The sequence below is a fragment of the Epithele typhae genome (assembly GCF_022376455.1).
Source record: "Epithele typhae strain CBS 203.58 chromosome Unknown BXZ73scaffold_52, whole genome shotgun sequence".
NCBI classification, from domain to species: domain Eukaryota; kingdom Fungi; phylum Basidiomycota; class Agaricomycetes; order Polyporales; family Epitheliaceae; genus Epithele; species Epithele typhae.
The window spans coordinates 1-128,500 of NW_025954243.1; the positions used below are offsets into that span (position 1 = coordinate 1).

General features: G+C 59.4%; 46 protein-coding genes and 3 non-coding genes across 49 annotated transcripts in view; 30 read left to right on the forward strand and 19 right to left on the reverse strand.

Moving 5' to 3' along the window:
- Positions 1-1,185: 1,185 nt before the first annotated feature.
- BXZ73DRAFT_79955 (uncharacterized protein) lies at positions 1,186-3,550 on the forward strand (the record flags this gene model as incomplete). Its single annotated transcript, XM_048023190.1, has 7 exons — positions 1,186-1,707; positions 1,776-2,187; positions 2,389-2,757; positions 2,844-2,915; positions 3,055-3,093; positions 3,284-3,316; positions 3,405-3,550. 7 exons carry the CDS (start codon positions 1,186-1,188, stop codon positions 3,548-3,550), a joined length of 1,593 nt encoding a protein of 530 aa, XP_047874619.1.
- Positions 3,551-7,274: 3,724 nt separating this feature from the next.
- On the forward strand, positions 7,275-7,564 carry BXZ73DRAFT_51996 (uncharacterized protein; the record flags this gene model as incomplete). Its single annotated transcript, XM_048020730.1, has 2 exons — positions 7,275-7,436; positions 7,502-7,564. Coding segments are annotated over 2 exons (225 nt in total), but the record flags the coding sequence as incomplete, so codon positions are not given.
- A 169-nt stretch (positions 7,565-7,733) lies between these two features.
- BXZ73DRAFT_79956 (uncharacterized protein) lies at positions 7,734-8,115 on the forward strand (the record flags this gene model as incomplete). Its single annotated transcript, XM_048023191.1, has 2 exons — positions 7,734-7,782; positions 7,832-8,115. The coding sequence occupies 2 exons, from the start codon at positions 7,734-7,736 to the stop codon at positions 8,113-8,115; spliced, it is 333 nt and encodes a 110-aa protein (XP_047874621.1).
- Positions 8,116-9,068: 953 nt separating this feature from the next.
- BXZ73DRAFT_104463 (uncharacterized protein) lies at positions 9,069-10,732 on the forward strand (the record flags this gene model as incomplete). Its single annotated transcript, XM_048015888.1, has 3 exons — positions 9,069-10,049; positions 10,115-10,640; positions 10,698-10,732. 3 exons carry the CDS (start codon positions 9,069-9,071, stop codon positions 10,730-10,732), a joined length of 1,542 nt encoding a protein of 513 aa, XP_047874622.1.
- A 111-nt stretch (positions 10,733-10,843) lies between these two features.
- On the reverse strand, positions 10,844-12,122 carry BXZ73DRAFT_79958 (GroES-like protein; the record flags this gene model as incomplete). The annotated part of the gene is made up of 5 exons (XM_048023192.1): positions 10,844-10,963; positions 11,020-11,426; positions 11,485-11,677; positions 11,733-11,811; positions 11,863-12,122. The coding sequence occupies 5 exons, from the start codon at positions 12,120-12,122 to the stop codon at positions 10,844-10,846; spliced, it is 1,059 nt and encodes a 352-aa protein (XP_047874623.1).
- A 1,701-nt stretch (positions 12,123-13,823) lies between these two features.
- BXZ73DRAFT_104465 (GroES-like protein) lies at positions 13,824-15,058 on the reverse strand (the record flags this gene model as incomplete). Its single annotated transcript, XM_048015889.1, has 4 exons — positions 13,824-14,353; positions 14,415-14,604; positions 14,659-14,737; positions 14,793-15,058. The coding sequence occupies 4 exons, from the start codon at positions 15,056-15,058 to the stop codon at positions 13,824-13,826; spliced, it is 1,065 nt and encodes a 354-aa protein (XP_047874624.1).
- A 934-nt stretch (positions 15,059-15,992) lies between these two features.
- BXZ73DRAFT_104466 (uncharacterized protein) lies at positions 15,993-19,933 on the forward strand (the record flags this gene model as incomplete). Its single annotated transcript, XM_048015890.1, has 7 exons — positions 15,993-16,694; positions 16,943-17,098; positions 17,157-17,513; positions 17,894-17,955; positions 18,333-18,351; positions 18,406-19,542; positions 19,610-19,933. The coding sequence occupies 7 exons, from the start codon at positions 15,993-15,995 to the stop codon at positions 19,931-19,933; spliced, it is 2,757 nt and encodes a 918-aa protein (XP_047874625.1).
- A 329-nt stretch (positions 19,934-20,262) lies between these two features.
- BXZ73DRAFT_91827 (galactose mutarotase-like protein) lies at positions 20,263-21,948 on the forward strand (the record flags this gene model as incomplete). The annotated part of the gene is made up of 8 exons (XM_048026127.1): positions 20,263-20,337; positions 20,396-20,449; positions 20,498-20,998; positions 21,061-21,141; positions 21,201-21,336; positions 21,395-21,577; positions 21,634-21,744; positions 21,794-21,948. 8 exons carry the CDS (start codon positions 20,263-20,265, stop codon positions 21,946-21,948), a joined length of 1,296 nt encoding a protein of 431 aa, XP_047874626.1.
- A 335-nt stretch (positions 21,949-22,283) lies between these two features.
- Positions 22,284-23,284, forward strand: BXZ73DRAFT_91828 (N-acetyltransferase; the record flags this gene model as incomplete). Its single annotated transcript, XM_048026128.1, has 6 exons — positions 22,284-22,336; positions 22,475-22,581; positions 22,669-22,861; positions 22,882-22,894; positions 22,915-22,957; positions 23,193-23,284. The coding sequence occupies 6 exons, from the start codon at positions 22,284-22,286 to the stop codon at positions 23,282-23,284; spliced, it is 501 nt and encodes a 166-aa protein (XP_047874627.1).
- An 820-nt stretch (positions 23,285-24,104) lies between these two features.
- BXZ73DRAFT_91829 (cytochrome P450) lies at positions 24,105-26,256 on the forward strand (the record flags this gene model as incomplete). The annotated part of the gene is made up of 9 exons (XM_048026129.1): positions 24,105-24,246; positions 24,298-24,395; positions 24,460-24,542; positions 24,628-24,769; positions 24,832-25,013; positions 25,078-25,334; positions 25,401-25,467; positions 25,520-25,723; positions 25,779-26,256. 9 exons carry the CDS (start codon positions 24,105-24,107, stop codon positions 26,254-26,256), a joined length of 1,653 nt encoding a protein of 550 aa, XP_047874628.1.
- Positions 26,257-27,581: 1,325 nt separating this feature from the next.
- On the reverse strand, positions 27,582-29,505 carry BXZ73DRAFT_104470 (uncharacterized protein; the record flags this gene model as incomplete). Its single annotated transcript, XM_048015891.1, has 4 exons — positions 27,582-27,651; positions 28,160-28,314; positions 28,373-29,062; positions 29,110-29,505. The coding sequence occupies 4 exons, from the start codon at positions 29,503-29,505 to the stop codon at positions 27,582-27,584; spliced, it is 1,311 nt and encodes a 436-aa protein (XP_047874629.1).
- A 539-nt stretch (positions 29,506-30,044) lies between these two features.
- Positions 30,045-31,395, forward strand: BXZ73DRAFT_104471 (GroES-like protein; the record flags this gene model as incomplete). The annotated part of the gene is made up of 4 exons (XM_048015892.1): positions 30,045-30,310; positions 30,371-30,458; positions 30,516-30,723; positions 30,791-31,395. 4 exons carry the CDS (start codon positions 30,045-30,047, stop codon positions 31,393-31,395), a joined length of 1,167 nt encoding a protein of 388 aa, XP_047874630.1.
- Positions 31,396-31,952: 557 nt separating this feature from the next.
- On the forward strand, positions 31,953-33,195 carry BXZ73DRAFT_51953 (GroES-like protein; the record flags this gene model as incomplete). Its single annotated transcript, XM_048020722.1, has 4 exons — positions 31,953-32,218; positions 32,272-32,350; positions 32,411-32,600; positions 32,666-33,195. 4 exons carry the CDS (start codon positions 31,953-31,955, stop codon positions 33,193-33,195), a joined length of 1,065 nt encoding a protein of 354 aa, XP_047874631.1.
- Positions 33,196-33,302: 107 nt separating this feature from the next.
- Positions 33,303-35,064, reverse strand: BXZ73DRAFT_51991 (galactose mutarotase-like protein; the record flags this gene model as incomplete). The annotated part of the gene is made up of 8 exons (XM_048020729.1): positions 33,303-33,550; positions 33,604-33,711; positions 33,768-33,941; positions 33,999-34,128; positions 34,188-34,268; positions 34,329-34,829; positions 34,878-34,931; positions 34,990-35,064. The coding sequence occupies 8 exons, from the start codon at positions 35,062-35,064 to the stop codon at positions 33,303-33,305; spliced, it is 1,371 nt and encodes a 456-aa protein (XP_047874632.1).
- Positions 35,065-35,435: 371 nt separating this feature from the next.
- On the forward strand, positions 35,436-35,736 carry BXZ73DRAFT_104474 (uncharacterized protein; the record flags this gene model as incomplete). Its single annotated transcript, XM_048015893.1, has 3 exons — positions 35,436-35,458; positions 35,506-35,584; positions 35,629-35,736. The coding sequence occupies 3 exons, from the start codon at positions 35,436-35,438 to the stop codon at positions 35,734-35,736; spliced, it is 210 nt and encodes a 69-aa protein (XP_047874633.1).
- A 117-nt stretch (positions 35,737-35,853) lies between these two features.
- On the forward strand, positions 35,854-36,597 carry BXZ73DRAFT_104475 (NAD(P)-binding protein; the record flags this gene model as incomplete). The annotated part of the gene is made up of 3 exons (XM_048015894.1): positions 35,854-35,995; positions 36,054-36,421; positions 36,478-36,597. 3 exons carry the CDS (start codon positions 35,854-35,856, stop codon positions 36,595-36,597), a joined length of 630 nt encoding a protein of 209 aa, XP_047874634.1.
- A 445-nt stretch (positions 36,598-37,042) lies between these two features.
- On the reverse strand, positions 37,043-40,156 carry BXZ73DRAFT_79966 (uncharacterized protein; the record flags this gene model as incomplete). Its single annotated transcript, XM_048023193.1, is given in 10 exon segments — positions 37,043-37,112; positions 37,132-37,343; positions 37,409-37,929; positions 38,170-38,564; positions 38,888-38,949; positions 39,011-39,120; positions 39,147-39,247; positions 39,374-39,469; positions 39,777-39,890; positions 39,948-40,156. The coding sequence occupies 10 exon segments, from the start codon at positions 40,154-40,156 to the stop codon at positions 37,043-37,045; spliced, it is 1,890 nt and encodes a 629-aa protein (XP_047874635.1).
- A 1,330-nt stretch (positions 40,157-41,486) lies between these two features.
- BXZ73DRAFT_104478 (uncharacterized protein) lies at positions 41,487-43,049 on the forward strand (the record flags this gene model as incomplete). Its single annotated transcript, XM_048015895.1, has 2 exons — positions 41,487-42,617; positions 42,681-43,049. 2 exons carry the CDS (start codon positions 41,487-41,489, stop codon positions 43,047-43,049), a joined length of 1,500 nt encoding a protein of 499 aa, XP_047874636.1.
- Positions 43,050-43,206: 157 nt separating this feature from the next.
- Positions 43,207-43,788, reverse strand: BXZ73DRAFT_104479 (uncharacterized protein; the record flags this gene model as incomplete). The annotated part of the gene is made up of 2 exons (XM_048015896.1): positions 43,207-43,241; positions 43,299-43,788. The coding sequence occupies 2 exons, from the start codon at positions 43,786-43,788 to the stop codon at positions 43,207-43,209; spliced, it is 525 nt and encodes a 174-aa protein (XP_047874637.1).
- A 1,744-nt stretch (positions 43,789-45,532) lies between these two features.
- Positions 45,533-46,087, forward strand: BXZ73DRAFT_79968 (uncharacterized protein; the record flags this gene model as incomplete). The annotated part of the gene is made up of 3 exons (XM_048023194.1): positions 45,533-45,603; positions 45,680-45,785; positions 45,887-46,087. 3 exons carry the CDS (start codon positions 45,533-45,535, stop codon positions 46,085-46,087), a joined length of 378 nt encoding a protein of 125 aa, XP_047874638.1.
- A 1,240-nt stretch (positions 46,088-47,327) lies between these two features.
- BXZ73DRAFT_t162 lies at positions 47,328-47,401 on the reverse strand. The gene has a single exon. It is a non-coding gene; the product is annotated as a tRNA-Val (tRNA).
- A 79-nt stretch (positions 47,402-47,480) lies between these two features.
- BXZ73DRAFT_104482 (GroES-like protein) lies at positions 47,481-48,725 on the reverse strand (the record flags this gene model as incomplete). Its single annotated transcript, XM_048015897.1, has 4 exons — positions 47,481-48,022; positions 48,072-48,273; positions 48,324-48,402; positions 48,457-48,725. The coding sequence occupies 4 exons, from the start codon at positions 48,723-48,725 to the stop codon at positions 47,481-47,483; spliced, it is 1,092 nt and encodes a 363-aa protein (XP_047874639.1).
- An 830-nt stretch (positions 48,726-49,555) lies between these two features.
- BXZ73DRAFT_104483 (Galactokinase) lies at positions 49,556-51,676 on the reverse strand (the record flags this gene model as incomplete). Its single annotated transcript, XM_048015898.1, has 8 exons — positions 49,556-49,575; positions 49,636-50,049; positions 50,167-50,657; positions 50,723-50,851; positions 50,914-51,020; positions 51,083-51,398; positions 51,456-51,542; positions 51,597-51,676. 8 exons carry the CDS (start codon positions 51,674-51,676, stop codon positions 49,556-49,558), a joined length of 1,644 nt encoding a protein of 547 aa, XP_047874640.1.
- A 291-nt stretch (positions 51,677-51,967) lies between these two features.
- BXZ73DRAFT_t161 lies at positions 51,968-52,076 on the reverse strand. The gene has a single exon. It is a non-coding gene; the product is annotated as a tRNA-Leu (tRNA).
- Positions 52,077-52,431: 355 nt separating this feature from the next.
- Positions 52,432-53,780, forward strand: BXZ73DRAFT_104484 (GroES-like protein; the record flags this gene model as incomplete). The annotated part of the gene is made up of 5 exons (XM_048015899.1): positions 52,432-52,697; positions 52,778-52,856; positions 52,927-53,128; positions 53,188-53,597; positions 53,661-53,780. 5 exons carry the CDS (start codon positions 52,432-52,434, stop codon positions 53,778-53,780), a joined length of 1,077 nt encoding a protein of 358 aa, XP_047874641.1.
- Positions 53,781-54,336: 556 nt separating this feature from the next.
- Positions 54,337-55,699, forward strand: BXZ73DRAFT_104485 (GroES-like protein; the record flags this gene model as incomplete). The annotated part of the gene is made up of 5 exons (XM_048015900.1): positions 54,337-54,605; positions 54,693-54,771; positions 54,840-55,041; positions 55,108-55,514; positions 55,580-55,699. The coding sequence occupies 5 exons, from the start codon at positions 54,337-54,339 to the stop codon at positions 55,697-55,699; spliced, it is 1,077 nt and encodes a 358-aa protein (XP_047874642.1).
- Positions 55,700-56,174: 475 nt separating this feature from the next.
- BXZ73DRAFT_104486 (GroES-like protein) lies at positions 56,175-57,576 on the forward strand (the record flags this gene model as incomplete). Its single annotated transcript, XM_048015901.1, has 5 exons — positions 56,175-56,446; positions 56,499-56,577; positions 56,637-56,835; positions 56,943-57,394; positions 57,457-57,576. 5 exons carry the CDS (start codon positions 56,175-56,177, stop codon positions 57,574-57,576), a joined length of 1,122 nt encoding a protein of 373 aa, XP_047874643.1.
- A 770-nt stretch (positions 57,577-58,346) lies between these two features.
- Positions 58,347-61,946, reverse strand: BXZ73DRAFT_104487 (uncharacterized protein; the record flags this gene model as incomplete). Its single annotated transcript, XM_048015902.1, has 6 exons — positions 58,347-58,637; positions 58,715-59,075; positions 59,134-60,881; positions 61,251-61,388; positions 61,448-61,784; positions 61,870-61,946. 6 exons carry the CDS (start codon positions 61,944-61,946, stop codon positions 58,347-58,349), a joined length of 2,952 nt encoding a protein of 983 aa, XP_047874644.1.
- Positions 61,947-70,353: 8,407 nt separating this feature from the next.
- BXZ73DRAFT_79974 (uncharacterized protein) lies at positions 70,354-71,892 on the reverse strand (the record flags this gene model as incomplete). Its single annotated transcript, XM_048023195.1, has 7 exons — positions 70,354-70,429; positions 70,507-70,524; positions 70,690-70,776; positions 70,844-70,965; positions 71,025-71,081; positions 71,237-71,620; positions 71,752-71,892. The coding sequence occupies 7 exons, from the start codon at positions 71,890-71,892 to the stop codon at positions 70,354-70,356; spliced, it is 885 nt and encodes a 294-aa protein (XP_047874645.1).
- A 3,236-nt stretch (positions 71,893-75,128) lies between these two features.
- On the forward strand, positions 75,129-75,708 carry BXZ73DRAFT_91836 (uncharacterized protein; the record flags this gene model as incomplete). The annotated part of the gene is made up of 2 exons (XM_048026130.1): positions 75,129-75,270; positions 75,545-75,708. The coding sequence occupies 2 exons, from the start codon at positions 75,129-75,131 to the stop codon at positions 75,706-75,708; spliced, it is 306 nt and encodes a 101-aa protein (XP_047874646.1).
- A 4,717-nt stretch (positions 75,709-80,425) lies between these two features.
- Positions 80,426-80,499, forward strand: BXZ73DRAFT_t160. Its single transcript has one exon. It is a non-coding gene; the product is annotated as a tRNA-Val (tRNA).
- Positions 80,500-80,921: 422 nt separating this feature from the next.
- BXZ73DRAFT_91837 (P-loop containing nucleoside triphosphate hydrolase protein) lies at positions 80,922-83,673 on the forward strand (the record flags this gene model as incomplete). Its single annotated transcript, XM_048026131.1, has 11 exons — positions 80,922-81,320; positions 81,377-81,488; positions 81,544-81,730; positions 81,875-81,956; positions 82,005-82,093; positions 82,145-82,232; positions 82,288-82,462; positions 82,512-82,669; positions 82,726-83,259; positions 83,317-83,437; positions 83,498-83,673. The coding sequence occupies 11 exons, from the start codon at positions 80,922-80,924 to the stop codon at positions 83,671-83,673; spliced, it is 2,121 nt and encodes a 706-aa protein (XP_047874647.1).
- A 268-nt stretch (positions 83,674-83,941) lies between these two features.
- BXZ73DRAFT_51956 (uncharacterized protein) lies at positions 83,942-85,084 on the forward strand (the record flags this gene model as incomplete). The annotated part of the gene is made up of 6 exons (XM_048020723.1): positions 83,942-84,121; positions 84,190-84,329; positions 84,385-84,523; positions 84,574-84,658; positions 84,697-84,746; positions 84,899-85,084. 6 exons carry the CDS (start codon positions 83,942-83,944, stop codon positions 85,082-85,084), a joined length of 780 nt encoding a protein of 259 aa, XP_047874648.1.
- Positions 85,085-88,532: 3,448 nt separating this feature from the next.
- Positions 88,533-89,816, forward strand: BXZ73DRAFT_79977 (GroES-like protein; the record flags this gene model as incomplete). Its single annotated transcript, XM_048023196.1, has 5 exons — positions 88,533-88,789; positions 88,851-88,916; positions 89,000-89,178; positions 89,233-89,642; positions 89,706-89,816. 5 exons carry the CDS (start codon positions 88,533-88,535, stop codon positions 89,814-89,816), a joined length of 1,023 nt encoding a protein of 340 aa, XP_047874649.1.
- A 683-nt stretch (positions 89,817-90,499) lies between these two features.
- Positions 90,500-92,259, reverse strand: BXZ73DRAFT_104492 (uncharacterized protein; the record flags this gene model as incomplete). The annotated part of the gene is made up of 3 exons (XM_048015903.1): positions 90,500-90,534; positions 90,586-91,081; positions 91,144-92,259. The coding sequence occupies 3 exons, from the start codon at positions 92,257-92,259 to the stop codon at positions 90,500-90,502; spliced, it is 1,647 nt and encodes a 548-aa protein (XP_047874650.1).
- Positions 92,260-92,559: 300 nt separating this feature from the next.
- BXZ73DRAFT_104493 (GroES-like protein) lies at positions 92,560-94,068 on the forward strand (the record flags this gene model as incomplete). The annotated part of the gene is made up of 5 exons (XM_048015904.1): positions 92,560-92,565; positions 93,041-93,153; positions 93,228-93,292; positions 93,348-93,546; positions 93,600-94,068. The coding sequence occupies 5 exons, from the start codon at positions 92,560-92,562 to the stop codon at positions 94,066-94,068; spliced, it is 852 nt and encodes a 283-aa protein (XP_047874651.1).
- A 50-nt stretch (positions 94,069-94,118) lies between these two features.
- Positions 94,119-96,140, reverse strand: BXZ73DRAFT_104494 (uncharacterized protein; the record flags this gene model as incomplete). The annotated part of the gene is made up of 3 exons (XM_048015905.1): positions 94,119-94,153; positions 94,210-94,957; positions 95,010-96,140. The coding sequence occupies 3 exons, from the start codon at positions 96,138-96,140 to the stop codon at positions 94,119-94,121; spliced, it is 1,914 nt and encodes a 637-aa protein (XP_047874652.1).
- Positions 96,141-97,245: 1,105 nt separating this feature from the next.
- On the forward strand, positions 97,246-98,463 carry BXZ73DRAFT_51943 (uncharacterized protein; the record flags this gene model as incomplete). Its single annotated transcript, XM_048020721.1, has 1 exon — positions 97,246-98,463. The coding sequence occupies one exon, from the start codon at positions 97,246-97,248 to the stop codon at positions 98,461-98,463; it is 1,218 nt and encodes a 405-aa protein (XP_047874653.1).
- A 1,364-nt stretch (positions 98,464-99,827) lies between these two features.
- BXZ73DRAFT_104496 (uncharacterized protein) lies at positions 99,828-101,559 on the forward strand (the record flags this gene model as incomplete). The annotated part of the gene is made up of 3 exons (XM_048015906.1): positions 99,828-100,985; positions 101,056-101,467; positions 101,525-101,559. The coding sequence occupies 3 exons, from the start codon at positions 99,828-99,830 to the stop codon at positions 101,557-101,559; spliced, it is 1,605 nt and encodes a 534-aa protein (XP_047874654.1).
- Positions 101,560-102,090: 531 nt separating this feature from the next.
- Positions 102,091-103,407, reverse strand: BXZ73DRAFT_104497 (uncharacterized protein; the record flags this gene model as incomplete). Its single annotated transcript, XM_048015907.1, has 3 exons — positions 102,091-102,125; positions 102,191-102,602; positions 102,661-103,407. The coding sequence occupies 3 exons, from the start codon at positions 103,405-103,407 to the stop codon at positions 102,091-102,093; spliced, it is 1,194 nt and encodes a 397-aa protein (XP_047874655.1).
- A 1,616-nt stretch (positions 103,408-105,023) lies between these two features.
- On the forward strand, positions 105,024-106,656 carry BXZ73DRAFT_104498 (uncharacterized protein; the record flags this gene model as incomplete). Its single annotated transcript, XM_048015908.1, has 3 exons — positions 105,024-106,160; positions 106,224-106,563; positions 106,619-106,656. The coding sequence occupies 3 exons, from the start codon at positions 105,024-105,026 to the stop codon at positions 106,654-106,656; spliced, it is 1,515 nt and encodes a 504-aa protein (XP_047874656.1).
- A 1,159-nt stretch (positions 106,657-107,815) lies between these two features.
- On the reverse strand, positions 107,816-108,358 carry BXZ73DRAFT_79984 (uncharacterized protein; the record flags this gene model as incomplete). The annotated part of the gene is made up of 1 exon (XM_048023197.1): positions 107,816-108,358. The coding sequence occupies one exon, from the start codon at positions 108,356-108,358 to the stop codon at positions 107,816-107,818; it is 543 nt and encodes a 180-aa protein (XP_047874657.1).
- A 1,606-nt stretch (positions 108,359-109,964) lies between these two features.
- Positions 109,965-110,405, forward strand: BXZ73DRAFT_104500 (uncharacterized protein; the record flags this gene model as incomplete). The annotated part of the gene is made up of 1 exon (XM_048015909.1): positions 109,965-110,405. The coding sequence occupies one exon, from the start codon at positions 109,965-109,967 to the stop codon at positions 110,403-110,405; it is 441 nt and encodes a 146-aa protein (XP_047874658.1).
- Positions 110,406-111,051: 646 nt separating this feature from the next.
- Positions 111,052-112,692, forward strand: BXZ73DRAFT_104501 (uncharacterized protein; the record flags this gene model as incomplete). The annotated part of the gene is made up of 3 exons (XM_048015910.1): positions 111,052-112,194; positions 112,253-112,598; positions 112,655-112,692. 3 exons carry the CDS (start codon positions 111,052-111,054, stop codon positions 112,690-112,692), a joined length of 1,527 nt encoding a protein of 508 aa, XP_047874659.1.
- A 406-nt stretch (positions 112,693-113,098) lies between these two features.
- BXZ73DRAFT_104502 (uncharacterized protein) lies at positions 113,099-114,846 on the reverse strand (the record flags this gene model as incomplete). The annotated part of the gene is made up of 3 exons (XM_048015911.1): positions 113,099-113,139; positions 113,191-113,698; positions 113,755-114,846. The coding sequence occupies 3 exons, from the start codon at positions 114,844-114,846 to the stop codon at positions 113,099-113,101; spliced, it is 1,641 nt and encodes a 546-aa protein (XP_047874660.1).
- Positions 114,847-115,612: 766 nt separating this feature from the next.
- BXZ73DRAFT_91839 (GroES-like protein) lies at positions 115,613-116,813 on the reverse strand (the record flags this gene model as incomplete). Its single annotated transcript, XM_048026132.1, has 4 exons — positions 115,613-116,100; positions 116,162-116,357; positions 116,410-116,491; positions 116,548-116,813. 4 exons carry the CDS (start codon positions 116,811-116,813, stop codon positions 115,613-115,615), a joined length of 1,032 nt encoding a protein of 343 aa, XP_047874661.1.
- Positions 116,814-117,954: 1,141 nt separating this feature from the next.
- Positions 117,955-121,100, reverse strand: BXZ73DRAFT_51982 (uncharacterized protein; the record flags this gene model as incomplete). The annotated part of the gene is made up of 9 exons (XM_048020726.1): positions 117,955-118,638; positions 118,805-119,263; positions 119,319-119,415; positions 119,469-119,647; positions 119,695-119,824; positions 119,875-120,103; positions 120,155-120,356; positions 120,404-120,915; positions 120,965-121,100. The coding sequence occupies 9 exons, from the start codon at positions 121,098-121,100 to the stop codon at positions 117,955-117,957; spliced, it is 2,628 nt and encodes an 875-aa protein (XP_047874662.1).
- Positions 121,101-122,337: 1,237 nt separating this feature from the next.
- On the forward strand, positions 122,338-125,919 carry BXZ73DRAFT_79988 (uncharacterized protein; the record flags this gene model as incomplete). The annotated part of the gene is made up of 10 exons (XM_048023198.1): positions 122,338-122,584; positions 122,673-123,338; positions 123,390-123,799; positions 124,385-124,503; positions 124,552-124,786; positions 124,834-125,178; positions 125,234-125,413; positions 125,454-125,591; positions 125,641-125,803; positions 125,849-125,919. The coding sequence occupies 10 exons, from the start codon at positions 122,338-122,340 to the stop codon at positions 125,917-125,919; spliced, it is 2,574 nt and encodes an 857-aa protein (XP_047874663.1).
- A 2,336-nt stretch (positions 125,920-128,255) lies between these two features.
- BXZ73DRAFT_91841 (uncharacterized protein) overlaps positions 128,256-128,500 on the forward strand; it is a gene marked incomplete at both ends in the record, with an annotated part of 1,478 nt that continues 1,233 nt past the window's right edge. The window contains one exon of the mRNA XM_048026133.1: positions 128,256-128,485. Within this exon, the coding sequence (XP_047874664.1) occupies positions 128,256-128,485 (230 nt within the window). The remainder of the gene's footprint in view (positions 128,486-128,500) is intronic.

Genomic DNA, 128,500 nt, shown 5'->3' on the forward strand with positions numbered 1-128,500 from the left:
CCACAACGTTGACCCACCCGTAGCGTCATCCTCGTGGACAAATCAAACCATGACATCGTTTGCAACTTCAAGTGGCCGACTCTCGCCGGCTTGACACTCGTGATGCTCGCCGTTACCAACACCATGGACCTACTCGAACGCGTCATGAATGGAGGACCGGCCGTGTTCGCAGTCGTTTCGGTACCCCGTAATCGTTCCAGATGTGCCCCAGTGCCCGTGTGTCCTCTTTATCTACGACGCGGGACCAGCACCAATTCGGCGGCTGTGTGGGACAGTACTCCGAATGGTCGTCGTACGCGCGTAGACCGGTTTTCCTAGAGATACAGCATGTCCCCAGATATGATTATCAATTCAAATCACGTGCCGTTGAGCTCAAGCCGCGCGCTCCAAATACTAGTGCTCCGTCTCTTGATCCTCCTCAGCTGTTAGACAATCTGCCTGATCGACTCAATACCGTTGACGATCTTCTAGTCGCTGTTGGCGTATGTTTATATTGCCTCCCTACTAAGTATAACTGCTGATGAGACCATCCTTGAAGTACGATGGAAAACGTGAAGAGCGTGCTGTCCATCGATGACGACGTCCTCCTCCTCATCTGTTCCTTCCTTTCCCGCAAAGACGCGCGCGCGGTGGCTTGCATGTCGAAATATGCATACTGCTTGGCGACACCCAGCACTCTTCACGACGCAAGTTATCCTTACAATAGGGAAGACTCCGAGACGTCTCGATGGGAGTACATCCTCGGACACGACAAGTACCTGGGTGTTCCCCGAAGGCGCTACCTTCGAGCGCTCTGCGTTTGGACCTATCCCAAAGACGAAACCGAGATGGCCTCCCTCTTAGAAGCCTTACCCTCCTTTTCAAACCTCCGGTCACTCCATTGCGGCACTCCAGCAGGCTGATAGAGCAACACCCACGCTTCGTCGAATGTATCCCCAACCTGGTACAGCTCACAGAGATTGAACTCCGGGATTTTTTCCGGCGACCCTACCGAGCCTCCCTGCCGTTCTCGCCGCTCCCCACCTCACTACTGTCACTATCTCGTTTCTGAAAGACCATGAAGATAACAAATACTGGGATGTTTCACAAGGTTTTGCACTCCTAACGACACTCGCCGCTCTCCCCTCATTATCCACCCTCTCCTTGATCTGTCCTGCCATAGGCATTCCGCCACGCTCTACCACCATGCGCACCATTCCTATGCTCTCATCTCTTCGCCACATGTTCATCAAGCTCCTCGTCCCGGAGGCGTCCGCAAACATCGTCGCGTACTGCCCAAACCTGACGACGCTCGAGTTGGGTTGCCAGATTAAAGTTCGTAAATCAGTTGAAACGGAAGAGGACGACCCTGCGCATCTCTCGCTGCTCACCAAAGACGCCTGGCCGTCCATCCACGAGCTTGACTGCTCGAGGCGGTGGTCAACTTCGTTCACGGACTGTCTTGGACGCGCGGGCAAAGTGACGATCCACGATGCGCACCTGGACCACCACGAACACTACCTCCCCATCCTCAGAAAGACCCGACCGTTCTTCCTGCGCTTGATGAACCTCAGATGCAACCTCCTGGACCCGTGGCCGTCCATGGACCAGTTCGAGACGGAGCAAGATCTCGTCAAGTACGCATGGAAGGAAGTGGCGAACACGCTTCCGCAGCTACGGTCATTGGTGTTGGGTTTATATCACTTCGATTTAACCGTTGAATTTGTGGTGAGCCCTCGCGGCGGCGTGTCAATTTTTGTCGACGGTCCAGCGCTCACACTTGGATGCTGTTACAGAACATGCTTCTAGACGCGCTCCGCCCTCTCCCCCTCGCGCACCTTTCACTCCACGCTCCCGAAGGACCGGTAGTAAAGGTTACTTATAGAATCATCATGGCTAACGAGAACAAAAGGCGTACCGACGAAGTGCGCCGGGTCGACACCCTCCGCGCACTCCCAGACATCCTCCCACGCGCCCTGCCGCACCTGCGGGTGTTCTCGCTTCTTGGGTGCAAGACGATTCTGAAAAGTACGGATCGACGCGGCGGGCGGTCGGTGCAATTACGGGAGTCGGGTTTCTACGCAGCGATCGAGGCGCAGGACGCGGTCGACGAGGAGTGGGGAGAGATGAGTTCTCAGGTTGACGAGCATCTGCGCGAACTGAGGCAACGAGCGGACGGACGGCGGGGCTTCGGAACGAGCGGTGGTGGTGGGTGAGGGAGAGTGCGAAGAGAGACGGGCGATCGAGATTTGGAAGGAGAAGGGCGAGTGGGCGCGCGATGTGATCGAGAGCGTGGACTTCCAGCCGGGGATCTCACTGGTGAGTGTCTCTCCCGCACAGTGTATTCAGGAGTATCTCACATGTACTTCCAGGAATGTTTTCTGATAGCTGGCGCTACGACCTGCATAGGGAGTGACGTCATCGTCAATAGGTCTCAACTCGTTCTCGCGTGCGCGCGTGTCTGTCGTAACTTCAACCCTCAGAGCGAATCGTCTCCTCAGATCAGTTCGCCGAGTGGACAAACCCCAACGTCCCAGCTCGAACTCCGGCATCCGGCTGTTCAGCGTCCGCACTGTCATCTCTCGAACCGCCGCGCGAGCGCGCTGAGGTTGAGCGCGGCGAAGAATCGTCCGGGGCGGACGGCTCGCGAGCTGGTGTGGACCGCTTCGCGTGAACTGGAGGAACGCGCCGTGAAGCGCGATGCTGAGCACCGGGAAGCGCCGCAGCCCGCGGATTGCATTGATCTAGCTCTCCTATATATGCGCGATGGCCGACGACGTCAGCACGCAGCCATGACTCGGGGAGCAGCGCGGGCGCGCGGGACTCACTCCTATCGCGGGGGCGCCGATTGCGTCTGCCGGCAGGGTGCACCCATCCGTACATGACCGGGATCTCCAAGCACTCGACGCGCGCCGCGCCGGTTTGCGCAGCATTCCGTGAGCGCGGGCGTGAAGAGTTCCCCTCGAGCTGCGTGAGGGCGAGCTGCGCGGGGCGCGTGCGTTTGAGGAGGAGGCGGCGGAGCGCGCGCGTTCGCATGTACCTGAGAACGTGGTCGTCGCTGCACGTGGTGCTCAGCGCTGGTGGGGGTCCAGGACCCGGGCAACTCCACCAAAGGTATGTCCAGTCGACCCGCGAAAATCGCCCTCGCCTAAGATAACTTGTCATTCGGCGCTAAGATAACTCGGACATACGTCTGTTAGGCGCCTTACCACGTGACCAATGACGTCATGCTCGCCGCGCACATTTTCCCCGAGTGTTCAAGCCCTTGTAGAGCCCACCGGCACTCTGAGTCGTTATTGTGCAGCATATTTGAATGTATGGTACATGGGTACAATACGTATGTCTCGTAATACACAAACCTACAGATGCAGGGAATGATACAACTGGTACTACACCGTGCTACTGCCACTGCTCGGGTTCACCAGGGTGCCCCGAGGGTCATTTCAACATGACCCGCACCGTCACCCACGCAAACGTGTACACCTTCCATAGAAAACCGCGTGTTATGTGCGCCAAGTGGAAGCGCAGACGCACGGAATGGGCGAGCGGCGAGACCAGGAGGTACTGGTAGTGCCGGTCCACAGGCCGAGCGTGGGGAGGCGGTCGTACCGTCCTCGTCCTCGCCAAATAATGGCTCGCGGGTCGGCCACCGGGGTTGGTGCTGCGGGGGCGAGGTGTAGCTAGCGTACGCCCGGGCGCTGCCCTTGACTCGAGGCGTCGCCGAGCTCGCTGTACGAGCGGCGCGATCTCGCGCCGTCGTCACCGACATGTCAGTACGGGCGGCAGTAGGTATCGCAGCCATACCCATACCCGCCTTTGAAGCTGGGCTTGGCGTGCGGCGGAACGCTTGCATGCGCCGCGCCCACATGTGTTGTGCTAGACCTCGAGCGTCGGGAGGATTAGGGAATAGCACGGGTACGGGTAACCCGCGCGGGTCACGGGTACGTACCCGTGCGGGTCGGGTAAGGGTACAGCTCCGTGTACCCGTGCTTGACCCGCACCCTGACCCGTACCCGCAGACTCCAGAGTCAGTGATGAGATTCGAACCACGTGAGGTGCGCAAAGGGGGATGCGAGCTCATTGAGCTCGCGCCGCGGGGAGTCAACCCAACGCGGAGAAGGCGGCGGAGTCCGGACGACTCGGAGCCGCCGGCGGGACTAGGACGAAAGACGCGTCGGCGGGGCTGAGAGTGTCGGGTCAGCGAAGAGAAGTGAGCAGCGCATTGAGGGCGATGGAACACGAGGCGTATCACAGAAGGCTAAAATGCGGAGGTGGTGGTGGTGGACTGACAGCCTGCAGCTGAGCGGTGATACTACGCATGCGGAGTCGCCGCTCTACAAACAGCCTAGACCACGCTAGCACCCACGCTCTGGCCCTTACATCTCGACCATTTCGCCTCGCGCACATATCAAGATTCGCCCGCGAGTACCCTAGGACATCCGCGGTAGCATACTCGGTAAGACGCGACGCACACGGCGCCTTCCGTGCACTCTCGCGGTCTTCACTGCGCGCACCTGGTGACCACCCGCGGTGCTTCCGCTTGCGATTGCACCCCGTAGACCTCCTCATACATCTTGAGTCATCTTTTGCTCTATTTTTTGTCCATTTTTTACTCCTGTACCCACTTTCTTCGTCCCCGTTCCCTCTGTCTAGGGCGCCGGGCCTCATCCACTCATACACACACTCTCTTGAGCCTCTTCCACCGTGTTTCTCATGTCCCTGCCTCAGATCCTGTGTCTGATCTGTGTGTTTTCGAGTATTGACGTTGGTAGAGTCTAGATATGCACTCACGCTGTGCGCGACGCTGATCCGCGTGCCGCGCGGCGCGCCTCGTACCGAACCACCTGGCTGCGATTGCGCCTCCGCCAGTCTGCGCGACGCTCCGACCGTTCAGTCATTAACGCACTCGCACAACCACCTCACGGACACACCTGCGCATTTTCGCTAACAATCCCCCACGCAACACGCATCGACGCGCACACCCCATGCTAGTCCGATGTCGCCGCCACTACATTGCTGCGTGCGTGTGGCTCGACCAGCAAGTATCGTCACCGGCCGCCAAGTACACCTTTCCCCCGCAGGTTAGCCCGTGTGTGCAACACACATGTCAATGTACGGGTTCTTGCGCATACTACCCCAATATATTGAACTACTTAACACGAGATGGACTGCTTAGACAAAGTCTCTCATAGTACTAAAGCCTCGCCTGGACCCGCGGGTCACCCGTACCCGCAATAGAGGGTAGGGTAGACGCCCAAACCCGTACCCGCAGACAAGGGTACGGGTACGTCGCGGGTCGGGTAAGGGTACGCTCCGGTTACCCGTACCCGACCCGTGCCATTCCCTAGGGAGGATCTGTGGGATGAGGGCGCTGAACGCAGGGGCTTACAGAGCGTACAGATCCACAAGGACTCGGACACGACGAGTGACATGAAGGTGCTGGTGCGGAACGAGTCAATGATGAGCCCCTATACGTGTGGATAAAGGATATCGGGGAGGTGGACGTATATGGTTGAAAGGGTGATCACCGTGAGCGCACCAGTAGCGATGGAAAGCACGGAGAAGTCGCAGTATATAAGGATAGGTCAGAGCGGGGTCGTGGGTGTGCAGGATAAAGAAAGGTGCGCACTGAGAGCCACTAGGCGGACGACCACAAGCAAGACCATGATATGTGCGCTTTGGGATTCTTGGAAGAGGAGGATGGAGTAGAGAGCGACAAGGCGAGTAGAAGTCGAGGTTGAAGCCGAAAAGATGTCTCGAGAACCGGTGCCGCGAAAACGAGGGGCCTCGTTGGCGCATCCTCCACAGTCGGCTGCGCTTACCCTCCCCATGCGAGCGTGAGGCATGCGGAACGGCGCGACCTGACACTGGCGGGTGAAGCTGTCGTTGATGAGTCGTGTCAATAGCCTCCACTTCTCGACTCCGTGCATATCTGCAATGACCAACACGTACCTTCATCCTTTCCGACCACCACTCGCATGATTCGCGTATTAGTCTGCCACCGTTTCTTGCGGTCGAATTTCTCTCTGGTCATCACATCTGCGGCGATCCGAGAGGGCCTGCGCGACGCGCATGCGCTGCGAAGCCTCGCGAAGAGACATCTGGGGTGGCTCACCAGCAGCTGCTTTAGCCACTCGAGCAAGTTCTCATTTGGGACCAATCTCCGGTGTGCGCCCTGAGTGAGTCGACGTTGCTAATTAGGACGTGCAGGTTGCGTGCAGGATGGTGGAAAGCTGAGACCGCCCATAAGCGCCGGCGTTCGGTCCCCTCGCATAGGATAAGTCCGGACATACATTATGGGCGTCTATCCCGATATGGGGCGTCTGCTAAGATAACTCGGACATACCTCGTTGCCTTTTATGGACACTTTGATAAGACAACGCCGGACATACCTCTGGTGGAGTTGCCCGGGTCCTGGGGGTCCCGACTCGCCATTGTGGCCATCGCGTGACCTTCGAATTGCCTGCCCGCCCGTCGCTCGCTTAACTCCTCTAAGCTCCTCACTGGCACAAGCCTGTCTCGCTGCGATTACAACGCTTGCTTGTTCTCTGTTCCGCGGCCAACGATGGCGATCGAAAAAGCAAGACTTCCAATGTCGACATCAAGTGAGACCGGCCGCGGCTAAGTCGCAGCATCTCCCAGCATACAAGTTCGAGACAAGACCTCGCGTTTGAGTGGTGCGCATCTCTGGGCCTTGAACAAGTGCATGCGTACTGCACGCCGCTGTCTCTTCGAGTCAATTTGCGCTGTGCACGACGCGCAGCCTGGCCAGATGGGTTGGTTGTGGTCGGTGCGGCCGGAAGGTTCCTGCCTGGTGCTATGAAGGGCATCTGTGAGTAGTTGTCGCTCTTCATCATGCACATCCCCACATCGTCCACCTAAGCCTCTGAATTCGCTACCTGTGATTGTTGCCCAGAACATCGCAATCATGCTCTCCTTCCCATCCTCTACACGACCAGCTTCATCCCGCTGACGTTGCTCCGCGTCATCCTCTCCAGACGCAAGCGTCTTCGCCTCTCCCCACCCGTGTCCGACGCCAAGTCCGAGGCGTCGAACTCCATGGACGACTTCCAAGGTCCCCAAGACCCCTCTTCGTCCTCCGAAGACGAAGGGAACGAAGACGACGACGACGCTCCGCGGATGCCCTCGCCTCGCAAACGCGGCGCGGCCCCACGCACTCCTTGCACGCCGAAGACCCCACGGACACCGCGCCGGCGACGGGTCGACTGAGCGTCGCTCGCGCATCGGACCCCACACTCGAAGGTGACGCTCGGGCGGCGGAAGAAGACGGTGCTGGCGGTGCGCCCGAGCTCCCGCTCCCTTGTCGCGAGACCGAGTATGGGCGGGTGTTGAAAGCGGTTGAGAAGCTGTTCGAGGATGGGAGCGGCGGGTGCATCTGTGAGTTCCTTCTTGTTTCGTGCGGTGTGCGCCGGCTAAGAGCGAGACAGACATTTCTGGTGTCCTGGGGACTGGGAAGTAGGTGATTTAAAGGCTTCTAATGAGCCCTCATGTGCGCGCATAGGAAGTCAATCCATTCTTGTATATCGAGATCAACAGCCTGAACATTCCTGAGCGTACGTTCTGAGGGATACATGCAAATTGGCTCGAAGGAAACTTTGCGACACCTCTGGCGGCACTTTATGAGCGGGCATCGGGTCGGGCACGCATGGTGAGCGTCTCGAACTTCTTCAGCGACCACAACGTTGATCAATCCGCAGCGTCGTCCTCATCGATGAATCGGCGTCGCCAGCACCATGGACCTACCTGAACGCGCCATGACCAGCTGTGTTCGCAGTCGTCTCGGTACGCCTTCCTTGCATTTCCTCGTTCACGCCTCTTCACGCCCATCCAGGAATGATCGCGCCCGACCTCGAACAGATAGTTAAAGCCCGGCTTGTGGCGGCGGCGGCCTCTCTCCACGGCCACGGCCACGGTGCTCGCACCGAGGCTCTCAAGTTCTCGTCAATGAGGTTCGCGTCGATCAGCGGTGACGCGCGGCACATCATCCACTGGCACGGGGCGGAGCCGGTACGGCCCGCAACATGCACCACGCGCACGGAGGACATGAGCGAGGTCATCAAGGAGGTGCAGAACTCGCCGACGAAGAGATACCTGCGCGAGCTTGCGGGCGCTTGATGCTCGCCGCGCTTGTCGAGTGCGCGCGTCTGCAAGGAGGGCGTGAAGGGGACCCAGTGGGGTGTAGTACGTCGTCTCCTCTATGCTTGTTGACTTTTTTTCATGTGGGTATCAGCTGCAGCGCCAGCACACACTCTTGCAGGGTTTGCTCGCGACGGACAGTCGTGACGACGACTGTTCGCGCCGGCTTTGTCCGAGTCAGCTGTGATCGGTGCTGGACTCGTTCCTCGCGGGGTCGCGTGGGGGTGGCACTCAACCTCGATTACGCCGAGGCGGAGCGCGTGGCTGGGGCGGTTTGAAGTGGCACAACGCCTAGATCGCCTGATGTACGTCTTACAAGGCCGGTTTACTTCCGTGCGGCTCGCAACCAGTTCTCTACCACGACTTCCCGGTAATCGTTCCAGATACCTCCCAGTGCGCGTGTGCGATCTTTGTCTGCGACGCGGAACCAGCACCAATTCAGCGGCTGTGTGGCACAGTACTCCGAATAGTCGTTGTGGACCGGTTTTCTCGAGACAATGGACACTGTCTGTCTACATGCAACCCGTGTGCATCGAGAGAGAGGTACTGCAGACTCTCAGAGTATCAAATGATTATCAATGGAGATCAAATCACGTGCCGTTAGGCTTGAAAATGCCACGTCTTCCACAGAGTGCTCCTTCTCTTGATCTGCCTCAGCTGTTGGACAATCCCTCCCTGATCGACTCGATCCCATTGAAGGCGGTTGGTGTATGTTGATATTGCCTTCTTCTAGGTATAACCGCTGATAAGATCATCCTTGAAGCACGACTCTGGAACACTTGAAAAGCATGTTGTCCGTCAATGACGACATCCTCCTCCTCATTATTTCCTTTCTCCACCCCGAAGACGCGCGCGCGGTGGCTTGCACTTCCAGATATGCATACTGCTTAGCCACACCCAACACTCTTCACGACGCAAGTTGTCCTTTCAATATGGGAAACTCCGAGACGTCTCGATGGGAGTACATCCTCGGACACGACAAGTACCTGGGTGTCCCACGGAGGCGCTACGTTCGCAGCCTCACTGTTTCGTGTGACCTTTCCGAGAACGAATACGAGATAGCCCGGTCACTCGTCGAAGTCTTACCCTCGTTTTTGAACCTCCGGTCACTCCAGTGCGACTACTCCAGTGGGCTCATAGAGCAATACCCACGCCTCGTCGAATGTATCCCCAACCTGGTACAGCTCACAGAGATTGAACTCCAAGAATTTTTTCGAGCGACCCTACCGAGCCTCCCTGCCATTCTAGCCGCTCCCAACCTCACTACCGTCACTCTCTGGTTTGCGCAAGACCCTGAAGATGTCGAGTCGTGGGATGTTTCACAAGCTTTTGCACTCCTATCGACACTCGCCGCTCTCCCCTCATTATTCGCCCTCTCCTTGACCTGTCCTGATATAGATATTCCTCCACGCTCTACCACCATGCGCATCATCCCTATGCTCTCTTCTCTTCGGCACATGATCATCGACAACCTCATCTGCAACGCGACCGCAAATATCGTCGCGTACTGCCCCAACCTGACCACGCTCAAGATAGATTGGCACGTTGATTATCAAGAGGACAGTGATCAAGAAGACAGTGACCTTGCGCATCTCCCACCGCTCACCGAAGATGTCTGGCCGTCCATCCACGAGCTTGACTGCTGTATCCCGTTGCCGAGCTCTTGTACGGGCCGCTTTGGACGCGCGAGCAAAGTGACGATGCACTATGCGCACCTGTACAACCACAAACATTTCCTCTCCATCCTCAGCGAGACCCGACCGTCATGCCTGCGTTTGATCGACACCGTCTACCATTTCGACTCCGAGCGAGGTCAAATCAATCACGCGTGGAAGAGACTGGCTAAGACGCTTCCCCAGCTGCGGTCGTTGCTGTTGTGGTTGCGCGACAGCTCGTTGACCGAGGACTTTGTGGTGAGCGCTCGCGGCGACGTGTCGACTCCTGTTGATGTTCCGCTCACACTTGGATGCCGTTGCAGAACGTGCTTCTAGACGTACTCCGCCCTCTCCCCCTCACGCACTTTTCGTTTCGCGTGAACACTCCCAAAACGTATGGCCCACTCAGCATGGCGGGCGTGAACAGATGCCGCACCCAGGAGGTTCGCCGGGTCGACACCCTCCGCGCGCTCCCAGACGCACTCCCACGCGCCCTGCCGCACCTGCGGGTGTTCTCGCTTGGACCGTGCAAGACGGTTCTGCGGGAGTGGGATCGACGGAGCGGGCGGCCGGAGGAGTTTTGGAAGTACTTGAAGCCGGATGTCTGCGCAGCGATCCAGGCGCAGGACGCGGTCGACGAGGAGTGGGGAGAGATGAGTGCGCAGGTCGACGAGCATCTGCGCGAACTGAGGCGGCGGGAGGACGAGACGGCGGGGCTTCGGAACGAGCGGTGGTGGTGGGTCGAGGGAGAGGGCGAAGAGAGACGGGCGATCGAGATCTGGAAGGAGAAGGGCGAGTGGGCGCGCGATGTGATCGAGGGTGAGGACTTCCAGCCGGGCGATCTCACTGGTGAGTGCTTCCGAGACTATGTGGGTTCAAGGAACTGATGCCGACCCCAACGTACAGGAATGTTCCGTGATAGTTGGCGCTACGAACCGTAGGGTTATCATTTCTTTCTCCGGTCTGTGTACAATGAAAGGCAAGATCTCCCAATTTGAAGACATCGCTTTATGTATACATACAAGGCTGCCCGAGCCCATACTACCATGCCTTCACGCCGTTTCCTGAGGGAGCGCTACCAGCTTCATTCCGCTGACCTTGTTCTCCTTCATCCGCCGAAGACCATCAGGAATTCCGCTCAGGCCTCCCGGTAGGAGCTCGACTTTGTTGGGCTGCGTGCATCGAAAGAGTTGGTATACACCCATCGTCGCAGCTGAACACCACGCACCACCAACACGCCGGTCTCCAGCCATCCGGTGACACGGCTAAACACCTCTACACCGATCTTGCGGTTCTCCGGTGGGTGCACTACGCCATACACCGACACCACCTTCTTCGTGTCACCATTCGCGCGCTTGTCCGCGGGGAGCACATCTGGCAGGACTAGCAGCAGCGCGCCGTCAGACGCAAGCGCGTCGTACGCCAACGAAGCGGTCTCCGTGCGTGAGACGGCGTCGTACGCGAACGTGACGGCTTCGCCCGCGGTGGCGGTCCGGATCATGGCGAGCGCATCGTCGTTAGAGAGCGCCCGGTCGAAGACGTGCGTTGCTCCAATGGCCCTCAGCATCTTGGCGTTGCGGGGCGACGCGGACGTGACGATGGGCGAGAAGCCGGCGAGCTTCGCCAGCTGGATGGCTAGGTACACAACGAGCAGTGAGCGCGAGGATGTAGAAACCGAGGACTGAATGCGCACCGTACTGGCCCACAGATGACGCCCCTCCAAGGATGAGGGCGGGCTTCCCTTTGAACTTCGCGCCGCCCTCCTCCCATGGTGCTGGGAAGTCGATAGACTTTGCAGCAGGGTCGTGGTTCCAGAGGCCGCAAAAGGCGGTCCCGAGTCCCAGCGGGATCGTCGCCGCTTGCTCGAAGGTGATCCCCTCCGGTATCTGCAGGAGCTAGGTTAGCCGTGAGGCGATAGATCGATATAGAGGTGGAAGGCACCTTGGCAGCGATCTCGGCTGGGACGAGGCAGAACTGCTGGAAAGTCCCGTGATCATTGTTGAAGTCGCCCTGGAACAAACTGGAGGTGGGGATCAGCAGCGAATCAGAGCGGCATCCGAGACGCACGTACATCTTGTCTCCCTTGACAAGGGTCGTAACGGCGGCCCCAACATGTTCAACGATCCCTGCGCCATCCATCCCAGCGATGAAGGGGTACGAAGGCGTGAAGTACGCCTCCGCCTGGTTCATCCAGTCGACCGGGTTAAGAGCGACGGCCATGACCTTGACGAGCACCTCATGCGGACCAGGGACGGGAATCGGTACGTCACCGACGACAAAGTCGCCGCCTTTGGAGTAGTGAACCAGAGCCTTCTGAGTGAGAAGAGACATGTGGTGAATGGGGAGGCTGACGGTGCGTCAAATGTTGAGTTGCGAGGTGCAATACTCTCGACAGCCGACGCACCTCTCTTATACACCATTGTGCGCCTAAACGTTATATAGGCCACTGTTCTGCAGCGGTGTACGAGGTGGATCGCAGAATGCCGCTGCGATTGGTGGTGGTTACGAGGTGACTCAGTCTGCCCCGCATACGTCCGTAGGTGAGTGCCACATGCCGGTGCGCAGAGGGGGCTATTGGCAATAGCGGGTCGGCGATGAACCCACTGGCCGCACATGCGCAAAAATAGTTCCATACAACTCCAAGATCACTCGGGGGTAATTAAAGCGCACGTACATGTTGAAATTGACCCCTCGTCTGATAGGTGGAATGAAATGCCATGTCAGGTCGGGAGTCAGCGGGAGTTCAGGAGCCCACATCTACTCCGACCAAGGCGTAGGTCAACGTATCGAGAAGTGCTGGAAGGAAAAGTACAATTGATGACCACTTCAGCGATGAAGAGGATTCAACATACCAGCTACCGACGATATTCACCGATGTTGGCAGATCTCAGGATGGCAAGGCTCACGAGAACAGTGGATAGACGTGGCTGTGGTGCCCCTCTGCGGACTCCGAGCAGTCACCCCAGCACCATGACAAACTGCGCGGTGGCTACGTCGACTGCTGAGTGGGACTGGCCACGGGTTCATAGCGAGAGCTGGATATCGCGGTGGTCGCTGGTGGGGGCATTGGCGTGGCCCGACTCGCCGTCGCGGCGTGAGAGAGTATCACGTCATCTTCAAACGGCCTGCGCGCTCGTCGCTCGCTCAACCTCCTCCTCCTCCTCTTTCCTCATTGGCACATTGCTTTTTTTCTCCTCTGCGTCCAAAGGTGAAGCTATTAAGATTTGAGGTGCATTACTTGGCTTACTCCAATTTCAACATCAAGTGGGCTCCGAGCGGACCGCAGCAGACAAGCTCGAGACATGCCCGGTCAGTGCGTACGACCATGTCTCACCTTCTGAAGACCTGCTACTCAGCCGCGCGGACCGCGTGCCGCCGCCCCGCCGAGTAAATTTGCGCTGTGCACGACGCGCAGCCTGGCCAGATGGGTTTGTAGCGGTCGGTACGGCCGGAAGGGGTCCGTCTGGTGTTATAAAGGGCATCTGTGAGTAGCTGTTCGTGAGCATCCCCATTGCGTCCACCTACGCCTCTGCATTTGTTACTCGTTATCGTCGCCCAGAACAAAGCAATCATGCCCTCCTTCCCATCCTCGTCATCCTTCCTGTCGGTGGCGAGCACCTCTACCGCCGCCCCCACGACGTCTTTACGCTCAAAAGCCTCCATCAAGGCTCTCCCACACTCTTCCGACACCCGCCAGCGCGAGCAAGACGTCCCATCCGAGCTTGCCTTCACTCGTCCGGCGCTCCCATCGAAGACGAAGTCGTCGGCAAGGTCATGGCCAAAGCGCTCTCTCGCACAGAGCTCACATAACACACAAGCAGCTCCCAGCGCGAGCCGACGAGGGCGGGTCAGGTGGCGCTCGAGGACGCGCGCGCGGTGGCAGTTCTGCGAGACGCAGCCCGCGCTATCAACGGCGAAGTGGGGGATCGGGGGCAGCGCAGGATTGATGCGGGGTTTGTGAGTCGAGCGCATTCTTTCACACTACTCGTTGTACCGTCACTCTTAAATTACCACTTCCCGACTACTCCGAGCTCAAGTCGTCTCCGGAGGGTGCACGACCAGCTTCATCCCGCTCACCTCGTTCCGCGCCATCCTCTCCAGTCCCTCCACAACCCCATTTAACCCCCCACGGAGCACCTCAAACCGCGTCGGCCTGATCGCGCCCTCCGCGATCCACCCAGGCAACCGTGCCGCGACCTCGCGCCCGAGCTCCCGCGCCCCGCGCATCTCGAACGACCCGTACGGGTGCACGGTGCGCTTCCCGTCGCCCTCGCGCTTCAGGTCCTCGATGCACGCGAGCGACATCGCCATGAGCGCCGCCGCGCCCCCGTCCGCGAGCGCCGCGTAGCACACGCGCGTCGTCTGCGGCGCCCCGATCGCGTCGTACGCGAAGGGCACGCCCGCGTTCCCGGTGATGGTGCGGATCGCGGCGAGGGCGTCGGCTTCGGAGAGCGCGCGGTCGAGGACGTGGGTCGCGCCGAGGGACTGGAGGTGCTCGGTGTGCTTGGGGGAGGAGGTCGTGATGATCGGGGAGAAGCCTTGCATGCGCGCGAGTTGGATGGCTGCCGGAGCGCACGGTCAGCGTCAGGGGGACGACGCGCTACTACGATGCCGGGGACGTACCCATTTGCCCGACGGAAGACGAGCCTCCGGTGATGAGCGCGGGCTGGCCTTTGAAGTTGTCGCCGCCGTCCTCCCAGGGTGCGGGCATGCCGGTGTGGCCCATCTCCGACTTGCTCCACATGGGCACGACGGCGGTCGCGAGGACGAGGGGGATGGTCGTCGCCTCGTCAAAGGACAAATTTTCGGGCATCTACGCGGCTGTTAGTGAGTGCACGGAAGTAAGTACGAGAACGGGAAGGCTGACCTTGATGACTAGGTCCGCGGGGGTCAAGAAGTACTCCTGGAACGTCGCGTGCTTCGGGTCCCACCCGCCTTGGCACATGCTGGTGAGAGCGATCAGCACGAAAGAAAAAGTCAGGTCAGAATACGCATGCGTACATTCTGTCGCCCTTCACGACGTTCTTGACGTTCTCCCCGACCTCGTCGACAAAGCCGGCAGCATCGAGGCCGCCGATGAAGGGGTACGTCTTTACGAACGGGATCAAGCCCATTTGGACCTTCCAGTCCGCCAGGTTGAGGGACGTCGCCATCACCTTCATTCGAACTTCGTTTGCGCCAGGCTCCGGAATGGGCTGGTCCGAGCGGAGCTCCCAGGGAGCCTTGAGCTCTGGGACAACGAGAGCCTTCTGCGTCTGAGGGACCATGGTTGCCGTAGTCGAGATGAGTAGTAGGTGGCTTGGGGGGAGAAGAGGGGGACGAGGATGTTGGATGGATCGAGAGCGCTGTCAGGCCCTTTAATACTGCTCTCGCCGGCTGCGACGGCTCATGGGAAGAGTGGGTCAGTGCACATTCGCAAAATGCGGGACCCACACTGGTAAACGCAGGAGAGTGAGAAGGCGTTGCGGAGTGGCTCTTGATCCACTCGGATGTCGAGCAGTTGATCCACTAGTAGACCGTCACTCCGCTGCATCGCGGAATTCCGCCTGTCGCGGAGCGGCGCCTAGGCTAGTGTCCTTTTCGACAAGGCCTTGCTTCTTTAAACCACTAAGAATGGGCCCGTAAGTAGTGACGCTCCCGCGTCCCGACTGGCGTACGTGAGAAGATAGTTGGAACTTGGCACAGGTTGTTCAGTCAGCTCCGGAGGTCCTGTGGGGCTTGCAGTGTGAGGCTGACAGCCTCAGTGCAAGTACCCGTCGAGAACGGGTGGATCTTCGAGAGCATGTCGCTCGCCAATAGAGTCTTCATAGTAGACCTGGACAACGTCTGAAGGACAAAACCACCTGACTCCATGGATATTCCGTCAGTGATGGAGGTCAACTTCATCTAATCTAATCTATACCAACCTTGGCGCCGAGATAAGCTGCAACCGCCTCCTGTTTCTGCTTCGTCACGTCCCACCACGACGTAGAGTCCACAGGTAACACACCATCAAAAACAGTTTACGTGCATGTAATCTAACGAAGGTTGTCCATTTTTAACAGGTGGATGCTCCTAATTTCGAGTGCGACTTTGCACACTTGTCAAACCCGGGCCTTCGACGGTGCTCGTCATTCTCCAAGTCAAGACTCCAGGGCAAGTGCTATCTTGTGGGCGTTGTTCATTCAAACGTAACAATCCATTCATCTCCAGGTTTCCTCCATGGAATCTCCCATAGATCGTCTCGACGATGATGTTCTGCTCATCATCCTCTCCTATCTCGAGAGGCGAGATCTCTGCGCCTTGTCGCTCACCTGCAAACACTTCCATGTGATCTCCTCTCCAAGAATCTGGAAAATCCTTCTGATAGATCGGGATTTCTTCGTATCCCGGTGGCATGAGAATATCGGCACCAACGCTCATTATGTTCGTGAGATGGTGATCCGTGTCAACTTCGACAAGCCACCTACACTCGCCGATGTCTTGTTCGCAACGACGAACATCCGTTCCCTCGAGGTATCCTATCTGTCTCTCCTATATAACGACCCGCGTCTTTCTATGGCTCTCGCAGGGCTGCGGGAGCTGCGGGAGCTCTCTTGCGGTTGTGTCGAGGACAAAATGTTGCAGATGATCCAAAGTATCCCCTCTCCCAATCTCACAAGCCTCTGTCTAGGCTATGAAGAGAAATCAAACGTTTGCGAATACCTCCCCTCCCTCATCTCCGCCATCGGATCCTTCCCTCGCCTGTATGCTCTCATTCTAGCGTTTCTCAAGCCGACCACCGCTACCGACGTCACCGGGTACCCGCCATTCACCTCCATCCGGCAGCTCACCCTCACCTGGGTCACCGAGCCTGTGACTGACATGATCTATCTCTGTCCCGACGTCACCTCCCTGGACCTTGGTGTCGACTATCCTCGCCAAGTGGACCCTCACGACTCCCGACCGAGATGGCGCCCCTCGCCGATCCCTCGACTCACCCTCACGGCTCCGCGCATGCGGGCCAGAGACCTCATTGTCTCGTTGCTGGAAAAACCTTGCGCGCCACACACGTTCGATTCTCCACGCCGTGGGAGCTCACGACGGACGGTATCTCGTCCACACAGGGCGGATCCGTGTACCGACTCACGCGCATCCTCGACGTGCTCAAGCCGCATTCCCTCTGACTGGAGATATCGATGACGTGGGGCACCAAGCTCTCTGACCCCACGGGAACTCTCTGGCAAGAGGTCGCCGCGGGCGCCCCGCGCCTGCGTGCGCTTGTGCTTCATGTGGAGTCATTCAACGCCGACGACGCCGACGACGAGGGGTATGGACTCCCCTGGTGGGTCGCGCTCCTGATTCGAGTACTACGCCCCTTGCTCACCGATATCCCCCACACACCAGGATGCGCTCGTGCTGGAGCTCGCCCGCCTCCCGCTCGTCTGCCTCCATCTCAAGGCGGACCCAGAATTGTTTGAGTGGAAGGAGGACGTGGAGCGCCCAGAGTTGCCCGAGCGGGACGCGGAGCGCCAGCGCCTCCGCGCGTTCGCCGCGTTCCCCGGGAGGCTCGCCGCGGCCATCCCCACACTGCGCGTGGTGGGGATATCGGATGGGTGGCGCCAGTCGAAGGGCATGCGGTCAACGCGGTGGTGGCGCGTCGAGCGCGGCGACGACCACGGCCACGGCGCGTCGCGGTGGTTGGTTGAGCTCTGGCGCGAAGACGGGGAGCGGGCGCTGCGGCTCGCGCAGAGGAGGCGTTTTGTACGTCCGATCTTGACGGTGAGGAGATGGTCCTATCCCCGGTTTTATCCAGCGGCTGACTTTCTTTCTTGTAGACATCTACTCGGAGAAGTGCCGTTACGTGCGGGGTTGAAAGTTGAGCATGAGCGCATGAGCAGAGTAAGCCTCGCGTCCGAACCTGTGAGGGAACCGCGTGTACTTATGTCGGACATTGGACGGACTATCGACTATGACACCGGGCTCTCGTGGGATGAAGATGGACCGGACAGAGTACCAAACGACACCCTTGAGTTGCCGCCGCGTGCTCCATCTCTTCAAGTCACCATTGAGAGGTGAGATTGCCAGTTTTGCACCGTGGGACCGTATTGGATAATCACTCAACGTGAGCCTTACTGACCCAGACCCACGCGTCGTCAGATTTCTTCGACCCAGACTCGATACCCTTCCTTGAAACCCAGCAATTGTGCGTATCTGCTGCACTCTGGCGGTGAATAGGTGAGCTCTTCGTTCAGCGTGGCGATGCATAGAGACGGCCCTGGTATCAGGTCGCACAAGTTCGGTAGATGGTAGCGATTTGAACGAACGCTCCTCGTCCGCGATCCCGTCCATTGTTAGGATTGGGTTTGGTAAACATGGACGCTTATCAGTCCAAACTCTGTCGTCGGACCGCTCATGGTAGCATGCTAGCACTTTTCCCGACGACTCGCCGAGACGCAACGTGGCCTGTCTGTCTCCCTCGTATATGATCCCACGTCTGACGTTCAGCACAGGATCTATAGCATTTCTTCTTCTGAGACCATCCAATCCTCACCGCGCTGGTACCACCGAAAACGCCCACAGTCCCCCCGCCGACCCAATAGTGAGCAACGTCTGTCCACTCTGAAGCTATATAGTAAGAACTGATACTGTACAGATGCCGTCTCTAGTTGAAGACGTCCTCTTGGATGTCATGATGATCTCCGATAACAAGACCATTTCTTGTCTCATGCGAGCAAACAAGTCTCTCAACTATCAAGGAGCGAAATACCTCCTGAACACAGACATTGTCGACCTGTACCGAAGCCGGGACCTGGACTCGCTCATCCACTTCCTCGACGCTCATGGAGGCTACCGAATTCCGTTCCTTAAGGGTATCTGCCTGGAGATGGATCCCCTCCAGCGGTCGACCGCACAGCGCCTAGATGGTCTCTTGACGAAACATGCTGATAAAGTGTCCATGAAGAAGCTTCACGCCCGCTGCCTCGAGTCTCTGCTCACGTCCCACCCGTTCCTCTCAGATACGTTTTCGCGCCTTTCCACGCTCGAAGATCTCCGTTTCGGTCTGATGGGCATCCTCGGATCAAAGATGCTGCATAACTTCCAGTCGAAAGTCAAGGTCGCCAACCTCGAATGGATGCCGACCCCTAAGTTCGATCACACCAACCACGAGAACATGCACGCGGAAGAGGATGCTCGGAATGCGATCCTTGTGGTCAAAAACTTCCAGTCCTCACTCAAAAGGTTGAAGACGAACCGTGCCCAGCTCCAGCGATTCGACGGGAACAACAACTTTAAGGAAGTCTATCCATGCGTCACGGACCTCGAGCTCAGCAACGTCGTGATCGACTCGATTAGCACAGTTGCCGTCGCGCGCGCGTTCCCTAACCTCGAACACCTCGACACGGGCACGAACAACAACTGGATCAGCGACCGCGACGAGCTCGACGACCAGCACGAGATGAACGTCATGGAGCAGACGCAGAAGGGCTCCTGGAGGTCGCTGAAGTCCGTCACCTCCGGCCTCGACGATCTGTACATCCTCAGCCCGACCTGCCACATCCACGGCGTCCACATCTCCGGCCCGAAGATGCACATCCGCTCTCTCCGACGCATCCTGAAGCGCACACGGCCGGTCCACTTCGCCCTCTTGCAGTACGAAGGCAACCTCTTCACGCCCGGCCTGACGGAGATGTTGCGCAAGCCGTGCGTGGAGCAGGTCGAGTGCTTCGAGACTGTGATGCGCCTCGGGAGCGCTCTCCCATCGGATCTCATCGATGGACCCGCGATGGTGGTCAGTTCCTCCTTCCAAGTTCTTCCGCGTCTGGATCCGTCCGCTCATCCGCCGTACGTACCTCCAGAACAGCTGGGTCACCGGCATCAGCGGGCTTCCGCGCCTGCGTGTGCTCGCGCTCGCGCTTTATTGCTCGCTCACGCCGCCGGGCTCCCTGGCCGCGCCCGTGTCCTCTCGCGCTGAGCGGTTCTTCAGGGCGCTCGACTTCGACGCCCTCGCGCAGCGTCTCTTTTCAGCGATCCCGACACTGGAGACGCTTGAGCTCGCGATGCGGGGACTGTGCGGGCGGGAGCCAGTGTTTCTGCGCCGCGGACCGGAGAACAGGGAATTCGAGACTGGCGCGGCGTTCACGGTGCATTTGATGGACAGGCTGTCGGAGTTCAAGGGGTGAAGTCGAAGGAGCAGCCAAAGCAAACAACCTTGCAAGCTCTCGGAGCGGGGGACACTTGAAACAGTTTGTTCGAGAATGTGGTCTTGTAGTTGTAGTGCTTACTGGATGTATCTCGTTGAGACAAGGCAAAGGTGCTCAAAGTGCACAGAGCAGGAATCGAACGCGAGACGCCGGATGAGGGCCCGGGAGCCGTACCGGACGATCGATGATGTCAGCTGAGCAGAGTGCCTTGCTGCAGAACCTCGGGGATATGATAAGATGCATATGGAGACCGGTCAATTGCTCCTTGTCCTCCGTCCTTCCTCGTCCTCGTCCTCCCACCCACCTCCATGGCTGCGTCTGACCCTGCGTTCACGCCCATCCTCCTCACCCTCCCCTCCCTCACCCCGTCGCTCGCCCTCGAGGTGCGCGACTATGATTCAAGTGCATGTATGCACCACTCTGATTTGCGTTCTTCCGCAGGTCCTCCCGGCCGGGCTCACCTTCCATCGCCTGTTCGTACAAGCAGATGGCAAGGTCGGACATGTCCCATCTCTCTCGACGGACCCGTCTCACATTCTCTAGACGCACGACATCCTCATAGGCCCCGAGGACCCCACCGGCCATCAGACCCAGAAGTACACAAACACCATCATCGGCCGCTACTCGAACCGTCTCCCCGTCGGCACCTTCGAGCTCGAGCGCAACGGGTTCAAGTCCACCGTCACCCCGCAGGCGAACGAGAAACCGACGGTCTCTCTCCACGGCGGCGTCAAGGGCTTCGACCAGTACCCATGGGAGCCCCTCGTCGACCCCTCGGCTTCGGAGCTATTCACCCCCGCCGAGCTCGCGACGCTCCAGACTCGCGCGCCGTCGTCGATGATCTTCAAGCGGATCTCCGAGGACGGCGAGGAGGGCTTCCCAGGCACGCTCCTTTGCGAGACGCTTGTCGCGCTCGCGCAGCCTGAAGGCGCCCCGGCGCAGACCGCGGACGGCACGAAGGAGTGGAATCTGGGGAGCGTCATCGTCGTGTATCGAGCGAAGCTGCTGGACGACGGGAAGGTCACTCCAGTCAACTTGACTCAGGTGCGCACTCCCTCTTCCTCTGCGTGTGGTGCATATGCCGACCGATGCGCGCTCGTGGACAGCACTGGGGCTTCAACCTCGACGCGTCCCTTCAAGAAGGCCCGGAGACGATGAGCGTGAAGGACCACACGATCTCTATCAAGGTGCGTGCATCAGCTTGAGGTCGTGTGTCCTCCGACCAACCCCACGCGGGCCGTCGCAGGCCGATCACACCGTTGAGATCGACAAGCACTCCTTACTGTCGACGGGCAATCTCCTCGCGGCGACGGGCACGCACCACGCGCACGCAGAGAAGTCGACCGGGCGCATCGGCGAGGCGTTCCCCGAGAACGGCTACGGTATGCACGTCCTCTCTACGTTCATGCGCATCCCCCGCTGAAGCCCATCCGCGCACAGACGAATTCTACGTCTTCGCGCAGCGCGCTGCGCCCCCTCCGCCGAGCGTCGTACCTGTGTCGGAGATCACGCCTGAGGTCGATCTCGTGGGTGCGGCGATGGCGCGGGACGGCCCGGCGGCCGCGGAGGTCGTCTCGCTCACAGGCGGCAAGAGCGGGCTCCGGATCAGCTTCGCGACGAACCGTACGTGCTTGTGTACTCGCGCGCTCGAGGGAGTACTCATCCACTTCCACCCGCAGAGCCCGGCGTGCAGTTCTACTCGAACAACTTCTCGGATCCTGAGAAGACTGCGCGGAAGAAGATCCACGGCGGCTCCGGTTCCGTTGGGATGGGTACACCCCCGGATGTGCGTCCTTTTGCTCTCCTTCTAAACGCGAGGCTGACGTCTGTGCGATGCAGCGGCTGCTTTCCTGGAGTTCCATGCGCCTCTCGCGGCGTGGATGAACCCCGCGACACGCGGCCCCACGGGCGAAGGCGAAGACACGCTGCTCGCGTCTGGGGAGCTCTACAACAACTTCACGCGCATGGACGTCTGGTACAAGGCTCCCGCGTGAGGCACGGTTTGGAGCGAGGGACGTCGCGCTCGATCTATGAATTGTTGCTCGTATATACTCACATATAAGTGGAAGAAGAGGATCTGTACGGGTATCAGAGGATGTATACATATATCCACAATGTAAGACAATCTATACCAGGGAAACGCTAGTAGCTGCTGCTTTTGCGGGGTTGGACAGGCAGATTGGATCGCTTCGTTGGTTCGATTCGTCAAGGGAAATGAACTGAGTAGACGCCCGCGCGACATGCCGCCGCACCCGCTCCGCGACTTGCCTTGCACTTCTCCTCCCACCGCGCCTTCCATTACCCTCCCTCACACTCGCACAGGCCCAAGATGACTACCATTCGGGCGTTCAAGGCGACAGACCTGTTCAAGTTCAACCACATGTACGGTCCTGCAGCACACGCGCATCCTCCCGTCTTCGCTGGCACTCGCTCACAAACGCTCGGACAGAAACCTTGACCTCTGGACAGAGACGGTGGGCGCGCCTTCGAGCTTGGACAGGATATGGAGACGACGCTGAGACTGGTGACGCCGCAGTATGCGATCACCTTTTACCTCACCTACCTCTCCCGCTGGCCCGACATGTGCGCGGTGAGCGCGACGCCGCAGGGGCGGCTCATGGGCTACAGTGCGTTCCCTTCCCTCCTCCTCTCTTCCTTCCATGCTCAATCCCGCCGTCATCTCCTTCTCCTTCCCTTCCCTCGTCCCCTCACAGTGATCGGCAAGGCGGAGGGCCAAAACCTGGAGCGGCACGGGCACGTCACCGCGCTCACGGTCGCGCCCGAGTACCGGCGGCTTGGGATATCGCGCCGGTTGGTGGCCTTCCTCGAGCATGTGTCGGACGAGGTGTACCGGGGCCTGTTCGTCGACCTCTACGTCCGCTGCGTGAACCTGGCCGCGATCGGGATGTACGAGGCTTCGGGTACAGCGTGTACCGGCGCGTGAGGGGGTACTACGACAGCCTCGGTTGGGGATGGCGCCGCGGGACGAGGAGGACGGGTTCGGTGAGTGTTGCTTTTTCGCGAGGAGGAGGAGGAGGAGAAAGAGGAGCGTGGCTCGAGGCGGGGTGTCATGTTGGCTTCCCTCCTGTGTTTCGGTGTTGCTCGTCTGGTCGGCCGTGTCGACCTACCGTCTCCCGTTCTGCCGGCGTCCGTTGCCGTCGGGGCGTCTCCCACTGGGACAGACTGAATCGCCATATCTCTCCCTACCTCCGGTGCTGACCTTGTCCTCCACGTGCAGACATGCGAAAGCCTCTTACACGAGATCCGATGCGCCGCTCCGTCCGCGCGAATGGTCGGGATATCGTGGTTGGCGCGAACGAGGTCTCGTAGGCCGACTCGCTCGGCGTTCTGTGATACCGATCATGATGATGTGTACAACCCCCGCTCTAATTCACTCGTTTCCGTCGGCATCGGGTGCGCTTGGCGGTGGTCACCTTGTATCAAGCAGGGGTAAGCGCATTCACTTGCGATTTCCGGTCCCGGCCTCTTACACATCGAATGGAGCATGTCGACCTCGAGGATTTGCTTCAGTGTCCCTGGCGCAGAATTTAAGTCTCGCGGATACTTCATGTACGTCCTGTAGTAGTGGAATGTTCCTGCAACAACAAGCTTGGTGAGCATCTCGGCTGGCGTGGGGCTTTTGTCGCAGTAGCTCGCCATATGTTATGACAGAATATAATTGATCAGAAAAACTGGGCGCCAAAATGTGCAAAGGCAAGGAACACACGTGCTCGGCTGCAAATAATCTCTTCTTATGCCACTCGCCCGCTTTTCTGCTTCCAACGCACTCCCGCCCGACCACGCCAGCGCGGGAAGTTCCAACGCTCGGGCAGCGCTCGCGGTAGAAGTCCGCACGGAGGCGAACCGGAATGGACACGGCCGGAGGTGAACTCGGACGGGAACAGCAAGTCGTGCGTGCCATGAGCGCAGGATGACTTGCTCCGTACGTGCTTCTTTCGATCCGGGCAGCCCCGCGTTTGGTGTGATGATGCTGACTGTGGGCAACTGGTGGGAATAGAGAGGACAAGCGGCGAGCTTCGATTGCACTGTCCGTGCGAGACTGTCGGGTCTGACACTGGCAGCACATATATATACCTAGTCATCCTCCGCGCCTGCAATCCCCATCCTCCACCTGTTTTCCCTTCATTTCATGGCGCTCTTCGACGGTTCCGTCGGCCAGACGGCGCTCTACGCGGTGGCTGCGTGCGCCGCGTTCCTCGTCTTCCGCAAAGTTACCACCCGTTCTCCCCTCGACAACGTCCCCGGACCTGCCCCAGACTCATGGCTTAGAGGTACGCCCTACCCATCCGAAATCACGCGCATATACCCACCTTCCTGCTCAGGTAACCTCGGCAGGCTCTTCGTGCGCCAACCTTGGGCGTACCGTCGGGAGATGAACCAACGCTATGGGCACGTCTGGGCAGTCCCAGGTCTCGCAGGGGTCCGTCTTGTGCTGTCTGCATATTGCGCGCATCCTCACACCTTCTCGGGCTTCCGGTGCGCAGAGCAAGTGGCTCAGCGTGTCCGACCCCAAGGCGATGCACGCTATCTTCATCAAGGACATCGACATCTATGAAGAGCCCAGCGAGTGAGTGTACATCTGTTTGCCCCGTGTTTCCTGGGTGCGGGCGCCCGGGTCTGTGTATGTGCGTGCTCACCGCGCGCGCCGGCAGGGCCTTAATGCTCATGCTCGGCCCCGGCCTCCTCTCCGTCAAGGGCACCCAGCACAAACGGCAGCGCAAGATGCTCAACCCAGTCTTCTCCACCAAGCACCTGCGCGACATGATGCCCCTCTTCTTTTCCGTCGTTCACAAGGTACGTCATCAACATTTACACTTCGGAGCGCCGAGCCGATCGTCTGCGCGCGCGTTCATCAGACGCGCGATGCAATCACGAGCCGCGTTGAGGCCGCGGACGGCTCGGCCCCCGAACTCGACGTACTCGGGTGGATGGGCCGCACGACGCTCGAGGTGCTCGGGCAGGCCGGCCTCGGGTACTCGTTCGACCCGCTCACGAGCGACCGCCCGGACGCGTTCGCGAACGCGGTCAAAGACTTCTTGTGCGTCCTTTCTCGCCTTCGCCGTGCGCCTGCCCTTACCCTACAACTCAAACCCCGAACACAGCCCGGAGCTCGCGAAAACATTCGTCGGCCGTCTCATTCTGCCCTACACGGAATGGATGGGCTCGAAGCAGTTCAAGCGCAAGCTCGTGGAGCTCCTCGGCACTCGGATCGGCACGGTCCGCAGGCTGGCGGAGATCGCAGATGTGATGCACGCGCGCTCAGTCGAGATCTTCAAGGAGAAGGGCGCGGCGCTTTCGCGGGGAGACGAGGCTCTGAAGCAGCAGGTCGGCGAGGGGAAGGATGTCATGAGCATTCTGCGTGAGTTGCTTGTGTGATTTTGCACGCGGGCGGTGGTCGCTGACGCGCTGACGTATTATCTCCCAGTTCGCGCGAACATGCTCGCGTCGGAGGAAGATAGGCTGCCGGACGACGAGCTTATTGCGCAGGTCTCGTACGTGACGTCATTGTGGTGATTGTACCACGAGGCACTGACTGTGTAACAGGACGATGATCCTTGCCGGTATGGACACCACCGCGAACACGCTCGCGCGTATCTTGGAGCTCCTGGCGCAACACCCTGACGTGCAGGAAAGTCTGCGCGAAGAGATCACGCGCGCGTCCGAGCAGCACGGCGACGACGAGATCTCGTTCGACGACCTCATGGCGCTTCCCCTGCTCGAGGCCGTCTGTCGCGAGACGTTCCGCGTGTACGTCGACTTCGCCTCCCTTCCCATGCGATCCGCTCACCGGCCACGCTCGCAGCTCCCCCGGGGTGACCGCCCTCTTCCGCCAGACGGCCACCGACGTCGTGATGCCGCTCACGACCCCGATCCGGATGCGCGACGGCACGCTCGCCGACGCGGTCCCCATCCCGGCCAAGACGCGGCTCATCATCGACAACCTCGCGAGCAACTGCGACCCGGCGACCTGGGGCCCGGACGCGCACGTCTGGCGGCCGGAGCGCTGGCTCGCGCCCGTCCCCGCCGCGGTCGAGGCCGCGCGCATCCCGGGCGTGTACTCGCACCTGATGACGTTCATCGGCGGGAGCAAGAGCTGCATCGGCTTCAAGTTCGCGCAGCTCGAGGCCAAGGTCGTCCTCTACGCGCTCCTCCAGCGCTTCCGGTTCGAGAGCACCGCCCTGCCCGTCCAGTGGAACATGGCCGGGGTGCAGTACCCGAGCGTCGGCGACGGCGAGCCGTGCATGCCGCTCAAGGTCTCGCTGCTTCGGGGGCGCAAGTGAGCGCTGGGTCGCCGATGCGTATTTATGAAACATACGCGTACGAGCGTCCGCGTGGCTTTGGCATGCGGAGCTCTCTTTCGTTGTGCAAGTCTTCTCTGTTTTTGTGGGCACGGACGCGTTCCTGTTACGTGCGACGGGTTTTACTATAGCTCTGGGCCGCGCGAATGGAATAATTATCTCCGGCTTCCCTTGCTGTCGGGCTCCGACGTCTGATCACTCTCAGTCGTAACTACGGGCGCTGTGGGGTATGTCAGTATGTTCATGTCACATCCATGTCCTGGCGCACTGCATGCTAATCCTCGCACCAGGGGACACCCGATTGCCGGACGTGCATAGCTGCGGTGCTTTTTAGTGCACCCTGGTCAAAATACCGTTGCCTGTGGCGTCAGCAGTGCAAGTGTTTTCGGAATAGATCCCGCTCGGTTTCACGCGCGCCCGACAAACATTGAGGGACAACGCAGTTGTGATCACGCCTCGGCGATCAGGCTACGGTAGTACTGGCCTCGGACAAGTGCACAGTGCGGAGCACTAGATTCGATATTCACTCGCTGGGTGAGACGGCCTGAGCTTTTGTTGATGTCCACGGACTTGCGTGTGATCCCGGGGCCCGACAGAGCCAGGCTCCAGCCGCAGTGCCCCGCCTCGACCAGCAGTTCCGCCCGCCCGCCCGCCCGCCCGTACGACGCCTAAAGCCCTCAATGCTGCTTGGAGGTCGTTCATAACCTTGATTTCGGACGCATCCGGATGCTGGGCCCACGGACCTATCAAAAATCGGTAGATTTATAGTCTTCCGGCGCTCAGAGGTGCATCGATGGGCGAACACTAAGTGAGAATATGTCAGAGCCGATAAGAATCGGAAATATTCGCGTTTACGTGACTCTGGAAGGTGCGTGGCATCACTCATGTCGGGATGTTTGGACATTTCGAACGTGTGATGCGGCCGCATAAAGTATGCTTCTACAATATTGCTCGTTTACATGGCCCTTTCACTCTGGCATACCAATGTACATCAGTGAGTCGCTCCCGATCAACGTAGCATTAGCGAGTACTTACAATACAAAAAGTGTTTGTTCTCATCGTGATGAGAGGCGCGTGCATACCGCAACTCCGTGGGACCATGACAGCGGTCTTATAGGTATCCCTGGTGAGACTATCGCCGGAGAATGAGCGTCGCAAATGGGTAACCAACTGAAAGAATGATCACCGCATGGGATGATAGGCTGTCTAGCCATTACACGACGCTTCTTTCTTCAGGTTTACCTGTGCACTACCCAGGAGGGCGACGGGTGCTGCCGGCCGACGATGCCGACGATGCTGAAGCACCACTAGAGCCGTTGGGGCTGCTGGGGCTGCTTGACGATGACGACGAGGAATTCGTGCAGCCTTTTTTTGCACCTTGGGACCAGAGTCAGGACGAGACTGGACTTTCCTCGTGCCCTGCGATGAAGGGTTCTAGCCATGCAGAGCGAGTGGTGGTGTATCGCAACGTGAGGATCCTCGTGGTGGGAAGCAAAAGCCTGGAGGTGGCGGTGCGACTCGCCTTGCTCGGAGACGCGTGCACAGGTTTCGATTCCGGCGGTTGACAATTTGAAGATGCACTGCATATAAGATAACGGGATATACGTGGGTGCTCTACAAGTGCCTACGTAGGGGTCATCACGTAGAGTAAATTTACAGTCTTTTTCTGTAGCGCCGCGAGCGCATCCCTCAGCCAAGAATCGGCGCGAACATCTCTCGTCCCTGAGTACTCGACGATCCGCCGTGGGTATATCCATTACCGTGGATGCTGCGCACGTCGCAAACCGTGGGTTCTGTAGTCCACGTTGCACAAACACGGGTCTCGCTCGGATAGCCCTCGCATCGCGATCTCAACCGTCTCGAGCGTGGGATCGCAGCGTAGAACCGCTGCATGAGCACGTCCAAATCCAGCTTCATGAGGAACACCTCCGCGTGAGACGACGCGGAGTCCGGGGAGCTTGTCCGCGCGAGCGTGCAGAAGAGCCCAAGGCTGAGCACGCGGAGGCGCGGGAGCCCGCTGATGCCGGTAACCCAGCTCTCCTGTAAGTACGAGTGAGAAGATCAAAGCAAGACGGAGACGACAGAAGATGGCGCTCACCACCATTGCTTCTCCGTCGATGAGTTCCGGCGCGAGGGTCTGGCCGATCTGCAAGATGACCTCCAAGCATTCGACCTGCTCCACGCACGGCTTGCGCAGCATCTCCGTCAGGCCCGGGGTAAAGAGGTTGCCTTCGTACTCCAGAAGAGACAGTTGGAGCGGTCGCGTGCGCTTGAGGATGCGTCGAAGGGAGCGGACGTGCATCTTAGGGCCGGCGACGTGGATGCCGTGAATGTGACAGATAGGGCTGAGAACGTAGAGGTCGTTTAGGCGTGCGGCGAAGAGCCTCAACGATTTCCAAGAGCCCTCCCGTGTCTGCTCCGAGACGTTCTTCTCATGCTGGCGGTCGAGCTCCTCGCGATCTTCCATCCAGGTGCGGTTCTTGACCATGCTGAAGACTTTGAGGTTGGGGAACGCACGTGCGATGGCGACCGTACTCATGGAGTCGACCATGATATTGTTGCACGAGAGTTCCGTAACGCCAGTGTAGACCTCGTCGAACGTGTTGTCTCCGTCGAAGCGTTGAAGCTGGCCGCGGTTCGTCTTCAGAATCTTGAGCGAAGATTGGAATGTTCTGAGCGCGAGGATGGCGTTCCGCGCATCTTCTTCGACGACCACCTGTTCTGGGAACTGCAAGGGATCAAGATCGGGCGGTAGAATCCATTCGAGGACGGCAGTTTTGATTTTGGACTGGAAGAGGCGCAACAACCGAGAATGCCCATGCGCCCGAGATGGACCTCTTCGATTGTGGTGAGGCGCGTGAACGTTCCCGCGAAGAATACCCAGGGATAGAGAAGAGAATCGACGAAGCGGATGTAGAGGAGTGTTATGGAGATTTGACTGGCGTGCTTATTGAACAGGCTGTCCAGACGCTTTGCAACGGATGGTTTGAGAACTTGCATCTCCAAGCCGAGACCTCTCAAGAAGTGGATCCGATAACCCTGACGAGTGGCGAGAAAATCGACGAATGAATCCAGATCGCGCTCGGTGTGCAAGCGGATGCTTTTTTCGTCAAGAAGATGTTTGGCTCCAGTTTCTACGAAGAGCCTGCTGGTCTGCATCAGACGAGAGATGACAGATCTATCGGAGACGGCCATAATGTCCAGGAGGACGTCGGTATTGAGCGCGGGCATCTGTCGAGCGCCGAGCACCACAAAGTGACTGATGAGGGAATATATCAAGCAGGTGGCCAAGAAACGCACAAGGTATTTGAGAGGGCAGTTCTGTGTTGGATCCTGTTGATGGTCTGCGGGTAACTTGCTGGTCGCATCGGCTTGCGTGGCCCGTGGCCTAAGCCGGGTTCGTGGGAACTCCGGGAAGACCCGTCGTCGGCTTCAGGCCTTCGCCGGCTGAGATTCTAATCTTCATCACCTCTCTCAGCTGCTCCGTTAGCGAGTGCAGCCCAACGCTAACCAGCAAGGAACGTAACTGTGAGCGCGCGTAGTGTGCTCCTGTGTGTCGTTGATTCGCTGATTGATGAACAAGCGCCAGAGGCTCGGTGGGGGCGCCGCGATGTGAAATTATTGAATCTCGGACACGACCTCCGCAAGCGCCTCACTTTGCTGCCAGCCTCACTTGAGCCCCACAGGTCCTTCCGCACTCATGAAAAGACGGCGCGGCCCACAGAGGGCCAACAAAACCCGTCCACCCTCCTGCGCTATACTCTGCTGCCATGGCTCCGACGGTGCAGAAGGCTCTCATCTCCCCATCGAAACGCGCCTTTTGGGTGCTTCGCAACGACTGGCCTGTCCCGAAACCTCAGCCCACGGAAGTCAGGATCAAGGTCATGGCTTCTGCGCTAAACTTCGCCGACTGCTTTGTCCAGATATTTTCAATCGCCTTCATCACAAAGTACCCTTGGGTGGGCGGCTACGACGTGGCAGGCGTCATCGACGAGATCGGCTCTGAAGTGACCGACTTTGCGAAGGGAGATAGAGTGTACGTCTTGTCGTGCGGCATATCATACTGGATGAAGGCTTACTAATGCTCAACTTTTAGCGTCGCGCCAGCAGGCTCGGACCGCGACAGTAACCGCGACTCTGGCTTTCAGGAGTACTGCGTGTGCTTCGCACAAAACGTAGCCAAGGTGAGCCTGCACGTTGATGAGCCACCCGGCGAAGGTACCCGACCGACCCCTCTTCAGATCCCTGATAGGATGTCGTTTGATGCGGCCGCGAGCATCCCGCTAGCACTCACGACGGCGGTCGCCGGCATGTGGTCCGCAGATCGTCCAGAGAATCCCGAGTTCACGACGGTCGCGATGACGCCTCCTTGGGAGGCAGGTGGGACCACGAAGTACGCAGGGAAGCCGGCGTTCATCCTCGGCGGCGCGACTTCCGTCGGCCAATTCGGTGAGCCCGCTCTCACCTCTGTATCCACTCGTTCGCTCATTCCTGGGACCGCACGCCCTTCATCCAGCCATCCAAGCGGTGCGCATGCACAACTTCTCGCCGATCATCGTCACCGCCTCTCTCCGCCACACGGACTACCTCACGTCCCTCGGCGCGACGCACGTCATCGACCGCAACCTGCCCGCCAAAGCGATCCTCGCCGAGGTCCGGCGCATCACCAAGGGCGCCCCGGTCGCGTACGCGTCCGACGCGGTCGGCGACAAGACGACGCAGCTCCTCGCGTTCGACTCCCTCGCGCCCGACGGCCGCATGTCGTCTGTCACGCCCGTGGGCCCGTGGGACCGCACGAAGGCGAAGCTCGCGCCGGGCGACACGCGCCGCGTCGGGCGCGCGATGGCCTCGTTCCGCCTGCCGCAGTACCGCGAGCTCGGGGTGGAGGTGTACAAGCGCCTCCCGGGATGGCTCGAGACGGGCGCGCTGAAGCCGACCCGGGTGCAAGTCCTCCCTGGGGGGCTGAAGGCGATCCCGCAGGGCCTCCGGCCGATCATCGGGGGGAAGGTGAGCGGGGTGAAGCTCGTGGTGAACCCGCCGGACACGCCGGAGGACACGAAGCTGGAGGAGAGCTGGCCAAACTTGAAGAACTATTGTGCCGTCATCGGCAGGTTTATGTAGCTGGTTTTATTTGTTTGGAGGGATGCTCGCCTTTGTGGTTCTTACTTTACATTCTGATTGAAGGAGTCATAATGAGGTGCCTATCGACTCCGGATCAATGATTAGTCAGCGATGACGAGGCCATCCGACGGCGGCGCGCGTTTCCCTGCGTCCACTCGTACTCCCGCTCCAGATATCTCTCGGTCGTCCTGTTCCTGCACACGCGATAGAATCACCATCATCTTCCAGCATACTTCTTGGTTATAAATCCACAGTATGTCGCTTCAGGTTCGCTTCATGTATTATCTCGAGCTCGAAGTCTGACCTTCCCACCGGATGAAGGCGGATGAGTGACGCATGCCGTTGCAAGGCGTCTTACACGGTACCGATCGTGAGTGCTCCGAGACCCACCGCCTTCCGAGTCACTGACTGTTCTTACAGATCGTCAGCCACCGCCATGTCCGCGTCACCCTTAGTGAGCGAGGTGGGACAAAGTATAAAAGCGCGTCCAGCAGCTCCGAAGGCTCCGCACTGAACTCCACGCCTACTAGGCTCATTTCGTCTCAAAAGACTCAAGCATGGCACCCAAGACGCAGAAGGCTCTCGTCGTTCCAGCCCTCAAGGCCCCTTGGGAGCTCCGCACGGGTTACCCCGTGCCGGTGCCTGGTCTGGACGAAGTGCGCGTACAGGTTATGGCGACGTCGCTGAACCCCGCGGACTGGAAGATCCAGAAGAACGGCATGCCGTTCGTCAAGACTTATCCCTTCATTGGTGGTCTTGATGCGGCCGGGATAGTCGACGAAGTGGGCGAGAACGTCAAGAACGTCGCGAAGGGCGACAGGATGTACGTCGTCACGCTTGGATGGGTACTTTGGTCTCACGCTAATCTTGCTTCAGCATGTGTGCAGGCGGCTGGGAGCCCAAGTATGCCGCGTTCCAGGAGTACTTTTTGCACCCCGCAGATCTCGTGGTCAAAGTGAGCCTACTTCTCTCGTCTCTCGTGACGCAGCTCTGATGCCCACGCGACTATCATCAGATTCCCGACAACCTGTCCTTCGACGAGGCGACGACCATTCCCCTCGTTCTTGCAACTGTCGCGGTACCCATGTGGAGCAAGTCGCAGATGGGCCACCTCGGTATGCCTGCTCCCTGGCACGAGGGCGGTGACCAGTACAGGGGCAAGCCCGCCCTGGTCACAGCAGGTGCGTCTTCCGTCGGCCAGCTCGGTACGTCTGCCTATCCCGATATCATCGTCGATATGCGAACTCACCCGTCCCCGTCCCCCGCGTAGCGATCCAGCTCGCGCGCATGCAAGGATTCTCCCCGATCATCACCACCTGTTCGCCCAAGCACGCAGAGTACCTCGAGTCCCTCGGCGCGACGCACACCCTCGACCGCGCGCTCCCCGAAGCCGCCGCGCTCGCCGCGGTCCGCGCGGCCACCGGCGGGGCTGGCGTCGCGTTCGCGTACGACGTCGTCGGTGCGCGCCCGACCACGCGCCTGTGCTACGTCGCGCTCGCGGACGGGGGCGTCGCGGCGCTCATGGCGCCCTCGCTCGAGTGCATCGAGGACCTCAAGCGCGAGGGCGACGGGAAGCGCACGGCGCGGCCGTTTGGGTCCTTCCAGCTTCCCGGGGCGCGCGAGCTCGGGCTCGAGGTCGTCGCGCGCCTGCCGGGGTGGCTCGCGGACGGGACGGTGAGGCCGACGCGAGTTGAGGTGCTACCCGGGGGATTGAGTGGGATTCCGGAGGGGCTGGAGAGGATGGTGAGGAACGAGGTTAGCGGGGTGAAGCTTGTGGTGCACCCGCATGAGACAGCTTGACTGTGGACGGTTGAGGAGCGTGGCTCTGCACGACGCACGATGATATCGACGTCACCGTCGTTTGTCTTTATGCGTTGTTGTCAATGGAGGACGCTCCCGACAAGCAGCTAACGGAACCTCAAGTGTTCTTCGCACCACTGCCACTTAGATCTAAGTATATCCAAGCAATAATTTATAGATCGCCCGCGACGCCTCTTGCTTGCATCACGCGGGGGAGCCTTGTACCAGACGTCCATGCGCGTGGAGTTGTTGTAGACCTGCCCAGACGTGAGCATCGTGTCTTCGTCTTCGCGTACGCGCGTCGTAGGGTCCAACCACGTCGCGAAGGACGCTTGAAACCCCAGGAAAGCAGCCGCTGCATCGCACAGACGTCAACCTCGCGTTCAACAGGAGAGCACAAGGACGCACATCCGGGGGTGTACCCATCACCAACGGAACCAGAGCCGCCGTGGATCTTCTTCCGCGCAGTCTTTTCAGGCGCCGAGAAGTTGTTCGAGTAGAAGTGCACGCCGGACTCTGCGGGTGGAAGTGGATGAGTCCTCCTTCGAGCGTGCGAGTGAACAAGCACGTACGGTTCGTCGCGAAGCTGATCCGGAGCCCGCTCTTGCCGCCTGTGAGCGAGACGACCTCCGCGGCCGCCGGGCCGTCCCTCGCCAGCAGCGCACCCACGAGATCGACCTCAGGCGTGATCTCCGACGCAAACATGACGGTCGGCGGAGGGCGTTTCGAGAAGGCGTAGAAATCGTCTGTGCGCGGACGAGCTTCAACAGGGATGCGCATGAGCGTAGAGAGGACGTGCGTACCGTAGCCGTTCTCAGGGAACGCCTCGCCAATGCAGCCGGTCGACTTCTTTGCATGCGCGTGGGGGCGCGTCGTCGGGATGAGAGCACCCGTCGACAGCAAGTCTGTGTCGGTCTCGGCCAAGTAATCGGCCTGCGACGGCCCGCGTGGGGTTCGTTGAAGGACATATGACCTCAAGCTGATGCACGCACCTTGATAGAGATTGTGTGGTCCTTCACGCTCGGCATCTTTGGGCCTCCTCGAAGGGATGCGTCGAGGTTGAAGCCCAAGTGCTGTCCACGAGCGCGCATCGGTCGGTATATGCACCACACAGAGGAAGAGGGAGTGCGCACCTGAGTCAAGTTGATCAGAGTGATCTTCCCGTCGTCCAGCAGCTTCGCCCGATGCACGATGATGACGCTCCCCAGATTCCTCTCCTTCGTGCCGTCCGCGGTCTGCGCCGGGGCGCCTTCAGGTTGCGCGAGCGCGACAAGCGTCTCGCAAAGGAGCGTGCCTGGAAAGCCCTCCTCGCCGTCCTCGGAGATCCGCTTGAAGATCATCGACGATGGCGCGCGAGTCTGGAGCGTCGCGAGCTCGGCGGGGGTGAACAGCTCCGAGGCCGAGGGGTCGACGAGGGGCTCCCATGGGTACTGGTCGAAGCCCTTGACGCCGCCGTGGAGAGAGACCGTCGGCTTCTCGTTCGCTTGCGGACTGACGGTGGACTCAAAACTGCCGCGCGAGATCTTGAAGGCGCCGACGGGGAGACGGTTCGAGTAGCGGCCGATGATGGTGTTGGTGTACTTCTGGGTCTGGTGGCCGGTGGGGTCCTCGGGGCCTATGAGGATGTCGTGCGTCTAGAGAACGTGAGACGGGTCCGTCGAGAGAGATGGGACATGTCCGACCTTGCCATCTGCTTGTACGAACAGGCGATGGAAGGTGAGCCCGGCGGGGAGGACCTGTGGAAGAACGCAACTCAGAGTGGCGCATACATGCACTTGAATCATAGTCACGTACCTCGAGGGCGAGCGACGGGGTGAGGGAGGGGAGGGTGAGGAGGATGGGCGTGAACGCAGGGTCGGACGCAGTCATAGATATGGGAGGGAAGGAGGGGGACGAGGAGGCACGGAGGACGAGGGACGGAGAAGAGCTTGACTTATCATATCCCCGAGGTTCTGCAGCAGGCACTCTGCTCAGCTGACATCATCAATCGTCCGACCTTCGACGAGAGTGCCGGATGAATGGGCGCGACGGCGGGGGACGTGGACGGGCTGCCTTGCTTGTGCTGGCGGGTGTCGGAAGAGTGAGGGTGAGTCTTGATGGAGGCTTCTGACAGTACAGGCGTCGTGGAGACGGCGGTAGAGGTGCTCGCCACCGACAAGACTGGTGGTGAGGATGGGAAGGAGGGCATAGTCGTGGGAGGCGACAGCGGAGGTAATTGCGGCGTGCACTGTGGGAACAGGATGGACAATACACACCCTTTACGGTGCGTCTCGGATGCCGCTCTGATTCGCTGCTGATCCCTACCTCCAGCTTGTTCCAGGGCGACTTCAACAACGATCACGGGACTTTCCAACAGTTCTGCCTCGTCCCAGCCGAGATCGCTGCCAAGGTGCTTTCCACCTCTATATCGATCGGCTAACCTAGCTCCTGCAGATACCGGAGGGGATCTCCTTCGAGCAAGCGGCGACGATCCCGTTGGGACTCGGGACCGCTTTTTGCGGCCTCACGCCGGGGCCACCATTTTTCTGGGAGCTTTTCTAGGAGCTGTTTATTAAGTTTAAAATCCACGTGCAGCCAGAAAAAGTATTTCTATGGGTTTCTATGGGCGAGAGAAAACCTTACTTGTCTTTCTCTCGGCTTTAATGTGGGACTAGAAAGATGGACACCCCGGCGTGCCTCTGGAACCACGACCCTGCCGCAAAGTCTATCGACTTCCCAGCACCATGGGAGGAGGGCGGCGTGAAGTTCAAGGGGAAGCCCGCCCTCATCCTTGGAGGGGCGTCATCTGTGGGCCAGTACGGTGCGCATTCAGTCCTCGGTTTCTACATCCTCGTGCTCACTGCTCGTTGTGTACCTAGCCATCCAGCTGGCGAAGCTCGCCGGCTTCTCGCCCATCGTCACGTCCGCGTCGCCCCGCAACGCCAAGATGCTGAGGGCCATTGGAGCAACGCACGTCTTCGACCGGGCGCTCTCTAACGACGATGCGCTCGCCATGATCCGGACCGCCACTGCGGGCGAAGCCGTCATGTTCACGTACGACGCACTTGCGTCTGACGGCGCGCTGCTGCTGGTCCTGCCGGACGTGCTCCCCGCGGATAAGCGTGCCAATGGAGACACGAAGATGGTGGTGTCGGTGTACGGCGTAGTGCACCCACCGGAGAACCGAAAGATCGGTGTAGAAGTGTTCAGCCGTGTCACCGGCTGGCTGGAGACCGGCGCGCTGGTGGTGCGTCGTGTTCAGCTACAACGATGGGCATATACTAACTCTTTCGACGCACGCAGTCTAACAAAGTCGAGCTCCTGCCGGGAGGCCTGAGCGGAATTCCTGATGGTCTTCGGCGGATGAAGGAGAACAAGGTCAGCGGCATGAAGCTGGTGGCGCTCCCCCAGGAAACGGCGTGAGACATGATAGTATGGGCTTGGGCAGTGTATGTATACATAAAGCGATGTCCTCAAATTGCGAGATCTTCCCTGTCATTGTACACAGACCGGAGAAAGAAGTGATAACCCTACGGTTCGTAGCGCCAACCATCACGGAACATCCCTGCACGTTGAAGTCGGCATCAGTTCCTTGAACCCACATGGTCTCGGACGCACTCACCGCTCAGGCTCGTCTTTGCGTCGAAGTCTGCACTCTCGATCACATCGCGCGCCCACTCGCCCTTCTCCTTCCAGATCTCGATCACGCGCCTTTCTTCGCCCTCTCCTTCGACCCACCACCACCGCTCGTCCCGAAGCTCCGCAGTCTCCTCCGCTCGTCGCCTCAGTTCGCGCAGATGCTCGTCAACCTGGGAACTCATCTCACCCCACTCCTCGTCGACCGCGTCCTGCGCCCGGATCGCTGCGCCTAAATCCGGGTGGTCTTCCTCCAAGTACGCGAAGAAATACTCGTCCCGCCCACTCCGTCGATCGAAATCCTCCAGAACCGCCGCGTACGGGCCAAGCGAGAACACCCACACGTGCGGCAGGGCGCGTGCGAGCGCGTCTGGGAGCGCGCGGAGGATGTCGACCCGGCGTACCTCCGCGATGCGCCTTTCGTTCACGTCCGCCATGGTGGTGGTACTATATTCAGAGTCGCCCAACCCATCGGGAGCGTGAAGTGAAAGGTGCGTGAGGGGGAGAGGGCGGAGCGTGTCTAGGAGCATGTTCTGTGACAGTATTCCAGTGTGAGGGGATCATCGACAGAGATTGACACGCCGGCGCGAGCGCTCACCACAAAGTCCTCGTCGAACGTAGTGTAAGATAAGTTCGCCTCCAACGACCGCAGCTGAGGGAGCGTGTTCGCCAGCTCCTTCCACGCATACTTGGTGTGATCTTGCCTGGGCTCGAACTCGGAGTGCGAGACCAACCTCATGCCTTCGCCTCTGAAGTCGCTCAAGCACAGGCATGACGGTTGGGTCTTTCTGAGGATGGGGAGGTAGTATTTGTAGTCGTACAGGTGTGCATGTCGGAACGTCACTTTGCTCGCGTGTCCAATGCGGCCCGTGTACGAACTCGACCACGGGATGTCGCAGTCAAGCTTGCGGAGGGACGGCCAGGCGTCTTCGGGGAGCACTGAGGGATCCGTAGGTTCGTAGTCTCCGGGGTTCATGACGGAACGCAGCTGGAGCGTGATCAGGTTTGGGCAGTACGCGACGATGTTTTCGGACGCGTCCGAGACGAAGTCATCGTTTATCATGTGGCGAACGGAAGGGAGCACAGGGAAAGTGCGCATGGTAGAACGTGGCGGAATACCTAGCGCAGAAATAGATAAGTAGAGGGTGGATAATGAGGGGAGAGAGGCGAGTGTCGACAGGAGTGCGAAAGCTTGTGAAACATCCCACTGGGTTTCGGGAGCTCCATAGGAATCCGGACGAAAATCCAGACTGACAGTAGTGAGGTGGGGGGCGGCGAGAATGGCAGGGAGGCTCGGTAGGTTCGTTAGCAAAAGACTGTGGAGCTCTACCTCTGTGAGCTGTACCAGGGTGGGGATACATTCGACCAAGCGTGGGTGTCGCTCTATGAGCTCCTCGATGCCGTCACACCGGAGTGTCCGGAGGTTTGAAAACGAGGGCAAGGCTTCGACGAGTGAGGCGATCTCGTCTCCGTTCTTGGGATAGGGCCTAACACTGAGTGTTCGAATATAGCGCCTTCGTGGGACACCCAGGAACTTGTCGTGTCCGAGAATGTACTCCCATCGAGACCTCTCGTCGGAGACGTCCCGATACAGAGGATAACTTGCGTCACGGAGAGTGCTGGGTGTCGCTAAGCAGTATGCATGTTTGGAAGTGCAAGCCACCGCGAGCGCGTCTTTGCGGGAGAGGAAGGAAAAGAGGAGGAGGAGGACGTCGTCATTGAGGAACAGCATGCTCTTCAAGCGGTCCGTCGTGCTTCAACGATGGTCTCGTCAGCGGTTATACTTAGTAGGGAGGCAATATAAACATACACCAGCCGCCTTCAATGGGATCGAGTCGATCAGGGAGGGATTGTCCAACAGCTGAGGCAGATCAAGAGAAGGAGCACTCTGTGGAAGACGTGGCATTTTCGAGCCTAACGGCACGTGATTTGATCTCCATTGATAATCATTTGATACTCTGAGACGTCTGCAGTCCTTGAGAAAAACCGGTCCACAACGACTATTCGGAGTACTGTGCCACACAGCCGCTGAATTGGTGCTGGTTCCGCGTCGTAGACAAAGATGGCACACACTCACTGTGAGGTATCGGGGAAGTCGCGGTAGAGAACTGGTTGCGAGCCGAACGGGAGTAAACCGGCCTTGTAACACGTACATCAGGCAATTGCAAATCTAGGCGTTGTACTACTTCAGACCGCCGACCTCGCCCAGCATGCGCTCCACCCCCGCGTAATCGAGGTTGAGTGCCACCCGCCGCTCGTCTTTCGCCTTCCACGCGACCCCGTGAGGAGCGAGTCCAGCACCAATCAGAGCTGACGCTCTTGCAGAGTTTGCTCACGACGCCGGATATGGGGACGACGACTGTTCGCGCCGGCTTTTCCCAAGTCGGTTGACGCTACAGCTGGTGCCCACATGAACGAAGGAGTCCACTGGCATAGCCTAAAGAGGAGGAGGTCATTGAATTCAGCCCATCCGGCAGCGCGTCAACACTGCCAGAAACGCCGAGGAATCAGATGACGTACTACACCCCACTGGATCCCCTCCACGCCCTCCTTGCGGACGCACCCAACGAGAGCGGCGAGCATCAAGCGCTCGCGAGCTCGCGCAGGTATCCCGCCGTCGGCGAGTTCTGCGCCTCCTTGGGCATCCGCGGAGCGTGGTCTTCATATTTGTCCCCTTCGTCTTCGGAGGAGGAAGAGGGGGCTTGGAAGTCGTCTATGGAGTTCGACGCCTCGGACTCAGCGTCGGACACGGGTGGGGCGAGGCGACGACACTTGGCGTCTGGAGAGGATGGCGCGGAACAACGTCAGCGGGATGAAGCTGGTCGTGTACCCTCCGGAGACAACCTGAGCGTGGAGTAGGTGACTTCTTAGGGAGTGACGTCGGCGCAACGCGTAGTCTGAAACAATGCGCTCGAAGCATACCTTACAAACCCCGCATCAATCCTACGCTGCCTCCGATCCCTCACTTCGCCGTTGACAGCGCGAGCTGCGTCTCGTTGAAATGCCACCGCGCCCGCGCGTCCTCGAACGCCACCTGACTCGTCTTTTCCGTCGTCTTCGTCGGCTCGTGTGTGGGCGCGCTGGGAGCTGCTTGTGTATTTTGCGAGCTCTGCGCGAGAGAGCGCTTTAGCTATGACCTTGCTGATGACTTCGTCTTCGACGGGTGCGCCGGACGAGTGAACGCGAGGGCGAGGAGCTCGGATGGGACGCCTTGCTCGCGCTGACGGGTGTCTGAAGAGCGGGGGAGAGCCTTGATGGACGCATCTGAGCGTAAAGGCGTTGTGGAGACGGCGGTAGAGGTGCTTGCCACCGACAGGAGGGATGGTGAGAATGGGAAGGAGAGCATGAGTGCGACGTGCTGGGCGACGATCACAGGCAGCGAATGCAGAGGCGTAGGTGGACGCTATGGGGATGCGCACGATGAAGGGCGACAGCTACTCACAGATACCCCGTTTAACACCAGACGGACGCCTTCCGGCCGCACCGACCGCAACGAAACCGTCTAGCCAGGCTGCGCGTCGTGCACAGCGCAAATTGACTGGACTACATATACAGCGACGCGCAGTCCGCATGCGCTTTTTCAAAGTCCGGAGATACGCACTACTCAAGCGCGAGGTCTTGTCTCGAATTTGTGTGCTGGGAGATGCTGCGACTTAGCTGCGGCCGCTCTCACTTGATGTCAACATTGGAGTGAGCCGAAGTCTTGCCGTTCTGATCGCCATCGTTGGCCGCGGAACAGAGAACAAGAAAGTGATGCAGTCGCAGCGAGACAGGCTTGTGCCAGTGATGAAGTCAGAGGAGGAGTTGAGTTGGAGTTGAGCGAGCGACGCCGACGAGCACGCAGGGAATTTGAAGATCACACGATGCTGTCTCATATGTATCATGACGAGTCAGGACCTGCAGTGATGCCCACCAGCGACGACCTCGTGCTAGATCTCTGTGAACCCGTTGATGGCTTGACCTCTCAGTCGATACATGCACCGCGCAGCTTGCCATGGCGCCGAGGTGAGTGAGGTTCGAACGAGGCGCGAGGAACGAGCGCCTCGGCCGAACGGGTGCTTTCTAGGCGTGGGTTGCCGGTGGTTGCCGGATGAGGGAGACGCGCGCTAGCGCGCTAAAGGCTATCGCCTCTCGTCTCCTCCCGCATCGCACCCACGCAGCTCAAAGCGCACCCACCCACCACTCCCAGCGCTTTGGTTGTGAGAGTGGCGCAGAACGCGTCGCACTCCGGCCTCGCGCTCAAGCGGACCGTCCGGGATCGCGACTCACACTCGCGTTCTGCCCAGCATCGGGCCCGACCTTCCCGGACGGGCGCTCCGCTTTTCCCTCCCGCAGACCAAGACCGAACACGTGGGGCGCTACAGTGACCAGAGCGCCCCTCGGCCATCGTTTCCCCTCACTGCCGGCTTGCCACAAGGTTCCCACCACGCAACTAGGAAGCCCGCTCGGAGTCCGTGGAGCTCTGCCGGTACCTGCCACCTTTGTCTGCCCTTCACTCCCCCTTCTCACGGCTGCTTTGGAGCCAGACTCTTCTGCGTTTCACCTCATCCCTCTTCGACACATCGCCCTCATCAACATCCTTTCCGCAAACACCTCGGATATCTCGGTCATCGTGCTCGATATACGGTGTCAGCCTTTGTTCACAGCGTCGTCAACACCGTCCACTCGTTTCGAAGATGGCCCGCACACTTTGCCTCGACGTCTCCTTCCACATCATGGCTTTCGCTGACGACCCCACCGTCTGTCGCCTCATGCAAGTCAACAAGTTCTTCAACATCGAGGGGGCCAAGTATCTTCTCGATGACTCGTGCATCACCATCGCATCTAGCCGCCAGCTCGACTCTCTGATCACCTTCTTGTCCGCATACAACGGCGCTCGACTCCAGTTCCTCAAAGGCCTTTGTCTGGAGATGCAGAGTCTGTCGATTTCCGTCCCAAAACGCTTGGGCGCTCTGTTGACGGCACACACGGACAAGATTACTATGACGCTTCTCGATATCACACACCTGGACAGCATCATCTCATCTTGCCGTGCTCTGTACGCCGCCTTCGCGTCACTCACCACCATCACTCACATCCGCTTCGCCGGGATCAACACCGTCGGCTCTGGGTTCTTGCGCGACTTCAAGTCCAAGGTCAAAGTCGCCGACCTGCGGTGGGATCCGACCCCGAACATCCGCCTCACGGAGAGCGCTTCCGATGAGGCAAAGATCCCTATCTCCGTTCTCAAGAACTTTCAATCGTCGTTGGTGGACTTGAGCGCCACCAATGTGAGCTTCCAGCGGTCAAACGGCGACAACACCTTCGACGAGGTCTATCCCCGCCTCACCGACCTCCAAATCCAAGGGGTACTGATCACCGGGATGCACACCCGCACTCTCGTCCGCGCCTTCCCGAACCTCCAGAACCTCGTCATGGTGCAGCCGTCGACACACCGCGGAGACGATCCGACCGCGCTCGACGCGCAGCACGAGCACAACATCGCCGAACAGCTCGCGCACCGCTCCTGGCCGTCCCTAGAGACCATCAGCGGCGGCCTCCTCGACATGTACATCCTCGCCCCGACCTGCCAGGTCCAGGAGGTGCACGTCACGGGCCCGTACATGCAGACGCGCGCGCTCCGCCGGCTCCTCAAACGCACGCGCCCCGCGCAGCTCGCCCTCGCGCAGTTCGAGGGGGACCTCTTCACGCCGGCGCTTACGGAGATGCTGCGCAAACCGTGCGCGGCGCGCGTCGAGTGCTTGGAGGTCATGTTCAGGATGGGGTGCACCCTGCCGGCGGACACGATCGACGCCCCCGTGATGGTGGTGGGTGCCCGGGCTGCTCCTTGTCACCTCGTGCTGACGACGTCGGCCGTCGCGCTTGTGTAGGAGAGCTGGATCGCAGCGATCCGGGGGCTGCCGCGCGTCCGGGTGCTCAGCATCGCGCTCCACGGCGCGTTCCTCCAGTTCACGCGGAGCGGTCCCCACCGGTTCGAGCCGTCCGCCGCGGAGCGGTTCTTCGCCGCGCTCGACCTCAGCGCGCTCGCCCAGCGGCTCAAGGACACGATCCCGACGCTCAAGACCGTCGAGCTCACGGTGGAGGGCGTCCGTGGGAGGCGGGAGCCCCGGTGGGTGCGGCTTGGGCCGGAAGACATGGAGTTCGAGACGTGCGCGGCGGCGACGGCGCGGATGCTGAACAGTCAGATGCCGGAGCTGGGGACGTTGGGGACGTTGGGGTTTGTCCACTCGGCGAACTGAGCTGAGGAGACGATGTGGTACCGACACCTGTAGCTCTGAGAAAAATGAATTGAAGTTACGTCAGACACGCGCGCGAGGCGCATACTGTAACAGTTGAACGTTTCCGCGGGGTACACGCGAGAACGAGTTGCGACCTACCGCACGATGACGTCACTCCCTATGGGTCGTAGCGCCAGCTATTAGAAAACATTCCTGGAAGTAGATGTGAGATCATCCTCAATACAAGTACTGTGTAGGAGAGACACTCACCAGTGAGATCGCCCGGCTGGAAGTCCACGCTCTCGATCACATCGCGCGCCCACTCGCCCTTCTCCTTCCAAATCTCGATCGACCGTCTCTCTTCGCCCTCTCCTTCGACCCACCACCACCGCTCGTCCCGAAGCCCCGCAGTCTCGTCCGCTCGTCGCCTCAGTTCGCGTAGATGCTCGTCAACCTGGGAACTCATCTCGCCCCACTCCTCGTCGACCGCGTCCTGCGCCTTAATCACCGCGCAGAAATCCGGGTTCAAGGACTCCCAGAATTCCCCCGACCGCCCGACCAATCGATCACACTCGTTCAGAGCTGCCTTGCACGGACCAAGCGAGAACACCCGCACGTGTGGCAGGGCGCGTGCGAGAGCGTCTGGGAGCGCGCGGAGGATGTCGACCCGGCGTACCTCAGCGGCGCGCCTTCTGGTCACGTCCGCCGTGGTGGTCACGTCATACGTTTTGGAAGTGTTCACGCGAAATGAAAAGTGCATGAGGGGGAGAGGGCGGAGCGCGTCTAGGAGGATGTTCTGCAATGGCAGTATTCAAGTGTGAGGAAATCATCGACAGGAATTGACACGCCGCCGCGAGTGCTCGCCACAAAGTCCTTATTCAACTCAGTCATGGATAACCACAATACTAACGACCGCAGCTGCGGGAGCGTGTTCGACAGCTCCTTCCATGCGTGCTTGACGAGATCTTCCTTTGTCTCGAACTCACCCATGACCGGCCACCAGACGCGTTCGTGACATGCCTGAGTTGGTTCGGTCGGAAACCTGTTCGTCTTTAAACTACCTCAATACCATCACCGATTGACCCGGGTACATATATGCTCGCAGCATCGTGTGCAAGATAGGTGGGCCAGACAAATTCTAAGTGGTGGCCATTCCGAGAATCGAACCAGCGAGCCCATGCCCGCGCCTACTCAAGCGCAGCCAGACCCAGCGTGAGCTCGGGCTTGGAGTCACTTCCGCGCGTCCGCGTTGAACACCTCGCTCTCGGCTCTTCTCCGAACACTCCTCCTTGCAACATGACTTATACTCCGGATAATCCGCCTTGGATGGATCTGCGGAGTACTGGAAACCCCAGCGCATGTGCGGTGATGCTTGCGTTCGTCATTGACGGACGATGCGGCTTCTCATACTGAGACGATTCCAATACTGTTCTCGGCGTCCACCGTGAACCTGAGGTGAGCCTGTCACTTTTTTTTGGTCCCGTGTGGTCTGTCCTGTGCGGTTGGGGATGGAGGGGTCTGATGGTGTGAGGGAGATGTTCTGCGTTGGGTCGACGTTCACGCCCATTTGCATGTTCGGCGATGCACTCCGTGATGTGGAGTGGTATATCGGCAATTTAAGAACGCTTCACCGCTTTCGGCGTCGGTGATGTTCTGAATATGCCTCACTGCTGTCATGGCCGCATGGCGATGAATGTGTGCGCAGTTCTGAACGGAGTGGCGGAGCGCTCGGCGTGGAAGCGCAGATTCTCCCGCGCCGTCACTGTTCGCCGAATGAGCATCTGCGAGACGAGCCGTAACAACGCTTGGAGGAGCGATTCCGCATCCCGTCGAAAGGCCTCGACAGCCTTTGCCCGACGAGTCGTAACGACGCCTGGAGGAGCCATTCCGCACCCCGTCGCTCTGGAACTCCACAGATGCTGGGGTACTCGGGAGACTTGAGAACTTTGGCAAGTCTTCCCCGCTGCAGCATGGTTTCCAGGATACGGTCACCGTTTCCCGTCGCAAAGCGGACTGCAGGAAGCGCGGTACAGGCGGTGAGCAATTGTATTCCGCGTTCCACTGCCCCTCGGCCAATACCATCGCTCGTTCCGACCCACTCGCTTTGACCGCGCTTTGCCGCGTGCGGGCCGTGGCGGCTTGCTGAGTCCTGAGCCTGGGATGAGCCCGCTCTCGTTCATGTACAAAGCCCCTCTTGCCCTCCGTCAAACCTCAGCTTGCTCACCTCCTCCCTCCCATCTTCTTCATCTAGCACATCCCGAGGCCGGATCCTCATCCCACCGTACCATCTTCACTCCAAGCCTTTCGCACCTCACCACTTTCGCCCCGCCACCATGCTTTTCTTCAAGACTTCCTTGCCTTCACCGCCGTCCTCGGCGCCGCCCTCCAGGCCCACGCGCACGCCGCCGTTTCGCCCGTGCTCGGCGTGAGCGGCACGCCCGTGCGCTCAGACGTGCAGCGCCCTCGAACCAGAAGCCGTGCGGGCGAGTGGACATCGCCTCGGGATGGCGTCCTCGGACACCATCCAGGTCGCCGCGGACGGCACCTTCTCGGCCCCGATCACCAACTTCAACAAGTGCGTCACACACACACACTCTCTCTCTATCCCGCCCGTCTTTGCGGGGCTGATACGATCCGTCCCGCCTCTGCAGGGGGGTCGACGGCTCCCGCGAGATTGCGAAGGTCATGGTCGACCCGACCGGCACGGGCGACAAGAACAGCTTCGTCGCCGCGACGATGGTCGAGAACGGCTCCGCGGTCAGCCCGTCGATCCCTTCTCTAACGCGCGCGCCTCGCTGACGATTTTTCCGCTCCCGGCCTCCCCGCCCGCCCACTCTCGCTCTCTCTCTCACTCTCAGGCGCCGCCGACTTTGGGCACGGAGCAAATCTCCGTCCAGCTCCCCGCGGGCATGACGTGCGCCGGCACGGGCGGCAAGTGCATCGTCTCGTTCAGGACCTTGAGCGGGTTCGGCAACTGCGTCGTCGTCCAACAGTCCTCGAGCGGCACCGCCGCGGCTGGGCGCAGGCGGGCGTTCAGGTTCGCCCGCACGGTGGTTTGACGGACGGGCTTTACTGCGGACTGAATGAGCCGTGCGCCGATGAGCTTGTATGTACAACGAATGAATCTCGGGGCGCTTTGGCACCTGCGCTTGTAACTTCGAGGTGGGAGAATTGAAGGAGACGGTCAGAGATACAGTCGACGAGTGGCTCATGCCACCTCGACGGACAAGGACTACTTACTACGGGTTGGATTGGCTGTGTGTCGATGAGTTGTATGTACAACGAATGGAGCTTGGGGCGCTTCGACACCCCCACTTGCAATTGGTGTGGTTCTTGTGCGACTCCAAGTCCAAGGTCAAAGTCGGGAGACGTTTTGGTCCCGACACCTGTAGTTCTGAGGAAAAGGAATTGGAGTTACGACAGAGCTGTAACAGTTGAGCGTTCCGGAGGGTACGCGGCCCGAACGAGTTACGATCTATTGTACGATGATGTCAGAAGTAGGTGTGAGATAATCCTCAATACACTTTGCAGGAGAGACACTCACCAGTGAGATCGCCCTGTTGAAAGTCCACGCTCTCGATCACATCGCGCGCCCACTCTCCCTTCTCCCTCCAAATCTCGATCGCCCGTCTCTCTTCGCTCTCTTCCTCGACCCACCACCACCGCTCGTTCCGAATCCCCGCGGTCTCGCACGCTCGTCGCCTCAGTTCACGCAGAAGCTCGTCACCCTGGGGACTCGTCTCTCCCTGGCACTCCTTGTCGACCGCGTCCTGCGCCTGGATCGCTGTGTCGAAATCCGGGTTCACGTCCTCCCAGAATGGTTCCGACTGCCCGCTCCGTGGATCCGTAAAATTCAGAATCGCCTTGCACCCAAGAAGCGAGAACACTCGCACGTGCGGCGGGGCGCGGGGGAGTGCATCTGGGAGTACTGCGCGGGGAGTGTCGACCCGACGCACCTCGTCGGTGCGCCTTTTGTTCGCTTCCGCCATGGTGGTGGAGCGTGACTCAGTGAAAAGTGGGTGAGGGGAAGAGCGTGGAGCGCGTCTAGAAGTATGTTCTGTAGCAGTATTCAAGAGTGAGCAGGCTCCTCTGGTGCGTAGCGTACGGTACAGGCTGTGGCGAGCACTATGGCTACACAATTACCTAAGCCAGCGGCCCGAGGTTGCACCTCTGGCGCCGAACTCCGACAGTGGTCACAATCAATGAACCACACAAAAGACATCTGGGTGGGATCCAAAATCCTGTTACTTTCTTACCAAAGTCACAAGGACACAAAAAACGTCTTAGAAGATGTGACGATGAGTCGACCCAGGCTCGAACTGAGGACCTTCTGTGTGTTAGACAGATGCGATAACCAACTACGCCATCGACCCATGACAAACCGATTTCATATATTACTAGTGTTTAACTCCGATTATGTCCAATTTCGCGTTCCAGCGCATGAAGACTCGTTCACAACGTCTCAGCGATGCGAGCGACCAGCTTCACGCCGCTCACCACGCCCCTAGCCAATCTCTCCAACCCCTCCGGGATCCCCAACAGCCCCCTCGGCAACACCTCCACCCGGCACGGCACGAGCGAGCCGTCCGCGAGCCACGCCGAGACATGCTTGTACGCCTCTACCCCAACGGTGACGTTCTCCGGCACGAGCTTGAGCTCCGCGAACACCTTCACGACCTTCTTCCCGTCCCTGTCTTTCTTGACTTCGGCGAACGTCTCCGCCGGGTTCAGCATCGGGTTCACGCAGACCAGCCCACCGCCGAGGCTGAGACCTTGGTACGCGAGGCGCTCGGTAACGCTGCCCTCGACACACTCGAACGCGAGCGTGACAGGGGTGTCGGCGGTGAACTTTGCGAGCTCAGCGAGCGTGTCGACTTCGGAGAGCGCGCGGTCGATGACGTGCGTCGCGCCGAGGGACTTGAGCCAGTCCGCGTGCTTCGAGGAGGCGGTGGTGACTATTGACGAGAAACCATTCATGCGGGCGCACTGGATCGCTGCCCACGGTGTCAAATCAAGCCGGATGGAGGTGAGCGGGGGGCGCACCGAACTGCCCAACGGAGGTAGAGCCTCCGACGATGAAGGCGGCCTTCCCAACACCCACGGCCTTACCGCCCTCCTCCCAGGGGGCAGGGAGACCGAGCGAGATTGCGGTTGCGCCGGGGTCGCGGTTCCACAAGCCCAGCACGCAGGTGTTGAACGGTACAGCAACACCAGCCGCGCGTTCGAACGGGATGTTGTCAGGAATCTGAGTAGAGCTTGTCGGCAAAGATATCTCGGCATACAACGAAGATAGACCTTCGCAACATTTCCAGCTGGCTGGATGCAGTACTCCTGCCAGGCCGATGTCTCAGGCGAAAGGTGAGTAGGAGAGAACCTGCAACAACGTGTCAGCGAGGATCACGGCAGGCGTATTAAGAAGTCACCGTACACTCTGTCTCCCACGGCGAGATGATCAACACCTTCTCCAACAGCTTCCACAACACCGGCAAGATCGAGCCCACCGACCCACGGATATGTAGAGCCACCAAGTGGACTGCCGTGTGCCGCGATCTTCCAGTCACCAGGGTTGAGCGACGACGCCATGATCTTGATTTGCACCTCGCCCGCTCCGGGGACGGGGACAGGGAAAGTAGTGTGCAGCTTCCACCCACCACCTGGAGCAGGGTTGATGAGGGCCTTCTGAGTCGTAGGAACCATGGTGTGGATGAGTTGAAGAGATGTCAGAGAGAGGAGGGGGTCGCGTTGAGTGTTGGCGGGTCAGTCCCTGTGACATTTATATCCGTCAATGTACGCGCAGCCACTTCTTCGCCTGCTTACGCTGACATTCCGGTACGTCGGACTTTAGTCGTGTCTCTGTAACTTCTACACCCTCACGCTGGACATCTTCGACCAACTAATGCCTATGAAGCCGTGTAATGGATAAACGCACTGCTAATGAAGTTTGTGGTCGGTGTGCAGCGGCCAGGATCCATGATGCGGTCCATCGGGCGCTTGTGCTCCCAGCCGCTTGATAAGCCATTAACCCTGGACGTCACGGAAGCACATTGAAGCTGGTTGAGTCTAGACACGAAAGAATGCGACCAGACACATGAGCGCCTTGATGATCCATAAGCAACTGATGTACTGTACTGCCGAGGGACGAGGTCCGGAAGCGAGAGGACCAGGTGATGTCGAGGAGCCGGGGTGGTGTCGGAGCATGTGCGTGCTCTCATGGCACTGGCAGGGCCGGATGCGCGGCGGCGAGATCGGTAGGCGGAGGATCGACTTCGGCCGTGATGGGACCAATTACCTCGCCGGGCGAGTCGGGCTGAGTGGGGTTCATCTGGGGCTTACCCAGGTGGTCCGTCTGTCGTCGTTGGGCCCTTCGATGTGCCTTTGTTCACAGTACTATAAGCCATCGATCCAAACGTTGAGAGATTTTGCCTTCTTTTTTCGGCACTCGTACCAGAACAACACATGAGTAAAGGGGCAATGTAGATCGCTTAAAATACATCATGGTACAAATGCTCTTGTGGTCTTCTACGTGATCAGTCATCCAACTTGAGGACTGCGGTGAGAAACAGCGTCAGCGCCCCTTCCTCTTGAGCACCTCAAACACGACACGTACTGAATGCCCCTGCGCTCGGCTTCGTCGCGAAGATCGCCTCCCGCAGCTTCTCCTCCGTCAGGTCCTTGTACGGGGCGTACTGCGCCTTGACCTTCCCGATGAACTCCTCAACCTTATCCTCCGCGACCAGCGAGACCGTGCATCCGCCCCAGCCCGCGCCGGTGACGCGTGACCCATACGCGCCCGCGTCCTTGGCGATACGCACGAGCACGTCGACCTCGGGGCAAGAGCAGTCGTAGAGCGTCGAGCAGCTCTCGTGAGATGCGTCCATGAGCGCGCCGAGGGCCGCGAGCGTGTCTTCTGGCACAAATTCGTCTTGCGCGCGGAGGCAGACGTCGCGGAACTCGAGCACGCGCAGCGCCTCTGCGAAGACGTGTCTCGCGCGCTTGTAGAGCTGGAAGTACGTCGCTTCGACTGCAAATTGGAGCCAAGTCAGTAGGGAAGGATATCATGTGAGTGACCTCGGGAGCTCCGAGAAGGAGGAGCCCGACTCGTGTGCTCTCGAGATCAGGGGCGAAAGCAGATACACACCTTCTACCCACGACAGATACACCTGGTTGAACTGCTCGGGCGAAAGGCCGCTCCACTCGATCATCTCGGCCATCGTCACGCCCTCTTCTCCCGCTTCGTGTCCCTCGCGTGCAGGCCTAAGCTTCTCGACCTCCGGAAGGAAGCGTTCAATGCCCGCCTTGAGATGTTCGACAGAGAAGTTCGCCTCGTCCGTTCCTAGCCAACGAGCCAGGATTACGCGGAAGGTCGGACGCTCCGAGTCGGTGAGTGAAATCCCGAGACGCCTGGCGAGGACCCGCGCGCCGACGAGAGTCTCCACGACACGGAGGTTGTAGTGGTACTTCGCGCTGACGAGCTTATCGCTGACGACGAGGGAGTTGGCGCAGACGAAGACCGCCTTTGGTGTTGTCCTCGGGGTCGGAAGCGGGATGGGTTCTGCGGCCAGGGACGGGAAGAAAGTGACGTAGATCGCGGAATGGGGTGTGCAGATAACAGAGGCTGCTTGGTCCAGGCTGGAGGAAGTGTCTTGAGCTTGAGTTGGAGAAGCAAACGCAAGAGGCAGATAAGAGAGACGTACCCGCCACTGTTCACACCCGCCCTCTTCTCATTCTCCATTGCCATCTCCACGAGCTTGCCCTTCGTCAAACCGTTCACCTTCTCGTTGACCGCAAGAAAGGCCAGGGTAGATGCAACCACCATCGCAGCACTTAGGGGGATCGCATCGGTCAGATGGACTTCGGAGGAGACAATCAAGATAATTCGACGCACCTGGACGACAAGCCTGATCCCGACGGGACAGAGCCAGTGAAGAGAAGGTCAACTGGTACGGGGTGGCCGTTCTGACCCGGTTGGGAAAAGAAGTGGTTCAAGACACCCTACCACAAATTCAGCTTCGGAGTTCTGCCCCTCCGTCATGCACAATGAAATGAAAACTCACGTAGTATCCGGCTTTCACATAGCTTTCCCACCGCAACTCCCGCGTGTTGATATCCAGATGCCAGGCCGACTCAGCATGCACAGTGGCGTCCGCGTCCGCTTTCTCGACGTCCGTCGGGCCCGCATTCTTCAGCATCGGTGCAAAAGCCTGGGGCGCATACTTGGCATCAAGGTTGTGCGCATTAACGCTTCCAGGGCTGGAAGGTTCAGGGGGTGAGGCTGACGACACGGAAGGACCGCAAGCAATGAGGATGTCGCGCTCTACGGCTGCGGGGAACGCGCCGAAGAGGACATAGTCGATGTGCTCGCCAATGAGGCTGGGTGCATGCGCCCGTCAGTGTATTGGCCCACACGCGAACATAGGGTCGGCGTACTTGACACGTCCGGGAGCGCGAGCGATATATGTGGGCTTGTGACCAAAACGTTGGGTGTATTCGTCCACAAGGTTGGTATATCTGATGCTGAAAAATGGGCGGATGAGTGTACTGAGAAGAACGGGCAGAGGACGCGCATACAGTTCGGCGGCAGCGGTCTTAAGGTCGGGCAATGCCTGGTCAAGTGAGGTGAAGACGGGGATGGGTAGCTCTGCGGCCATGGGGGTGGTGCGAAAACAAAGAGGGTCGGGGTCCGGCAGCCATCGATGGACGTCTTCCTGTCATGGCTCAGCACAAGCTCCATATGTGAGCGAGAACATCTGAGGTCGTCACCTGCACGGTGCGGTCGGTCCGGTCCAAACCGTTGCCCTGGACAGCGGTGCGGGATTCCCGGGTGGATATGGGATTTGAACTAGATGCCCTCCTGTCACAACTTCAGGGCCAAGGGAGTATGGAAGATTCAAATGTCCTGCTCATAGTCACACAATAGACGTCTCACCAAAACAAAATATTGACAAGAGCGGGATTTGAACCCGCGCCTGGATACCCAGATGAGAAACCCGCAGAAGCAGGCAAGCTTTCGCTTGAGTCACACGCCTTGGACCGCTCGGCCATCTTGCCACGACGGTGTCGTATTGGCAGTTTATATGTTAGCTTTGCTATGGCTACCGACTATTATCCATTCGGCGTTCGCCGACACATGGCCGACCCTCCAGTGACGAAGCCAGCTTTGCCATTACAAACGCCTCTGATCTTACCAAGTCCGAAGAACATCGCCCAACACCAGCCGATTTTGTCGTCAACTATGTCGCAGTACTTGCTTACTCTATCGCGGTCTAGGGTGCGGGCCCCTGTCTTTTATCCTGCTCACAAATAGCAGCCTTTCCCGACATCGGGATCCCTGCGGCTGCGATTTCCTTATAACGGAGCCTTGCTTTTCCAGTGAGGCCCCATTCGTATCACCAACTCCCCTACTATGTCTTCTACCGTCACGCAAAAGGCTCTTGTTCTTCCAGCGCTCGGCGAACACTACGCTGTGGCCGACATTTCTATCCACGCTCCTGGTCCAGGCGAAGTTCTTGTGAAAATCGAGTCAACCGGTTTAAACCCCATCGACTGGAAGATGTTGACCACATACTCAGCCTCTATCTACTCCTTTCCCTTTGTTGCCGGTCACGAAGCCTCCGGTACCGTTGTCGAGGTAGGCCCCCAGGTGGACAGTCTCGCCGTGGGCGACATCATGTACGTCCGCACCTTTCTACTTCCACCGCAGGCCTGCACAGTGCGTCTATCTGTGCTGTATACTGACTCATCATCTCCAGTGTCTTCCAGGGTGGCTTCTCTCTCAGGCGAGCCACGTTTCAGCAGTACTGTGTAGTTCCGGTAGTCCACGCCGCGAAGGTCTGTGCTATTGCCCAACTAACTGGCTAAAACGTACGCCTGACCAATAATCCTCCTGGCACCTGTGCAGGTTCCCTCAAACGTTTCTCCCGATGAAGCAGCCACTGTTGCCGAGGGCCTGATGACGGCACTAGTAGGGCTGTACAACACCACCGCAGAACTCAATGGAAAGAGCCTCTCCCTTCCTCCTCCCTGGTCACCGGAGGGTGCCACGAAGTACATCGGACAGCCAGTGTTCATCCTCGGCGGTGCTTCCTCCGTCGGTCAGAACGGTGAGCCTGTCGCACGAACCGTCGACCCCCTTATCCTTCTCACGACGCATTCCACTCAGCCATCCAAGTCGCGAAGCTCGCCGGGCACTCGCCAATCATCACCACCGCCTCCCTGCACAACGCCGCCTTCCTCCAGTCCCTCGGCGCCACGCACGTCCTCGACCGCCGTCTCTCCGACGACGCGATCCTCGCCGAGCTCCGCACGCTCACCGACTCCGGCGCCCCGCTCTCCCTCGCGTACGACGCGATCGCGCTCCCCGAGACGCAGCCGGTGGCATATCGCGCGCTCGCAGAGGGGGGCCGGCTCGTCGTCGTCCTCCCGGAGCAGATCCCGCAAGAGGTCAAGACGCCGGGGGACGGGAAGACCGTCGTGTTCCCCTTTGGTCACGTATGCGGCCCCGGGAACAGCGAATTCGGGGCGGAGGTCTTCGCGCGGCTCTTCGACTGGCTGGAGAAGGGCGTGATCAAGGTGCGGGCGTCCGTTTGATTTGACCCTCGCCTTGTTGACGTTGATCGTGCCCGGTGTCTGCAGCCCAACAAGGTCGAAATTCTCCCCAACGGGCTGGCGGGCATCCCTGGTGGTCTAGCTCGCATGGAGGCAAATAAAACCAGTGCCGTGAAGCTCATCGCTCATCCTCAAGAAACTCTGTGATTTTGGGAGGATGAGTGGTAAGCGTGACAACATCGACTCATCGTTAACCCTTTTCTAACCTCAACTAAATAGACTGGTGGCTGTCAAAGCTCATGAACTTGAGCGGCTGATAATTTCGCATTATGATTCCTGGCATTGAGCGTGTATCTTGTATCGAGATATAGTTGAGTGTTAATTTAGTTGCCTCCATTCGGCGCATGACGTCAAACAGAGCAGGGTACGTCGTAGCGATGACCGAGTACTACTCACCCTATGGCCTGGCGGTGCTCTCACTACATGGATCTTGCGGTGTTTCCACCATTGCATCCGTTCATGTCCATCAGCACAACGCAGCACGCCCCCGGTGTTCTTCCAATCGGACCTCGCAACGGGCTTCGGTGACGATGACTAAGGTATGAACTTGGGCCGCATAATCGGGATAACTGATTCCGGGTAGATAGCGCTTATTCAGCTCTGCTCCAGACGATGCACGACGCGCGCCCAGCAGGGGGGAAGTATTTAAGTCGTCTGGATTGCTCTGGGGCCGCTCATTTGCTTTTCAGGTTTCACCCTCGACATGTCTGCCAGAACGACACACAAGGCGCTCGTGCTCGCTGCGGCTGGCGCATCAAGCTACTCGATGACGGAAGTCCCCACCTACACCCCCGGCCCAGACGAAGTGGTCGTTAAGATCGAAGCCGTTGGGCTCAACCCCATCGATTGGAAACTGGCGTATCAGTACTCGGGCATGATTCCTTTCTACCCATACATTTCCGGGCACGATGGCGCCGGGACAGTCGTGGCGGTGGGCTCCGAGGTCGCCACACTTGCCAAGGGTGATTCCGTGTACGTCTCCCTGCCCGCGCGCTTGTTGAGGGCCGGACGACCTTCACATGGACTTCGCGACGCTGAGCACTAATTGTGGGTACACAGCATTGTGCAAGGCGATTACATGAACAAGAGGGCCACTTTCCAGCAGTTCAACGTCGTGTCCGCCGCCCTGACTGCGAAGGTCAGTCCCGTGCCCGACTACGTCCTCAAGAGAGCGCGCCTCTGATGGATGATCCCGCGCTCATTCAGATGCCCTCGAACATCTCCTTCGACGAAGCGGCGACAATCCCCCTCGGACTGCTCACCGTGCTGACCGCGATGTACCACAACAACCCGAACGCGAAAGGGCGGAGTCTCATGCTCCCTCCGCCCTGGGTGCCGGAGGGCGCGACAATGTTCGCCGGAAAGCCCATATTCATCCTCGGCGGCGCTTCGTCCGTCGGCCAATACGGTACGCCCTTCTGCGTTCGACTCGCTCCCCTCCGCACACCGCACTCACGACGCGCCGCATACGCAGCCATCCAAGTCGCGAAGCTCGCCGGGTTCTCGCCCATCATCACCACCGCCTCCCCGCGCAACCGCGAGCTGCTCCGCTCCCTCGGCGCGACGCACGTCCTCGACCGCGCCCTCCCCGACGCCGCGGTCCTCGCCGAGCTCCCGCGGCTCACCTCCGGCCGCCCGATCCCGCTCGTCTACGACGCGATCTCGCTCCCCGAGACGCAGACGCTCGCGTACCGCGCGCTCGCCGACGGCGGCGGCCTCGTCGTCGTCCTCCCGAGCGAGATCCCGGACGGGCTCAGGAAGGCCGGGGACGGGAAGACGGTCGCGGCCTCGTACGGGAGCCCGTACCTCGCGGAGCACCGCGCGTTTGGTGAGGAAGTGTACGCATGGCTCGGGGAGTGGCTGGAGACGGGCGTTATCAAGGTGTGTTTTCGCGTGCGTAGGTGATGCTGGCGGATCGCGAGCTGACCGCCACGTCTCGCTCATAGCCCAACAAGGTCGAGGTGCTGGCTGGGGGGCTGGCTGGGGTGGCTGTGGGCCTAGCGCGCATGAGGGAGAACAAGGTTAGCGCGGTGAAGCTCGTCGTCCACCCTCAAGAGACGCCGTGAGAATTCCCTTGGTAGGGCGGTTGCAATAGGACCAGTAAGTAGACTCATGGAGAAAGGCTTCTTCTTGTACGCACCTGAAGTATGGCGTGCTTCAGTATGCTCATGATATGTATTAAGCCCCCTCCATAGTATGATTTGTAATTGTACCGCTGAAGCCGTAGGCGAACACTCGAATGCCTGCCCCCGGCATGTTGAACGGCGTAGTAGGATTGCTTATGCCGGCTGTTGGGGATGCGTACCAAGTGCGCTCCTTCTGTTATTTATGGACTGTTATTGCGTTATTTCCGCGCAGCTGACGAACCTCAGTCAGACCCTCTCAAGCGCTCCTTTTCCACCCACTTCATTCCGAGTGGGCGACACCGGCTCTGTCATCAACGCTTCTCGTTCTTCCCATCGTCCCAGAACCCCGATAAAAGCCTCTCCTACGCCATTCCTCTCCCTCGCACCGTTCGCTACCGCACACATCTCCACTCCCATGGCCACCGCGAAGACGCAGAAAGCCCTCCTTCTCCCCGCCCGCGCAGGCAAATACGCCGTCGGGACAGTCCCCATCCCGACTCCCGCGCCCAGCGAGGTGCTCGTGAAGATCGAGGCCGCGGCGCTCAACCCGATCGACTGGAAGATCGTCGACAGCGACCTCTTCACGCCCATCATCCAGTCCTTCCCGTACATCGCCGGCACCGACGGCGCGGGGGTCGTCGCCGAGGTCGGCGCGGAAGTCACGACGCTCGCGAAGGGCGACAGGATGTAGGCGCAACGGAGACGAGCGAGAGTGCGCTTAGGCTGATGCACGCGCCAGCGTCTTCCAGGGCTGGTTCGCGAACCCGTGGGCGACGTTCCAGGAGTACTGCGTCGTCCCCGCCGTCTTCGCCGCCAAGGTGCGCGCGCCGCCTCCTTCGTCTTCTCCCATATCACTGACCAACCTTGGGACGTGCAGCTCCCCGAGAACATCTCCTTCGACGAGGCCGCGACGGTCCCGCTCGGGCTCGTCACCGTCTGGTCCGCGATCTACAACACCGACCCCGCCGCGGCCGGCAAGTCCCTCCTCCTCCCGCCTCCCTGGGAGCCCGACGGGACCACGCTCGCGGGGAAGCCCGCGTTCATCATCGGCGGCTCCTCCTCCGTCGGCCAATACGGTCCGTCTCTCTCCACTCCCCTCCTACGCGCCTACTCCCCACTCACCGCCCCCCGCTCCCCCGTCCTCGCGCGCACGCCGTCCTCCCCCGTCCTCGCGCACCCCCAGCGATCCAAGTCGCCAAGCTCGCCGGCTGCACCCCCATCATCGCCACCGCCTCCCCGCGCAACGCCCCCCTCCTCACCGCCCTCGGCGCGACCCACGTCCTCGACCGCGCCCTCCCCGCCCCCGCGCTCCTCGCCGCGCTCCCGCGGCTCACCGCCGGCGCGCCCGTCGCGCTCGCCTACGACGCGGTCTCCCTCCCGGACACCCAGCCGCTCGCGTACGCCGCGCTCGGCCGCGCCGGCCGCCTCGTCGTCGTCCTCCACGACCGCGTCCCCGCCGCGCTCAAGGAGGAGGACGCGGCGGCGGCGGCGGCGGCGGCGGAGGCGGCGGGGGGCGCGCGCGCGCGCAAGACGATCGCGCACGCGTTCAGGAACGTGCACGAGCCGGCGAACCGCGCGTGCGGCGCGGCGCTCTTCGCGCACCTGGGCGAGTGGCTCGCGAAGGGCGTGGTCAAGGTGCGTGTGCCCGTCTGACTGATTGGTGTTTTGGCTGAGGGGGAGCACCCGGTTTCGTGCAGCCGAACAAGGTCGAGGTCCTCCCTGGGGGGCTCGCAGGGATCCCCGAGGGTCTGGCGCGCATGGAGGCGGATAAAGTGAGCGCGACGAAGCTCGTCTGCCACCCGTCCGAGACTCCCTGAGGGTGCTAGCTGTTGGCCGAGTCGACGATGTGTATGCTGTACGTCGGTTGAAGCAATTTTCTATGAGAACATCCGTTCAGCCGTGAACGTCATTCAGCGCCGATGAAGGACAAGATGCGTGCATTACTCGAAATCCTTAGCTTATCACATACAGACAGGACGCAGTTGAAATCGGGATCGAGAGATGAGATACGGCGAGAGGTGGCAAGAACGGCGTGTCAAGGAAGGAGGAGGTATGCGTATTCACAAAGCAGCGCGCGACGATCAAGTGCGGCCGCGAATACTCGTGCGAGGGAAGAAATCCAGCCGGCTACCACGACGGCCGCGGGGAGGACAGAAGCGAGCGTGGCAAGGGAGGGCAAAGTGATGCTACAAGAACATGGATAATTACAGCGTGGTTGTACAGCGAGGGCTCCGGGACTCCAGGCTCATGTGTGCGAGCAGCGATGCAGACGACGTGACGTGCGTGACAGAGGGTTGGGGGTTTGCTGGGGTTTGACGGGACAGTGGGGCGAAAGGGGGTACAAGGGGACCGAGATGGGATATGGGGGATGGGGATGGGGGAAGTATGTGCAAGCGGGCTGAATCCGGGCGAGTGCGCGAGCGGCAGAGCACGTATACGGACGCCACATCCCGAAGTACACGCGGGAAGAGCAGATACAGTACAATAGGGGACAGGGGGGCGGTGGAGGTTACAAACGACAAGCATGGGAGCAAGGAAGAGCGAGTGGTGATGCAGAGTCCGATTGGGGAGGTTGGCGCACGCGCTCTCAGTGGAGGTACTTCTCGTTGAGCGTGTGGACCTCCTTCGCGAGGTATGGCCAGTTGAGCGCGCGCGCGAGCTCGTTGCGCATCCGAGTCTGCAGGCGCGCCTCCTTCTCCTCGGGCGCGCAGCTATCAAGCGGGCGCGAAGCGCGTTCACGCGCCAACTTGATCTCCCAGCCAAGAAGGTTGTACAGCAGACGCATGTTGGGCTGGATCAGCACCGACAGACGCCGCGAGCGCACGATAAGGTACGCGTCGACGAGGGGGAGTTGGAGGTGCTTCATCACGTACGCGATCTGCACAATACGGAAAGAGCATGGAGACGACGGTCAGCGCCCGCCCGTGGTCGCCGGAAAACGAGACAAGAACGCACCGTAACCGTCGCGCTGCGCGACACCCCCACACGACAGTGCACGAGCACCTTCCCGCCTTCCTCGCGCGCCTTGTCGATCCAGTTGCAGATCGGCTCCAGCTGGGGCTCGAGCGTGTCGATGCCGTCGTCGCACACGCCCTTGATGTCCAGAACCTTGATCCGTCCCTCGCGCTCCTCGATCCAGAGCGAGCCCTGCCCGTCTGGGCCTTTGCCGGGCACGAAATGGCCGCCGGACGATAGCAGACAAGCGCCGCTGGCTGCGCTCTCCAGATGCGGCGGCGGTACAAGCGCGCACTCGCCGACGGAGACGACGTGTGTGATCCCGAGCGCGTGGAGCATGAACGCGTTCGACGCGTGGTTTCTAGAGGAACAGCGGATGAGCGGGGGCACGGGCGGCAGATCGCGACGGGGGTACTCACAGATTCCCGAGATAGAGGAACGGGAGGACACGGCTGGGGAAACTGCCGTCGAATCTGGGATCATTGAACCAAACCTGGTGGTCGTTCCAGGGAACCGTCCGAGTGGGCGGCATCGTATGCGCACGAGGGCGACCCTGAATGTGCGCCGGAGCGCTGCAGTCCGCATCGGACTCTGACCGCGATCGCAACGGGTGAACCGCCGCGGTCGAAAGCGCGCCGACCTCGGGCGGAGGGGTGGGCGTTGACGGTAGCGCGAACGATACCGACCTGGCGGTTGAATGGCCCAACGAGCGCGACCAGTTGTTGGGGTCGCCCTGGGATTGTGATGCGGGGGTGGCGAAGGGATGAATGGGCAGGTTGACAGGGTGTACGTTGTGTGCCGCCCGGTCCTTCTCGAGGCGGGCCTCGACGCGGCGAAGGATGCCCAGGTCGCTCTGGTACACGAAAAAGCTTCTCCGCTTCTCAACCTGGAGGGTGAGATATGCCTCGGGCAGGGAACAACGACGAAGAGCCATCAGGATGCACAGCGCGAGCACCGAGGACTCCGTGTAGCCGTCGGCGGAGTAGATCAGAATCTTCACCGGGCGCGTGCGAAGGGGCACCACTGGCGCAGTGGACGTGGGACTTGCGGAAACCGGGGTAGATGGCGATGACGCGGGATGGAAAGTGGCGGATGTGGACCGCACCCGAGTATATGACGACTGCGGCGAGGAGGCCGGGGGGAAGAACGGGGCCGGGAACGAGCTAGGCGGTGGGAGCGAGCTGGGCATGAACGCGGCGTTGGAATTCCGTCGCGCGTCGACGGCGCTCGGCGCCCGAGGTGGGGCGAGCTGCTCCGCGGCGACCTCAAATGTCAGAGCTCTATCGGCGGGCTGTATGAGTCTCTCCAAGAACTGGATGAACGGAAGGAGGGTGTTGACGGAGACGACGGATGACGCGGGCGAGCTGGGGAAGGGAAGATGGACGACATGCCCGGCGCCTGGCGGTGGTCGAGGGGGGAGTGTGTCCTTCGCGTCCACGTCGTTCGCTCCTGAGACGCACCGTTCCACCCATCGCTTCTCCAGCAGGCGTATGTGTTCCTCGGCGGCGCGCAGATGCGCGGAGGTGGGGAAGGGCGCGTAGTCATGGCACTCGATGCAGAGATCATACCCGAAGCCCTGCTTGGGGTCGTTCGTTTGAGAGTCGAAGAGGTCGTCGTCGTCTTCGTCGCCGCGCATAGAGCGCCTACGGATGCGCCGATCGGGGGGTAGAGGGACGTCGCTCGAGTTGCCCAGGAAGATCTGGCCGACATCTGGATGCCAGTTCGACGCCGTGCTCGTCCCAGCCAGAGACGCCAGGTCGATGCCGGAGGCGGGATCGACTATGGAGGAGATTTCCGACGACTGCGTCAGATCGCGCATCTCGTCCTTCTCGCGCTGGGCGAAGTCGATGGTGTTGGCACGGAGGAAGCGAGCCATGTCGTCGTCGCAGTGTGCATGGGCGTCGGTGCCGTCGGTGTATGGTCCGGACGCGAAGATGTCTTCTGTGCGAACGACGAGGTGGGGGAGCCTCTCGGCCAGCTCCGACGGAGAGGCATCGAGCACGAAGACGTTGTACTCGACGAGCGCATCGGGATCGGGACACCGCGCGCGGCGTTCTTGGTGCTTCACCTCCACGGCTTGCTTGAACTTCTCCGCCACCATGACGGCGGAGCGCGCTCGACCATGCGGAGAATAGACGACGATATCCGACAAAGTAGCATATATTGGCTGGAATGATGGGCGGCGACATGAGCGAACGAACTATGCGCACAGACGCTAGGCGCGGACGCGGCGACCTCGCTCCTCAGGGGACGACTACGCAGACGGGTGATCTGCGACTACGCGTCGAGCCCCGGTGGAGCGAGCGAGAAGCCGGAAGCTGCGCTGGAGACAGGCACACCACACCCACGCATGTCGGGACACTCGATCGCGCTTCGCGACGGCAGACACAATGAAGCCGAAGACAAAGAAGTCCAAGGACTGCATTCCGCGCCATCGCGCCTGGACCCGCGGTGCGCGCCCCCGCCTCCGCAGCCACCCCCGACCCCCTCTCACCCACACCGCGGGTCTATGCGATAACAAAAGCGAGACACTCACCACCTGGATGCCAAAGTTGCGCAGACTGACTCCGTCGGGGATCTTGGGCTCTGCGAAGATGTGCGTCGTCGACCCGTTCGGCTCAGTTCGTGTCCGGAGGAGATCACGCGCCCGGAACCCGGATGTGAGATGCGCGGGCTTCGCGTGCGGCGTCGTCGCGGAGAGATGGGGGGTGAAGGAGATGGGGGAGGGGCTACGGGGGCCTTTTCCATGGGCTCTGGAGGGGGGCAGCCGGTGACCATGGGGCCCTGGAGGGTGGGGTCGAGTTGCATAGGGACGTCCTCGTCGATGTCCGTGGGGCCGTACGAGTCGAGAGAGGAGCCAGTCGAGTAGTCGTCGTCGTCTTCGTCGTCATCGAGGTCGTCGACGTCGCATAGATCATCTTCGTCGTCGACGTCGCACGCGACCCAGACGAGCCCACGGAAGCGGGGGACGTACCCGCGGGGGCGGGCGGCGGCGAAGAAAGAGTTCTGGAGCTCGTTGTCGCCCTCGAGGCCGTGGAGGAAGGGGAAGAGGACATGGTCCGGGGCGTGGCTGGTGAGGTGGGCGAGGTGGAGGTCCGAGAACTGGGCGGCGGAGAGAGCGCGAACGGGGGGTGTGGATCGGGGCGTTGGCGAACGAGGGGAGAGAATCGAGGAAGTCGGGGGCGTACTGGATGCCGTGGACGGTGGCGGGATCGTGTTCAGGAGGGAGCATGGCGGGTGGGGGAAGGAGGAGGAACGGGCGGAATAGAGTTGGAGGTAGAAGTAAGTGGTCGGGCGGAGGCGTTGGGTTTGTTTGATTCGAGACTTCTGAGGCGACAGAGAGGGATTGGCCGCACCAGCCGGGTAGCGCCCGTACCGCGCTTGTCTTTGGCCCTCTCCGTCCTCACAGCCGCCCGTTATGCCATTTCATATTTCGATCTCAGATCTGGATCGCCCGCCATCTGCCCCCCCACATCCACCCTCCACATCCAGTGCTGGTCGTCCACCGACGGGTGCAGCGTCGGGCGTCGAGACCCCCGCGCGCGATGGCAGAGCGGGCGGACATAGGCAGGGCGGAGGACGCTCCCATGCGCCTTCGCCGTCTTCCTTCGGGGGAGCTTCTCTCTCGCACGGCCGCACCCCATGATCACGCCCTTTGCCTATCCCCTCGCGACCCGCTCCGCCGGGTCCAGGCCCAGTGCATTCCGCACGCTCGGGCCACCACCCCCCTTTCGAGGTAACGTTGGGCGGTGTCTACCCCATCACGCCACCGACTTGCCCTGTTCTGGCACGCGCGCCTGGCCCCGGCTGTCCCCGACCAGATCCCGCCCCGGTTGCGTGACGTGCGTCATCCTGCCCGCCAGGTGCGCCGCTTGCCTTTTCCAACGCCCCCGCCCGCCACGCCTCCGCCCGCCCCGGCCCCGCCAGAGTACGGCTGCTCCGCTCTTTGCCTCCGCCCATCCAGCTCCCGATGCCGCCGCCGCCACCGACCTCGAGCCTTCCCTTGCTCCTCCCCCTCCTCGTCCCCAGATCCGCAGCGCCGGTCCCCTTCCGCAGCCCGCTCTCCGCATCGCGTGTCCCGCCGCGCTGCCCACCGCCCGCAACGGCGCGAGTGATGCTCCTCTCCTCTCCACCCTGTGCGCCCATGAACACGCCGCACTCCACCGCGCCGGGCCAGCTGACGGTGACGCACGCGCCGCGACTGCCGCCACGGACTGTCTGGAGCCGCAGCAGCGGCGCGGAGCTGCGCGCACGCGAGCTCAACCTTGCAAGGGCCGCTATCGACAAGGTCATCAATGATCTCAAGGGTGCTGTGGCCTTGGAGCAGGCGAGGCTGCGGCCTGCACGGTCGTCGCCGACATGGCGAGCGCGGTTTCGCTCGGGCCCTGACGACACTCCACACCCTCTTTGTTGGCCCGTCGTCTGCGATGAGGAGCCTGCTTCCAGCTTAGCTTGCTTCGTACGTTTTCTGATCTCCTTCGCGCATATCCACGTCCATGCGGGACGGTGAAAGGCTGAAGGTGATCAAGCACATGCACATGCGCGTCTGTAGCTGTTTGTGCGATGGGCAATGCCAAAGCCATGTGTATGCTCAGATCAGTGGTGCTGGTGAACACTTGGAAGCTCCCGTTCGAAGATCAAGACACACCACACACCTTGTCACCTTGATCGCTCTATTCCCGTGTCCACCTCAGCAGGCACGCTAAGTTCCAGAGCCGGAGCGCGCCGTGAAAGCCCAAGGGCACGACTCCATTGTGCAAGTCGACCTAACCACCGCCACCGCTTGGCATTGATATGCTGCGGGCGAGAATGGGCATAGACTGCGAACGACACGAGATCGGTCTTGCTTTCGATGTGTTCACCACTTCATCTCTGAGCAACATCAAAGGCTCTGCCGCCGTGGCGTCCGCTCGACGCTTATATGCTCAGATGACGACGACGCGGCTCGCGACGCACGCGCACACCGTCCATTTGGAAGGTGCGTGCGTCGGCAACGGCAGGGCGTCGCCGAGAACAGGCTCCTACCCACCGATGGTTCGAGTCGAGTATCCCGGCGCGAGCGTGTCCCGCGCAGTGGGAAGAGCCTCGGGTGTCCGAAAGCATTAGTCCAGAGAGTACGGCGTATAACTTTACCGGATAATAGCATGGAATAGACCACCAGGAGAGCCAGGGGGCCGGGCCAACTCAGCGCCGGGGACACAACTCGAGCCGTCGGCTGGTGCGCCGAGAACGTCGGGGCGGAGGCGCGCCATTGTCCGTCCATCCAATCGCCCGCGCCGCGCCTGCCGAATCTGCTTTCGCGCCCCCGAACGCCATCACTCGCCTCCGCACATCGCCGGCGGTGCACAGCGGCACACGTCGACTTGCCGTTTAAGTATGTCGCGGTCTCGAAGGACCGATCAACGTCAACGCGTCAACCCTGTGGGTGTCGTTTTGTTCCGTCGCGATTTGCGCGATGATGTGTTATTTGTGTACTCCGGTCGCGCTTCTCGAGCTCGAACACGTGGGGCTTTATCATCGTGCGTTCCAGTGGAAGTCTCGAGGCGTCGAGACTGTACATATCATCTGGCCTTATCCGCGGTGAACGACCGTCGCGACATCCAACGTCGTCGACGACGGCCTTTCCGACTGGCTGGACCGGTCGCTTCTGGCAACAATGTACAAGTTAAACTAAAAGAATCGAGAAACGGATTGTGGAAGGTCTCCAGGATCGGCGCCTAGTGCCGATCATGCGTTCAATCACTTACGTAACCGCGCTCCCCGGTTGGGAAAGGCCTGGCCTGGCACTCCTTCCAACTCTCCCATGACTCTATCTGCGCAATTGTGCCTCCGCGCCAGTCCCCCGCACCTTCAATCTTCCAGCGCAGCCGCCCGCTCCGCGAGGGGAGAGAGTTACAGAAGCTAACGCGTTTGGCACCTCGTCCGTCTTGGACCCCCATTGTCAAGTGAGTCTAGCGGACTTTACCCACCCGCCGGCGGGCCTGACTCGAACCGAGTTTCAGTTTGTCTCCGGTCTTGTCATGACCTGCTCGGTAAGCGCGTGCCGGAGGATCGCCCCCCGCGCCCCCCGCGCCCCCGCCTGGTGAGGTGGTCGTGCTGACGCCTCCATTTCGCAGGGGTTCTACCAAACGCCGCCGCCAACGTCATGCGGGCGCATTGCTCACAGCTTGGCCCCATCCGTCGAACTCGCAGGAGCGACCTCCTCCCTTATCTTGCACGCGTGTGCCTCGTGCCGGAAGCTCACGTCAGTGCTATCGTGACCAGGTTCGGGGCGAGCGAGTGCTCGAGTCCTCGTTTTCCGGACCCGACGCGATCACAACGTGTTTACCCTTGCAGATTCGGCACCGAAGGACATCGCCGTACTGGTAGGTAGCACGCCCGAACTTCCGGCAGTCGATCACGTCATCGCGACTACTCAGCCCAACAGGCGTCCACTCAGCATTATCATTCCACATGCCGTGAAACCTCCGCTCAAGACAGCAGCTCAAAGCCACCCACCCGGCAGGTAGCGTCGACCGCGATCGGCTCGGCCCAGGCCTCGTGCGGCCTTGGTTTGACGTTCGAACGTTCACCACGTGCCTCCCGCGATGCGCACCGGCGGCGTCGCGCGCAGGCGTTGTGGAGCCCGCCAGCCTCACCGACCACGATCGCCCACTGCACGAACGATCCGTCCTGAAAGCCTGACAGGCTACATGCAGCACTAGTCCCGATCGAACGGACGGGTCGGGACGCCCCCGCCGGGCGGTAGGACAACTCTATCTCGCGCTCGCTCCTCTCCGTCGCGCTCTCCCCCCGATCGGTTTAGCAGGCGGGGTGGCCCGAGCCTCGGGGGGCCTGTGGTTCGCTGCTGCTGCTGCTGCCCCGCGGTGCATGTATCGAACGCCGGGCGCCCCTGTGCGCGCGATCGGTGCGTCCGCTGCTCGCAGAGTTCACTGTGTATCTGACGGGCGCACCGCGGACAGCCTCAGCGTCCGTCGATCTGGGCGACCCTTGGAGCCGCAGGCTCGCACTCGCAAACGTTCTGCTGCGGGTGCGCGAGACGACGACGATGCACCAAGGAGACACTCGAGCGCGAACCCCAAACAACACCAACGAATTCAGCTGGGCGCGTGCCAACTTTAACGCGAACGAGCGGTCTTGTCCCGTCTCTGTCCTTGCTTACCTCCCGCGGCCACGCACACGCCGCGCTGAGCGGCCTCCTGTGCACAGCGAGTGCCAAAATTGCACCGCGCGGTTCGCCGCAGTGAGCTTTTCGTCAGGAGCCCCTCGTCGTGCCGACACATCCCCAGTTGACGGTGCTTGGAGCCTAGGCCTCCTATCGTTCGCACTACTTATCCAAGCGTCGGCATCGCACTTCGCAGATTACGCCATCGGCCTCCTCCTGGGGGTGGGGGCGCCCGACACAGCTCCGCCTCGAGGGGCCTTTGACGCTAATCTTACGCTCCGGCGCCACGGGAGGGATATACAGTAATGCGTTTGCTGCATGTGCTGGTACTGTGCGCACACCGCGACGCCGAATTCAGCGCGTGCGGACGGCACCGCGACCCTCCAACCTTGCGGTGAATCCACCCGCCCGTGGGCTTCCCACCGCGCGTGCAAGTGCTACATAGTTTATAGTTGTCCGCGTTCTATTCTGATCTGACGTCCCTGGCGAGGGTACACATCCCGTAGCTCACCGTTCCTCCGGGCGCACTCAAGACGGGCGGAGGAAGTACGTAGCTGATTACGGCGACCTAATCTCGCTATCTCGGTCGTCCTGTGCTATCATCCCCTGCTCTCCCACCGCGGGCCCTTCTCGTTCCTTCTCTCGACGCTTCTCTCCGTGCATCGCGTACGTGCGGCGTTCGTTGAATGAAAGCACTGCAACACGGTTTGCGCGAAGGCAATCCGAATCCGAATCCGAAGAACCCAGGCGAACGTGTCGCACACGCACAGGACGCGGTCGGATCCGCATGCCCCTGGCGCGCGCGCGCGGTGTCCGCCTCCCACACCGTCCCAGTCACGCCCACGTAGAGCAGGACCGCGCGCCGTCCCGTCGTGCAAGTGCGTACGTACGCCTCCCCAGCGAGCACGCGCGCGCTCTGCCTTTTGGTGCCAGGACACATGCCACATCGCCACGGCACCCCGTTAAGTGCAAGCCGGATCTCGGGCTTCCCGAAGCCCACGGCTTCCCAGCGTCCGAGGGGAACGTGGGCCCCGAGTCCCGTTCGGGCGCGCCTCGTGCCCGGGGGCCCGCCGTGCACTGAACGTTTGAACGCTCGCGGAGCCTCGAGGCCGCGCCGCCTGAACCGTTCGTGCGCCGTGCGCCCTTCAGCTTCAGTCTTCTCGAGTTCTCTCGGTGCCCGTTTCTTGTGCCGCCGCCGTCCGTTCGAGACCGTTAGCCATGTAGCCTAGCTAGTACTACTTCCAACCGTGCGCGATCGGACAGTGGGTTTCTCTCGCGACAGTCTATCGAAACGAGGGTGTCCTGCGTAGTGCGCACGGCCCGAAGAGCCCGCGGTGTCACCAGCGCAACGCATTGGTAGGTGCCAGCACGTACTTGCGCTTGCGAGTGCAGAGTTCCATCGGTGTGCATGTGGCGTTGAAGCCGTGCGTCGCCTGTCGTCCCGCGCGGGGGGTCAGAGTGGCCACCGATCGTGGAGGATCGAAGGCGGGTACATGTACAGACGCACCGGGGTTCGACGAACGCATCGAACGGTGCGCAGTTTAGCAGGGAACCTAGTACCAATTGCCGCCCGTGCGCGTCGATATCACGGCGGTTGGTCCGTCGCCGCTGGAGAAGATCTGTCAGACGCGGTCCACACTGTGTCCCGAGTACGCGCGTGCGTACCAGGATGGTGGATGCGGGCGCAGATGTCGTGCCCGAGGAGACGAGCGCACCGTGTGTCGTTTGATCGCCTGGGGAAGTTCGATCGCGTTGCTGTCTATGTAAGTACTTACTCACCTACCACCCGAATCGCAGCACGAGCCCCTCGGGGTCGGCCGACCCCCGATTCGAGGGTGACCCCGAATCCGTTTCCCGCAGAGGCCGTCGTACGCAAGCCTGCAGCCTACGTGTTGACGCTCACGCATCGGCGCTAACGGCTAGACCGCTCACGCCCGAATCCCCCGCGTATATATACGTCCCACGTAAGTAAAAACGCTATCGCGATCGCGTGCTGCTGCTGCTGCTGCTGCGCGCGCGGGTATTCGGGGGGAGCACTCTCGAAGAGTCGCCGCAGTCGAACCCCGGGCCTCGCGATCAAAGTTGGCACTCCGCGACGCTGTGGCAGAAGCGGCGCGGCGCCGGTGCGCTGGAGCCTGTCGGGATCAGACGTGGAAAGCGGATGAGAACGCGGGGCGGATAGGCGGACGTCGGCGGGGGCGGCGGGAGATTTGTAGGCGGGGTTCGGTCAGGGTCGTTGGGTGAGGAACGGGAATGGAGGCCCGGGCGGAAGGAGTGGCGGCCGTGGGTGCACCTATGTATCAGATCTGCACGGCGAGGTAGATGGAGGGTACATGCGTCTTGAGTACGTACTGTCCTAGACACCTTCAGGAAAAGCTGTCGGGTGATGGTTGACGACAGAGCTCGGCGTCTTGGGTTGCGCGCACTGAATGCAGGGGGTAGTGGGTAGAGCGGCGACCTGCGTCTAGAGAGCGGACGAGAGGGTGGACCCCAGTTCCGCAGCGAGGGAGACTATGCAAGTACTGTGCCTGTTGATAACGGCGCGAGTTCGTCTCTAGACTCGATGAAGGCCCTCCCCTGAGCAAGATCGCTTCGGACGCAGTGCAAAGATTCGTGACCAGGTCGCTAGGGCGAGAGTGCTTAGGAAAGCGCAAACCTCCGAGTCATGTCGAAGTTGGCCTGAGAACATGGATTGCCTGTCCGTGAGTGAGCGAACGGCGTGTTTAGAATGCGCACTCACCTGGTACAAGGACACGCCTGCATCCGGACAGACTCGTAAACATGAGGCAGGTCTTCTCGATGATGTCCACGCGGTTTGGCCCGCGCGCGTTTCCAGGAACGGGGTACGTTCGAAGAGGGCCGCGAGCGGGATGGTGCACCGTCTATGGTCCTGCTGATTGTGTCTCGCGCCGGTTGGCGTTCGTGCTTGAGACTCGGAGCCCTCGCCGGTCTCACCCGACGGCGCAGCGCAGATCATCCAGTTCAGGAGCGCCAAAAGACCGTTGCCCAATCGCCTCACGTGCCGGGTCTTCTTCTCCATGTCCCTGCTCGCTTCCGCAGCCCGCTCTCGTCCTTCAGGCCGGGATCGCTCAGCGATACAAAGCCCACGCGAGACGTGCACGCGCGCGCGGACATCGCTACCGACACAACGCGCGCCACTTCGAGGCGTTGTGGAACGTCCTCGCCCCCGATGTGCGCCCTCCCACGTTCGGCCGCGGAAGGAACGCCCCACGCCCCCCTCCCCTTCCTCCCCCACTCGCACCTACCGGTTGCGGGCCCGGCTTGACCCGGTCGCGGCACAGTCCACGCGCGTCGCCCGCCCCTCCCGTTTACACACCCTTGCCTGGCTTGACCCGGTCGTACCAACGCGCGTCGCCGGCGGGGTCCCATCTCGGCTCACCACGTCCCATGTCCCCCACCTTCTCCACATCGAGTGAGAGCTCGTCGCGCTCCGGCGCTCCGTCCAACGGGACCGACAAGCCCACTCTCCCCATCCCATACATGCTTGCGGCAATCCCGCCGTGGCACGACTCGGTCGTCTGAACGATTAGCGGCGCCTGCGGCCGCCGGACTTTCTGCAACTACCTACGGGCGCAGACCCGTTACATAGCACATGTAGCCAAACGAATGCGGGATACGTTCTTAGCTGTGTAGTTACACGCGCATATGTGACACATAGGGATAGAATGATAATAATAATAATAATAGCAGCCCGCTCTCGTCTCGGCATGTTCCTCTGACAGCTTTGCAACCCACGGCGGAGCGCCTGCTCCATTTGACTGGCGTTCTGTAGAACTCGGATCTCTGGCGACCACATGGTTCCTGTCCCGTCTGCCCGGAGCACCAGCGATCACGCGAAAAGCCAACCGCAATTCAGCCTATCCCTCGACCCAGGGCCACCCGCTGCGTCTTGCGCCTGATTCGCAGCTGCAGACGCGAGCGTTTGCACGGTCACACAGCGCAACGGAAAGTGCGAGAAGATGAAGATGCCACGGGCAGGTGGACTGGCTGATGAAGACGGTGGAGCGTCGTGAGCGCTGAGCAGCACGATGTTCGTGTCAAGTGAGTGTGACAGGCATCGACACCACGTTCGCACTCTACCGGGCAGCTGCTTGTCTCCGCAGGCTTCTTCCGACGGCGCGTGGTGTGGCTCGGAAACTGGCGATGAGGCGGGCGGAGGGTGTCGTCGTCTCCGATCCGTACACGTCTTGCGCAGGTGGCGGCTTGAATCTCGGAGTTAGTGGAGGCGAGCACTGGAGGCGGATCCCCCAGAAAGAGAGCACTTACACTGCACATCAGAGGGAATTTTCCTGCAGAGAATGGGCAGAATACGTCAGATATTCAGGATGTATTCAGAGGATATTCGTGCAGAAAATGGGCCGATAATGGACAGAATACGGTTTTTTTTCACGTCCTTTTCGGTCCATATTCGGCGCTTTCTCTGGCCGAATAGACGCAGATTACGTCGCATGAATCACTGGCGCTTCTGCCCCCACCCGGCTCCCTGCACGTTCGGGCTCGCGCGCAATTGTGTACAGGTTCGAAAAGAGCTGCAATAAACGGCGAGCACAGTGCTAACATAGGCATACTACTACAAATTTTGTTATGTCTCTCCCGGCAGGCTCACTTGACGGTAGAGTCCCAGCTGTATCAACTACGGGCAAAGGCTCAATGAAGAAAGCGGATGGGGAGGGCAGACACGCACCATATCGGAGACGAGCCCGAGCGGCGAGTGCGGACAAGTTCGCGGCGATGATCATGACAAGAGGAAGACAGCATTGATGAACCCGGACTCCAGCATGGTGCGCACCACGGGCCGGAGCCCGCCGGCGCGTGTCGCGCCTGCCGCGAGTGCGTTCGCTCTGCTCCGGTCCAGGTACCAGATGCGCGATACGAGCTACGCTGGCAGCGGAGCGACGTCAGCGGCGGATTGTGAGGAAAGCGGGGCGGGGGCGGGGACGCACAGGTGAACAGCACATTCGAGACGAGACCGGGAAGAGAAGTAGATCTTCGGCTCTGTCTGCTCGAAGATCGTCTGGTCGTAGAAGTGCGTGCGTGTACTTGTAGTGTGAGTAGCAGCCCGAGACTGTCGTGCGCTGTCAGCGAGGCGTGTGAGGGACGGCCCACTTGACAGTCTCGACGCACCATGAAGTCCCCCACAAAGAGCGTCATGAGCAGCGACGGGTGCTTCGTGATGAACTTCTTGTTCGTGAATCGTGACGTTGCTCATGAAGGCCAGCCGTACCACACGACCGTCATGGTTGATGAGCCCAGTGCAGACATATATGGTGCCAGCACAAATCGGGTCGTGGCGAGGATAAGTAACGCTACACCCGCGACGACCGTGATAGACGCACCGTGCAACAGGAGGTCGTACATGCACACTGCGAAGAGGCACAACCATGGAGGTGTTCGCGCTCGTGCTCGCGGACATGACGGCGGTGGACGCGCGTGCGCTGGAGGCGCACCCCCGCACCAGGAGCAGCAGCATGCGGGCGGTCGACCTTGAAGATGATGAACGTGTCCTCAAGCGGGGCCGCGTGCGTGCTCGCGGTCGCCTGCTGCCAGGCGCCGATGAGCGTGCGCTCGCTGACGACGTACCTGCAAAAAACGGTGGAAAGGGCGCCGCCGCCGTCCGCTGGTGGGACCTCGATGTGGAGAAGAACGACGACGTCGTCCCAGGGGTGAACACGGCCGTAGAGCGTATATGCGTGCCAGGCTTGTGCATATCGTGCAGGGGTCTGTGCGTGTGTGGGGGGAGGAGGGGAGGACGACGGGGGAGAAGCAGAGGCGAGACAGTGAAGGGGGAGGAAGGGAGGGGGGTCAGAGCACGCGTGGGGGTCAGCAAAGGAGAGCAGACGGACTACCTCACCAGTGACGAGGATGCCAGTGATCCCGAAGCACATCCGCCCAGTGTCCATGTCCTGCTCGCCGCGTGTGAGTGCGTGTCATCCGGCTCGTACTCTTCGTTGGCCTCACTCGAGACCGCGCCAATGAGCTCGTTGACGTCCATTAAAAGACAGGAAAGCGCGAAGACTGCTCGCTGTGCCACTCTGCGTCGCTGTCCGGCGCAGCGGAGCCATCTGAAAACTAAACATCTTGCGCATACACCCAGTAAAAAAGCTCACTGTTGTCGTGTGGAGTGGCTTAGTAGCCGTGAGATGCTCGTTGATTGTGGCCTTCGTCTGGGTGCGATCCGGGCGGCGCCGAAAAGTTCTACAGGGGCATGGTTAGCGTTGTTGTCGAGCTTTTAGAGGTATCGCGCAGTGCGAAGGAGGGTTGAGACGGTGGTGGACCAGTAGACTAATCAAGGCATTTAAAGCGCCGTACGAGACGCCGGCAGCGCGCGCGAGAGCTCACGTGAATGCGAATTCGAGCTTGCGTCACCGAAAACGGCCAAGATATCCGCCCCCCAGGAAAACCTCTGAATAATTAGTGAATATCAGGTGTATTCTGTACATTCTCTCCAGAAAAATTCCCTCTGATGTGCAGTGCTTCATATGAGGTCGCGCGATCGGAAGCCGATCCCAGAAGCCGATGCGCAGAGTAGGTGAGTTCCTTCCTGATTCCTCCTCTGTCGACGCCGATGACAATGCTGCTTGGCCGTTAGGCTCGATCATCCATCCGTTTTCGTCGTACCTCCTCAAACGGCTGGTCCAACTGGTGGGGGGTTTTGGCAGGTGCACCATAAAAGGAGAGCACGTGACGTGAGTGCCCTCCCCTCGCTCCACTCCCCCGCCCAAATGGGCTCATTGGGGCACGCCGCTCCCCCGTGAGCGACGGCTTGTGACGGCGGTTGCGTCGGGAGGCGTCACGGAGGGCGCGCGACCGGTCTCGCGCGCGACCAGTCCCCGCGCACGCATGCGCCCCACGCGCGCGGCCACATTGCCCGCGTCGCCCCTCGACGCCCGCGAAGGCGTCACACCGAGTACTCGCAGACGCACGAAAAGGGCATATCGACGGTATGTGTATCACCAATGGTATATGTGTCTAAAGCGACCATCTAACGAACTGGTAGAAATTGGGGCTGGATTCATAACAGCGGACGAAGTGCGAGACGCGAGCGGGGCCAATGCAGCTGAGGAGGCGCGAGGTGCAGAGGGCGGATGCATAGCAGCGGAGGCTGCGCGAGGCGGAGGGACGCTTTGATGTTAATTGGAGAGAGTAGCGCACCCGCCTTTGCGCAGGAAGATTCAAGAAATCCTGGATTCATTAGAGGACACTCTCGACTACGACTATTAGCTAGCTATATACGATGTACCTTTTTCGTCCGTCTGCGAGAACTCAGTGCGACGCCGTCGCGGGCGTGCGGCAGCACGCGCGTGGCGCGCACGCGTGCGTGTAGGGCTCGTCGCGCGCGAGCTGCTGGTCAGGCTGGTCGCGCGCCCTCCGTGACGCCTCCCGACGCAACCGCCGTCACAAGCCGTCGCTCACGGGGGAGCGGCGTGCCCCAATGAGCCCATTTGGGCGGGGGAGTGGAGCGAGGGGAGGGCACTCACGTCACGTGCTCTCCTTTTATGGTGCTGCCAAAACCCCCCACCAGTTGGACCAGCCGTTTGAGGAGGTACGACGAAAACGGATGGATGATCGAGCCTACTTGGCCGTGCTCTTGTCCGATCCGCCGACCCCAGCCCACCGGGTGGCCACACATTCCGTCACATACGCCACCCCCACAGCGCGTGGGAGATGATCTCGTCCCGCGAGCCACACGGTTTTTTCGGGTTCCCCGGCGGTCTTCGGCGACGAACCATTGACGAGTTCCCCCCGCGGGCAAGCATTCAAATATTCACCGGCGGAAGTGAAGACAGCTTCACGATTTCTTATGACCACCCGACCCCGCCCGGACGGCTCCACCCAGTGACCTCGCCTCCCCCACTCCCTGCTGCGGGGCGCCCTCCAAGTGGTCTTCTGAGCAACACGTTGCACGGTCTTTCTCCCGCGCCCTCTCACGCAATAGCCTTCAAAATCATCCTCAGCCGACAGAGTTCGCCGGGGGCTGCGACTGGCGTCGAATAGGGATGGTCTTAGTCCTTTCCGTTCTTCTCCCGCCTCCCCAACGTCGCCTCGTCGAGGACGAATGCCTCAGAGACAGTTATGACGCCATGCAGCGGCCTTCGGGCGTCACTGGTGGCGTAGCTGAGCAACTGCGTGGCATTCGCCAAAGACACCAACGCAGAAGTACTTACGGCATCCCTCTTCGTGCCCCGCTTCGACGTCTCCGGGCCGTCTCAAGCAGGCATTTCGGAAGGTACATCGCCCATCGATAGCGCCGTGTCCCGAACCAGCCGCCATGGAGACCGTCCCGGACATGACTTGCAAGGCCACGAACTCTGGTTGCGCGTATGTTACAGCATCAGAAACATGCTTGGAACGCAATTGCTAATTACCCCATTCTCTAGAACACATGTTTCCCGCCTATAAGCATCACGCAGAACACGTTTCGACGTCACTCGCTTGCTCCCCCTGTCGCGGCCTCTCCCCTCTGCGTGCAAGGCCATGTTCACCGTCGCCGATCACAACACAAGTACCGCGCCCAACGCTCTCTTCATCTCCTCTTCCTCCCGCCCATCTCGTCCTTCAGACGAATGTTCCATTAGCTTCGGTGCAGGCGCTATACTCTTTGGGGCTCGCCCGCACCCAGTCTCCCTTTTCTCCCTCTCATCTCATCCAGCCCTTCTCCAGACCGCTGCGCTGCCCATGACGCACGCGGCGACCCTCAGAGCTTCTTCCGTGCTCCAGCCGGCGCTGCCATCCCTTGACTTGGACGCAGACGCACTTGCGGAAGCACGCCACCACGCCTTCCCGCACGGACCTTGCGCGACCGGAGAGGTATATCTGCCCCAGCCCGGTCCTCCACCGGCCCTATTCCCCGAGTCTCACACCGCATACGTCTCGTCCACCACCACAGAGACCCTCCCTCCCTCTATGCCATCAGCTACGTCCCCCTCCTCGTACAGCCAACACCAGCACAGCGCGCATATAGCCATGTCCGCGAGCACCGACTCGCGCGCACCCAGCTCCGCCGCATTCAAAGGCGCCATGCCGATGCACATCACCCTCCCGCCCCCGGTCATCTCGCGCACCCCCACCGTCACACCCTCAGCAGGCTCCATGCCCACCACCCCATACCTCAGCTGCCTACCATCCCCGTCCGCCTTCGCCACCCCGACGCTGCACCCGCACATGCTCAAGCCCGAGTCCCCGCTCGCGATCGCGCGACGCGCGCCCGCGCCCGCACACGCGCCGCCAATGCGCGTGCACTCGACGCCCTCGCTGCACACGCTCGCGGTGCGCCTCCCCGCAGGCCTCTCCCCGGAGATGGTGACCGTCGCCGCGAAGAAGGGCGCGCGCCTGTCGGTGGTGGCCGATCTGTGGCACTTGGAAAACGACTGTGAGCGCCCCGCCCCGTTTTCGACGCGCGACGATCTCGTCTGACGGTTTGATCACCCATCGGTTGTGTTTCCCTCTTTCCTCGCCGCCCCGTCGCGCATCCCCCGCCTTCGTCATCGTCCCTTCACCGGATGGACCCTGGAACGTTGATCCGCGAACGTGGGACGTGTGGGACGTGGTCGGACGGGCACGCGGTATGTGTTTCGTGCATGGCGTATCGGGCGTGGTGTGCGCGTGGTGCGTCTTCGTCCTTCCCATCCGTCCACCCGCATCAGCGCACTACGAGTGGGAGGTCGTCTTCGCGCCCGGGGACGTCGACATGATGTCCGTCCGCGCCGTGTTCGAACAGGACGGCCAGCTCGCGATCCACGTCCGGCGACGGATGAGCGCGATGGGCGAGCCTGCGTACCCGCAGCCGCTCGTCCAGTGCGCGCAATGAGCGCTGAGCGCCCTGCGTCCTCGCGCGTCTGCACAACCGCGTCGACGCGCGCGCGCGCGATCGATCGCGTCATGGTTCCCGGCACGCGTCCTTGGGCCTCTTCACCCTCGCGATCCGCCCTGCTTTCGCACCCGCCGACGGCTTGGCTCCGCGTCCTCCCCCAACCGAGTTCCTTGTGATGTCCATATCCGAACTCCACCCGCGAGGCCTCCTCATGTTTGACGCGGTGGCCTCCGTCCCGCGCGTACGGTGCGGTCGCGCTCGCCACGCACAATTTCTCCGATGTTACGGTTCCGATGGGTTGGGGGGAAACGGACCTTTTACGCTCGAGTTCGACGCACGACTGCCCGACTGACCTGCCTGCTTACGATACGAATCATGCTTTTGGTTGTTACAGTCAAACCCCTCATAGTGCATACCCCTCGGGAAGGCCCCCGAGGTATGCGTTATGTGGGGGTATGCAGTATGAGAGAAGCGCTCATCGTGGGAGACCCATTGACGCCCTTCTGCAGCGCGCCTTTTTGGCGGCTGGCGCGCGCATTGATCCTCACACGCGCATTCCTCGCGCGCACATTCCTCCCGTTTGTTATCTGACCTCGCCCCCCCTACATAGACTAAATACGAGTAAAGTAATCAGTGACTGCGAGATGTTTTTCCCACCTTGAAGAGAAGCTTGAAGGGCCGTTCGGCGCTCTTTCACCTGCTTCTCGAGGACAGCACTTAAGACCAGATTAGAGGAAGGCGAGAGGGATACATTGCGGAGGCAGGCAAAGGTGGCCGGGGGTGTGATCAAGTCGTGCGTGAGCCCCGGTCAGTCCCGATGGTTCGTGTGGCTATTCCAGGCTGCTAGAAGGGCACATGGGAAGGTTATCCCACATTTGGGCGGCATGCAAGGCATACATGCGAGGCGCTAATGCTGATTATATATGGCAGGTATGCGTTATGGACCCCCCGGCCGAGGTATGCAGTATGCGGTATGCGGGGGGGTATGCGTTATGCCCCTATACCAACTCGGGAAGAGGCCAAAGGTATGCACTATGTGGGGGTATGCACTATGATAGGTATGCGCTATGAGGGGTTTGACTGTATCCCCGTTCCGGATCCCCTCCAAGTACGTTACACACCGTCCTCCCCGCGCCCTAGTAGCCCCCCCGCCTCGTCCACCTCGCGCACCCAGCCTGCAGTGCTTCCCCCCTCCAGCAAACGAAACGCTCGCGCGCATATGTATTTATATCTATGCTCCGGACCACGTCGCCGCCGCCGCCTCCGTGCTCCGAGCATCGCCGTCTGTACTTGTAGCCATACTTAAGTGCCGCTGTGTTCCTCGCTCTCGCGCTCAGCTGATTCTCTGGGGCGGGGTCCGGGGTACCTTACCGTGCGAGGGAACTCACGTCGAAGCTCCGCCCCGCCTATTGTATCACACATACGTTACCAACCACCGTCCGCATCAGCCCGTCGTCGCGTCGTGTACTCAAAACCACTCACTTACTCTTGCCCCCGAGCTCTCCCCGCAATCCCACTCGCCGCCCATCACCCTTGCCTCGGCGTAACCTGTACCGCCGACCGATCGCTCTGCGTCACCCGCTCGTCCCCGCTGAGATCGAGTTAGCGTCGCTAGTGTTCATTTCCGACGCCCCGCGCGCCGACGATCATGAAGGCACGGCGCGCGAAGTTAAAGGCGTTTGCATTCGCATGAGCAGGTGCTGGCGCCGGGGAAGAAACCCCCTGGAGTGTATCCGGGCTCGTAAACGGCTGCATGCTGCAGGACGATCGATGTGCGCGGCGGACGCGTGGAGGGGTCATCCGTCGGTACTTCAGTACCCCAGGAAGAGAAGGGAATTTCGACGTCGGCTGCTTCGGGCCGGGAGGGCGCTTCGTAAATGCGCGTGCAGCGAACCCTGCATCGGCTCACTGGTCCGGCGGCGCTTGGATCGTTGCTATCTTCCCGCTCTTTCGCGCTGCTTGCAGGGATACACTAGTCAAAGTCCAGCTCTGAGGTCGTGCCGACGAGACTGTCGACCGTCCTTGTGCTCGTGTTGCCGCCTTTCACCCTTGGTTTCATCGACGTCCTCGCTCGACCGGCGTGCACACGGCTCGCAACGATCTGAAACGACCGCGCCGAAGGATGAAATTGAAAGCCGTTTAGTGGGGAGCGTCGGGAAGACATATGGGCGTCGACATTTGGAATGCAAGAGACGGGGCTGGGCCGGCATAGAGCGTCGCTGCGTTCGAGGCAGTGCCCTCTGCCTGAGTCTTCAAATGAGCGGCCACCGGGGGCGGGGAAGTGTGTAGAGGTGCGCCGTTGCGCGGTTTTTCGGGGGGACGCATTGGATAATCATCGCCCATTGCAGGTGGACGGCTGCCCGTTGCGTTTGTACCAGGCACGGTATCGCAAGGTGTCGCTGTCCCCGGAAGAACACCTGCTGCACATGTTCCGTCATTTGGTGAGTATATACCACATTCAGAACGGTTTCACGTATTCGTACGCCCGTGCTCTGGCTCTTGGACGTTTGACTCTACGGAACGACGGGGCGTTCGGGTCCCTCCTACTGATCTGGAGCAAGCCCCACGCACATTCCGGCCCTCCTTCAGCCTCTCGTGTCCCGCAGATGTGCTGATAACCTCTGCGCTTTCTCATGGTACCGATCCACAGCAACCTGTGAAGTCTTCCGTGCTGGCGTGACGTCGAATCCCCAAGACAATCGCCACTGAATCGCGCTGGCGTGCCAAGCTTCGGGCTTCGTGAGACGTTCGAGCTAAAGAAGGTATGGGTGCTCGTCCATCCACTGCGGCACTGTTTTGATTGAGCGACCAGGTGCTCGCCCGAGGCATCGCCGAAGCAGCCTTGAGGTCCCATCGTTTGAACAGCCTCCGATCCCGGGCTATCGACGCTTGTGGTGCCTTCCGTTTTGTCAGCCACGCACCCAGGGATGCGTCACGGAGCCCAGCAATTTTGGAGACTTTGGCACGGGGCATCGCTTTTTGCGTCCTGACTAGTAACAGAGAGGGAGGTATGCATACATGATTGTGATACGTTAGCAATCACTTCTGTGAGTTTATCGGCAGCTGGTAGACGATCAGGCAAATATTAACACGCTAACTTTTAGTTCCACTCTCTTGTAGCTCAGTCCAGGCATGGAGCAGGAAAAGTAGAAGCGCGCGTCGGCCATACCCAGGTCACCGCACGTCGCTGTCTACACCCATACGACCAGGTCCGACGCGTCGGGGAATCATGGCAAGCAGGTCGAGGGCCTGCTGCGCGTGTCTTCACGGTATAAACGCCACAGCGATCGAAGCACTCCCTCCTCGCACATACGCCGTTTCCATTCCATTCCATTCCCGTGATGACCCCTACCCCACCACGCAAAGGGCCCTCGTCAACCCTGCTCCAGGAGGAGGCTGGGAACTGCTTACCGCCGTCCCCGTCCCAGCGCCGGAGGCGGGGGAGGTGCAGATCAAGATCGTAGCGGCCGGCCTCAACCCCTGCGACTGGGCGATGGCGAAGCACGGAAACCCCCTGAAAGCTCCCTACCCGTGGTTCGGCGGGTCCGATCTCGCTAGGGTCGTGGGCGAAGGGGTCACCGGCTTCGCGGTCGGCGACAGAGTGTGAGTGGGTCTCCCGAACGCGTCCCCGAGACCGACGCTGACGCGCCGGTGCAGGTTCGCGTCGGGGCACCTCTCGACGAAGACGGCGGCGTGGCAGGAGTACTGCGTGGAGCCGGCGGACAACCTCGCGAAAGTTCGCTCGGATATTCGAGCACGATCATCTCGGGGCTGACGGGGAGGGGCTCGCGCAGATCCCGGACAACGTCTCGTTCGGGGCGCGGCGGGCATCCCCGTCGCGTTCAACACTGCCGTGCTGGGCCTGTGGACCCGCAACCCGCGCGCGACCGCGACCTCGCTCGGGCTCCCCGCGCCCTGGGAAGAGGGCGGGAGCACCGCGGGCGCCGGCAAGGCGGCGTTCGTCGTCGGGGGCGCGACCTCCGTCGCCAGTTCGGTGCGTCCCTCACGCGGCCGCTTGTCTAGAGGGACTCTGCACTGACGATGCGACCAGTCATCCAATGCGCGCGCACGAACGGCTTCTCGCCGATCGTCGCCACCGCGTCGCCGAAGCACGCGACCGGCTCAAGTCCCTGGCGCGACGCACGTCGTCGACCGTGCGCTCTCCGAGGCGGACGCGCTGGCCGAGCTCGAGAGGATCACCGCGGACACCCCGGGTGCGCTCGCGTTCGAGTGCGTTGCGAGCGCAACGACCGAACACCTGGCGTACAGGGCCTCGGTAGCAGTGGTGGGCTCGTCTGCGTGAACCCGTTCCTGGACATCGCGGACCTGCAGGAGGACGGGGACGGGAAGAGGGTCGTGAAAGTGTTCGCGGTGCTCAAGCTCGTACCGGCGAACGTCGCCGTCGGTGTGGAAGCGTACAAGCATGTCTCGGCATGGCTCGCGGACGGGTCGCTCGTGCCGTGCTTGGTGGAGGTGCTGCCAAGAGGCCTGTTGGGGATCCCGGAGGGGCTGGAGAGGCTGGCGGAGGGCGCGGTGAGCGGGGTGAAGCTTGTTGCTCGCGTCGCTGAGACGCCGTGAACGAGTCTTCCTGCGGTGACGCCGCCGTATATAGCGTATGGTTGACAATTGTCGGCTTGCAAAACGCTGGAAAGCGAAATCGGAAAGATCATCGGGGTTACACACATTAAGACAGCATATGCATTTTGTGTGTTATGGGTCGATGGCGTAGTTGGTTATCGCATCTGTCTAACACACAGAAGGTCCTCAGTTCGAGCCTGGGTCGACTCATTGGTAGATTCCAGACGTATTTTACTTTTCCCAAATAAGACTTATGGGTCATATGTTTAATTTGCTTCACGTACAGAAACCGTAGGTTCTTCGGCTATCACTCAGACAGTGTGACAGCACGCGCGTTATCATGCTGAGGCCTGCAGGACAGTGCTAAAAAGAGAACATTAATCCTAGCCGGCCTCAACGACTAGATGGGGTGTATGCTTGGTACGTAGGTAAGTATGTACCAAGCGCTGAGCGGCTGAGATCTAGACGCGTTGAGCGAGCGGAGCGCCATATTATCTGATAAGATTACTCAGGCGTCATCCCGGGCCCGTGGCACGCGAGTCTTGGTAAACGCAAGCCGGCATACTCTCTCAGACTCTGCCCAACACCCACCCCTTCCTCATGCCCGATTCTGCCTGGAGACTTCTCTTTAGATGAACGCCTTCGTCTGTCGCCAGTTTCTGGCCAGCCCTTCAGTTTCTTTTGCCTTCGCTCCCGTCTCCACACGCTCACTACTTCGCCCTCTACACCCTGTGAGGCTAAAGGGAACCCCTGCCCCCCGAAGAGCGTTCAATGCAACACATTGTCGGCGACAAAATACTCCTACCCCATCCACGCCGAAGCCCGTAACTGCTCGGCTGCCTTCGCCGCCGACCAATGCTACACCCACGCGACAAGACCTGGGCGGAGACGCAGTGCACATAACACAGTCAGAGCAGCGCAGCAGGGATTGGCATATCATCAAGCGGCTTACGCGTAACTTGTGGCCAAAGGACGACTACAAGACGCGGGCGCGCGTCGTACTGGGGGTGGGGCTGCTGGTGGGAGGCAAGGTGGGTCTTATGCCACATTGTCGCGCTGAACAACGCGCCAACTGGATCTCGTTCAGGTCCTCAATGTCCAGGTGCCTTTGATTTTCAAGCAGATCATTGACACTCTGAACCTCGACATTACGGCAGGTTCGACCGTCTGGGTCGTGGTCGGGTCACTCGTTGTGGGCTGTGAGTATATGCGTTTGTTTGAGGATGTGCAACGACTAACGCGTTGTGCCTGAAGACGGAGCCGCGCGAATAGGTGCCACGTTGTTCGGTGAGCTGCTCAACGCAACATTTGCGAGCGTGGGGCAGCATGCGGTCCGCAAGGTCGCGCGGGAGACTTTCGAACATCTGCTCAACCTGGATCTCAAGTTCCATCTGGCTCGACATACCGGAGGATTAACACGGGCTATAGATCGGGGAACGAAGTGAGTGCTTTTGTCTGTGTGGCTTCTGTGCCCGGATGCGTTTGGGCGGTGTCCTCCTATACCCGTCTCCCATCGTCCCCTCCCCTCCCTCTCTCGCTGTGCGTCCGTCTTGTCCCAGCCGGCAGAGGCTCACGGTGTTTTTAGAGGAATTACGTTCATTCTCCAATCAATTGTGTTCCGATTGGTGCCAACCGCGCTGGAGATATCTCTTGTATGCGGGATTCTGGTAAGTCGCCCTCCAGAACTCCAAAATCTCGTCCTGATAGCTCTACAGTCATACAACTTTGGCTGGAACTTTGCTGCGATTACCGTTGTTACCATGGCTGCTTATACGTGGTTCACTGTTCGGACAACATCGTGGAGGTAGGTTGCTTTCGTGACTGGGCACCGTCAGTACGCTTATTTTGTTCTCAGAACACGATTTCGCCGAGAAGCGAACTCCGCGGACAATAAAGCCGCTACGGTCGCTACAGATTCATTGATCAATTATGAGGCCGTCAAGGTACCCTTTGCGTTTTTTTTTTTCGCGATGAGCCTCCTCTCATGTATGCTTTTAGCATTTTAACAACGAGAGACATGAGATCGCACAGTACGACAAGCATCTTTCCGCATACGAGAAGGCATCGATCAAGATTGCGACTTCGTTGGCCTTGCTAAACTCAGGACAGAACATCATCTTCTCGTCAGCTTTGACGGCGATGATGTTTTTTGCCGCACAGGGGGTTGTCAACGGTTCGTCGTTGTATCGAATGCATTACACTCGAATTGAACGATCCTCCAGGTACCATGACTGTGGGGGACCTCGTCATGGTCAATCAGCTTGTCTTCCAGCTATCTCTGCCCTTGAACTTCCTTGGCACTATCTACCGTGAGATGCGTCAAAGCCTACTGGATATGGAGGTTTTGTTCAATATCACATCGAATAATCAGCCTCCGAAGGTGCGTACCCTAAAACTAGCTTTGATGTCCCTCTCTCACTTCTCACATGCTCACAGGACAAGGCAACCGCGACCACCCTTGACCTGCGCGGTGGTTCCATCACGTTTGACAACGTCCATTTTGGCTACCATCCCGAACGCCCCATCTTCCGCGGTGTCTCGTTCGCGATCCCCGCGGGTAAGAAGGTCGCGCTTGTCGGGCCTTCAGGTTGCGGCAAATCCACGGTGTTCCGTCTCCTCTTCCGCTTCTACGAACCCTCCTCCGGCTCGATTCGTGTCGATGGTCAGGACGTCCGTGACGTGCGTCTCCAAAGCCTCCGCGCCGCCGTCGGTGTCGTTCCCCAAGATACGCCCCTATTCCATTCCGACGTAATGCATAACATCCGATACGGGCGCTTGGACGCGACCGACGAGGAGGTCGTTGAGGTTGCGAAGCAGGCTCGGGTACACGACGCGATCATGCGGTTGCCGGACAAGTATGCCACGAAAGTGGGGGAGAGGGGGCTGATGCTGTCGGGCGGCGAGAAACAGCGGTTGGCGGTGGCACGGGTGCTCTTGAAAGACCCTCCAATTCTGTTCTTCGATGAGGCCGCGAGTGTTTCCCCCTGGACTTCTAAAAGCCGCGAGATACTCACCGTGCCTCTGTAGACGTCAGCACTGGACGCACACACGGAAACGGAGCTTATGCGAAACATCAACGCCCTCCTCCAGGACAAGTCTCGCACGAGTATCTTCATCGCGCATCGCTTGCGTACTGTCGTCGAGGCCGGTGCGTATCTTGCGCTTCTTCTCCGGTGGTCGCCCCAGTCTGGCTGACGTGTCACTTCAGATCTTATCCTCGTCCTCAAAGAGGGTCAAGTAGTCGAGCAAGGCTCGCACGAGCAGCTCATGCGGGAGGGTGGGCTGTACTACAGCATGTGGCAGCAGCAGGTGTCGGACATCAACGCCGACGTCGCTCTTCCGCAGGAAGAGGTTCCGTCGGTGGAGCAGCCCGCGGCCCGGTGAACCATGTGTCCAGGGCTCGATGTGGTGTTTAACTTACACATGCTGTATGCCGGTAATTGGTGCAGCCACTTGTATATCCAGCTCTTCTTCTACTGTTCTCGCCGGTGGTCGCTCGTCGCCGAGTGTCGTGCACCGCCCTCGGACACGAGGCGCGAACAAGCGCGCGTCATGCGAGCAGTTCCCATCATCTGATTTAGCGCCGCCAATCCTCGGATTCTGACTTCGACCACCACTCATGCAACATTAGGTACGTACGTCCTGTGAACGAATGCCTCAATCGCGCGTCTCTGCCTTCACATCCGCAGTTGGCTCCGTGGGAGGGCGCGATGGCCTAGCGGCGGTCATCGCGACGCTAGAGCTCATCTCAACTACCTCAAGCCTTGTGTCCGCCGTCCCTTGCTTTGGGGTGATCGTCAACTGTGCGCTCGGTCTGGCGAGAACGATAGATGTGAGTCATGTTTTTCCTGCCTCATTTCCTCGTATGTTATGTTCAACCTTCGCTCCCCCTCATCACAGAACATGTCGACGACGTCACTAGGTTACACGCGTCTCGCGGTGTGTGCGGCGGAGCTGTCAATACACATCGAAAACGCAATAGACTATGACACCGCGGCGATCGACGGACCACTGAGGGTGAGCCTCACTGAACTTCAAATGTACGTGATTGCGAGCTGCTGGACTGTGCTCTCAGGCTGACGCGTCGTTGCGCAGGCTGCTCTCTCGAATAGTCCGAGAGGTGGACAAGCACCTCAAGAAGAGCCGCCTAAATCGCTTCTTGCACCAGTCGTCGATCGCAGAAACTTTGGACGACTATATGAGCGAGCTCGACACTGCGTGGCGATCCTTCGACGTAAGCGTCGTCGTTCTACGGGAAGGGCTTTTTTTCTGACATACAAGCAGACCGCCTGCTTGATCGCGCTGCGGATGAAATTCGAGCGACAATCTCTGTACGACGATCGATCACAGGTGGGAACATATTTGACCAGTCCTTGATATCAACGTTGTCGACATGAGCCATCACAGCTGCGACTCTTCCGCTGGAGCGATATCCGGAAGACGAAGGTGCGGGGGAAGTATTGGATCGGAAGTTTCGAGGTGGGGGAGGAGTGGGAAGGGAAGTGGGATGGGCGTGCGATTGTCATTCGCACAATCAAGCGTCAGCCTCAGGTACGTCTTCATCTCGAGTATTTATGGCGATGATGTACTTTCTACTGATACTCCATAGCTTGATCTCTGTGCCCTGGTGAAATACCACCCAAACGTGTGCGTTTCCATCTTCTTACTCGATGTGCACATGAGATTGACAACATCGACTGTTAGACAACATCCAATGATCACTCAAATTATCGGTCATTCCCACCCCTCCCTCGCAGAGCGGTTTTACGTTATGGAGACAGGTAAGCTTCTTTGAGAGCCTCCACTGCTCATTTCGATGCTCACCAGCCTGGCAGGCACGATGCCACTGATGATCCAGTTTGACGGGAAGAACATCGTCGACCGCCTGCTACTGTGGCTTCAGCATGTAAGCACCATCTGTCGCTAAAGTCTATTCGTTCGTATCTGAGGCTTTATGAGGTTGTGGACTATCAGGTGATCAAGCTATCTGAATGGTACAACGCTATACGATGGCTAAGTGATCATCGCTTGTGCAGAGCGCGTTTCGGTACATGCAAGATACAGGATTTCCCCTTAGCGATCATGTACGTCTCAAACGGTCTTCGCAGACGTCGTCTGACCACTGCCTTCACCAGTGCCACAGTCATCGAGATTGCTTACCTTCTATCATGTTGAACGAAGAAGGCCGCCTGGTTGTTGACGCCGCCGACTTCAGTAACGCCAATCTCGGATGTTTCCAATATCACCTGAGGAAGCTTTACGATGAGGTGCGCTAACCTTCCTATAAACGAGAGCTTATTCTAATGACATGCAGGACCGCGGTGCGGTATCGCCAGGTAGAGGTGAATAGTCGCGCTGTTCTGAGGGTGATATCCCTCACAGCTCGAACTAGATTATGCGGAAGATGAAGACATCGAAGCGCACGCCGCCTCTCTGCTCTCTGCTCTGAGACCACTGCGCTCTTCAAAGCGCACTTCGCATCCAAATATCGAACCACATCTCCGTACGACCTTGGCTAAGATCTGGGCGTCGCATCAATTCCAAAGCAACATAACCGCGAGCTGGGGCGATTACGGCTACATCCGGCGGGATGGTGACGTCGAGGTCTTTGTCAGGCTCGGTCATATCTACGACCGCATCAAGCCTACCGGTAAGATATCGACATTCTTCCTCGATCGTAAGCAAGACTGCGATTGGTGCCGTGCACACGACTATCCATGGTCTAACGAAGTCGTCCAGTCAGTATCTCCGGGCGTACATTGGGGCTGGTACTCATTCCTAATTACAGGCATGTTTTCACGTTGTATCCGGACGAGGATGACTTCGAGGATCCAGTGGAGGAGATCGCGGTCGTACGGACACTCCCCGATGACTCCGAGTATCACGATTTCTTCTGGAACCACGCGGAGGATATCGCACGTGAGCACGGCCTGGAACTCCATCAGGTCGTTGTTTGTAAGTGTTTCACCCATGACGCTGGTGTTCATTGACTCAAAGTCGGTAGTCGAAGAGATATTTCACTACGCGGCGGCCGACAGAATAGAAGATGGTGACGCAGGCTCGGATACCTCGTCGACGCTCTATGCGTCAGAAGAGTTGAACGGCAAGAAAAGCTTTGATTCCCCGACCGGTTCAGGTCGGTGCACCTCTGCCGCACATCCGATCGAGTTGCTGATTCGGCACAGATACCCCTACGCAAGTTTATTTCTATCAACTGCCACTATTACCTACGGGGGAAGCCCCCAGTCCCTGGGGTTACTGGTCAACGGAAGACTCTCCGAGTCCCGGACCGTGGCCTCAACTGAGCGTCCCTGGGATCGAGCTCACCTGCAAGTTCGTATTCTGCGATCATGCTGTCTTCTTGCCTTCTCATCCACGTACTCCCACAGAGTGACGCACAACTACGTCAGAGTCTCGACCTTCGAGGCGGAGATCCTGACGTACCTCAACGCCCTCCGCCACAGCAAAACGTCGGAGATGGATTCGGCTCGCTTTGAGGAGCTGTCGTGATCGTTGTCCACCGATCGTCTCGGTTCGGATCCCCACTACACCTTCACTGGGACACCCTCCGCTGTTAGCGAAAGGCCGAATATACACCCCCTCTGGGGACCCTTGGCCCCAGAGGTGCCATTCTCAGTAGAGTTCCAAGTTCTCGAATTATAGAGTGGCGTGCGTGGTCAAATAAGTGTCCTTGTTTGTTTGTTTGTATCCCATTTATCGCCCGCGAGGGCGGAGCCCTATGGTGGGCGGTGTGTACTGTAGTCTACATGGTAGAGAGGCCCAAGACGCATACGGGGAGGATAGCGTACTGCTGCAGTGCCCCCCAGGTTTGCCACGAGCGCACGTTGGGAATGGAGTCCCCGGGGTACGTGTCCGGTCGTCGGGCTGAGCGGGCCGGCGCAGTGCGAGTTGCTCTTGCCAACACTCGACTTGCCGTGTTCCGAGTTCTCCTCTCCCCTCCACGTCCCACAGACTGAGCTTCACGGGCCACATTGGTATCGGTCTCGAGGTCCTACGGCCCCTCCAACATGAAGACGCCGACACTGTTATGGACATGGGCAAAGCATCGTTGAATTGCCAGAAGTCATTACCCCCAAAAACGCGAGGAAGAGGAGGGAGGGGTGTGGAGTGCAAGCTTCATTAATGCAGAGGAGCTGCATGGACACAGAGCAAAGAGTGCGGTTACGGTCGCAGGTCCGTTTTTCTCCACTGGAGACCAGCCTCATCGCTTACATCCTGTAGACGTCCACGACCCTAGTGGTCTAATATCCTGTGCCGATCGGACCAGCCCCGGGATACATACATGGAAATCTGTCGGTGAGTGTCTGTCCTGTCCCGCTGTATGAAATTGTGCAGCCGGTGGCGAGTGTACACGCGGACCACCGAGCTCTTCGGAGCGCCGTACGTTACACCTGTGCATGGGACGCGCGAGCGCAGTGATTATCGTCTTAAGGCATGAATGCCTTTACGGCATGCTCTCAGCGTCCTGCACATGGGTGTGGTCATATGTAAAGGGATGTGCACTGCCCGGCGGCACCGCATTATTCGAGTTTACTCTGACTTTGTTGCATTCTGACTCGGCTTTCTCTCACAAGTCCCCTTGGTTCATCACAGCCACACCACGTTGCCCCTCGGCCCGAAGCTTGTGCATGGGATTCCGGTTCTCTCGCCGACTTCGGACTGGTAGTATGTCCCACCTCGCTGTGTTTAGCTCCTGTCAACGAGCATGCCCACGCCGCTACGGCCTCGTTCGCCTACTTAGAGATGGGAGAGGGGCGGTGGTCGGTGGGAGTGCGCCGTGAGTCACGACGCCAGGCGCGGAAACAGCGTGCTGATTCGAAGCTCGCCCACGTCCGGAGGCAGTGTTGGGGTTCGGCATTTTGATGTATCTGCTGACGCCTTGTCAGTATCCATCCTCACCTGCATGAACATGTCTGGACACTTCACTGCAGCGCTGTGGCCAGTGTACTTACGCCGCGGGACGAAGAGCAAATGTCGATTGTGGTTGAGCAATCAACGGGCGATTGTTCTGAGATACATGCACGTGACTAGATTAGACGAGATCAAGAGATAGAGACACAGATAGCTGCGCGGCCCTCCGGCGCCTAGACCCCGGCTAGTGGGCGCTGCCAGACCCCACCTACAAGCATCGAACGAATTGTATAAAAGGTCGTGGTGAGTGGCTATATTCAGCAACACCCCGACACCCCACCGGGCTCAAACCTCACACACAGCACTCGGTCATGGCCGTCCAGAAAGCTCTTGTCTCCGAGACTGCCAAAGCCCCCTGGAGGGTCGTCGAGAACGTCGACATTGCTTCTGTTGGGCCGACGGATGTCCTTGTCAAGGTCTCCTTTGCTGGTCTCAACCCCTCGGATTGGCTCTCCCAGTCATACGCACCACCTTTCCTCGTCTATCCTTTCACGGGCGGGCTCGAGGGCTCGGGCATAGTTGTGGATGTCGGCGTGGACGTCAAGCATGTCAAGAAGGGTGACCGAGTGTGAGTCCGGCTGATAGATCGAGCTCACGGCATGTGACTGACTTCTTAATGGGCTCCATAGATTCTTCCCTGGTGGCTTCGAGGGCGCAAGGCCGACATTCAAAGAGTACTGCGTATGCCCCGGAGCGTACGTCGCCGAGGCGAGCACCTTTTTCGCAGTTCCGGTAGAGAACTTAGCAGCTGACGTCCTCTGCTGCAGCTCCCTGAAAGCTTCACTCTTGAGCAGGGTGCCACGATCCCGGTCGGGATCGCGACTGTCGTCTCTGGTATCTGGGGAACGGCTCCGAGGGGCGTCGGACTTACTGCGCTGTGGGAAGAGGGAGGAAGAACCAAGTACGCCGGTCAGCCCGCTCTCGTCATAGGTGGCGCCTCTTGCGTCGGCCAGTACGGTATGCCCATTCCCCTGTAGCTTTGATCCGTCCCCTAACGACAGTCTCTTCTAGCCATACAGATGGCCCGTCTGAACGGGTTCTCCACGATCATCACAACTGCCTCGCTCAAGCATGAATCGTGGTTGAAGTCCCTCGGCGCTACGCACGTCCTAGACCGCAACCTCCCCAGCGAAGAACTCGCCATCGTGGTCAAGAAGATCACGAACGGCGCGTTGGTTCCGTACGCGTACGACGCCATCTCTACCAAGGAAACCCTCCATCTCGCGTACGATCTGGTTGCCGACGACGGCGCGCTCGTCATCGTCGAGCCTTTCTCTAAGGAACTGGATGAGAAGATCAAACTCAACGACCGGAAACGCATTGGGCGGCCGTATGCGACGCTCACGGTGCCCGAGAGCATCGAGCTCGGCCTCGAGCTGTGGAAGCATCTTGGTAGCTGGCTGAAGGAAGGCCTCATCATCGTACGTGCTTTGTGCTGTCGTTGCTTCAGAGCTATCGTCGCTGATCGATATGTGCTCCCGCAGCCTAACAGGGTGGACTTGGTCGCGGACAGCCTTCAGGAGATCCCGGCCGCGCTCGAGAAGATGAAGAACGGCGCTGTCAGTGGTACGAAGTGGGTGGCACGTGTGTTGTAAATCTTCCGAGAACTGGTCCTCCTGTGCGATAAACAATGTGATGCTGTATTTTTGCGAGACTAGTTCAACTCGAATCGAACCAACTTCGGACAGTGGGCGTTTAATTCCGAGCCTTGCCCGCCCGCTCGCTGCAGGAGGACTTGACTTGCTTCTCGAAGCTGAATGTCAAGTCCTGGCTTGACTCCCCCGGCACGACTCACGTCGTCGACCGCACGCTCCCCCCGGCCGACGTCCTCGCGATCTTCCCGTCGCCCGCGGTCGAGGGGGACGTCCCGTCAGACGCACAGCTGACGCCGGTGTCGCTCCCGTTCGTGCGCGGCGGGGCGCCCGCGTGCGTGTTCCCCTGCGCGCCGTGGCTCGACAATCGCGTCGTGCCCGAGGACGAAAAGAAGTTCGTTCATCGGTTCAGGTCGTTCCACGTCCCCATCAGTAAGGCGCTTGTGGGTCGGGGCGTATACGCGCAGGACGGGGTGGCTGGAGGACGGGAAGATCAAGTTGGCGAGGACGGAGCTGCTGCCAGGGGGTGAAGGGCATCGAGGCGGGGCCGGAGGAGGTGGAGGTGAGCGGAGCGAAGCAGGACGAGAGCGTGTTGATAACTGAGGGCCACGAGTCGTCAGCAGCGGTGAGGTGTTTGAGGGGGTTTGTCGGTGTCAGTGTCGACTTGGGTACGTTATTGAAGAGACCTAGGACTCAAAGCGAATCTTTTCGGTGAAAAATCCTAAGGCCCCTAATCAGCTCAAGCATCCAAAAGACCCGAGACACGGCTCACCTGCGAGACTCTTCTGTGCATCGAAAGTGGGGCTGCCGATAATCGTACGCGCCCGTCTCCCGTCTTCTCTCCACATCTCGTCCGGTCTCCGGTGGCCGCTGGTGTCCTCCCCGATCCACCACCAGCGTTGGTCACGGATGCATTCGTTCCGCAGAGTCCGTAATTTCGACAGCTCGGGGGAGGCGTCCGTTCCTCGCGCCTCCGCGTCCATTATGTCCGTCAAGTCGGGCCGAATCAAAGGCATATTCCACCCACGCATCACCTCGCTCATGGTGAACAGCGAGGGTGAGAAGGGCTCCAGGCGGAGTACGAGAAGCGTCGGGAGTCTGTTTGCGATCACGGGCGGTAGCGCGTGCAGAGTGTCGAGGCGGCGTAGCTCCCCCGTGCGCGCGGCGGTGATCCATTCCATCTCCACGAGGTCTATAACTGGACGGAACCGAAGCAAGAGAGACAGGTGGAGGAGGGCGATGGATGAGAGGGCATCGAGCAGCGGTGTCTGTACACAGCAGATGTGTGAGACGACATCGCGAGACGAGAGGGGCAGAGGCGGACGCTCACCACGAAGTCGTCGAAATTCGTTTGCAAGTCGCTCAAATGCATCTCGACCCGAAGAGAGCGCAGCTGGGGTGCGGCGCGACAGAGGTCCGCCCATAGCGACATGTCCTCCGGGGAAGGAGTGGCGCTGCTGGTCTCGAGTTCGAGCGCGACTGGGCGCGCAGCTTGGAAGAGGGGGATGAATTTGACAAAAGCGCTGCCACTGGACACGGGCGAGCTGATCACCACCTTCGGGATGTTCTCCGTGTGTTGAACAAACTCCGAAGGAAGGAACGTGCGTGAATTAAAGGTTAACTTTCGGAGTGCAGGCCAACGGCCGCCGAGCGGCGCAACGGTGACGGCGGGCACGGAAGTGATATTGAGGCTTTTGAAGCGCGTTTTGGCGGTGAATGTGATGAGGGCAGGGAAGCGGGAGGTCACGGAATAGTAAAGCGAAGGTGAGCAGGAAAGGCGCAGGTGAGGGACCGATGGCGGTTTGAAGTCCACGGAAGGCGTCTCTGATACAGAGAATATACGGGGGAGAGACAGCCTGAGAGTGTTCAAGGATCGGACGGAGGCGAGCGTGGAGAGGATGGAGTCGAGATCGAAGCCACCCCGAAGGAATTCCAGGCGTAATTGGGTGAGCTTGCAGCTATGGAGCATGGTTGGGAGAGAGGTGGCGGCGACCGTCCCCATCCCGAAGAGAGCTAGTTCCTCAAGTCGAGACATGGCACCGATCGCCTCGCCAAAACGGGGTTCTCGTTGAATGAATCGCTCGAGGTTATCAACGAGAAGATACCTAAGATTGACTGCTTGGAGCAGTATGTTGGCGAAGAGCGGAGAGAATTCCTGTGGCCAAAATGGCCCGGCATGAATGGAAAATTGACGGAGGTAGTGGACTCGAGGGACCTGGGAGCCCGGCTCGCAGGTGAGCAACAGCGAGCAGATCTTGACCGGTCGAGGCTGATCGTCGATGGGAGGACTCTTTCCATTCGCACGAATCTTGAAAAAGAGATGGGGAATAGCGAGGCGGTAGGCAGCCCTGGAACAGCAGGCAACGGCAAGGGCCTCTGGTGTTATGAGTAAGGAGAATATCATGAAGAGAACATCCTCGTTGAGCGACAGTAAGAGTCCTGGCATGATGAGAGCAATGGGTCGTTGAAGGTTGGGCAAACGGAAGGGGGATACTTGGATTCAAAGTTGCATAACGACACGTACATACACATGACCTGCAGTGCTGCGTGACCATCTCTAGACTCTGACTCACGGCGACTCAGAGCATTTACACGCCCCTTTTCTCCTGACCATCCAAGCTTTCAAGTCCGTCCTCTGTCCGCTCCCGACTTTCCGTTTATCTTGCGGTCTTCAAGCGAAGGGATGGCGAGCATCAAACTCCTGACTGTTGTAAAGCATGAGCATTGCAAAGAATGGCAAGAGAAGATGAGGGTAGGGGCGAGAGCGAATGACAAGAGGGAGGTGGAAGGTGGACAAGACTTGGATAATGGTAAGAGGCAAGCCGCGTCGACTAACCCAAGTTGCTCAAGTGCCGCCACCACGGATGTACATCCCCAGACCCCACCCTGCGCTCATACTCCATTACGTCCAAATCATCCTCAGCGACAAGCTACGCCACATATACATACTATAAAGTCGACATACCGCTCATTTTCATCTATTCCAGTGATCTCCCACTGGCCGACGGCGTGTATTCGTTTGCGTACTTTGGATATTCAGTGGCCACTGCTACGCTGATACATACTAAAGCATGCTTTCTCGCACAGGCTGAGGCTCCGTACACTCCACGGAGACATCTCTGAGTGCAACTCGCTCTGGCCTATGGACGCTCCGGCACGACTGGCCAGTCACAGCCCCCGGTCCCAACCAGGTGACCGGGTTGCTGAGCGCGGTGGCCTACGTCTAGAAGAATGGGCTGACGTTCATCAAGGAGTACCCTATTGTCGGCGGATACGACTACTCTGGCGTAGTTGAGGTCGTCGGCGTCGAGGTCATTACGGTCAAGAAGGGCGATCGGATGTGCGTTAACCCTGGTCTGTGATATGAGTGCTGACCCGACTGACCCGTCCATCCATGCAAAATTACCGGGACAGTCCCTCATTCGACCGGCGGGAGTTTCTAGGAGTTCTGCCTCCAGCCTGCCTCGTCTATGGCCAAGGTATCTCGCATCTCCACTCATCAAGCTTACTTCTAATACTCGATGCAGATGCCAGAAAACGTCACGTTTGAGCAAGCTGCCGTCGTCCCTCTTGGTCTTGCGACGGCAACCACCGGTCTGTGGAACTGTAACCCCGCCATGGGTGCCCACCTCCTGAATCTCCCCGCTCCGTGGGAGGAGGGCGGTCCTACCGCCGGTGCCGATAACGTCGCATTCGTCGTCGGCGGATCTTCCTCCGTCGGGCAGTACGGTCCGTACCCCTCGGCTTCTGTTTGTCCGACACCTCAATGATCTCCCCCTCGCCCAGCCATCCAAGCCCTGAGGATGAACGGCTTCTCAACCATCGTCACAACCACCTCCCTCAAACACGCCGACATCCTCGCCGCGCTCCCGCGTCGTCCCTCGCCTTCGACACGATCGGGCTCCCCGTCACGCAGATGCTCGCGTACTCCGCCCTCGAAAGCGCGGGGCGCGGCGGGTACGTCACCGTCAGCATCACCGGCGACCCCGCCGTCGCCGCGCGAATGAGGGAGACCGGACATGAGGGGATCGTCGTCTCGCGCGCCGCGGGCTCATCTGTCATCCCGCAGACGGCAGCGCTCGGAGCGCAGGTTCTCGCGCGCGTTGGGGGATGGCTCGCGGATGGGACGCTGGTGCCGAACCAGGTTGAGGTGCTTGAGGGCGGTTTGGAGGGGATCCCGGATGGGCTCGCGAGGATCTCTGCGGGGAAGGTGCGCGGGACGAAGCTTGTGGTGATACCATCCGCTACGGGCTGAGGGGGTGGGAGAACATAGATATGAAGCGTGTATTATGCCAATCGAGCTGATCAATATTCGTAAAGACAGCTGTCTGAGAAGAATTCTGAGGGGGCGGGGTCAGTCCGCAAGCTGGATACGCATCTTGAGATCAGTGCTCACCTTCGAGACTCGTCTTCGGATCCAGCGACGCATCCTCAATGATGTCAAGTGCGCGTTCACCGTCCTCTCTCCAGATCTCCCTCAGCCATACCCCGGCGTCTTCCTCGTCCTCACGTTCATATTCTTCATCGCCCTCGTCACCTCCGTCGTCGTCGTCGTCGTCATCTCCGTCGTCGTCGTATCCATAGTCCTCGTCGTCGCTAGAGTCCTCGTCGTCGCTAGAGTCCTCGTCTTCATCGTTATCTTCGTCCTCGTCTCCTCCCTCGTCTCCGTGCATGCATTCTTCATCGTCCTCATTCTGATCTTCATTGTCCGTGTCCTGGCCTGTTTCACCATCCGCGTCTTCGTACGCATGCTCGTTCTCGATCCACCACCACCGTTCAACCCTACGATACACGCTCCGCAGCTTCCGCAGCCTAGCCAGGTCCTCGCTCTCGTGTCCCTCTTCGGCCTCGCGCTTTAGTTCGTCGAAGATCGGGCGCGGTACATCCCCAGCTTTTGCGCCGCGACATAGTTCGTCGAAGGTGAAGAGCTTCGGCATCCAAGGGCCTAGCCGAAGGACGCGGAGTGTCGGAATCGCCGCTGCTACGGCGCGTGAAAGCGGCCACAGAGCCCTCAGTCGTTTCAATTGCCTTCTGCGTGCCCGGGCGACGTTGAACCGGGCGCAGCGGTATTCTTCCTCTGTCGGCACGAGGGTGAGACCGAGGTAGAGCAGGGGCAGAGCCGCGGCGTGCGCGAGTAGCGGAAACTGCGCGGCGCGGTCAGAAAGGAACGCGCATCAGTCGACTCGACAAGCTCACTATGCATGTCATGAGGCTGGACTGGCTGTCGAGCGCAGACGGCCACGTGATAACGTGGAGAGATCGAAGCTGGGGCACCGCGCGGCAGATCTTCTTCCACGCGAATTCTGCCTGGGCGGAGGAGAGCCGGTGGCTGACAGTGAGCTCGAGCGCGACGGGCCGCACGGCTTGAAGGAGCTCGATGAGCGAGAGAACGCAACGGGTTTTTTTGATGTCGTGGTATTGTCCGAGAACCAACTTGCTGATGCGCCCGATGGTCTGGGACATCTTGCGAGGAATGGCGATGCGAGAGTTGCATGTCAAGCTTCGGAGCGTCGGCCAGTTGTCGTTCTTCTGAGCGAGGACAGACCCGCCGTCGAGAGGATGGGCGATGGAGGTGTCTGTGATGGATAAAGTATCGAGGCGAGGGAACATGGCAAGGATGTTGGCAGACATTCCGCCTTGACAGGAAAGGTAGAGATTGCGGACTGAGGGTATTTCGGTCGTCTTCGAGGGAGGATGTGTTGTGTGAAGCCAGAGAGTGAGCGTGTGAAGGGCTTTGAGGGTGGCGAGAATAGTGAAGAGATCGCCACAGTCAACAGGATTTGGATCAAAAGCTTTACCGATTGAAATGTATAATTTTTTAAGCCATCTATGCGATGAAAGGCCTAGAAGGGAGGGGATCGCCCCCTCACGCATGCCGATGAGGGAGAGATCTTCAAGGTTGGACATTGCGCAGATGGCCTGGATAAGCCGCGGGTCTTCATCGACGAACGTCTGAAAGCGGCGCAAATGTAGAACGCGGATGTTGGGGGCTTGAATGAGGATTTCTGTAATGAGCCGTGAGTCGTCGGGCTTGTAATAGTATTGCAGGAAAACGTCGATGGAGAAGTAGCAGAGGTGGAAGGCGCGGGGAAGATGTGAGACTTTTTCGCGACTGCAAAAGTACTGATTTATTTGGCGTATATAGTGCCGCGTCGTCCCATACTCGAAGCTGCGTTGGTTCCCGTCGACCTTGGAGAAGACGCGGGATATGGCGAGTCGATGTGTTTGCTTGGAGCAGCATGCCGTCGCGAGTGCGTCAGGTGGATCCAGGTGGGAGAAGACGAGAAAGAGGACATCCTCGTTGAGTGAAAGCAGGAGTCCGGCCATGCTGGCTAGTATTCAGCCTTGTCCAAGTGCTGAGTGCTGAGTAGTGCTGTCGAGTGCGCCAGAACAGTGACAGACCGCTCCGAAACCGGCAAAGGCCGGCCCAGTTTCAAATGTTCAGGCGCCGATAGATGTGAGTAGTCCATCGCAGAGCGCTAGTCGCCTTTGACGAGCTCTTCATGCTTCGATCAATTGGAAACTTTCAAGCCTCGAGAATCAACATGTTATACACGCTCCGACATCGGGCAGGATGCACTCCCAGTAACGACTCCGCGCAATATGTTGCCTCGACATTGATGTGCCCACTTGTGAGAACGTTTTTCAAATGCATCGACTCGGAGTAGCGCTCCATGCCACGCCGACGGACGGTCAAGAAGTTTGGCAAGAAGTGTAGACTTACATAGCATCAAGTTGTTCCAAGCAGGGAGTGTCAATCAGATCGTGGTTCATGACTTTCTTCCAATGATCCCAATCGCTGAAGCAATATCTCCCAGACTGCCTCGACGTACCGCTCAACTTGAAAGCCTTCCGGCGGCATCGGAAATTATCACACGTGCTCCCCTCGCCATTGACAACGTTGACGGTGCGTCCGACTTTCAGTGCACGAGGCACGCAAATTCTTGTCCGGGACAACTCCGCCGGACGCCTGTGTGGTTGTGATTCTGATCTTCGCAGTTTCTTCGCAGCTCTTTGCAGCCCACACGCTGGGCACACGTGTGATTGGCGCTCCTTTCAATGAAATTCGTACGACCACACGGAGACAAGTGCGTGTTCGTACAACAGGAAGATCCGGTCTGCAGATCCGGTTGGTTCGAGAAAGGCTTTTAGCTTCTCGGGCGCGGACAGGAGAAGCGAGCGCGGATGTCCTTTGTACGCAGACCTGGTGAATTTGACTGCATCGAGTGTACTGTGACTATAAAGGCCCCTGGTGGCGAACATTTGAACTTCGCTCCCCGCGCCACACCCCACCATGCCCGCCATTTCCCACCTCGTCGACCTTGCCTTGCGCTCCGACCCAGTCCTCCAGCCGCCGATCTCCCACTCCTCCTTCACCTTCAGCTCCCTCAGCGTCGCAGGCTTCTTCGGAGGCGATACCGCCGTCTCTGGGATGGCCACCGTCCACCTCTACGCCCTCCGCCGCTGGAGCGGTTGGTACAACTCCCCCGGGAGCTACGAGATCGCGAAGCGGTACGGTCAACTCGCCAACTCTCGCCTCTGGGACGGCCTGTTTCCCGGACCCAAGTGCGAGCCCGCGGCACTCTTCGGTCTCGACGGAAAGCCCGGTCCTGCCTTCCTCGCCGCCCGCTCTGGTTCGAACCTCCCGAGCACTGGTCACCCCGCGTACCTCCTCGCCCGCCGCGCCCGCGACCTCGCGCCCATCGCGTCCGTGCGCGGCCGCCGCACAACCCCCGCCGCCGTCACGCTCGTCGACCTCGCCCACGTGCCTCCCACGACGTTCCACCCCGGCAAGACCACCGGCGCGCACGGCTACCTCGCGCTCCTCCCGATAGGCGCCAGCGTCGCTGCGGCGGTCGTCTGCGCGCTCCTCGCCGACTGGTGGTGCTTCGCGAGCATCGCGCTCGGCATCGTCGCGGGCGGCGTCGCGAGCCTCGTCATCGGCGCGGGCACGCTCGAGTTCACGCACCCGACGCCCGCGCGCGGCGCGCCGCCCGGCGACGGCGTCCTGCTCGACGGCTACGCGACGCTCGTCGTGCGCGGGCCCGAGGCCGCCGTCGGCGCGCTCACGCGGGGCGGCTTCCGGCTCGAGTACGCGGGCGCGCCGGCGTTCGCGCCGATCGGGTGGTGCTCGGTGCTGCTCACCGCGCAGTTCCTCGGGCAGCTCCTCCTCGTCCCGCAGGGCACGCTCTTCGGCGGGCTCATGTTCGTCGCGTCGATCGTCGTCTCGTGGGCGTACAACACGTACCTGTCGAGCATCGACTGCGAGGACGTGCAGACGGAGCTGCTGTTCGAGCGCGTGCTCAAGATCGCGCCGGGCGCGGTGCGCAAGATCGAGCTCCCGTCGCGGACGGCGATGGTCGTGTTTGCGTGCCTCGCGCTGCAGTGCGACCGGCCGGTGCTGAACCCGCACAAAATCCTTGGGGACCTCATCCCGAACGACACGCCGGTGTGGCAGCGATGGAAGGGGATCGTCGCGGAAAAGTGCCTGGCGGGCAGAACGGTACCATTCTCGGATACGGACTGGAAGGTGGATGGGCTGACGGAGGAGGAGACGGAGCTCCTGCAGATGCTCTTCGAGGACGCGGAGGACGCGCAGCAGGCGTGGCAGACACTCAACGACACGACTCCCCGCACAAAGTCAACATGAACGAACTCGATGATACACGTTACGCTTAACGAATGACCGCCCATGATAGACATCATCAGACAGTATTATCAGTTTGGATGTAGTCTCTGTAATATACTACCGCATTAACTGTATAACACGCCGGACATCGTTGACTACTCCGGGCCCATAGTAACGTGTTCAGCTATCGACTTCAGGCTGTGTGATTCTTTCACGACGCACATGCGTTGGTTCACCTACGATTTTCCAAAGTAAACAAGCATTTGGACATCGTGAAGAGGAAGATAACGAGGCAGTTGATCCCTACTTAGGCGAGCCCAAGTTGATTCCAGTCCAGAATCGTGCGCCACTGCGGTCGCGGTGAGCGCGCGCGCACTCTCGTCGGCGCCGCGGCCTGTCTCTCGCCATCACCATCGTCTTTCTCAACCTCCTACCGCTCCCTTCCGCTTGCCACCCATCCTGACATTGTCTATTTGCATGCGAAAATCGACACAAGTTCGGCAAACCTCAACATCGGGGGACATTTGGGTGGCCCAGCAGGGGCGATGAGATGAACGGAACGTCGGGGTTGATTGGAGGAGCATGTCGATGTCGCGAACCGGTCGCACAAGTCCGACGCGTGGCTACTTGTACGTCTTCATACCATGGAGTTTGCCGTTTTCCCTTCTCCACCAGTTGTCGCACAACGCCCCCGTCGGTGTTCACTCCATGTTGCAATGTTCCTTGGGAACGAGGCCATCGTCCTGTCTCTCTTTACACCCCAAATGGCGCTCTCGCCGTGCCATGGTGTCTCAAGCTCGCGCATCGCCCCCCTTTGCGTTGATCAGCCTGCACGTCGGCACGAAGTCGTCCTGGGCGCAGAAGCGGGAGGCAGTCACCGTGCCGAGGCGTGTGCGTTTGACTCCGTGCCTGCTTGCAGGGGTGCTCCCAGGAGGGGTAAAACCATCGCGCACCTGTCGCTTTGCTGCCAGCCGCATCCGCACGCTTTGTATGTCGCCGCATCGCACATGTACTGTCCTCATGTCATGTCCACCATATTCTACGATCTCACCACGCGTGCTGAACGTGAACGTTCATACCCGTGTCCTCTCTGCGCTGAGGCCTCGTAACAGCACTGATCCATGTGTATGTCCGAGCCACTCACCGTGGCGGCGGCATGGGCGCGGAGCGCAATCCGGCAATGGGCATCAGGACCTTGTAGGGCACGGACGCCGGAGGAGCAGACAGCGCGGAGCGGATGTGACTCAGATCCATCCCAGTCGCCCCTAACGGCATACACAAAGGCGAGAAATCCAACCTCTTGCCTTCATCCATCAACTCCGGTCAGCATCCATCTACCACATTTTCATGCGATCCTTGACTCATCGGACCCTGCAGTTCTCACGATGTCCTCTTCGATTGTTCACCGTCTGAACGAAGACATCCTCCTAGCCGTCCTCTCTTACCTCCCAGGATACGACGTAGTACAACTCGCTCGTACATGCAAGTTCATGTACGCGCTCTCCTGTCCAAGCTTCAGTGTGAAGATATCTTACTGGGATCAACACCAACTGTCTCGGAGGGCTGAGGCGATCTGCCGGCCTGGTTCTTCCTCCGCGTCATGCTTGCAAGACCTTGAGTTGGCTCTGATGTCGCATAGTAGAGACGAAGACATCAAGGCCGTGTGCGACATCCTGAGGACCACCAAGAACCTTCGTACGCTGAGTCTTTCCATCGTGATCCCGCCAGGTGGGGTGGGGTATCCCTCGATCGTGCACGCTCTCACTCAAATGAAGGATCTGCGAGCACTCCGTTATTCTCCAATCTTCCTCGACGGCATACTTCCAATGATCGAACACATCCCCTCGCCTAACCTCGCCAACCTCTATCTTTGGTACGATGTCAACTGGGACCCTCAGTTTCCTCCTCTGCTCTCAGTACTCAGATCGTTCCCCAAGCTCGTCACCCTCACCCTGAGTAATTTCGTCCCACAACCGACCTCTCTTGATGCTACCCGAACATCGCTTCCATCCATTCGGCATATCATTCTCGAAAACGTGTCCGTCGCCGCTACGGACATCCTCTACCTCTGCCCCAACCTCGACACCATCGACCTCTCCCCAAGCTACGGATGGAACTTCACGCAAGGCCACATGGAACCCCAACCGAGATGGCCCAAGGTCTCCCGCCTCACCGTGGCCATCCAGGGCCGCGCGAGGAGATGGTACAGAGGCGTCGAAGCACTCGACGACGCGCAGCTGCAGACCGTCTTCGTCGAGCTGCTCGAGCGCCGCGCGAGCGCCGTCTCGCGCCTCGAGCTCGCCGGCGAGTGGGAGTTCACCCGCGACGGCGTCACCGCCGTCGACGCTGACACGTTGGGCCGCCTCGCGCGCCTCCTCGCGGCGCTCCAGCCCCGCGTGCTCACGCTCCTGGTGCACGCCACGGGCTTGCAGACCCCGGAAAAGAGGCTCGACGGCTGGATGTGGACCGAGGTCGCGCGTGCGCTCCCATGCCTGCGCGCGCTGACGCTGCGCTGCGCCCCGCGCCTCAGTTGGGTCCCTCCGGTGAGTCGATCTGGGCAACGTTGTCGGTCAGGCGTCCGCGCTGACATCGACGCCCCGGCTCTGCCTACAGGAAACGCTGCCGGCCGCGCTCGCGCAGCTCTCGCTCCGCTGCCTCTTCATCGACACCAGCCCGGTCGACGATCCGAAGGAACCGGGTTCGGACCGCCGTGAACTCGAGCGCGTGAAAGCGTTTGACGCGCTCCCCACGAAGCTGGTTCCGGCGCTCACGGAGATGCGCGTACTGGGGTTCAAAGGAACGGCCGCGCTACCCGCAGATGCGTTCAAGAACCTCAAGGCAGAAGCATGTCTGGAGGAGCTGGAGGAGTGGAGGAAGGACCACGGCGAGCGGAACACGCGATGGTGGCGGGTGGATGGTGTAGGTGAGGAGCGAACATTGGTCGAGCTCTGGCGCGAGTACGGAGAACAAGCGCAGAAGATCGTTGAAGACTCCGAGGAGGACGGCATCGCGGAAGACCTCGACGGTGAGCTTATCGAAGTCCTGGGTGCTCGAGGTGGACGCTGACTCTGCTCTTACGCAGCTATCTACTTGGACAGGTGCCGGTACGAGCCCTGAATATAAGACACGCACATACGATTATACACGGACAATATCTACGGAGCTCGACATTGAAATCGCTGACTCATCTAGTTGGATTCGTGTCCACTGAGTTGAAGGATACGCTATGGCATGTTCGTTTCTTCACCGTAATGGCTTGCTGATTGTCGCGTGACCAAGGCGCGTGTGGGAGTGTGTGGGAGGGGCCTCTCTCGCGAGTGTCTACGGAAAGGCGGGAGCCGCGCGACCGAGCCCTCGTGGGTGGCTCCGCTGCGCGCGCGCGCGTCGCGATCGCTTCGCCCGCGAAGATTCACTGTCTGGCTCGGCAGTTTGCTGTCCTTGGCTCCAGCGTCGCTGCGCCCGCTTGCCCTCAGGTCGGTGACACCTCGGCCAGATTTCGCGGCGCGGCGCGCTGCGTCGCGCATCAGGCTGAACACGTCGCTAGAACTATCGCGTGCAAGGGGAGCACAAATATGGATTCAATGAAAGATTAAAAACTGGCGCTAGTTTACATGGTGTGCGTGTGGTTCGCGCTCGTTCATTCCTTGCTTATGGCTCGTAGCGGCACTTGTCCAAGTATATCTCTGCGGAACTAGGTTAGCTTAGAGCGCCCTCGGACGTTACCCAACCCGGCGTCCGATGTACTAACCGGCCAGGTCCGCGACGCGATAATTCTCTGCGTTTTCTACCAGCTGCTGCGCTTGCTCTCCGTACTCGCGCCAGAGTTCAACCAACTTCCGCTCCGCCCCTTCGCCGTCGACGCGCCACCACCGCGTGTTCCGCTCGCCGTACCCCTTCCTCCATTTCCTCAGATCCTCCAGACCCCATTTTTCGCTGGTGTCCACCACGGCGTCCGGCAGCGCCGCCGTCCCCGTGATTCCAAGCACTCGCATCTTCGGGAGCGCCGCAAGCAGCTTCGAGGGGAGCGCGTCCAACGCTCTGACGCGCTCCAGCTCCATGCGGGGCGAGCTGTACCTGCTGCTCCCCGAACGGTCCACGGGGCTGGCGTCGACGAACAGGCAGCGGAGCTGGAGCTGCGCCAGCGCCGCTGGCAGCGCGTCCTGCGAGACCGGCATCAGCGAAGTGATGGCGTGAGAGCTCCGCGCCAGACGGGCTCACCGGGAGCTCCCAGTCGTCCGCTCCGACGCGGCGCAGCGTCAGAGCGCGCAGGCGCGGGAGCACGCGCGCGACCTCGGTCCACAGCCGGCCGTCGAGCCTCCTGTCCGGGATGTGGAAGCCGGCGTGCACCGGGAGGGTGAGCGCGCGGGGCTGGAGCGCCGCGAGGAGGCGGGCGAGGCGGCGCGACGCGTCGGTGTCGACGGCGGTGACGCCGTCGCGGGTGAGCTCGCACTCGCCGGCGAGCTCGAGGTGCGGGACGGGGCTCGCGCGGCGCTCGAGCAGCTTGAAGAGCACGGTCTGCACCTCGGCGGCGCCGAGCGTGGTGAAGCCACCGCCCCACCTCGTCGTGTGGCCGACGGTTACGATGAGGCGGGAGAGCTTGGGCCATCTTGGGCGGGGGTCCATGTGACCGGCCACAGAGCGGTCTACGTGGTCGAGAGAGAGGTTCAAGGACTCGAGGTTGGGGCAGAGGTAGACGAGGTCCGTGGAGGTTACCGAACAGCCGCGCAACGTGATGTGCAGGATGGACGAGAACGATGGCCGGGTGGTGTCGAGAGGAGTCGGGCCTGGCAGGAAGTAGTTCAGGGCGAGTGTAGAGAGCTTCGGGAAGGCCTCAATGGTGGACAAAAGAGGAGAGAAATCGTGTGGCAACTGAAATCCGTGCCAGAGATCGAGCATGACGAGATTGCGTGAAGGGATAGACTTGATGATCGACAGGACGCCAGGGCTGACTGGACGGCAAGACATAGATCGCAACTCTTGCATCTGAGCGAGGGCACGAGCGGCTGGTGGGTGGAGTATGAAGCTAGCATCACAAACCTGAAATTCCAAGTTTCGCAGATTCTTCGTCGCAGTGAGAATATCGCCAATGGTATCCAGGTACTGTTTGTGTATCGTAGTAGGTGGTTCAAGGTTGATTTTCAGGTGGTGTATGTAAACCGCGCTGCGGGTGCGTGGCTGACAGATGTCGTAATGGCGTCCAGTGAGTTGGGTTCGACTTGAGATCTTGATGGTGAATCTGGGAGAACAAAGCGCATACATGAACTTGCATGTGTGGGCGAGTTGCACTGCGGCGTATCCTGGGAGATAGGAGACGATGTTGTGCACAATATCTTCGTTGAGCCGACAGACCACTGAGGACGGCGGCATTTAGATTTTTGAGCCGCGTGTTAAGAAATAAATCGCGAATGCATGGATTACTGCGCCGGTCTAGGCAGGTGTGAGAAGACGAAGATATTTAGGAGACTGCGGGGACTTACCTGAGGAAGTCGTGGACTCGCGATGGAGTGAGGGTGGCCCTAGCCGTGCACAATTCGGAGGCCCTTGAAGTGACAATTGAGCTCAGAATGTGCACTTGTGTGTTTGAGAACACTTGCCAGTCGCCGATCAGTTGAGAGAGTCAGGAGACGAAATGGATAGACGCCCGCGACGCCCGCGTCGGTAAGCGCGCTTAATGCGCCTCCCCTTTCATTCACCCTCGATTTGCCACTACGTCGCGGCTTATTCCGCGCACCTTTCCCCTGGCACCACACCCTGCTCCGCGGGTCGTCCTGCCAGCGCGTGCGCCTCCTTTGAAGCGTCTTCGTCACATCTACTACGGTGCAGCGAAGGCACGGCTTCCGCAAGTCTCTCCTGGAGCCCAGTTAGGAGACGCCGGATATCCAGGCGTTCGGAGCGCGTCTGCGTCCTGGATCACAGGTCCGTAACGCTAGGAGTGTTTCGAAGAAATTTCAGCACCCTTGTGCTCCTCACCGCCGCGCGCCTCTGCGCGATAGCCGACGCGCAGCTGAAGGCGAAGTACGCGGGGCGTATCCGACGAGGATGTAAGGCAGGCCTCGCCCGACCACAGGGTGATAGGCGTGGTGTTCCTATACGACGAGACTGTTTGTAGCAGTTCTTCGAAGTCGACGATACACGTGTCCTCCACTGCATTCAGTGTGCGAGGCCTCTTTCAATGCTTCCTCGTGATGTATGAAGTTGGGACACAGCGTGGCTTCTCCACTGGTGCCAAGGATGCGCCGTGTAGTTGAGCAGAGCCCTTCGTCCTCTCCCTCTCAAGCGCGGATGGGAGGGTGCTCTCGTGGTGTCTGACACTCGCTGCATGCAATTTCTGTTCATGGACTTGCGAAGCCCCCGCCGAAGAATCCTCTTGCCAAGCGGCTAGGGGGACACCATCTAATCTAATCTCCGGGCGCCGATAAGTCGCAGCGGGCCTCGCTGCCTCTGGTCCTGGTTCGTCACGTACCACGACGAGAACGACTTCGCACATTTGTCCAACCGTCTCTCCACTCCAGGGCAAGTGCCGTCTTGCGAATACCACTCATGCCAACGTGGTAATTTAATTATTCTAGATCCCACTGGCCATGGAACCTCTCATAGATCGTCTCAACGACGATGTTCTGCTCATCATCCTCTCCCATCTCAAGAAGCGAGATCTCTGCGCCTTGTCGCTCACTTGCAAACACTTCCATATGGTTTCCTCTCCAAGACTCTGGACAGTTCTTCCGATAGATTGGGAGTTCTTCGTGTCCTGGTGGCATGGTAATCTCGGCACGAACGCTCATCATGTCCGTGAGATAGTGATCCATCTCGACTTCGACAAGCCACGTACATTTCCCGATGTCTTGTTCGCAACCAAGAACATCCGTTCGCTCGAAATAATCCATATGTCTCTCCTCTATGACGACCCGCGTCTTTCTATCGCTCTCGCAGAACTGCGCGAGCTCCGGACACTCTCTTGCAACTGGATCGAGGACGAAATGCTGCCGACGATCCAATGCATCCCCTCTCCCAATCTCACAAGCCTCAGTCTAGCCTATAGAGGCAAAACAAACGCTTGCGTCGACCTCCCCTCCATCATCTCCGTCATCGGATCCTTCCCTCGCCTGCATGATCTAAAGCTAGAGTTCCTGAAGCCGACCACCGCCGTCGACATCGCCAGCTACCCGCCATTCACCTCCATCCAGCAGCTCACCCTCTACAACGTCACCAAACCTGCGACAGATCTCATTTACCTCTGTCCAAACCTCACTTCCCTGGACCTTGGTGCCGACTATCCTTTCCGAGGGAACCCTCACGGATCCCGACCGAGATGGCGCCCGTCGCCGATCCCTCGACTCACCCTCACGGTCCTGCGCCCAGCGACCAGAGCCTCCATTGTCTCGTTGCTGGAGCAATGGGCCTTGCGCGCGGCACACGTTCGATTCGCAAAGCTATGGGAGTTCACGAATGACGGCATGTCGTTCACGAACGACGGCATGTCGTTCGCGAAGGACGACGCCTCGTCACAACTGATGCGCATCCTCGACGTGCTCAATCCGCGCTCCTTCCACCTGGAAATAGCGGTGGTGTGGGGCGCCGGGCCGTCGGACCCCACGGGAAGTCTCTGGAAAGAGGTCGCCGCGGCCGCGCCGCACCTGCGTGCGCTCGTGCTCCACGTAGAAGCATTCGACGACCGCAGTACCGAGAGCGAGCAGTGGCCGCTGACATGGGCGCCCTCGGTACGTCGTGCGCCGTCTGCGTCGAGCACGCCCCTCGCTCACCGAGCGTCCCCCGCACGCCAGGATGCGCTCGTGGCGGAACTCGCGCGGCTCCCGCTCGTCTGCGTCCATCTGGAGGCGGACTCAGAATCGTCCTACCGGAAGCCAGGGGAGGCGGAGCGCCAGCGCATCCGCGCGCTCGCCGCGTTCCCCGAGAAGCTCGCCACGGCGATCCCCACACTGCGCGTCGTGGGCGTGTCGGACGGGTGGCTCAAGTTGGAGGGCTTGCGGTCCACGCAGTGGTGGCGCGTCGAGCGTGGCGACGGCGACGCGTCGCGGTCTCTGGTCGAGCTCTGGCGCGAGGACGGGGAGCGGGCGCTGCGGCTCGTGCAGAACGAGGCGTTTTCCATGTCCGATCTTGACGGTGAACAGATGTCTGAGCTCTGATTTTATGCAGCGGCTAACTTGTGTCTCTGTAGACATCTACTCGGAGAAGTGCCGTTACGTGTGGGGGTAAGCGGGGAGCACGCCGAGCGGGCCACAAAAACGTTCGGAACCCGCGCGCGAATGAGCTCAGGGACCGGACGTGAGGGTATTGTCGTCTCGCGTGCCGTGGGGTCATTTATCGTCCCACAGACGGCGGAGCTCGGCGCGCAGTCTCCTGCGCGCGTTGGGTTATGGCTCGCGGATGGGAAGTTGGTGCCGAACCAGGTCGAGGTGCTCAAGGGCGTTGTGGAGGGGATTCGATATCCCGGATGGGCTCGCAGGATCTCGGTGGTGAAGCGAGCGGGACGAAGCTTGAGGTTATACCATCCGCCACAGCCTGAGGGAGTGGTCCCAAGTTACAACGAAGCGCATAGGAGGCGGTACTTAAAAGTGCAGCAGCGTGCGGGGTATTATAAACTGGCTATCTATGCAGTACTAGGATTACAGAGTCGTCGCAGTGTCGCCGACTGCCATCCTGCCTTCTGATCGAATATGTCCACCATATCATAGAAGGGGCGCGAGCATTACCAAGTGCTGCGACGAGAGTAAAGTAAAGGTGAGGGTGAAGTAACGCCAAAACACTGTGTCCGAGAAGAGCACCTCGACCGCGACCTCACGCCCCGCCGCTGAACTAGTGTTGCCCACGGGTCGGGTATACCCGTCGCGGGTACGTGTATGTAGCCGCGCGGGGACGAGTACGGGTCGAGACTTTCGTACCCGCGCTCGACCCGCGCCTTTACCCGTACCCGTCCACTCGAAGGACTGCAATGCGCGCCGCGGTGTGCCCAGAATCCACGAGGTTGTTAAGCGTACAAACAACCTGCATTGAAACGAAGATGAGCGCAGGCCTTTGAGCCTCCATCACGCGCCGGTCCGCTGACGCGGAATCTCGTCTAGTCGATCCCAACGTCTCCGGAAGCCTTGGGGGACCGGCGAGCCCGGAGACTGAACGTCGGGGTGGGCTTGATGAAGCGCGGCGCACTCAATATCGGGGGAGACCTGGCATGCTGACGCTGTGGAGTGGCGCTCTCGTTTAGTAGGTGCTCTCGACAGTACCTTCGAAATCTGCGACTCGATACACAAGGAAGATGGTCGTTATCATGACTGGAGATGCTTTCCTGATGTCCTACAAGCCTTAGTAAGTGATCATAGTAGGCGACTGCACGATTCCCAGATCACAAAATAAGAGCTTACTGAATCACTCCTCTTCTGGGATGTTTCATAAACAGTCCACTGGACGCCCATACCCGTGACCCTAAGCCCCCTACCCGCGAATACCCGTACCCGTGCCATGCGGGTGCGGGTAGTCCGCGGGTCGAGTACGGGTACGCGGATTTTACCCGTACCCGACCCGTATGCAACACTACGCTGAACCCGTACTTGGCCGTGAACTTTGCGAACCCGGCCTCGCGCGCCCGCCGCGCCACGTCCTTCCTCCGCTCCTCCTCCGTCATCGGCGGCGGCGCGGGTTTCGACTTGCGCGCGGGGCTTGACCGCGACGGTGCACCAAGCGCGCGCTTTAGCCACGAGGGGGATTTTGAGCGGCGCGGCGTGGGAGGGGAGGGCGTCGGGGACGCGAGGCCGTACTGCGATTGGAGGGTGCCGAACGCGGACTCGTAGTCCTTCGATTTTGGGCCGTGAAGAGGGGTGGTGGAGACGGCGGTGGAGGTGCTCGCGAGCGATGCGAGGGACGGAGAGGATGGGAAGGCAGTCTGTGTGGTGGTTGCGGGCATTGCGGATGTGGTGGTCTGGGCGGTGGTTGCGAGAGGGATGTGGACCGGAATGGTTGGGCACAGAAGTAGGAGGAGGCTGCGTGGGAGGTGCAGAGGCTGTTGAAGGGGTATGCGTGGTTGTGGCGAGTAGTTAGTGAGGCGGCTGGGCGAGGTGCGTCACTCGAACTTATACCGAGCGTAGACGCACCCCGTCCACCATGCACCAGGATTGACTCCGCGCAGCGCCTGCAGTTGCAGGGTCCCTGCGCACTCATCGCAAGAACCTTGCATACAGCTGTGCACCCGCAGGACGAATGACTCACTTGACAGTTCGCGGCACCGAGATCACGTTGTGCCGGAGGAGTAACGGCATGTCGCGAGCGATCGTGTTAGATGCAACTGAGGAGCTTCCGGATGCTGTGAGGCGTGTTGATCGGAAAGGCCCCGAGGTCTTCTTCGGGGCGGTGCGAGTGCTTGTCGGAAACTCTGAAAGACGGTGTCCGCCGAGTCACCGACCGAACGTTCGCTAAACTTAGCATCGGCTCGGAGGATGCTCGTGGCCCAGAAGTTGTACGTCTCATCCATCTGGTATCTTATTGTGAGCAATGGAGCGTCTGAAGACGTGAGACCAGGGTATGTATCTCGTGCATGGCGTGCGCCGTGCGGCCTGTCTGCCGCAACATCACGGCGAGCCCACTATGCAGCAGGTGTCGTGCCGCGCCGCGTGGAGAACGTGGTGTCGATGTGTCCCACTTTGGAAAATCGATGGGGACGATTCCGCGCGGAAATGGCGAGGCGGAGGACGCTGGGCTTACAAGCTTTGCACTGCCAGTACTTCTTCCCGACAAGGCCAAAACAGACCAAGGCTCTCAGGGCCTGTCCAATGCGAAAGAACTCACCCACTAATATGACCGTTTATGCTTATGCACCATGCCACACTGTCCATGAGAGGACGCTGTCCTAATCGCACTTTGTCAATGTGCATCGGCGAGTGACCAGACGTCTGCGAGACTTGCGGAGAGTCTTGGCGAAGAAGCACGTTCATTACACCAACGCGCGTGAGGCAGTGTGAGTTTTCGAGAGATGGGGCGCGCACTGCTTGAGATTCGAGGAGGAGAAGAGAGGAAGAGTGCGCGGTGCACACCGCACGCCGGTCAGTGCTGAAGCGCTAACCGGCGCCGGCCGGCCTCGGACTCGGGGCCCGGCCTCCGCGGCCACCGGGCCCGATGTCGGAGCGCGGAGCGACTAGTACTGCAGAGACCGCGATGACTCCTTCCACCTCCCCCAGTTCATAGTGTGCTAACGCTGGTGCGCAGGTGTCGCGCGCGAGGCATCCTCCAAGCTATTGGTGCGCAGCTGAGTCACGCTGCGCTCCCGCAGTCCGCATCCTCGCCGTACCATCGCTGCGAACCATGTCCTATCACCAACACCATCTTTTCGTGTTCGTCAGCGAACGTAGGTTCACATGCACAGCACTCGAGCACGCGCGCAGAGTCGTATAAAGCTGGCATGCCTCCCAGTCCTCTTCCTCACCAACCCAACGTCTCAAACCGCGCTCGAGCGTTCATAGCCCCAACACCCTCACCCTTCCGCCATTCCGGAAAACAATCCCACCACTATCACCACGATGCCCACAAGCACCACAACCGCCTCCATCCCATCCTCACCCTCCTCCCTCTCCGTCGCGAGCACTTCCACCGCGGTTTCCACCACCCCCACGCCCAAAGCAAAGGACTACGAGTCCGCATTCGGCGCGCTCCAGACGCAATACGGCTTCCAGGCCTCCGCCCCCGCACCCTCCCGCCCCTCGCCCAAGTCGCAGTCGCATTCGCAGTCAAAATCGGCTTCTTGGCTCAAGCGCGCGCTCGGCTCGAGCTCAGCCTCGCCCTCGCCCTCTTCACCCCCGCGCGCCTCTGCGCCGCAGCCGACGCCGCAGTCAGGGGAGAGCCGGGCGAAGGAGGCGGAGCGCGAGGCGGAGCGCGCGCGGCGGCACTACTACGAGGACCAGTTCGCGCAGTTGACGGCAAAGTACGGGTTTGGAGGCGGGCCGGGTCCGACGAGGATGTGAGGCAGGACGCAGCTGGTTCGTGCAGTGATCGGACGTCCGTATGTACTTATGTCGTCGCGCACCGCAGGGGAGACTATTTGTAACCGTTTTTCGAAGTTGACGAGATGCGCGATCTCCACTGAACTCAATGTGCGAGCCTCTTCCCACCGTCCTCAAGTTCACGATGCAAGTCGGGAGACCAGCGGCAGGCCTAATCAAGGGCTTTGCTGATCGCGCCATGGGGTCGAGCAGAGCCCCCTTCGTTCTCGACCTCTCCCGCGCAACTAGGAGCGAGCTCGTTGTATTTCTGACACTCACTCGATGTTTATTCCGTTGATGGACTCGCCGCGAAGCTCCTTGTGGTTGATCAACCGATAAATACTTAGAGAGCAACATCTAATCTAATCTACTTTGACCTTGGCGACGAGATAAGCCGCAAAATCTGCTTCGTCACCTACCACCACGACCTAGAGTCCGCAGGTGACACACCAATCAAACACGGTTTATGTGCATATTTGCTAACGAAATTGCTCATTTTTCCAGCTCGTAAATGATCCTTACGACCCTTCGACGGTCCTCATCTCCAGGTCAAAACTCCGGGGCAAGTGCTATCTTGCGGGTATTACTCATGCCAACGTGCTAATCTATTCATTTCCAGGCCCCAGCCATGGCACCTCCCATAGATCGTCTCAACAACGACGTTCTGCTCATCATCCTCTCCTATCTCAAGAAGCGAGATCTCTGCGCCTTGTCGCTCACCCGCAAACGCTTCCGTATGGTTTCCTCTCCAAGACTCTGGACAGTCCTTCCGATAGATGAGGCCTTCTTCGTATCCTGGTGGCATGATAATCTCCCCACCAACGCTCATTATGTCCGTGAGATAGCGATCCATCTCAACTTCGACAAGCTTCCCGATGTCTTGTTCGCAACCAAGAACATCCGTTCACTCGAAATAACCGATATGTCTCTCCTCCATGACGACCCGCGTCTTTCTATAGCCCTCGCAGAACTGCGGGAGCTGCGGGAGCTCTCTTGCGGTTCTGTCGAGGACAAAATGCTGCCGACGATCCAAAGCATCCCCTCTCCCAATCTCACGAGCCTCTGCATAGGCTATCAAGGACATGAAGACGTTCCCTACAACCTCCCCCCTCTCATTTCCGCCATTGCGTCCTTCCCTCGCCTGCATTCTCTCATGATAGAGCAAGCTAGTAATCCGACCACCGCCGTCGACATCGCCAGGTACCCGCCGTTCGCCTCCATCCAGCAGCTCTACCTCAACGGCGTCACCGAGGCCGCGACAGACCTCGTTTATCTCTGTCCCAACCTCACCTCCCTCGAACTCGGCTTCGACGATCTGCGCACAGAAGACCCTCACAAATCACGACCCACGTGGCGCCCCTCCCCGATCCCTCGACTCACTCTCACGGTTCTGCGCATGCGGGCCAAAGACCCCATAGTCTCGTTGCTGGAACAACGGGCCGTGCGCGCGACACACGTTCGACTCTCCATGCTCTGGTGGTTCACCCGGGACGGCATCTCGTTCACGAAGAGAGAACCCGCGTCCCGCCTCTCGCGCGTTCTCGCCGTGCTCAAGCCGCGCTCCCTCTACCTGGAGGCGTCAGTCGCGCCGGACGCCAAGCTGTCCGACCCCACGAGACCTCTCTGGAAAGAGGTCGCCGCAGCCGCCCCACACCTGCGCGCGCTCGTGCTCCATGTGGAATCGTCCGACGAGGTCGATACCGAGTTCGACGTAGACTCAATCAACGACGATACCGAGGTCGAGAGGCCGCGGATGCTGTGGATGCCCCCGGTACGTCGCGCGTCTGACTCGAGTGCGCCTTGCTCACCCGATGTTCTCCACACGCCAGGACACGCTCGCGGCGGAGCTCGCGCGGCTCCCGCTCGTCTGCGTCTATCTCAAGGCGGACCCAAGGCTGTTTGACCGGAAGCCGGGGGAGCCTGACGCGGAGCACCAGCGCCTCCGCGCGCTCGCTGCGTTTCCAGAGAAGCTCGCCGCGGCGATCCCCACACTGCGCGTCGTGGGCGTGTCGGACGGGCGGCTAAAGCTGGAGGGCGTGCGATACACGCAGTGGTGGCGCGTCGAGCGCGGTAACGGGGGCGACGCGCCGTCGCTGGTGGAGCTCTGGCGCGAGGACGGGGAGCGGGCGCTGCGGCTCGTGCAGCACGAGGCGTTTTGCATGTCCGATCTTGACGGTGAGGAGATGGCTTGAGCTCTGACCTGGAGCAGCGGCTGACTTGTTTTCCTGTAGACATCTACTCGGAGAAGTGTCGTTACGTGCCGGGGTGAGCGTTGAGCACGAGCGCGTTGCCGCCGTTTCAATCGCGACCTTCCTCCACAACTACGCTGAAAGAGGAAAGGATTCTCTAAATGCCAGGGAAGAGCTGGTACATTAAAGTCTTTGTACGGGGTGGAAGCCGAATCATAGTGGAATGGTCGTATGCCAAAATTACGACCGAGTCAATACGATGTCATTCCATGCACGGACGGCTTTCAATCATCGTTCATGGGGATATTTTTATAAGTAACTATCTGCAGAAAAGAAAATCTGCCTGCGTGGCGCGCAGTATGCGTCCATCCGACCGTCAAGTGGAGACGAACGAGAATTTCCGTCGCGAAAACCCCGATCCCTTCATCGACCCGCCACCCTCTGGTATCTCGACCTCCCTGCTCACGCCTCCGACACTCCTCCAAGTCAGAGTCGGAACCGGCTTCGACGCTTTTCGGTGAAGAATCCTAAAACATGTGCTCAGCGACGCACACATTCTGGAGGCCCTAAACACTCACCTTCAAAGCTCGTGTTCGCATTGAAAGACGAGCCGCAGATGATTCCGCACGCGCGTTCGCCGTCTTCTCTCCACATCTCGTCCAACGTCCGGCCGCCACCGCCGTCCTCCCCGACCCACCACCACCGTTCGTCACGGACTCGCATCTCGCGCTTCAGCTTCCGCAGCTGCTCCAGCTCAGGACACGCATCCGTAGCACCCCGTTCCTCCGCCTCCAGCGCTTCCAATACTTTTGGCCGAATTTGAGCTCCATGCGATAAGTTGAGTATCACCTCGTTGAGGGTGAACAGGCGAGGCGTGTAGGGGCCGATGTGGAGGACACGGAGGCTCGGAAGTGCGTTCGTGGTGACGAGCCTCGGGAGCGCGCGTAGAGCGTTGAGTCGGCGCAGCTCCATTTTGCGTACGGACGTTACGATGTGCATGCCGCTCGGGGAGAGCCTCGGAGGGAAAGGTAGCAAGAGCGACAGGTGGAGAAGAGATATGGATGAGAGGGCGTCGAGCATTGGTGCCTGTGCATGCTGGGGCTGTCAGTCGCAAGACGGCCGGAGGACCACGGGATGCTCACCACGAACGGAAGCATGCAGTGCAACTCGTCGGCTACGGGATGGATCGTGACACGAAGAGAGCGCAGCTGAGGCGCTGCGCGACACAGGTCCGGCCAGAACGACGGATGGTCCACCAACCTGAAGGCGCTAGTCTCGAATTCGACCACGACCGGGCGCGCGGCGTGGAGGACGGGGGTGAATTTGGGCACAGAGCTCGAGGGTCCGACGAGCAAATCTCGGACGTTATGCATGTGCCCGGCAGAGTCCACCCGGACGTGCGGGGGCGGGTTGACACAAGTCAATTTCTGGAGCGCAGGCCAGCCGCTGCCAGCCGCCGGCCCAGTGACTGGCCCGTCGCGCCAGAAATAAAGGTCCGCATCTAAGGCGACAAGGGCGGAGAAACGGGCAGTGACCGCGCAGTATGCCGATGGAGGGCAGGAAAGATGGAGGCGATGGACCTGTGGCAACTTCAAGTCCTTCGAAGTGCTCTCAAATTGAGAGAAGGACTCGGGAAGAAAAAGGTGGAGAACGTCCAAGAGTGGGAGGGAGGCGAGCGTGCGGATGACGAAGTCGAGATCCAAGTCGTCCTGACCAAACTCGAGGTGTAGATCGGTGAGTTTTTGGCCGAGCAGCATGACCGGGAGAGAGGCTGTCGCGACGGCCTCCATGCCGTGCAGAGCAAGTTCCTCCAGTCTGGACAACGCGCCGATGGCCTCGCCGAGCCGGGAATCTCCTCGGATGAACTCCTCGACATAGGAAATGAGGAGGAACTGGAGATTGACTGCTTTAAATAGGAAATCCGTGAAGAGTGGAGCAAAGTCCTGTGGCCAGGAGGGCTCGCAATCGAGGGTGAACCGACGGAGGTAGTGGACCCGAGGGACCTGGGACACTGGCTCACAGCTCAGCAGCAGCGAGCATACCTTCGCCAATCGGGGTTGATCTTCAATCGGAGGACTGCTGCCTTTTGCATGGATATCGAAAAAGACTTGGGAAATAGCGAGGCGGTAGGCAGCCTTGGAGCAGCACGCCACAGCGAGGGCCTCCGGTGCTTTCAATAGGGAGAAAATGAGGAAGAGAACGTCTTCATTGAGTGACAGTAGAAGTGGGGGCATGAAAGTAAGGCGTGAGGACGGGGATGGGGATGGGAGCCAGGTTGGAGACTGATGGTCGCTGGAAGGATACAAATCACGACACGTACACATGCTGCGTGACTGCGAGTCAGGCCCACCCAGACTCACACGCGCACCCTGTATGCCCCCCGTATTTCCTCCGTAAGTGGTCCCAGCCAGCTAGCTCGCCTGTCCATTCATCATACAGGCGATCGAATTGTAAGGAGGAAAGGTGCAGGAAACCAGACGATTCTGATCACTGGAGAGGACAGCGAGAGCATACGCGAGAAAAGCGGTGGAGAGAGCAAGTCAGGTCTGGACAAGGGAGCGAGGAAGGGACGACGGTAGTGGATGGTGATGGTTGACGGCAAAAAGCAAGCGGGGCGTCAGCCCGCCAACTTGCTGCCAGACCTGCAAGCTTCTTACCTGGGCCAAACCTCGTGTATGGAGCTCTCCACCTGGTAGACATACTCGACTAACCTTGGCGTCAAGTTCATACATAGCGAAGATCCCCAACATTACTGTTGCTCTATCATTCAAGGACAGTTGGCGGTCGACTGACCGATGGTGTAAGTAGATGTCCACCGCGGCCGTTTTTGGGCGGATTACGGCGAGTTCGTCCGTATTCACAGCCTGCTCTAACTCACAATATCTATACTCCCGCGTGGGAGGGGTCTTCGAATGCTTTTAGGGTATAAATCGTCACTACTCTCGTCCTCCGTGACCACTCACGCCGTCTCATGCGGCCGCATGACCAGCTTCACCCCGCTCACCTCCCCTTCCTCAACTTTTCTAGCCCCGCTTCGACGCCTTTCAACCCCCCCGGCACCAACTCCACCCTCGCCGGCTTGATCGTCCCGTCCTCCAGCCACCCCGTCATGCGCTTATACACCTCGACCCCGAGCGCCTTATTGACGGGGACGCCGAACGACCCGAACTGGCGGACGAACTTCTTCTCGTCCTCGGGCTTGATGCGCCCGTCGAGCCACGGCGCGCTGGGGTACACGCACGCGAGGCCCCCGCCGCGCGCGAGCGCGTCGTAAGCGAGCGGGAGCGACTCTGGCGTCGGCCTCGCGTCGAACGCGAACGGGACGCCTTTCCCGCCCGTGAGCGACGGCAGGAGCGCGAGGACGTCCGCGGGGGGGAGCGCGCGCTCGACAACGTGCGTCGCGCCGAGGGACTTGAGCCAGGGCTCGTGCTTGGGCGAAGCGAAGGCGATGATGGGCGAGAATCTGTGGTAGTGCGCGACCTGGACGGCTGCCGGACGCCGGCGGGTGAGCGGCGCGAGCGTGGACGGTGGCGGGCGAGCGGGACGTACCGAATTGCCCGACGGTGGTAGAGGCACCGAAGATGAGCGCGGGCTGCCCCGCGTACTTGGTCGTGCTGCCCTCTTCCCACGGCGCGGGGATGTCGAGCGACTGCGCGTCGGGGTGGCGGCTCCAGAGTCCGGTGACGACGGTGGCAAAGCAGAGAGGGATAGTGGCGGCCTGGTCAAGGGAGATGTTCTCCGGGACCTGGTACGCATGCTTTAGCTCGGCTGGGAGCGTCGAAAGCGCGAGGACTTACGCGGGCGACGTTCTCGGCGACGGCCACGCTGTACTCTGCGAAGGACGAGTTCCGCGGGGGGTCTACCGCGCCGGGGAAGAGCCTAGTGCGGTTTCAACACGGGTCCCGAAACGCGCGAGAAGTTGGACGAAGACGTACACTTTGTCATCCTTCACGACGTTGGTGACGTTCTCGCCCACCTCCTCGACGACGCCGGCGCCGTCCATCCCGCCCGTCCACGGGTAGCTCTCGATGAAATCCGCGCCAGCAGATTGGAGGATCCAGTCGGCGGGGTTGAGTCCGGCAGCCATGACCTTGATGAGTACCTCGCCGGGCTCGGGGGTGGGGACAGGAAACTCGGTGCGGAGCTCCCAAGGAGCGCGCTCGGAAGGGACGAGGAGGATCTTCTGCGTCTTCGGAGCCATAGTACTGAAGGATACGAATGGAGGGGTGGCTGTGGGAGCGGTGAACTATGCAGTTTCAGGACGCGGATGATGCTAGTTCACGAGGTTTTGTATTTAGGACCGTGGCTGAGTGATTGGACGGCATTGTGGTGGAGACTACCCACTCGAGCACCGACATTGCGCAGATATAAGTGTTCGCCGTCACACTCCGGCAAGACCAAATGGGTTCGCGCTGACCAAGATGGACTAAAGTTGGCGGGACGTGATGTGGGTATGCAGGGGATCTCGTGGTCTTGTGAGGGGTTTTCGTAGTCTAGGTGTCGTAATGAGAAAAGAAGCAACCAATTCCTAAGGGGTAGCGACGAACCTATCATAGCATCTTGCTCCTTACAAGACAGCGGTATGACATACGGCGATTAAGCATTCCTTCCGCCGTTGGTGAGATGCAAGTTCCACAACCCGAAGCCGAGCACGTTGGTTCCATTCACGGGCGATACTTACGCTCGCCGTCGTCTGACTTGATCTTCCCGTCAACGTCCTTCGAGATTGGTATGCCGGAGGCGACCAGTTGTGCGCAAGAAGGAGCTTCTCCGGTCGAATGGCACCGCAAGCGTACATCAGCATTGCGCCGTTCGTGATATCCTTGATCGCGAAGGCGAGCCGCTTGTGGGATATTGCGGCCAAGGACGTGCGTAGCACCGAGGGACTTCGGCAATGAGTCCTGGTAGAGTGAGGTGGTATATATAACCAGGCACAATCCGTTGGGGCGTCCGACGAGCCATATGGATAGCTGGAGAACGGGTAAGAGACCAAGCCCGCAGACATTCGTAAGAAAATGTGTGTACCGTACCGACCGACGCAAGAAGCACCTCCTATGTAAGTCGAGCACGGGCTGACCATGATTCTTCCACCTTCCTCGTCGGTTCGGCACTCCTCAGGCGGTTCCCCGTAGCAGCTTCAATAGAGAGGCGGAGCACTCTGTTGAGACATCCGTAAGTCTTGCTATGTTCTAAAGCTTCTAAAGCTTCTAAAATTTTAGAGATTTTTTTGCTAGAAGTGTTAGAAATTTTTAGAAATTTTTAGAAAGTTTTAGAGAAGTTAGAGATGTTAGAAGGGTTAGAGGGATCAATTGGTGACATTGATATGTGTATACATATTAGAGCTATTTTAGTAGTTCAAAGCTATGGTAGTCAATATAACAGTTGACATAGAAAGAGTTGAAGGACTGTAAAGTGTCATAATGGTTCCAACCCTTTTGAAGTACTCTAGTTCCATGGTATGGGATAAGATGGCAAGAACGAACTATAGAATCAAGAGGAATAATGTCAATAGCTCGTTGGTTATGCACCTTTTCAGGCTCAACTACCCACATGCCTGTAAGGGCATCTGGCTCATCCAAAACTAAGTCAAACCACTCAACAAGAGCACATCTATACACTTCAAACTGTGTGGGAATGGAGAAGAACTTGCGAACTCTAGCAACCACCATACCACGCATAGGGTCATTCTCAGTGCCAACTTGAACCAATACTGTGTCAAACCTTGGCTCCCCATTCATCCAGTTAGGATTGCACCTGATTATTTCTGAGTACATACCACCTGGGAGACTAAGCTCACTTGGAGCAAAGTAGGTGGCATGTGCACAGAGATAAACAGACATCCGCGTTTCTGGGGATATCTGTGGGCAGTCTAGCAAAGGCACAATCTCTTCAGGATCGTCCAGGCCAGCAAACATCTGCGCACGCAAGAAGCGGCGAACCCTGGCATGGAAGTCAGGTACACCAAGTTCAGCTCCTAAGGCAGCTAGGCGCTTGTGATATGCTAAAAGAGTATTGATGAGTGATATCTGTGTTAAGAATACTTTAAAAACATACCAGCACGGGCAGGAAAAGTAACTTCAGCCTCTGCCTCAGCTTGGCGAGCTGCAGCCGGATTGCGTGGAGGATATGGAGGGAGTCGTCCAACCTAACATTGATTAGTAAGTGCTATTCTCAACAATGAAGTGGGCTAACACCTACCTCTCGCAAAGCCCAGTCAGTGATCTCACCCTCCAACAGACCTGAATGCCCAAGAGCAATCCGCAGAGCATTCAGCTTGCTCATACGAACGTTCCGCTGCAGCATCTGAGGGAGGGCATCATTGCGGTTAGATGCGCGCCAAGGACGCTTGACTGCCTCAATGTGCTTAGACTCTGTGATAGAAGTGCTAAGCCCATTGAGGGAGCCAAACAACTCAATTGCCTCAGCATAATGCTCTAAAGCATGCTGCCGAGGCAATGAGATGTGCACTCGAACACCAGCAATGATAAAGATATGACGAAGAGTGCAGAACTCCTCAAGCAGGGCCTCCATGCGTGCGATAGTGTCAGTAGTGTGCACTGACAATCTTGCAAGGTATGCAAAGTCTAGGAAGACTCTGACACACTCTACAACCTCATCAGGCACAATACCAACAAGCGCAGGCAAAAGAACCTAATGAGGTAGATTAACACAGTTACACACAGAAGTTGGTCAAACATCCACATACCTTCATGAGAGCCTTGGAGTCATCTCCTGTCCATTGGCTGAAGTGGCGTCCATCAGGAAAACGTCGGAGTCCTGAGAAGCTAGGCACTGCTGCAAGCCTATAATAGACAAGTTAGAAAGGGCCATACCATTATAATGGTAGTGAGCATACCGCCGGTCGAGACTATCCAGTCTCTTTTTTGCCTCCACCTCTGTGTCTGAGGTGAGTACAATGTAGTCCTCAATCCAAGCCACCAAGTGATCCTTGAACGTGCCCTTAACAAGCTGATGCAGCAGGTCAGGGGTCACTAGTTCATGAATGTCGGCACGAGGGAAGGAATATGTAAATGGCTACACTTGGATCAGACTAAGTATGACATGTTGACCAAATCACTTACCAATATATCTTGTAAGAGACCAAAATTATCCCATAGAGTTCCAGGGTCAAACACATCTTGCATGTGCTCGCTAAGGTCCCGAAAGCGCGGAGGGCCCTTGTTGTCAAGCTCATCGGGGAATGCCAAACATCTATGTGAAGTGAGCATCAGCAGAAGAGGTGATAAGCATGTTGCACTTACTTGGGACACCAGCCTTGTACAATGCCTGAGACATCAACCTGCTCAGGGTAGTCTGCAAGGAAAGGCCCAATGTCAAAGATAGCATTTCGCCAGTGCTGATCAGGGCAGCGGAGAGGGAGTGGGATGTGCATGTGAGGACGGAGTGGAGAAAGGACATGTTCAATGATTGTATGGTACACCTGTTTCCGAAACAGGCGAAACTCCTTATCATTAGTGTCCTCTCGAGTGCCTGTGAGAGCCATGAGTGCATTACATCCATAGAGAGGGCAATCAATCGCACCCTTAATGACTGGCAGAAATGCAAGCACAGTTACTGCATCCGAGTGAGAGCAGCGCATATCGTTATGGATATTCCCCAGACTGCTGTAGAGCGGGTAGTAGGAACGGTTGCCTGTGCCGACAGAAACGGTAGTCTTGTCTGCACCGAGCAAGACCGGTGTGTGCATAGCTCCGTGTGTTTGAGGGTCCGTAGCAATTTTGTCCTATGAAGACTTAGCACATATGCAAGCGACCGACATCAAGGACACACCGATTGATTCCATGCCCACTGTCCTGTCATGAGATGCGAATACAATCGCGTGCCATCGGCATTGAAGACTGCCTTTGGCGTGTTGTCCCAGTGCCCGTCGAGCTCTGGATTTCCTGCCATGACTCGGACAGTCTGTATGATATTTCGGTGGTGAGCCACATGGGGTTCACGCTTCCACTGAGGGCTATGCTCGTCGACAGGACCTGCCCATCTCACGGAGACGGAGGTGAACTGCGCATCGCCCTCCGGGATAGCGTCCACGGTAGCGACAAGATGCTCGTATGAGCGAAACAGTGGCTCGGCATCATCCTCGCCCCGCAGTATGTCGCGGGCGCGGAAGTCGCGGAGGATGTCGTTGATATCCGCTTCAGAGCCTTGCATCTTGCCGTAAGTGGTGTATGCGAAGTCGAAGGCCGCACGATCGGGAAAGGGGGCTGTATCGGCACGCTCTTCAGGGGGAGGAGGTGGTACACCGTGATCCAGATACACGCCGTTCTGGTCGCATGGCCGTCCTACTTCGTCGTCAGCAAGCGCACAAAGTGATGATAGAATAGAACGCACCTGTAAGGTCCGGGTGTTCGTAGACAGTACTCGGAGGAGGTGGAGGTTTGGGATGGCGGTGGTAGCGACGCACGTGTTCGCTGAACGCACGGTGGGGGCCGAAAGTGCGCGCACAGTCAGGGCACTTTCTAGTCATTGCGAGCCGTGAGATTGCCGATGTTTTGAAGGGATGTGCCCGCGTCAGGAGTCACGCGTGGCGCGAGTCGATGTTCGGGTGTCCCAGGGCGATTCAATATGTCGTCAACGGGCTCGGTCCGTGGAGGGTGGCGGGGTGGGGACGATTCGGCGCGGACGACGCGGGGTGGACGACGCAGTGGGGATGGGGCTCAGTGGAGGGAGGAGCGGTGCGGACGACTTAATGGGAGTGACAACACGGTGCGGACGGGGCTCGTTCTTTGGAGGGCGGTGCGCGGTGAATGACACGGCGCGGATGGTGCTTCAGTGCGATTTGGACGGCTGGGCGCGGATGATGCAGCGTAGAGGACGCAGCGCGGATGACCGGTGCGAACGACACGGCGCCTCGATGCGATACGGATGACGCGGGCGTGGACGACACGGCGAGGATGGGGCTCGGTCCTTTGAGTGCGATGGGATGCGGACAACGTGGCGTGGACGACCCAGCGTGGAGGATGCAGGCGAGGACAACACGGCGCAAACGGTGCAGCACGGATGGAGCTTGGTCCTGGTGCAGACGACGCGGCGCGGATGGGGCTTCGACGTGAGGCGGACAACGCGGCGTGGAGGACGAAACGAGGACGACGCGGCGAGGATGGGGCTGGGTCCTTTGAGTGCGGTATGGACGACACAGCAAGGACGGGATTTCGTGTGTGGAGGACGGGGGAAGCTCTTCTGCAGAATTTGCGGAGGTGGTGCGTGGGTGCTGGTTTGTCGTAGTGCGGACAAGGTAGAAACAACTAATGGTAGGGGGTGTTGGTTTCAAGTGTGGGGGATGAAGCTGAGATACGCACCTGAAGCCCGGCTAACACTTCTGAACACCGCCTCTTGTGCCGTCGCTCTTCGCAGGCGGTTGGGGGTGCTAGACGTCTTTGCGTGGCCGATGCTACAGTGAGTTGAGGAAGACAAAAATGCTGTTGAGACTTACTGGCGGGCGTGATAAAAGTGACGGAACCGTCTTTTAAATGGACGATGTGGAGGGAGATGCAGATAATGTTGAACTTGTAGGACTGGCCGGAGGAGGACGATGGGGACGAGGAGGGGGACGAGGGGGACGAGGACGAGGAAGAGGGGGATGGAAATGGAGACGTGCGGAGACCGAAGGGTTAGACGCCGGACACGCGTCGCCATCGCGCGCCTGCCACGTCCGAGGCGCGTTGGAAGTCCCTCGTTCCCCACCCGCCAACACAAATCGAAGCATGGCCAGGCGCCGTGCCGTCATCTTTTCCGACGACGACGTTCCGACAGGCAGCGAAGAAGACCGAGGCAGCTCACCTGGAAGCCCACGCCGGACCAACGACGACGACCCGCCGGCCTGGAGGGTCCTCGACACGAACTCGAATCCATACGAGGACGAAGAGGACGACAAGGACAAAGAAGACGACAAGGACGAAGAGAAGGACGAGCTTCCAGACGAAGAACCGGAGGAGCAAGAGCCCGCTGCAGGTAAGTAACAGTTTCTTTCAACATCTGCGTACAAATGCCGAGCGTGCTGGCAGATCCCCCCGCCCCCCTGCTCCCGCCACTCCCCCAGCTCCCAACGCTCCCGCCGCTCCCCCAGCTCCCAACGCTCCCGCCACTCCCAACGCTCCTGCCGGTGCCGCCGATGATAGCGGTCATAAGTACGGGCTACGGCAGAAGTCGCAGCACGACGCTCATCCAGCCCGCAAGTTCGGCGTCCATGTCCGCGACAGGCGCGACATCAAGCGCGAGGCCGACCGCAAGCGGGACGAGGTCGCTGCAGCTCGGGCAAACAAGCAGCGCGCTGCAGTCACCCGAGCCGAAGGCCTCAACAAGGTCGCGGAAATGCAAGCTCAGCGACAGTACGAGAACAACGCAGGCCAGGAAGCCGCACGGAAGCCTCCAGCTCGAGCCGCCATTCGCCAGACTGTCCTGGAGAGCAATGCCGCTCGAGCTGACGACGAGCAGCTCTTCCCGAGTGTATCGTCAACGTCGCAACATTCGCACTCCACCCCTCACGCCTCGACATCTGAAAACAGCCGAACCAGCAAGCCCTCCGACCCCCACCCCCGCGCACACGACGAGAATGAGCCCCCCTCCACCCGCGATGGATCCCTCCCTCCACCCGTCTATCCTATAGGCCCTCCCAGACGGCGCAAGCACGCTTCCCGCCCCAATTGTCTTGTCGTTGAGATTGAGACCTGCCCCGACCCTCAAAAAACCCCTCGCACAGATGCTCGTACGTGTCGGAGCCCGTTTTCGCTATTAAACTGCTCATCTGAAATCCAAGGGAACCGTCCCCGCACCGCTCGCAAATCCGCCGACTCTGCCCACGAGTACGAGGACGAAGAGCAAGACGACGAAACCGACGAGCACGATGGCGACAACAACAACGAAGATGACGACGACAATGCGCACGACGAGCACGAGCGCGGCGACTACGGAATACCGACGCCAGGACTCGACGACATCCCCTATGAGCAAGATGTTCAAATGCTCGACTTTCAGTACGCCGACTTAAATCTTGACAACCACGAATCCGATCCCGAACCCTCCATCAACTTCAACCACAAGGGGAAGGGGCGTCGCAAGGCCCCGACATACATTGACGACGACGAGGACACCTGGGAGGCAGGCGGTGGAGGCCATCGTGCTAAGGCAAGTTCTCTGCTCGCGTCCTTCGCCCCGTACGCGTTCCGTGTTTGCCCGCGCTCTTTGCCCTGTCGCCGAGGACGTGTTCTCCCTCCGAGGACGCGTCCTATGCTCGCCGGCATCCTCTCCTCACCGATTCATTGGCCCATATGCCGAGGACGTGTTATCCTACCTGAGGATGCGTTCTCTACTCGCCCGCGTTCTCTTCGCCCGCATCCTCTCCTTGCTGTCTCATTTTTCCGTATGCTGGGCATGCGTCGTCTATGCTCGTGTCCCCTCTGCTCGCTCGCGTCCTCTTCACCTGCACCTTCTCGCCAGTCCTTTTCTCTGTAGTACGCGGAGGATCCGTTCTCTCCCCGAGGACGTGATCTCTGCTCGCCCGCGTCGTTTGCGCCTGCGTCGTCTGCACCCGCACCGTTTGTGCCCGCGTCCTCCTCTCGCCGCCTCACGCCGAGCATGCGTCCTCTTCGTCCATGTCCTTTCCTCCGTATCCCGAGGACGCGAAGTCTCCTTGAGAACCCGTTCCCTCTGCACGGCCGCCTGCTCCTCGCCGGCGTCTCCTTTTCACCGGCAGGCTCCCCGCCCGCGCTCTGATGTGTGTTCACGTCTCAGCCACTGACTAAGATCCGCTAGAAGCCCATGTCCCAGAAGGAGAAAAAGTCTCAACGCCGTGAAGTCGTCCGCACCGCTCTAGAAAGTCAGGGTGCTGCAATTCCGAAGCGCCCTCGCAGCGATACTGTGGCGTCTCGCAGGTACGTTGCGTGTTCGCGCAAAGGTCTGTTATCTGACGCTCTTTTCAGTGCATCGGCCAAGAAGTTCAAACCAACGGGTCCCGTCATGAACAAGAACTGGGAGCAAGATACGCCTGCACCTGCCTCGCGGACGCCAACTCCCGCGTCATCATCACACTTGGCAAGCTGGCGTGCCCGACAGATGCGGCACGACGTCCCGGATTTGACAAGCACATTCGGAGACCATCTCCGGCGAGATGACATATTTGCCGCCTCCAAGAAGGGAGGCAGTAGGCGGATGAAGGTATTCCTTTGCCGTCTATGCGTTGAGCCAGGCTAAGACCATTGCAGAGCCTTGTGTCCGTGGAGACGGCCGACGCCTCCGGCACCCCAGACAATTCCGAAGACGAGTCTCCGGCCAAACCACCACCTAAGCGACGTCGCAAGCGGACTGCAGTGGCAGACGTCCCTCTGGACGTGTCGCGCTCCAACAAGAAGCTACCGGCTTGGTGCACGGGTGATGTCAAGAAGGTGTACCTCGCCTCTGTGATTGACATTCTCGGGACAAAGTGCAATCCTCTTGACACCGCGGACGACCACGGCGACGACCTCCTCGATGCGTGTATTGAAGCTAGGCGCCGGATCTACCCTACCGACGACACTGAGCTAACGAAGAAGAGCCAGCTGTACATAGCGGTGAGTGATAGCTCCTGTCATACATCGGGTACATGTGCTGAAGTGTCTTGTGCAGGCCGGGAATGAGATGTACCCGTGGCGAAGCAAGTTTGTGAAGGTCGGATGTGATGCTGTCGAGGCGGAGTACACCAAGGAGCTCGGGCCAGGATGCACGGCGCCTCAAGTAGCTGCGTGGGCGAGAGCGAGGCGTGACCGCCAGAGCGCCGCCTTCTACAAGATCGGTGCAACGAAGAAGGTATGTAAGGCCATACTGTTCAAGCACATGGCTAACACAGGCATATCAGACCCCAGCGAAAGGCATATTTGGCTCCACGCTTATTCTACGGACGTTTGCACACCACCTAGATACCATTGCGAAGAGCAGGATGGATCTCGACTTCCCTTTTGGGGCACTCGCCCTGGCTGCATTCACTGTATGTTCATATTGTGTGTGTGGACATCAGCTGACATTATCTGTTGCAGGTGGACCACTGCCTTTCTATGTATGAGACTGGAGTGCAGCTCCCTGCTAATGCTGGTTTTGGCTCCCGTGCCTCTCGGAACAAGGTTCAGGAGTGGTATGAGGACAGAGTCTCTTGCATTATTGACAACCCAGAGAAGCAGGACTTGATCCTTCAAGGGGCAAGTAGGTATACTCATCATTATGAGGCTATTTCTAGTGCATTGCAAGATGGTAGTGATGATGATGATGATTCTGGTGCACACTTCAACCGTGATAGTTCTCCAATGTCTTCCTACTAGTTATACTTAGATACTATACTGACAGATTCACTGTCTTAATAATATGCCAACCTCTCCACTCATACCAGTGTGACAGAAAAATTGTCCTTAATTATGTGCCTCTAATCATCTCTAACTGTCTCTAAGCTTCTAACTGCTTCTAAGCTTCTAACTGCTTCTAAAATATACTTCTAAAGCTTCTAAACTTCTAAAGTGTTCTAACTTCTCTAAACTTCTAAAGTTAGAAACTTTTAGAGGTTTTAGAAGTCAACGCAAAGTACTGATGGAGCGGAAATCTCTCGCTCAGCTCCGAATGTCCTATAAGCTTTTCTTTCAAGGATATTGGTTGTGCGCACAAGGCAAGGGCACTGGATATGAGAGACTCAGAGAGACAGGTCGCAAGAGGCTGGTCGCAAAGGTCGCGATGGTGGCGCAAGGGGTGGCGAGAACTGAAGCGCGGGATATCGACTCCCCCCCTGTATCCCCCCAGGCAAGTTTCCGGGGTCCTGGAATTGGCGTTGCCGACCACTTTTTGTCTGGAATGCTCGAACTTCACGTTTCTCTTGCTCTGATTTGGCTGAAAACCGGACTGCTAGTCCATACCGGTATTCTGAGCATATATCGCCAAACACCAGATGCACAGGAGACGGTGAGCTGACAAGATGAGGGAGATCTGCTGAGATCGTGAGTCATCAGTAACTGTCATTCGCAAAGCGGATCTGAGTTGACAGCCGCACAGCGTCAATGTACCTTTGCAGAGCCAAACAGTGTAGTCATATATTACATACAAACTACTCAAGCAAAGGCTCGCTGACGCAGTGGCATTGACATACCTTCGGTACTTTTGTTTTGCTTGGCTTGGGTGCAGGGTTCGATTCCGTGCAGTGTCATTTTTCACATTCCCCCCACAGCCTGCCCTCATGGTACCAAGCAGCGCACATCATGAGCTTTTCCACTCCTTTGAATGTAGCACAAAGAAATATTTCTAGAGCCAGGTTGTGCATAACTTCGCTAGATGTGAGGTGCAAAAACACGCACAGACGGATCGAACCCCACACCAAAACCACAGACCAGCACCGATGCCACTGTGCCAGCGGGCCTTTGCTTGGGTAGTTTGTATGTAATATATGACTACACTGTTTGGCTCTTCAAAGGGACAACGGCGCGTTGTTCAATCTCTCCCTAAGGTTGGGCTCAGTCACAGCCCGCCCCATCACGTGATCAAAATGCGTCCGTCTGGGTGGAGGATTCATTGTAAACCATGTACTTTTCTGAATGAAGCATTTTCTCCTGGTTTGTTTCCGGAGGATTGTACTAATAGTATTTGGCTACAACTCCCTGGAGCTCCTTTTGGCGAGAGAAGGCGGGAAAGGAAGTGGCATCGTGAGCGGTGCCATCGCAGACGAGCGCAGTTCAGGCGTCAATAAAAGCGCCAGGAAATGGAGTTTATTGAGTAAGCCTGTCAGAATGGCATTGGCATACAACCATGGGTCGAGTTAGCACCGCAAAAGCGTCCAGGTTGAAGAACCTAGGCAGGTGTATGAAGAAGAAGGTCTTGAAAGCGAGTGTAAACAAGGAAAACCTGGTATGGATATCATACCATCTCTTCAAAACCTCTTATTGAGCTCGCTATGCAGCCCCCGGTGCCAGTGGAGCGTGCACTTCAAGCACGCATCACAGGGCTGAACCACGACGTGCAAGTGCTGCAGGAGAGAAGTCGCCGCATGCTTGTGGAGATGTCCCAACTTCAGGCAGCACCTCAGCTGCCGCCCGGGAACACGGCATCCAGACTGCCGGTTGCGGACCTTCCAGCGGAATCCTCCACTGTGTTGTCGTCCCCGCGATCCCAAACGATGCCGCCGAAGGCCTCTTCCAATCAGATCCGAAGCATCATTCCGGGGCCACACACGCGACCCGGAGGACACTTTCAATCAGCGCCCACGCGTGAGGCTACAGAAGCGGGGCTGAAGCTGCTGGATGCGCTACTGTGGCCGCGCTCAAAGACGAAGAAGAGGAGATATTTGCCTTTCAAAGCGGGAAACCCGCAGCTTCACCGCCGTCTCGTGGAGATGCGAGAGTTTCTAGCCATCTATCTGGACGACAGCGCTCCTGTGCGTGGATGGAAGAAGACCTCCGTGTCGACTGCACAGAAGCTCGGTTGCGCGCCAAATCATGCGCGAACGCTTCGCAGGTGGTGTCGGAAGTTTCTGTCAGGCGCAAAGCCCACACTCCCAGCTGCTCCTCAGCATACGTGGTCACGATCAGCACTGAAAACCAATCTTGAGCTCAAGCTCGCACTCGAGCTGCACTTACAAGGTGTCGGCATGTATGTTCAAGCACAAGACATTGTCTCGTTCATGGCCTTCCCCGGTAACCTTGTGAAATTCGGGCTCACCAAGCTTGTCTCTCGCACGACTGCGAAGAGATGGATGCGCAAGCTGGGCCGCTTCTGGAAGCATGAGCCAACTGGGCAGTACGTCGACGGGCACGAGCGCGAAGATGTGGTCAATTATAGACAGAAGATATTCCTACCTGTCTTTGCAGATGCTCTATCGCGGACGCGCACATGGGATGTGGACGGGTGGAGGTGCCGCGCGCAACT